At 32.9% G+C, this 112,249-nt stretch overlaps 18 protein-coding genes and 3 long non-coding RNA genes across 28 annotated transcripts; 11 read left to right on the forward strand and 10 right to left on the reverse strand.

The window, feature by feature from the left end:
- Positions 1–911: 911 nt before the first annotated feature.
- On the forward strand, positions 912–3,274 carry LOC107370107 (uncharacterized). The gene is made up of 3 exons (XR_016201058.1): positions 912–1,245; positions 1,342–1,403; positions 1,622–3,274. It is a non-coding gene; the product is annotated as an uncharacterized LOC107370107 (long non-coding RNA).
- Positions 3,275–3,859: 585 nt separating this feature from the next.
- On the forward strand, positions 3,860–25,909 carry Nos (Nitric oxide synthase). 3 transcript variants are annotated; one of them, XM_015938028.3, is made up of 14 exons: positions 3,860–4,321; positions 4,416–4,718; positions 5,969–6,060; positions 11,670–11,817; positions 12,666–12,805; positions 12,864–13,038; positions 17,674–17,970; positions 19,539–19,778; positions 19,927–20,099; positions 20,352–20,462; positions 21,176–21,304; positions 21,771–21,848; positions 22,378–22,712; positions 23,294–25,909. In XM_015938028.3, exons 1-14 carry the CDS (start codon positions 4,238–4,240, stop codon positions 25,339–25,341), a joined length of 4,353 nt encoding a protein of 1,450 aa, XP_015793514.1. In that variant the 5' UTR covers positions 3,860–4,237; the 3' UTR covers positions 25,342–25,909. The 3 variants fall into 3 exon arrangements, with proteins under 3 accessions (XP_015793514.1, XP_015793515.1, XP_015793516.1); XM_015938029.3 differs by lacking the exon at positions 20,352–20,462; XM_015938030.3 differs by lacking the exons at positions 21,176–21,304; positions 21,771–21,848.
- On the reverse strand, positions 6,339–8,953 carry LOC149094539 (uncharacterized). The gene is made up of 3 exons (XR_016201059.1): positions 8,889–8,953; positions 7,321–8,826; positions 6,339–7,130 (listed from the first exon to the last, which is right to left on the reverse strand). It is a non-coding gene; the product is annotated as an uncharacterized LOC149094539 (long non-coding RNA).
- A 344-nt stretch (positions 25,910–26,253) lies between the features above and the next one.
- sn (fascin domain-containing protein singed) lies at positions 26,254–36,604 on the reverse strand. 2 transcript variants are annotated; one of them, XM_015938033.2, is made up of 4 exons: positions 36,421–36,604; positions 35,913–36,252; positions 29,455–30,165; positions 26,254–27,863 (listed from the first exon to the last, which is right to left on the reverse strand). In XM_015938033.2, exons 2-4 carry the CDS (start codon positions 36,244–36,246, stop codon positions 27,127–27,129), a joined length of 1,782 nt encoding a protein of 593 aa, XP_015793519.1. In that variant the 5' UTR covers positions 36,247–36,252; positions 36,421–36,604; the 3' UTR covers positions 26,254–27,126. The 2 variants fall into 2 exon arrangements, with proteins under 2 accessions (XP_015793519.1, XP_015793520.1); XM_015938034.3 differs by having other exon boundaries at positions 35,913–36,262.
- Positions 32,389–34,196, forward strand: LOC107370063 (uncharacterized). The gene is made up of 6 exons (XM_015938039.3): positions 32,389–32,883; positions 32,959–33,018; positions 33,095–33,207; positions 33,283–33,372; positions 33,448–33,525; positions 33,584–34,196. The coding sequence occupies exons 1-6, from the start codon at positions 32,517–32,519 to the stop codon at positions 33,923–33,925; spliced, it is 1,050 nt and encodes a 349-aa protein (XP_015793525.2). The 5' UTR covers positions 32,389–32,516; the 3' UTR covers positions 33,926–34,196.
- A 3,150-nt stretch (positions 36,605–39,754) lies between the features above and the next one.
- On the forward strand, positions 39,755–44,290 carry LOC107370059 (nose resistant to fluoxetine protein 6). Its single transcript, XM_025162468.2, has 13 exons — positions 39,755–40,325; positions 40,438–40,667; positions 40,740–40,854; positions 40,956–41,049; positions 41,214–41,281; positions 41,886–42,068; positions 42,173–42,266; positions 42,395–42,653; positions 42,845–43,047; positions 43,128–43,248; positions 43,312–43,498; positions 43,590–43,732; positions 43,796–44,290. Exons 1-13 carry the CDS (start codon positions 40,007–40,009, stop codon positions 43,985–43,987), a joined length of 2,208 nt encoding a protein of 735 aa, XP_025018236.2. The 5' UTR covers positions 39,755–40,006; the 3' UTR covers positions 43,988–44,290.
- Positions 44,017–46,010, reverse strand: Arp6 (Actin-related protein 6). Of its 2 annotated transcripts, XM_025162469.2 has the most exons (3): positions 45,846–46,010; positions 45,031–45,608; positions 44,017–44,969 (listed from the first exon to the last, which is right to left on the reverse strand). In XM_025162469.2, exons 2-3 carry the CDS (start codon positions 45,572–45,574, stop codon positions 44,248–44,250), a joined length of 1,266 nt encoding a protein of 421 aa, XP_025018237.1. In that variant the 5' UTR covers positions 45,575–45,608; positions 45,846–46,010; the 3' UTR covers positions 44,017–44,247. The 2 variants fall into 2 exon arrangements, with proteins under 2 accessions (XP_025018237.1, XP_089126472.1); XM_089270346.1 differs by lacking the exon at positions 45,846–46,010 and having other exon boundaries at positions 45,031–45,728.
- Positions 46,011–48,493: 2,483 nt separating this feature from the next.
- LOC107370062 (uncharacterized) lies at positions 48,494–50,045 on the forward strand. The gene is made up of 2 exons (XM_015938038.3): positions 48,494–49,126; positions 49,192–50,045. The coding sequence occupies exons 1-2, from the start codon at positions 48,659–48,661 to the stop codon at positions 49,900–49,902; spliced, it is 1,179 nt and encodes a 392-aa protein (XP_015793524.2). The 5' UTR covers positions 48,494–48,658; the 3' UTR covers positions 49,903–50,045.
- A 1,930-nt stretch (positions 50,046–51,975) lies between these two features.
- Positions 51,976–55,912, forward strand: LOC107370057 (cyclic nucleotide-gated channel beta-3-like). The gene has a single exon (XM_015938031.3). The coding sequence runs from the start codon at positions 52,942–52,944 to the stop codon at positions 55,642–55,644; it is 2,703 nt and encodes a 900-aa protein (XP_015793517.2). The 5' UTR covers positions 51,976–52,941; the 3' UTR covers positions 55,645–55,912.
- LOC107370064 (uncharacterized) lies at positions 55,808–57,798 on the reverse strand. The gene is made up of 7 exons (XM_015938041.3): positions 57,141–57,798; positions 56,999–57,066; positions 56,793–56,924; positions 56,505–56,733; positions 56,318–56,433; positions 56,205–56,252; positions 55,808–56,132 (listed from the first exon to the last, which is right to left on the reverse strand). Exons 1-7 carry the CDS (start codon positions 57,271–57,273, stop codon positions 55,950–55,952), a joined length of 909 nt encoding a protein of 302 aa, XP_015793527.2. The 5' UTR covers positions 57,274–57,798; the 3' UTR covers positions 55,808–55,949.
- A 484-nt stretch (positions 57,799–58,282) lies between these two features.
- On the forward strand, positions 58,283–63,081 carry LOC107370100 (uncharacterized). The gene is made up of 2 exons (XM_015938081.3): positions 58,283–60,310; positions 61,190–63,081. Exons 1-2 carry the CDS (start codon positions 58,433–58,435, stop codon positions 62,987–62,989), a joined length of 3,678 nt encoding a protein of 1,225 aa, XP_015793567.2. The 5' UTR covers positions 58,283–58,432; the 3' UTR covers positions 62,990–63,081.
- Positions 62,522–64,098, reverse strand: LOC107370104 (NAD-dependent protein deacylase Sirt4). Its single transcript, XM_015938085.3, has one exon. The coding sequence runs from the start codon at positions 64,096–64,098 to the stop codon at positions 63,112–63,114; it is 987 nt and encodes a 328-aa protein (XP_015793571.2). The 3' UTR covers positions 62,522–63,111.
- A 2,795-nt stretch (positions 64,099–66,893) lies between these two features.
- LOC107370102 (electrogenic aspartate/glutamate antiporter SLC25A12, mitochondrial) lies at positions 66,894–70,846 on the forward strand. 3 transcript variants are annotated; one of them, XM_015938084.3, is made up of 5 exons: positions 66,894–67,363; positions 67,516–67,656; positions 68,030–68,168; positions 68,276–68,692; positions 69,107–69,421. In XM_015938084.3, the coding sequence occupies exons 1-4, from the start codon at positions 66,944–66,946 to the stop codon at positions 68,608–68,610; spliced, it is 1,035 nt and encodes a 344-aa protein (XP_015793570.1). In that variant the 5' UTR covers positions 66,894–66,943; the 3' UTR covers positions 68,611–68,692; positions 69,107–69,421. The 3 variants fall into 3 exon arrangements, with proteins under 3 accessions (XP_015793570.1, XP_089126540.1, XP_089126539.1); XM_089270414.1 differs by lacking the exon at positions 69,107–69,421 and adding an exon at positions 68,772–68,987; XM_089270413.1 differs by lacking the exons at positions 66,894–67,363; positions 67,516–67,656; positions 68,030–68,168 and adding an exon at positions 69,538–70,846.
- An 87-nt stretch (positions 70,847–70,933) lies between these two features.
- Positions 70,934–72,383, reverse strand: LOC149094540 (uncharacterized). Its single transcript, XM_089270415.1, has 2 exons — positions 71,268–72,383; positions 70,934–71,207 (listed from the first exon to the last, which is right to left on the reverse strand). The coding sequence occupies exons 1-2, from the start codon at positions 72,264–72,266 to the stop codon at positions 71,049–71,051; spliced, it is 1,158 nt and encodes a 385-aa protein (XP_089126541.1). The 5' UTR covers positions 72,267–72,383; the 3' UTR covers positions 70,934–71,048.
- Positions 72,384–72,739: 356 nt separating this feature from the next.
- On the reverse strand, positions 72,740–74,333 carry LOC107370147 (uncharacterized). Its single transcript, XM_015938130.3, has 2 exons — positions 73,967–74,333; positions 72,740–73,663 (listed from the first exon to the last, which is right to left on the reverse strand). The coding sequence occupies exons 1-2, from the start codon at positions 74,099–74,101 to the stop codon at positions 72,932–72,934; spliced, it is 867 nt and encodes a 288-aa protein (XP_015793616.2). The 5' UTR covers positions 74,102–74,333; the 3' UTR covers positions 72,740–72,931.
- An 859-nt stretch (positions 74,334–75,192) lies between these two features.
- LOC107370141 (REST corepressor 3) lies at positions 75,193–77,073 on the forward strand. Its single transcript, XM_015938125.3, has 4 exons — positions 75,193–75,319; positions 75,463–75,812; positions 75,880–76,485; positions 76,567–77,073. The coding sequence occupies exons 1-4, from the start codon at positions 75,259–75,261 to the stop codon at positions 76,780–76,782; spliced, it is 1,233 nt and encodes a 410-aa protein (XP_015793611.1). The 5' UTR covers positions 75,193–75,258; the 3' UTR covers positions 76,783–77,073.
- A 250-nt stretch (positions 77,074–77,323) lies between these two features.
- FipoQ (F-box/LRR-repeat protein FipoQ) lies at positions 77,324–79,923 on the forward strand. The gene is made up of 5 exons (XM_015938131.3): positions 77,324–77,809; positions 77,926–78,136; positions 78,261–78,794; positions 79,006–79,375; positions 79,445–79,923. Exons 1-5 carry the CDS (start codon positions 77,696–77,698, stop codon positions 79,794–79,796), a joined length of 1,581 nt encoding a protein of 526 aa, XP_015793617.1. The 5' UTR covers positions 77,324–77,695; the 3' UTR covers positions 79,797–79,923.
- Positions 79,924–80,246: 323 nt separating this feature from the next.
- Positions 80,247–81,983, reverse strand: LOC107370052 (uncharacterized). Its single transcript, XM_015938025.3, has 6 exons — positions 81,539–81,983; positions 81,404–81,463; positions 81,203–81,315; positions 81,029–81,118; positions 80,876–80,953; positions 80,247–80,816 (listed from the first exon to the last, which is right to left on the reverse strand). Exons 1-6 carry the CDS (start codon positions 81,894–81,896, stop codon positions 80,493–80,495), a joined length of 1,023 nt encoding a protein of 340 aa, XP_015793511.2. The 5' UTR covers positions 81,897–81,983; the 3' UTR covers positions 80,247–80,492.
- Positions 81,984–82,821: 838 nt separating this feature from the next.
- On the reverse strand, positions 82,822–100,840 carry LOC107370065 (uncharacterized). 2 transcript variants are annotated; one of them, XM_015938043.3, is made up of 9 exons: positions 100,643–100,840; positions 99,373–99,671; positions 99,135–99,278; positions 96,709–98,877; positions 92,078–96,428; positions 85,762–91,963; positions 85,461–85,658; positions 85,197–85,322; positions 82,822–85,100 (listed from the first exon to the last, which is right to left on the reverse strand). In XM_015938043.3, exons 2-9 carry the CDS (start codon positions 99,404–99,406, stop codon positions 83,754–83,756), a joined length of 14,571 nt encoding a protein of 4,856 aa, XP_015793529.2. In that variant the 5' UTR covers positions 99,407–99,671; positions 100,643–100,840; the 3' UTR covers positions 82,822–83,753. The 2 variants fall into 2 exon arrangements, with proteins under 2 accessions (XP_015793529.2, XP_015793528.2); XM_015938042.3 differs by having other exon boundaries at positions 96,709–98,880; positions 100,643–100,831.
- Positions 98,808–99,586, forward strand: LOC149094541 (uncharacterized). The gene is made up of 2 exons (XR_016197964.1): positions 98,808–98,938; positions 99,024–99,586. It is a non-coding gene; the product is annotated as an uncharacterized LOC149094541 (long non-coding RNA).
- Positions 100,841–106,553: 5,713 nt separating the features above from the next.
- Positions 106,554–111,740, reverse strand: LOC107370067 (uncharacterized). Its single transcript, XM_015938044.3, has 3 exons — positions 111,576–111,740; positions 107,637–111,007; positions 106,554–107,559 (listed from the first exon to the last, which is right to left on the reverse strand). The coding sequence occupies exon 2, from the start codon at positions 110,979–110,981 to the stop codon at positions 107,817–107,819; it is 3,165 nt and encodes a 1,054-aa protein (XP_015793530.2). The 5' UTR covers positions 110,982–111,007; positions 111,576–111,740; the 3' UTR covers positions 106,554–107,559; positions 107,637–107,816.
- Between the last annotated feature and the right edge of the window lie 509 nt (positions 111,741–112,249).

Consider the following 112,249-nt stretch of genomic DNA (forward strand, 5'->3'; position numbering starts at 1 on the left):
AGTCTCATTTTCTGTCCAATTATTGTAGTTATCATTGTTCTCACAATAGTCAGAGTAATTTAACGATCATTATCAACGCTGAGAATCAAATGAAACAAGATGATATTTCGCCAAACAAGAGATTTGCTCCATGCTCATCATGGGTTAATATTAGATTAAATTAGGATTAATTTATAAGTAAACAAGATGGTCTGCCAGGTTTCCTTACTGAAGAGATAGTCTTTCAATCTGCCATCTTTCAGGTATTATCCAACAAACACTGGTTGGTCCATTGTATAATCAAGGCAAGATGGTCAACCAGCTAATCAAAACTAATTACACAAAATAAATAGGGGCCAAAAGTTGAGACGTAGAGTAAGTCAAGAGTACCAAAAATGACAACATTGAAGAAGGTTGACCAAGCCAGTTATAAGACGAAACTTGAAGGATTCTGAGGGAATCTGGTTTTCTGGTTACCATCCAGTCAGTAGACAATGTCTGTGTAAAGAACCAGACATGACAAAACAAGTGTTGAATTAATATTAATAGTATTAATATTAAAGTATTAGCACATTATAATAAGATTTAGAAATGGTCATTTAATCATAGATTGGTCCATTAAGTTAACAGGCAAATAGAAACAAATTGATGTGGTTACAATAAACAAGCTTAGGTCAACCACAGGGTTAAATATAGATTATCTAGCGTCAGTCCAGTTCGGTAACCATAGATGATCATTGATGAGACTTGATAATTACTAATATTAATTAAAATAAATGGTAGGCCATCGAAGAGTAGTATTTATTGACAATTAAATGAAATCAAAGTCAATTGAAAAGTGAATTTGGTTTTTGGTAAATGGATTATCTGGTGTCCTCTATGAACAGCTTTCAGAACTATGCAATATTTAACGGTTTTTTTGTTACGTAAGCTGACCGTTGACGTAAGCTTACTATTTTCATAACAAATTAGCTTCAATTTATTTGTTTTTATTGTGATGTTTGTTTCATACTCTTGTGATGTATCATGTTACCAAAAGAGCCTTCATAACCGGATTAAAACTCAAAATTTGACCAGTAAGTTGTGTACAACTGATAGCCCAGGTGATCATCTTGAGATGTTTATGATTCACTTGTTAGTCTTTGTTTCTATTCTGTTGCCTGTTTTCAACAAACTTGATAATGAATCTATGTGAGAATCAACTTGATCACAAGTTTGTAAATTATATTGATAAACAAGGACGTTTAGATAAGTTGGTTGAACAAGGTAAAGTAAATAATATATTTGGATCTTGAATCTATTATTGTTTAATCAAGGAACAATGTGATACAAATAAAGTCTGGTCAAAATTGGTTCTTACAGAAATAAACTGACTACGATATTGGATCACTGTTACCACCATCAACCAAACCTATGCAAAACAAGTATGTATCATCTTGATCGTTATTTAATCAATTCAAGAGCTTCATTACAAAATATTGAATCATGCTAACAATTCAATTCTAACTGATAAGACTATTGGTTGTTGATTATTTATAACAGTAATCATGCGTTTTATTTCATCACGGAAGCAGAATCAAGTCTTGTAATGAATTGAATTATCAATTTTATTCAATGTTTTTTTCATTTTTTTACCCAAAAGGAAACTTCAATTGGCTTACTGGTGCTATCTTATTGACGGATCTCAATCAATTGGTATCAACATAATGAAAAACAAATTATACGATTGACAAGTACCCTAAAGGAGTGAACGGAATCAAAATATACATCATTGTTTGGAAATGAAAAAAAACGGATACCTTTCAATTTAACCTGAACAAATATGTATTTTGAGTATTATTCAATTAAGTTTGATTATATAACATTCAAGTATTCATATCAGCATCAAAGCTCAACTTGAGATGTTGCGTTCAACTCACCAAAGAGCATCGTGCATTAGCTGATGACGCCATTACAGTTCTTCAATCTTTCAATTAGTATCTATATTATGAGAATGATTGACCAGAAACTGATTCAAATACAGAGTGCCCTAAAAATCAAATCATTGAGGCAAAACAAATTACATTGAACATTGAAATGCAAGTAAATTCATCGCTGGATCGGATGGAACGTGTTTAAGAAACATCGTCATCAAGAACATCGTGAAGAACATTTTTCCTGGCAAAAAATCAAAACTATAAACTAAACTGGAAAGGTCAGAGGTTATGCTACAAGACCTCAACTTGAATCAGTCAAAGTTTGTTAGAGGCAATTAAAATCAAAGGATCAAGACTCGTGGAGACAATAAAGGATTTGGAAAGATAAAAAAATTGACCATCAGATGACCATTTATCCATTACGTATACTTCTACCTTTACTGTACCTCTTCATTTGTTGGATAAACTCATCTTGAAATTGTACTTTTATCGTCAATGTCACAGCCTTGTGATGTACTTTGGTTTCATCTTCTTCTTTCCCCATTCGCATTCTCAATTATTCATCAAAAATTGAGTCTTCTTTGGACCTGACTGTATATTGTTCAATACAATCAATTGTATCAACAACAACAAAGAGTATGGAACTAAATGGCAAAAACAACTTCGGATTTAATTGAAGTTCATTTAAACACATGGAGACACTGTTTACTGTCTATTGACCTGTCCATTTCTCTACCAAAAATTAGGATTGAAACGACTTTTCAACTTTGAATTTGCCATTGGATTACAAATGTATAGTTAAAGTTGATTACCTGATTTATACGGGGTGAGCTTGATGCTGATGTTTTCAGACTAAAGCTGTTGAAAATGATTACTGTGATTAGATTAGTGGATGAAGAGGAGGCAGTACCCAGAAGAGATCGATGAAAGTAGAAAAATAACATTTCTATGGAATCAACTTTCATATCAAAGCAATTGACAAAAGCTGTGATAACAATAATTTTTTTTAATTTTTGATTATAATTTTATGGCAATATCATGGTGGTGTTGCTCAGTACAAGTGTCTTTTCAAATGAAATGCAACGACGAAGCAAGGAAAACATAACAAAAAAAACAAGAAAATGCGAAGGAAACTACGGAAAACCGGTTCGAACCAATTTGTGTGCTAAGTTGTTATTTGTTTATAAATTGTAGATCATTAAACATTATTTGTATTCTGTATCAATATAAATATGCTATTATTTCTGTAGGATCACTAAATCTAAATGCTAAATCACAATTTTGTAGGAAAAAACAAGTGACTCATCTTCATCAGCTATCATCAAACTATTTTGAAATCAATCTTGAAAGACTTGATTAAATGTGATTCAATTTGTGCATTACTTGTCATTTTTTACTGCAATAACAGCTTCCATCAATATATTGGCATAATTAAAACAGTATTGATTGTAAACATAACCCAGTAAAGCTTTGTATTTTTGAAACAAGACTTTGGCCTGTAAGCAGTTCAACTGACCCTGATTAAAAGAGTCAAATTGAACAAGTTGATGATTGTTAACAATTTATCTTGCTTCTGTTGAGATAAAAAAACGGAATTAGCTAGATAATTATGATTAAAATGAGAGATTATAACAATTAAATGGTGAAACTGATGGCATAAAATGAGTGATGTAACTCTTTAATCAGAAAGAATGAAAAATTAGATTAGATGATTGGAAGATTTTTGAAAAAAGAGATGCAAGTGATGGAGAAGAACGTAGATATAGACAGAAAAGCAGAAAGAGAGGAATAGATAATTAATTGTGATCTAATGATGATCCAAAGATGGCTGATGAATGATGAAAAATGATTAAAGGAAAAAGGTTGAAGTGGCTTTTTTGTGTTGTTACAATCTAAGCCACCAGATGACCTAGCTTAGCATATACTTATATCAAGGTGAAGGAAAGTTTCATCTCAGAATCCATTTTCAATGTTGAATATAACAACTCATGGAAACTTAATTCACTATTCATTCACTTGTCAACTTTTTCCAATCATTTCTTACTTTCTCTCTTTCTTAGCCAATTCAATTTATTAATTATCATCATCCATGTCTTTTGTTTTTTTGTGTTTCTCTTCTTAAAATCATAGACATTTTACATTAACCGATTCGTCATTTGGGTAACATCACTGCTTTTCCCACCAATAGTTTGTCGCCAACCATTTTTGCTGTTTTTTGTTTTTATTAATCATCTTTTGTTTCTTTGTTCATTTAATTCGATAAAAAATAATTGAATTAATTGAGTGTTTAACCAGTGATTTTTGTTATTAACACCATTACTGAAACTGTTAAGTCAGTAACAATGAATAAAAATAAACCTTACAAGTTGACAAATGTTTGCTCAAAAGTGTCAAGTGTTGATACACTTTATCAATCAGCTATTGAGGTAAGTTTACCATCTTTACCCCTTATTTAAAAGAAAATATTTTACCTTTCATCTTTTCTTTACCCTTTAACCTTAACCAATCAACCCAACCCAGCCTGTACAATGTGAAGCCAGATTGTGTGCTGGTTCATTGATGAGACAATCAGTTGCAACTACAAAACATCGACGAACTACTGATGAAATTATTGTTCAGGCTAAAAATTTTCTCGATCAATATTACACTTCAATTAAGCGTGTCAACTCACCAGCTCATATTGAAAGATGGAATCAAGTTAAATCTTCAATCATTAAACATGGTACCTACCAATTAAAGGAAACTGAACTCATCTACGGTGCTAAATTGGCTTGGAGAAATGCGTCAAGATGCATTGGACGAATCCAATGGTCCAAACTCCAGGTAAGAATACAATTTTCCCATTCAGACTCTCCAAACCTTCCTAAACCCTTTTCCAATTTTACATTTTTCCCTACAAAAAACTGCTTCTAATCCCAACAATTGACAGTTTGTGCAAAAATTAAACTCCAAAAATGATGAACGAAGAACAGCCTAAAATTTAATGATCAAAATTTAATGAGAAAGATCAGTTTTAAGATGAACTCTATTGCTCTATTAAATTGGGAATATTTTTTCAGTAAAACGTCAGATTTTATCAGGTAAAGGGTTGAGTAAACAGTAATTTACAAATTGTGAAATTGTCTCTGTTTATTAAACAAGTAATCAATTTTGACACTTTCAAAGTCTTTTGTGAATCGAGAAAAGTAAACGACTGAGAAAATTTTGACTTGATTAATTCATTGTTAAAGCCCTACGGCCTTTTTAATCAACCTTTAAACAATTAAAATGCGATCAGACAGGACTTTACTTTGTTTGTCTCAATCAAACACAATTTAAAGCAATCGATTTTCAATTTAACTTGATTCCTCAGCTGAACCAGAAAAACTTTTCATTGACAGTAGATTAATGATTAAACACGATTGAAGGTTGAAATTACAATTTCTGTTTAATGCGAATCACAATTAAGGCCAAGGTTCAAAATTGGTACAGAATGATGACACTTTGTTAATTGTAATAAATTAACATTCTCTTAAAATGAATCACACTTTAAGGTTACATAATTTTAATCAAAGGCAACCTTTGAACAATCAATTGTAAACTGTAAATTGGAAGACAATTGAAATCGTGTTCATTTAAAGATACTTTGAACTTAACTAATCAGTCGATTGTCAATGAGATCTTCTGAATTGAATTACATAATAATCTTTAATATTAAATAATGATCAACTCTGAAGATTCATTAACAACAAACTCTTGAGTAGACTCAATAAAATTGAATTGTATCTTAAAAATGGTGAATGAAAAGTTGATTGAACAGATCAAAAGATCCAGAATAATCTATTCAACCCTTTAATTAAACATTAAAATATCAGATTATGATTAAATTTGATAGAAACTGAAGTTAAAATTGAAAATTGAAACCTTTTTGTTGAACTTTTATTGAATAGTAATCTAAATACTTGACTGTGATTTATAGATATTGATGAAGAGTTAAATGTAATCAGATTGTTCCGAATAAATTTCCCTAACCTGATGAACCGATTAACTTACATTGGCAATTAACTAAATCAACCTTTCTTGTCTCTTTACAGGTATTTGATGCAAGGACAGCAACAACAGCCAAAGAAATGTTTGATGCCGTTTGTAATCACATTAAATATGCGACCAACAAAGGCAACTTAAGGTAACAATTGTTAATTAAATTGTTAAATTGTGGAACCTGGTTACATGTAAATACGTGTTAATACAGTAATCATTTATTTGCATGTTTCCACTTCAACATTTAACTTTACTTGAGATTGACTAAAATCTAGTGTCAAATGATTTTCATCTCACTCAATCAAATTTTCATCATCTATTTGATCCTTATTTCAAACCTTTTTTCTGAGTTTCATCTTATAATCATGAGCTACAGTTGATATCATCTTGGCATCAATGACAATTACTAGACTATCAAAATGATGACTTTTTTTGTTTCATTTTTTCTCCATTTTTTGAAGTTAATTCACTTTATTTGAATGATTTCTTGAAAGACAATCAAATTTTACCATTAAATCCATCAAAAAAAACTAAACCATTTGACATTAATCAGAGTTATATTTAAATTGATGGATAAGATTATCATCTTCATCTTCAATCAAAATTTGACATTTGTCTTCACATTGAACCTTCATTTTTCAATCTTAAATCTTAGTCTATTCATTGATTAACTCTTAATTTTGACCCTGCCTTGATTATTTTGGCAAAGATGTTTCGTTTTTTCACATTTATCTCATGAGTTGAACAATTCCGATTGTCAACATTTGAAACCACAAAATTGAGTTTTGTTTGAATCCATAAAACAATCACAAAACATTATCATAATCAACTAGAGGTTGATATTTCGAGTTGCAAAAATTGCACCAAAAAAAGGAATATTTTTCTCAGGATAAATTTAGTTCTGTCAATCAAATGAACAAAAATCTGTAAATTTCATTTTAAATATCATTTTGATTCGGTAACCAAATTGAGATTCATCCTTCTGTATTGCTTTTTTTGCTGCATTTGTTTGATTAGTTTTGGAGCAAAAAATTATATGTTTCAATGATATTTCATGGTAATCATTGTTTCCAATTTGAAATTAACTGGGAAGTATTTTGCTCATTTGGTGAACTAAACTGGTGATGAAATTGAACTATAATATTGAATCCGTTGAATGTGTTGAATACAGAATTGAAATATCCAGGTGAGTTTATAGGGACCTTTATATTGAACCTGAAAAGAGAGAAAAGAATTGATAAACATGAAAATTGTAATAATATATTAATTTATGTATTTTAATAATGATAGTTTACATTGTTCATTTGCTAATAATAATTAACTTGTTGATAATATACATGATATAAGCCTGAGGTGAATGGTAATCATTTGCTTTCAATTAGAATGATAATGGATTAGAACTTACAATTGATTTTGTTGATTGAGATTCTCAGATTGGCCAAAATTTCTCATGAAAAACTATATTTTTCATGTTGCAATGAATTGGGATGGAATTGAATAACTGGTAATTCACATGCTTGCGATGATGAGCTTTTGCTTGAGATAAAGATGATGGAAATAGATGAAAATGATAACATTTAAAAGAAAAAAGAGAAATATTTTCTCTTATTTCAGATATTGGTTAAAGGGTTTCCAAGATGAACCAAATGTTATCACAATTTTTTTTGAAAGATTTTACTCTTTTTCCTTGATAATATACAGTTTCGCTTGTTGACGAGTTTTGTGGCCAAGATTTACCTTTTAAGATGAGATAACTTTGAGCTTGATTTTTCAACAGATTTATATCATCATGAGGTTGGTCTGTTTTCTCATGAGATTCACTTTGCTTCGTCAGTCTATTACAGTTTTTGGTTTTTGGATTTTTGCCTCTTCACCAGTTGTTCATAGGTTCAGTTGAATACCTTGAGTTTACCTTTCAATTGAATAAAAGTGTATTTTCACCAACAATAATAACAAAAGTTTACCATCAATGCAACAAAAGAAATCAACAATTTTCTCATCGTTTTAACATATTGATAAAAAGATGATTATGATTTAGTCTTGATTTTTCAGCTAATAACACCTTATGTTGGCTGCATTCTTTTTTTCTTGTCAACTTGTGTGGTTTCATCGTCAAATGTTTGCCTTGTTTGATCCATTTATATTAATAATTTTTGAGGTGGATAAGTCTTTTGTTCGTCTTGTTGATCAACTGATGAACGAAAGATTTGTTGGACGAGAAAAGGTTATATAAATTTATCCAATCTTCAATTTATGTGAGTTACCAAAAAAAAACTTTGCTTATGAGAGATGAATAAATCCATGTTAATTGTGAAGGCCTCAAGCTTGAAAAGGTTGTAATTAATATTCATGTTTGCCTGGTTTGCAGGGAAAGTAGACGAACAAGTTGAACAATCAGCATCATTTGTTGAATCATATTGAAACAAAAATTGAGTTGGACTACTAAATTTTGTATCATTATTCGTTAATGATTGTCTCATTGTAATTAGAGATTGAGATATGTAACCAACATAATAAGGGGTAAAAAATTTGTAGACCATTGATGTATTTAACCAGGAATTTGAATTCAGGAACAAAAAAACGATGTGATTCTGCAAGTTGAACAATCCATATGAACTCAGACTAGCCACAGACTAATAATTCAACTCTATTTCCACTTAGTTGCATCACCTCTTGAATAAATTACAAAAACAGGACTTTTAATTCCACCAACTGCCCAGACAATAATCGAGACAATTAATATGGCCATTCAAAAATAGTTGAATCCAGAAATTGTAACCCAAAAAACATGAAGAAACGGGTTAACTAGCTTTACCACACCAAGTTTATAGTCCAATGTTTCCTACTCTATCCACGTAAACGAAACACCAAATGTCCTGTAAATGTCCAGTACTTTAAATCCATGGTCAATCTAAAATCAGATAATAAAGTAGAAATAATTAAAGAGTTAATTAACAACACTCATTCACTTACCAAACAATCAGAAGTTAGAAATGAAAAAATTTAAAATGAAAAGACGTTTGAGCGCTAAAGCTAACAGCCAATGAAATGACTTGAGTTATGTAAGGCGCGTTATTCAACAGTTAAATAAATTACCAAAAATCAAGAAAAATGAAATTCTGATTGAATTTGTTTAATTGGTTTTATTCAGTATTCAACTTTTTGATCATTTTTTCACTCTCCTTCCTTCCTGATCTTGATGAATTAACTTCTGAACTCGATGATAAAATCAGGTAAAATAGCCTTTGAAAGATTTGAAAGGTTTTCAAGTCGATCAGATAACTTTTTGTTAATGTTGTTGCTCTTGAACCTTTTTTTCACTTTTAACCCAAAAAAGGTTCCTAAGTAATTGATCCTTTCTTTGGTCTCTTTATTTTAGGATGTTTAATCTGAAATAAAAAGCTATTTTTTCCCTTATCTCTGAGTAGTTCATTGATTTACTTATTGATTTGATATTGAAACTATTAATACAACAACAATTGTAACAACAATTGAGATTACATTACCATTTATTACTTGAATAAATCAGATTGGATTACAATTGACTCTTTATTCACTTGATGATTGATTATAGTGAAAATGATTGCTCCAAATATTGTTACATTACCTTGATAATGACACTGACAATTTATCATTTGAAACTTACTGTTTTTGTGAAACAAATATGAAAAAGATTGAAAGGTTGAAATAATTGTTGAAGCAAAAATTAACTCTTAATGAGACTAATTAACTGCACAACATTAAAAATCAATAAATAAAATGACTGGAAAATGCTGGAAAAATTGAAAAGTTTCCAAGAAGAAAAAAAGATTTCCCTGAATCAACATTGACTTTTTTTGACAACTTTACAATTTAATTTACGCCGTAATTTTGTTACTTTCAACAGTCAATCCATTAATCAACATTTTCCCATTTGAATCTCAATTGAACTTGAACAGTTGATCAAACATCATCTTAAGGTTCACCCAAACTCTGATGAAAATCCTATTTAAAGCCTTAACCTGCGGCTATTAACCGTATTGATCAAGAATCATTGAATTGAAAAATACAAAAGCTAATTGTATTATCATTGACACCAGATAATTATTATTGTTATTAACATTATTTTCATTATAAAAGTCTATTATGTTTAACCTCTTCTTACAGTTGAAAGTCTAACCTGTTTGGTTAATCATTTTTCATTGAGTTAACCAATTGGTAAAGGCAATCATCAGATTTTGGTGAATCTCAATTAATCTAAATTGATGATTAACAATCAATAAAAAATTGAACAAATAATTGATTCAAGTCATGAACCATAAGATTTGTCTGAACAGGAAAAAAAAGTCCAACAAAAGGCTAAAACCCAATCCCTTGCGAGTTTTAATATACAATAAAAACAAAAATCCCAGTAAATCTTTAAACTGTTTAACCTTTAAGCTTTCAACATTTTTACTTGTAAGTTTAGGTTAAGTTTTTGAGGTCACAAGTTTGGGTTTTGGGTGGCGAAGGGAAACAAAAATTGAATTAACAGTAAATTAACAATGATTTATCCCTTAAATGAATGATAATAAGAGTGAACAATCAATTTCTGTTGATCCTGAAAAACAGTCTTTTGATGGGTTCAACAAAAGGAGCAACTTTACTGGTTGACAACTTGTAATACTTCGGAAGCTCAACTCAATATCACTATTAATACGGTGAAATTGTTGAATATTACGATGAGAATTTTTGATTATTCTTGTTCAACTCCCTGCTGTTTATTAACCCGGTTGATTGTTTTCAGGTTAACTGGGTTAAGTTTAAGTGTAAATATTGCAAATAATATGAGAAGAAGAAGAAAAAAATGTGAAGAGTTAAATGTTACTAATTTGATTTCGGAAACGATGGAAATGATGGAAATGATGGAAACAACTAAACCCTGAAATGGATGAAACAGTGCAACATGAGATTGTAACAAAAAGCGAAGAAAAAATATGAACATTATCATTGAGATAAGATTATCTTGAATAGATTTGATGACAATTTTGCTCTCATTTTTACCTTGTTTTTATCATCAACTGCTACTGTTGATGGCGATGAAAGTAAACAGAAGAAAAAGTTCTGATGGTGAAGATAATGACGGAAATTGTCTGAATACATTTCCCCATTATTCAGTATCAGATCACTTTGCGATCTTTGCTGTTGCTTTCATTTACTATCTTCTAATCTGAACAAGTAATTGAACATTTTGTTTCAACTCTGCGATTATGACCCATGAAACTGACCACTGTTTCGATATCCCTTGAAGTTCCTTTTCATCTTAAATTCTCATTCTCTGAATAATTCTTGATAAAAGGCGCAATTAGACTTGAACTAAACTTGGGTTAAATCATTTTTTCGCTTAACTTTTTTCTTCTTTTCACTTTAGCTCAATATTGAATAAGAAAAGCAAATTTATTCTCATTTCCATCCAGAGAAATATCAATTTATCTGAAAGAATCTTTTATCAGAACAAAAAGGTATTCATTGTTAAAATGAGAATGAATTTTGATGCCTTTGTTGAGTCCAGAGAAACGATGAACATTATTCTTTATCGAAACTTATTGGTCAAAAAATAGTAACAAATGTATTCAACTATCAACATTGAATTATTCAGATTTGAATCATGATTTTTTTTCCTTGAAAAATGGTGTTGAAACAAATCATTAAACAGTTTTCCCAATTTTGAAGAAAATATTTTCTTCTTTTCCATTTTGTTCAATAAATGATAAAAATTTCAATTTATTCTTACAGATCAGCGATTACAATTTTCCCACAAAGAACTGGTGATTCTGGTGACTTCAGAATTTGGAATCAACAATTGATTTCTTATGCTGGTTATCCTGATCCAGATAGACCTGGCCATATAATTGGTGATCCCATTAACGTTGAATTCACTCAGGTAATAATGAAATCTATATGGCGATAATTGATCAGAGTTGGGGAACACATTTTATTAAACATTTTGTTGATTTGCCTTCAAAAACAGATCTTGATCTTTAAGATGATTGTGATTATGTTTATTATCATTTTAGGAATGAAAGGAATTGAATGGAAAATCATTTAACCGAATTTAATGTTTCAATGAAAACCCATTTTTTTAATCATTTCACTTTAAACACAATTGATGGATTGAAGGTTAACAAATGGTTGATTCAATGGATATTGTTTGATATCCTTTTGTAATTCAAACTTTAACGTGAATACAAATTATCAATTATTTTGGTTGAAAGTGTTGGTTAATTAAGTTGATTAAAAGGTGAGAAAAGATGAAAAATTAATTGATTGAATTGTTATTGGAATAGAAAGTTGATTAAATTGATTTTGAGTCTTTCAATGTTTTCAACTTGTCAATGTTATCTTAATGAATATTTTTGTTTTCACTGTTTTCACACTTTTCTGACTCGGTTGATTCAGTTTAATGTTTAATTTGATTGTATTCAATTGATGAGCAAAAGAGTGAAAGGAAAGCATTAGTTCTAATTAATGAATTGATAAGAATTGAAGTAACTCTGAATTATCTGTTCAATTCATTTAATCAACACCCATTAACCATTAGATTGTGAATGTATAAATAAAGTCAATTGAATATAAAACATGAATGAAAATGTTTGTGAAAAAAGTTTACTTTGAGTAAAAAATGAACAACAAAATCAGATAATGATCATTATAATTCTGGTCCATTTTAATTATTAAACATTCTTTACATGATTCTTTACATGATTTAACCTAATTTATGTTCTGTTTCAGCTTTGCTTGAATATGGGTTGGAAACCAGCAAAGACCAATTGGGACATTTTACCGATTGTTGTCTCTTCGTCTGGACAAGATCCACAGTTGTTTGTGATTCCGGAAGAATTGATTCTCAGAGTTCCATTGGAACATCCAAAGTGAGTTTTTAAAGATAAATATTTAGTTCTGGTTATAATTTTACTTTTTATTCAACAGCTTCGAATGGTTCAAAGAACTGAACCTTCAATGGTACGCAGTTCCAGCCGTTTCAAATATGCTATTCGATGTGGGAGGAATTGAATTCCCTGCTGCTCCGTTCTCGGGTTGGTACATGGGAACTGAAATCGCATGTCGTGATCTTTGTGATGTGAGCAGGTTCAACATTTTAAAAGTAAGTTGAATCTATTTGGAATCAAAGATTTTTGATAAACATTTCGTTTGGAATCATTCAGGGATTTTTGGAGTTTTATCCAATTTTCAACTTTTACTGTTCGCTTGTCCATTAATGAATATTGAGTTGAGATAATGTAGAGATAACTGTCAGTTTGTTGAGTGAATTCTGATGAATTCTGAATGCAATGAAATTCCTTCATTTCTTCAATTAATCAAGTTATTTTGATTGTAAAATAGTGTTTTGTAAAAACTGGAAAAGCAAGAAGTGAGATTTTTTTAGTTTCAGTTTGGTGAATAGGAAAAAATCTTAAGATTTTTTGAAGGCTTTCATGATGGAAGTGATCAGAATCTACCTTTTCACGCCTTTAAATTGTCAGTTAAACTGAGTTACATCACTTGAGAAGATTCTGATTGACAACAAATTGTAATAGAACCGTTGAAAGCTTCTCTATTATTCGACTTATTCCTAATGATAATCCAAAGTTAATTCCTATTTTACGATCTTGTTCAACTTTTCAATGTAAATTTTCATTAAGCGTTACTTCCAAGGAAATTACTTTTCATTCTTCTACTGAAATACGTCTCATGTAATTTCAGTTTTCACCTGACAATATCGAGAACTATTAACATAAACTGACCAAATCGTTAAAATGATCAACTGATGAAATTCATTCCAAGCTTTACAGATAAAACCAGAAAATCACAGTCAACCAAGTGAATGTCGATGAAAATTGTAAATAAATTTTCAGAGTTTGATAATTTCCAACAAAAGCCATAAACTTGAATCACTTTAATACTATCAGGGAATCCGTTAGATAACGTTAGGATACTTTGAATAACATGTGAATGCATCTGAATAACATTAGAATTTAGAAATTTTTGTCAATTTTTTGCTCTCTTCCAACATAAACTGTTAAAAAGATTATTTGATAAAGTAACTCATTGATTTAAGCATTTTACATGAAACATTGAACAGCAATTATTGTTACTGAAACACCTATTTATGAGCAATTTGCAAACGTTTATTGGCAAACCTTTACTGTTTTTGAAGAAAAATTTGCTATTTTTAAATGTTTCACCAGTAATTTCAATTGTGATTCAAGTTGCTCAGACATTGTTCAAGATTTACCTCTGAAACTACTGTCTGTATATTATTTGTGACAGCTTTTATTATTCTCATAATAATGTTAAAGTTACAAGTTTTACTTACAAATGCTTTCTCAATGAGAAAATTGAACTTTCCATGTTTCCCTGTGTTTCCATTGGAATTGTTGTTCTTCTTTAATTTGATTCACAATTGAACATAAACCACAACAAGAATGACAATATCAATGATATTTGTTAATTTACTTGAAACATTTGATCGAAAATACAATCAACTGTAAAAAGTGATTTATTCATGATTAATAAACATGATGGTTGTTACCATTAATTAATTGTTTATAATCATTTTAATGTTATAATGAAAAGTTTATTCAACTAGAAAGTAATTACAATTGTTTACCTTTTGATTAACCTCTTGTTTCCTTACCTGACAAGGTTAATCAGGTAAAAATGGCAATCTAATTAAGAATGGATTAATTACAATCAAAGCATAACCAGCTTTTTCATGGTTATACAAACCTGTTAATCATGAATAAACCAAAAAGTGCGATCATAAGAAAAGACATTTTTCTGGAAAACAATTTTCTAAGGAAACAGTGAAATGATATTTACAATCATCTTTGGTAGCCAAGCAATTAATCAACAATTTAAAATGAAAAGTCGATCAAAGACTCGGTTGTCATTGAAGTTAATGGTAACAATTGAAACTCAAGTTAATCTAATTTACTTCAGCTGCTATTTACTGTAATAATACGTTTGTTTTTGGTCAACAATTGATGTAATTTTACAAATGTCAATAGATGAGAAAATTTTTTAGAGAAAATGGAAAAAAATTTATTCGAAATTTTTGCTTGAATATAAATGTTCTGTTCGATATTGATTAGTTTGAAGCGTCATGAACGTGTTAATGTTTTCACTTTTTACCATTGACTTTGGATCATCCCATGAAAATGGATAAAATGAAATGATTGATTGGATTGAAATGATTGACCAATTCAAGTGGCTATTTGGTGACTCTTTATAACTGACTCTTTACTGTCCATTAAGCTGTTGACAAGACAATTGAGTGAAGGCAAATAAGCCTGGAACAAGAGAGACTGGAAAAGATACAGAAAGAGGAAGAAGAAGATGAAATGTTACGAAAAGACGAAGATGATGAAGATGATGAGGATGAGTGAATCTGAGAAAGTTAAAGATGAATCTCTTTGAGTTACAATTTATTTGTTTCAAAGTTACTCTCCTTTTTTGGGTCCATTTTCAATCCATTTTCAGTGTACATTGATTAAAGTTGATTACAAAGCTTAACAATTTGTTGATCATCATTAAGCCATCATTTATCTGGAAATCATGATTTGGTAAATTGATCACAACTCAAATTGATTTCCACCTTTTTTGCCACTTTTTATGTAACATTAAAAATATGTACTTTTGTTGTTCAACTCATTCTATATCAATACATTGCAACCATCAAACATTGACCATTAACAGTAAACTGGTCAACAATTGGAATGATCATCATTTTCAGAATTTCTTCTTCTGTCAAATCGAGTTTGCAAATTCAGTTTCCAAAAAATACTAGATAGTAGATTCAATTTGAATGAAAATATTTACTCTCGTTTGTTATTCATTTGACAAACAAAAATATTAACTTTTCTTGCTTTACTTTTGCACCTCATTTTTGCCTCAAATTGCGATTCCAATTGAAATCGTTTTTTGTTATCAACTGTTATTGATATACTTTTACATTTTATGCATTTTTTCAGTCTATTTGATCAATAAAACAGCATTTTTGGGTTAATTCAAATGAGCTGCTCTTTTTGCTGAATCAACAGTTCGAATACAAAACAAAAATTGTTTACCTTTGCATGAAATGAACAGTTGAAAACAATCTCTGAATGGACTTAATAATTGATCAAGATAATCATTTGAATCAATTTAGTATAGATTTCGGTGAAGTCTTGATGAAATTGGTTTTCATTAACAGACAAGTGCCTCGAGTGATGATTTTGATTCATTTTTCAATAAACGTTTTCTTATGAGAATCTATTTTTTGGGTTCAAATGTTTTGGGTAAAATTTTGCTGGAATATCAAATTGAAGGAAACATTTTTTACTTTAAATTATATTTGATTGTCAGATGAACCTTTGTTATGTTTACCTGAGCAGTAAATTGAAAGGTTAAATGACAAAGGGTTTTATTAAAGGTGTGACTTGATTATGATATTACTTTTTTAAAGGTATAAATATGATTGTTTGAAATGATTGAAACTGTTTGCCATTATTTTAGTGAAGCTTTTCCTTTTGTCCCAATCATTCAAATGAATTACATCTCATTTGAAAGGCATTACCTTTTCTGGATTCTCAATGATAACTTTTATTCGTAAGTCAAGTCAAGTGAATGGATGATGAAGAAGGAGGATTCATTGGTTATGTTGTGTTGATTGGTTGAGAAGAGGCACTTTGAATTTCATTAATGAACAAAGGTATTTGCTGTGTGTAAAAAGGATGATGGGTAAAAGGGTAAAATGATCTAAAAGGATTTCACTTTCTTCCTTTTTATGCATTAAAAAGGTAAAAGGTAGAGTCCAAATGAAAATCACTTTTCCATTCTTTTTGTGTCTTTTCCTTGTTGTTTATCAATAAGATGAGCAAATGTAATGAATTATGCGACATTGTTTACCATTGGTCTACCTCTTGGAACAAGAAGAATCGCAAATTTTATTCATTTGCCATGTTGATCATGCATAAGAATCTGTATTGTACAAGAATGTATATTTTAACGTTGAAATCGTTTGCTATCTTTTCAGGATCATTGGAGATGCTTTTTGCTCCTCTATCTTGTAATCCCTTTTTGTGACTAACCTCAACTCTGTTGCTACAGCTTAAATGGTTTACCTATCAAGAGCAAAGGATAACATGATTGTTGATCTGTATGATAATATTGATATCAGTTGACTTGAATTGGAACCTCTTTTTAACATCAACATGACTCTGATTATATTCTGATTAGGAATACATGACAATGCAAGACAAGATTAAATGTTAATGTTAATGATGATGAGTTGGATTGTTTCTTGTGATAAAACCCAAACTGAAAGTTTACTATAATTATTAGGGGAAAATAAAACAGCAACATTTTCACTTGACTTGCTTTTTTTTACTCTATTCTTGACCTTTAATTTACTTTAACTCTATCATTATTATATACGATTAAGATGGGAATTTAGATTGAAACATTTGGCCCAAAACTTTTCGTCGACAAATGCCTCGATTGTGATGTCTGATTAGTTAGATTAGGCTTGCATCTTTTACTGTTTGTCTTTTCACTTTGTAAAGGTTGATCTGAAAACAATTTTAACATTGTGTTTACCTTTGATTTTGTGATGATTGTTGCTATCGTAAATGATTAACCATCTTTATTGGGTTACTTTTAATGTGATTATTAACCTAAAAGTCAAGCAAATCTTTTAACAACAAAATTAACCAATTTTAATATTAATTTGTTTCCTCTTTTTTTGATTCTCCTCTAGACTGTGGCTGATAAAATGGGTTTAGATACTCGATCAAACATGACTCTATGGAAAGATGCAGCTCTTGTTGAGGTTAATCGAGCAGTTATTGACAGTTACCAGAAACTTGGTGTTACCATTGTTGACCATCATACAGCTGCTGAATCATTCATGAAACACCTTGAAAATGAGCAAAGATTAAGAGGTGGTTGTCCAGCTGATTGGGTTTGGATTGTACCGCCAACAGCTGGAAGTTTAACTCCAGTTTTTCACCAAGAAATGATTGACTATCGACTTAAACCAAGCTTTGAATATCAGGTAAGGATGGAAAACAAAAACAACATCAACCCAAAACCCAGTTATTCAAGTCTCAACCCGAATCTCATTAAATAATACATTTACATTGTTTATCACTCCGTGTTGGTTTGAATGTTATTAATGTTATGCCGTCATTATTATTATCATTATCAATGAGAAGGGTAAAGATTCTGGTTAAATGGTGTACATTAACCAGTTTTTGTTGCAAGTGAATCTTAAAATGTGATTTGTCTCTTCAGTTGGTTAATATTGATTTAAAATGCTTTTGGGATTAATAAGTAAATTGAGAGACACAAATGGTAATAATTTGAACATGTTTTTACTTTGATTCTGATTGTTACTCCAAATGATTGACTTTACTCTTGATACACCTCTTGATTAGTTAACCATTATTCATTTATAATTTTGACTAAATTATGTTATTCTGTCAATAATACCATCTTTACCTGATATTAATATCTCAATCCAGTTGCCTATTATCATCATTACTATTATCATTATAACAACGTTTTATTATACAAATGTGACGTTTCTTTTCACTCCTTATTTGCTCAGTTTCACACTTCTCGTGACTTCCGGAATCTCATGACTTTCCTCAATAGACACACTCAACACATTATCATTATAACTGAGACTCATCCTGAATCTATTCTCAAACTTATTGAGACATATTCATTTGATATCCTCTATAACACCATCAATATGAATTTTGAGGGAAGAGAGAAAAAAACTGGACAAGAAAAGCTTCTTTTTTTTATCATTCATTGACTGAATCTATTATGATTATTAGGTTGCCTTACAATTTGTTGAAATGGTTGGAGTTGAAAAATCCCTGTTGATTAATAAAACCACATTCATGATAACAGTGATTAGTTTGATTTGCTTTCTTCTTCTTAATTTACTTCTTCTGTCTCTCAACAATTAGCTTAATGATTAATGATTTAAACGTTAAAACAATGATTATAATGGTGAAAGTCAAAAATAATGACCCAAAAATTTTTGGTTAATCGCAAGTTTTACCGAGAACAAAAAAATAACCCAAAACATTAACATGATTTTTTTACATTTTTAACCATTTCTTACCATTGAAAGTTTCCACTTTTCACAGTCTCTTGACTGGATACAGTTTTTAATGGATTACTTTGTAATGTTAATTGTTGTTGCCTTTTATTGTGGTTAAATATAAAGGAAAATGTTCATCTAAATGAAATAAGAAGCGTGTAAAGTTGATTAAAATGAGAAACGTTGAGAGTCGAGAGACAAGCAAAATCTGGTAAAATCATATTTTTAAAGTCAGTTTATCAATCTTTTTTTTCTGGTTTACCTTTTATATCATTCAAGTTGACCATTGAATCCATTATAATGTTTATTATTATTACTATTATCATTATTATTGAGCCAAGAAAGCTTTTTGTTTTAGCTTTATTGTTTATTTATTGTTGATGTTACTCTTGGTGTTGTTTTTTTGTTGCATCTTGAGTCTTCAGTTTTTTGGGTTGTTGTTTGGATCCATTGTTGTTGATGATGTTTCACTTGATGTTGATGTTTGTTTATTATTATACTCATAGGAACCAGCATGGAAGTCACATTCTTGGAATATTTCACCGAATGGTGAAAAATCAATTGTTCAAGCGAGAAAGAAAAAGTTCAAAGAGATTGCTCGAGCAGTTAAATTTACATCTAATCTGTTTGGTAAAGCGCTTTCAAAGCGTGTTAAAGCAACCATACTTTATGCAACCGAAACTGGACGATCAGAGGAATATGCAAAACGCTTGGAGCAAATATTTTCATTTGCATTCAATGTTACGGTAAATATTGTCCATTGTTTCAAATAAGGAAAAGATATTAATTATTCTTGAAATTCATTATTGTTTCAAATGATAAATTTATTCAAATGTTTCTCTTTGTTTACTAACCTTTTGTTTTGGTGACATTTTCTGGTTTTTACACTTTCAGGTAATGTGTATGGATTCATATGATATTTTTCAATTGGAACATGAAACGCTTCTGTTAATTGTTACCAGTACCTTTGGTAATGGCGATCCACCAGAAAATGGTGAATCTTTTGCTCGACAATTGCAAGCAATCAAGGTTACTGGAGATACTACACCTGATATTGAAAGTGTCAGGTAACTCATAATTTTCATCTTTTCCTCAATTTTCCCTTCATTTAATTGTTAACACAATTCTCTATCCTAACCTGTCTTTGGGTTGATCAAGAGTTGACCAGTTTCTATTTTTGTCAACTTAAAGTCAACCTTTCGTCTTCAAGTTAACCTCAAGTCTATTTTAACACGTCAATTGTCCGGTTAACTGTCCATTTCAACTGTTTATTTATATTTTGTATCTTGTTTTTTTGTCGTAAATTGTGTTCATTTCAGGAGTGTTTCAACGTCCTTGTTGCGTATATCAACATTGGGATCATACGAGGGACGTGAAACACCGCCAAATGATATTGGATCGTCTCAAATTGGACCTTTAAGCAATATAAGGTATCAATATCTTAATGTAACATCTTGAATGTTAATATTGACCAAATTGTTTGTCAACAATTTAAAAATCAAGGTTTAAATGGTAACTCTTTTAACATGTTATCTGTTTATTCAGTTTCTGTTAAAAGTCTCATACTTTTTTTATTGAACTTTACCATGTCTATTTATGCACATATTTATTTGTATTTATTTTTTTATGTTTGGGTTGGAGGTAAAATCGGAAATAAGAAATGGTCATAATTTAGCCGCAAGGTAATAAGGATTTAAATGGTAAACTAAATGAAATTTATCTTGTTCAATCTGTGTTTTAATTTCATAAATTGCGCCCCCAATTTGAAAGTAACCGTTAACCCGTTTCCAATGGTGTTCATCTTGTGATTCAATTTTGTTTTCTTTGTTTGCTCTTTTGGTGTTTTTTTTTGATTATTTTTTTTATATTATTGTGTTAATTGTTGCTTAATTATTGTCCATTGAAAGTGAAGAGGAAGAAAAGATTTCTATTGTTAATTTACAATAATAGAGGATATTTTTATATGTTTATAAATGTATAATAGGAAACTAAACAAGTTGTAATGTTAGCTTGTTGGTTTTTTGTTGTTTTGTTTTCTTCCTTTTCTTCTTTTCTCCTTCTCTTTCTTTCCTTTCTTTTTTTCCTACTCAGCGATTATAATAAATAGTTGACTCGATGTGTAATAATATAACTTTTAATCCAGTATACACAATGGAAACTCATTGGAGTTGGAGAAGCTCAAATTGGAATCTGATGTAACCTCTAAAATAATACTTGAAGATGGTAAACTTCTTAAGGAAAGTGATTTCAAGAAAACAGAGATAACCAAAAGGTATCAGTTTTTTTCTCTATTAGTTCATCATCGTCCTCATTGTCATCATCATCTTTGATTCTTCAACAAACAATGTTTACCCTTTTGCTGTAGGATTTTTTATTATATGGATCCATACATTGATGTCAACTGAATCTGAATGAATCCTATCAATAAGAAATGATTTTACTGTGTGTAGTTGATATCTTTGTTGCTCATCGATTTTCAAATTATTAACCTTTCACTCTATTGTGTTTGTATAATGATAATGGGTAATCACATTTGGCCACCAAAACAACCATTTTTGGCACCCAATTTTGTATAGTCTATATCATTATGAATAAGGTTTCATCAAATATTTCAATTGTAGATGAAGAGTTAATTTATGTAAAAGGATTCACAATTAGTTGTTGTTGGCATTTTCCCCTTTCTTTTTTTTACTTTTTTTTCTCATTTATTTTGTATGATTTTTTTTGTTTTTTTTCAGTGAAACTTCATTTCAATCAAATGGCCATTTCACTTCCTATCAAGCTTATAAACAATTCTGTCGAAGCAAAAGACGAAGGTGAGATTTCAATTCCTGAACATGATTGTAAAAGTGAGCAACCAGGTTAATGGTTGAGTCAATTGTTTGACATTTTCATCTTCATTTACATTTGGTTTTGCATTGGATTTGTCTGTTCTCTCAGTTTTGTAAACAAGCCTTTTCAAGCCTTCAAGAAAATCTAATTTTAATCAAATATTAATTGTTTGAATTGTGAAATGATCATCTTACAAAGCTATTTGTAATTTCATTTAAATGCATCAATCAGTTTGCCTGAGATGAAGATACCCTTGTAAGATCAAAGGTGGTAAATTCAGTAACAAATACAATTAATTAATTTCTATTATTGCTATCTGGTAAAATGAATTGCAACTAATATAATTTTGTTTTCCTTTACTTCAATATAATTGAACAAGATAAATGGATTGAATAAGTAACATTTAACCTATAAGTTAAACCTTGATTTAGAGTAAAGTCAATATTTAGTAAATTAATTCTTTATTTTCTGAATATCATTTCTAATTTTTAATTTGTCTTCCCTGCTAAATAGATTTGCTGTCTTTGGTTTGGGGTCAAGTGCTTATCCCAATTTTTGTGCATTTGCCAAGTATCTTGACAATATGCTTGGTGAACTCGGCGGTGAACGTATATTTAAATTGATCACTGGTGATGAATTGTGTGGTCAAGAGCAATCGTTTAATCAATGGGCGAAAGATGTTTTTGCAGAAGCTTGTAATGTTTTTTGTCTCACCGACGAGATTAATATGAATGATGTTATGAAAACAGCAACACTTAAGCCTAAAATATGGTCAGTCCAAAGTGTTAAATTGGTGCCTTTAAATGTTACCTCAAATGGCCCTAAATCATCAACTGATGTTGCCAAAGGTAAGCAATATAATAGCTATTAAATGACTTTAAAACACAAAATCCAGTTCTTCTAGATTGTTAAACTTCAATTTATTATCAAAAATTTGACAGTCTTATCAATCTGGGTACAACAGAAACATACTCACATTAAATTAACAAAACATTTGCAATTTCATAAATTATTTTATCAGTTTCTAACATTCATAACTTTCTTCCATCTAATTTAATTCCTGATTTTTGTGTCGCAATGAACATTAAAAACTATGTGATTTTACCGTCAAGATTGTGCTTAAACAGAGAGAGATTCAAAGGAAATTTTGACGACCAGAAAAATCTGAAAACTTCAGCCTTTTAATTGAGATTGATAGCAATCTTCAGGTTTATATTAAACCATGAATGAATAAGCAAGGGAAAAGACTCAACTCTCATAGTAAAGAAGCTCTTAATGGGAAATAAGTATTCATTATTGGAAAGGAAATTATTTTATTACCCAATTTTTCAATGAAAATTTCCAGTTTTAACTCTTTTTTTTCTTAAATATTTCTCTTTAAATTATTTACTTGTAAATTATCATTCAATTCATCTCTTCTTTTTTTCAGCTCTTGCTAAAAGCTCTAATCGAAAGGTAATACCATTTCACTTGGCATCAACTATTAACCTTCACAGGGGAGGTGATAAACAACGGCAAACTATTCGAGTAATACTTGAACTTGATAAGCAACAATATGTTAAATTGCTTGGGGATCAACAATCTTCAACGGCAACATCAACAACGACATCAACTATTGTATCAACTGATTCATCAACCGTTACATCAACCACTAATTCAACTTCAATCTCATCAACCCAGAAGCAGCCAAATGGTCACTTGATTGGCAATCAAAAAAATGGGGAAACAAATGTGTCATTAACCTACTCTCCTGGTGACCATTTGGGAATTTTCCCGGAAAATTCAGTTACTTTGGTTAAAGGAATAATGTCTCGTTTGAATAAAATTGATTTCACCAAAGTCTATCAAATTATGGTCCGTAAATCAAACGATGACAATGGAAACAACGATAACATTGAATACGTACCTCATGAAAAGCTGCCATCGTGTTCAATTGAAGAAGCGTTAACCCGTTATTTGGACATAACTACACCGCCAACTCAGCAACTCTTAAGTTTACTGTCATCTTTCTGTAAAGACAATGGACAGAAAAGTTTAATGGAAAAATTGGCCAACGATAGTGAACGCTATGAAGAATGGAAAGCTCACCAATATCCTAATCTTCTTGAATTATTGACACAATTTGACTCTCTCGATCCTCCAGCAGAAATAATTTTAACCCAACTTCCCATGCTTCAACCTCGATTCTACTCAATCTCATCTTCTAATAAATATTATAATTGGATATCACCGTCAGTATCATCGTCATCTTCATCATCCTCTTCTTCATCGTCATCGAATAACATCATTAACAACACTCACAATACTAATAATATTAACAGCAATATTATATCGTCTTCAGCATCATCATCATTATCATCTGTACAAAACTCTTTATCAACAAATGGTCACTCTCCAATTTCATCTACTGACAATTCATCTTCATCATTTCTTATTGATCAATCTTCAGTCGATATTTCTGGAAGTCCTCGCCGGCCGGGTACTTTATGTAAAGATACTCTCAATTTGTTTAGTTTATTTTCAAAATTTACCGGTTTTGAAACATCATCTAACCACAATAATCAACTAAACCATCAAAACACTGCAAACAACGCTACAAATTATCTTAATAACTTTATTACATCTGTTAATAACAATAATAACAATATTAATGATAGCAACAATAATAATTACAAAGATAAATCAAATAATTCTATTCCAAGTAAACAAAGAGTTGGAAATTCAGTGAGCGGATCAAATAACAAGCAGACTGGAGCTGATGGTCATCGAAGTGATTCCATCAGAATTGATTTAACTGTTGCTGTTGTTAGTTACACTACCGGATCAGGAGCTCAACATTATGGTGTTTGTTCAAACTTCCTGGCCAACATTAAAGATGGACATCAAGTTTTTGGCTTCCTTCGCAGTGCACCCAATTTCAGAATGCCTGATGACCACTCAGCTCCCGTTATCATGGTTGGACCGGGAACCGGAATTGCACCTTTCAGAGGTTTCTGGCTTGAACGCTATGCTGATGGTTTAACCAATCCTTCACTTAAAAAATCTTTTGGTAAAATGTCTCTATATTTTGGTTGTCGAACACCTTTAATGGAACTTTATGCCGATGAAACTCGCTTCATGGCCAAAGAAAAGGTATTATCCTGTGTAAAAGTCGCATACTCTCGGGTTGAAGGTCAACCTAAACGATATGTCCAAGATGAACTTCGAACAGCAGCTGGGGAGATTCTCCATCAACTAATGAAAGAGAAAGGCCATCTTTACGTTTGTGGTGATGTTTCAATGGCTGAAGGTGTCTGCCAAACCTTGAGGCAACTTTTATCTGAAGCTGGTTATGAAGATCCTGATAGTGTTATAATGTATCTTCGGTCTGATAATCGATATCATGAAGACATTTTTGGTATTACCCTAAGAACCGATGAAGTAAGGAAGAAAGGTCGAGATAATGCTCTAAACAGGAAAAGTGCAGCAAATGTTTGATAAATCGCCAAGCGAAAAAAAGGATTGAATTACTTTTAAAGTCTTTAATGTTGCTCTCTTTTTGTTGCCCTACAACTCTGATTATCAATTTTATTTGCATAACAATTATAATATTATTGCTATTATGTTATATATATACATAAGAGAAAGTTGAGATATAAATATTACAATAAATATCACTTGAAGAGGCAGAAATAATATAATTAACATGGCTTGCATGAATTATAAAACATTTTGAAACTCGGATAATCATGGTTTCCTAATGATTTTTATGATTAAGATTTTGTTTTTTGTTTTTTCTAAATGTTGGTTTGCTTGATTATTTTAAATTGCCTAAACTGTACCTGCAATGATTTCCAATCATTTGAACCAAACATGCACCAATCATCATTGAAATTGTTACAATCAAACTAAAATGTTACGATTGAAATGATTATGCTAAGCTTCTGTTTTTGTTCATCATGTTACTCTTTGTTATTAATACATTCAAAATTGTTTGAATTGCATATCAAATGTTCAATCATAATTATGTCTATTAAACCAAATAAATTTACAATTTAACCGAAAATGAGAAATTCTGATTCCATACAAACTTGAAAGTGACACTTGAATGGGACCCAAACATTGAAACAAATTGTTTATTTATAACTTGATTTCAAATCATCTGGGAGTTGAAATGTTATTGAATTCATTTATCAGACTATTAATTACAGGCTTCATTTGGACTTGATTTCAAAATGATGAGGTAAAGCTTGTGATAAACATTGAAATTGACTGGGAAAGCAACATAATCTCAAATGAATTGGCTTCCAGTTGCTAGCTAATGAAAATAATTGTGATTGATCCAATCATTTTCTGGGCTTAATTTAGATGCATTGATTTATACTGAAAAATGTGAGATAATTTAGACAATTGGAAGTAGATATTTTATTTATTAAGTAATACCATAAACTAATAAGATATATCTTAGGTTAAATTGCCATAAGATCAGTTACTTAAAGATTTATCGTGATAGAAAGGGATAATTACTGTAATAACAGATCGTACTGAAATTGATTAAGCAAACACTACAAAGTAATATATCAGGAATATTAGAGTTGATGTAAAAAAGAGGAATATCCATCATGAAATTGATTTAAGTTTTGAATTGTCCTGTAAATGTGTGCAATCAAAAGAAAATTTGAAAATCTATTTTTCAGGCAAAAGAATAGTCAAATTACAATACAAAGTTCGACTGCCTGTTAAAAAGATCACGTTTAAAAATGGTATGAAAAAAACAATGTTAGCAAAATCAGAATTATCAGTTTCCTTGGCATCATGAGTTGATGTATGCAAAAAGGGTGTAAAATTGATGAGTAAACAAACGTAAACGGCCAAAGATTTGATAAAGATGGAACGATGTAATGAATGGAAGTTATCTTTGTCCCTTGCACCATACAAAGATAATTTATAAATTGTCTAATTTGTCCGCTCTTTTCAATTATTATTGTTCAATAATGTAAGTGCTTTGTTAAGTCTTTTTGGCAAATTGCTGATAAATCATGATTTAGAATAGCACGTAGAAATTGAATTAACCCAAAACAAGTCTTTATCCTGGTCACTGGTTCAGTCGATTAAGGTTACTCATTGCAATTCTAGTGACTTTAAATTAAACTTTTCATAATTGCTGAATTGTCATAAATCGATGCTGGTGATTTATAAATTGAAAGTAATAAAAAAAACAAGTTTGATTGGACCTTTTGGATACATTTTTGGGTCCATTTTCAATTAAGCTCTTTTGATGCCTTAAAATTCCCAAAGAGTTGCATCTTTTGATGCTACATTGCTAACTTGAATAGCTCCTTGGCCTGTAAGAGTCAAATAAGATCCAGTTTCATAAGCTCTAATGGCAATGCAAGATCCAGTTCGCAGCTCCATGACCCATCGTTGGGCACAAGTGGGTGATGAAGAGTCACAAGCAACTGATCCTGCATCAACAATGGACCAATATTTATTGTTGACCGGCATTTTGAAAAAACAACAGGAAAATGGTGCATCATCATCGGAATCACCAACGCCTTCAGCAGAACAGTATTCAACTTTAATTGAATCTGGACTTGTTTTACTTGATTCAAGTTTACCCGAGCCAGGCCCTTTAAGTCCAATGAAACCACTTGCAGAGATGGATCGAAGGTTAAGTGAGGTTCGATTACGGAACATGAGATAAAATTTAACTGGATCAGAGGTTCCAATACAGAGTTGTCCGGATTTACGGTTACAGATCCATTTCATGTCATCTTCAGATGCTCCTGGGTCAGAGGATAAAAGGATTGAACAGGTTCCATCGTCATTCCATTTCAATTTAAAGTGTAAGCCAGATTTTTCATCACGAGATGAAGCTTGGATAGTCGATGCAGCACCGAGAGCCCAATAATTGCCATCTTTGGTTAAAATGTGCCAAGTATCATTACCTTTGTCATATTGAAGTTGAAAGGTTTCAAATTGAGTAGTAATTTCATTTTGATTGGCAGACAAATCGACTCCTGTGATCAGAAAAGATAGTCAAAATTAATAACTGTGTTGATTGAAATTGTGCAGCTCAGACCAGATCAACATTTTAAACAAATAACCTAAAATAAAACCACAAGGAACCATCAATAAACATAGAAACTTTTAACCAGACAAACCAATCAAATCAACAACCAAATTACCATTAAGCTAAAAGAGCTAAAAATATAGCTTAGAAACCAAGTCAACCTTGAATATCAATATTGAATATTTCAATTGATAAGTTTTCAGAATATAATTTCATAGTTAAACGGAAATCAATAACATTTTAATTATGTTGTAATGTTGTCCAGGAAACTGATAAAAGGAAAATTGAAATCAAAATCGGCATGGAATTGATTATTTGAGTGAACGCTGATACACCATTTTAATCAACATCTGTAAAAATTTTAAGCAAATTTTAAACCAGAGTTGATAAATAGGTTGATGAAGCTTGAAAAATTATCACTTAATCATATTAATATACATGGAAATTCATTTCACTAACTGATTGTCGGTTTCAATTGATAACATGAGTGATCAAAGGTTTATTCTGGTTATGTGAATGATTAACTTTGGATTTGTCAATCAATTTTCCATCTTTCTTTTTACACATGAAAAATCTGATGTTTCCTTCATGATAACATCAATTTAACATGCATTCAATTTTACAATAAAACAAATATAGAAGAAAATTGGTGAAATATTGTTTTCTGAGGTTACAATTAAAGTTACAATGACTTGACTGTCAATCATTTATGAATGTATGCAATAGTGAAAGTGAAAATGTTAAAATGGTTTCAATATAAAAGTAAAATGTAGTTATTTTTAAGGGAACAAATGAATGTTAAAACTAATTTTAAAAGGCCTTAAAAGTAATTGTCAACAATTTACCTTTTTGACAGGTTGTTTTCACTTGATAAGGAGTGTTGAAAACTGTCAAATTCATTGATCCGTTGTAAGGTAACCAAACCTTTTCAATTGAGACTCAATTAAACATGCAATTGTTTCTTCATCGGATTCAAAGTAATACTGATCTCCCTATTTGTTAGGCAAAAATAACGATTAACGATTCACATGTGATGGCGTGTCATAACAATGAGCGATAATGTAAATGATACTAATAATAGTAGATACAATAGCAAGTAGCGATGATAATAGACTGGCTTTATTATTATTTTGGCCTGAGTTGCCCCCATCAGTATTAACGACTCATGAGTTCGGAACGAGGTTTCATGCCGGTTTGACTCGTTAATACTTGCCAAGTGAAAGTTTGTCTCCCAACCAAAACATTACACAAACTTGACCTTACATTGACTTGTTGAGATAGAAATGTCAATTGTTTGAAAAGCCTGATCAATTTGGATTGAAATGTATCAAGTCAAATATATAGATCGACAGTAAACAATTGAAAACAATTTACCCTCATCAATTTATCTAAAAATAAGCTCGAAATTTGAATCAGATACAAAATGAAATTCAATATTTCAAGTCATCGAAGTTGAGCTTTTAAAATATCGATATAAATGGCGGTTCATGGTGGCTATTTGTTCATCAGTTGATCTGATTGGAGTTTGGTAAACCTACCTTGCTTCACACTGACCCATTTATTATTGAAACCAGCTCTTAATGCAATTTGAATGGGAGCTTCTTCAAAGGTAAACAGTTCATCACGAGAAACATTGTTTGATCGAGTGCGAAGGACTGAGGAACGTCCAGTTCCAGCCAAATAGCGTCCATTAATGTCACGGAATGCAATGAACCCACCATGGTATTCAATGGTAAAAAGACACTCAGCTGGTGGTAAAGCGGATGTATTTGAAGCAGCCGGTGATGATCCATTGGTGAAGCCAGCAATTTTGGCAGCAACTCCATTAGAACCATTTGATCCATTGGTCGATGAGATTCCTTTAAATTCAATGCAATTTCCTTCACTGGTCAAATATTTACAGGTTGAGGTTAATAGAGCATAACGTCCACTTTCATAATATTTAAATTGAAACAGTGTTTCTGAGCCCCAAGGTGTAGTTGCATCCACTTGTACCTGCTCTTCAACTGGTTCACTGGGCTTGTTGTTAGTACCATTTTGACTGCTTTCCACAGCCTGGGTTCGTGCATAACGTTTACGGCCAACCGATTTAAGGGCAAACATGGTTGCTCCACGAGCTGGGACCAAATGAACGTGCCACAGTTCAGCTCGTGATTGAGGTTGTTTGGCAACGCAACAGGTCATACCATCGCCGGTCGCTCCTAAATAATATCCTCGTGAAATATTACGGAAAGCCCAATAGATGGAAGCTAAGGAAAAGTGAAAAACAAGAGTAAAACAGAAAACATTACTTTTATGAATTAAATAATAAAAAAGTCAATCAAAATGATTTTTTTTCTCAACAAAATTATTTGTTAATCAATGAAAACAATTATCAAATTAAACCATCAACAATTATGGTTCAATTGGTTTCGTTTAACCTTGACTGATTCAGTATGACAATGAATTAGCTGATTGTTTGTACTTTACCTGTTGACCTGGTAAAGAAGCGACTAATTAATGCTAATCATTATGCTAATCATTGAATCATATTTATTTTTAGACACAAAGCTTCAGTTAAGTGAACCAGAAAAGTGATTATTATTTCAAGCAAAAGGTTTACAATTTAGGTAATCAAAATGAGCGTTACCATCTTCAACTGTTCAAGGGTAAGATTAAGTAGCAACTAATTACTCAGTAAAACATAATAATCAAATTAAGTTTTTATTTATTTACAGCAGAAAAAAGTTGCCAAAAATTGCTCCAAATGAATGATCAATAAACATCAAGTTAGCAGCAAATCAGCTGAAGGAAACAATAACACTATTATCATGACAAAAATCAGAGAAACACTTTTCTTGGTTCTATTATTATTTAAACATGTATTTTATTTTGGCCATTAATTTCAGTTGATCTATTTTTCAAGGATGAGCATGATGATTACAATGATTGATTATAATTTACGTTTCAACAGATGACTGATAAATAGTAAACAATCAATTAGGTTAAATGAGTTGACCATTGATAACCATCATGATTGTAAAATAATGGCGGAAATAATGACAATTCATCTTATTGATAACATGTTAATCATGAACTAAAAGCAGACGTTTGACAATAAATTGTTCAAAATATTTCAATCGACATTTTAAAACTATACTTTACTCAACGAAATGGTTATTTTTGATTTTTGGTAAAATCATTTCAACTTCAATTTTCAGTTTGTCAAGACAATTGATGACAATCAATTAATTTTAAGTCCATCAATTGACCGTAAGTCAAAGTCTAAATGAAAGCCCTTTCAAGGACTGGAAATATTTTAGTCCATTTTTCTCGGTCCATTCATAGTTGGGTCAACATTGACATTGGTGTCCTCTTTCTTGACAGACTAGGTCAGGTCCAGGTCACTTCCGTGGGAAAAAAACATTAGACAAGGAAAGTTGCTCTCATTTTGCTTTGTTTTGGGAACAAAATGTATACTTTGGTCAACATGAAAACCATGTAATTTAATGTAACAATTGTTAACTCTACTCTAGCAGTTGAAAGCATCAAATAGTTGAGGTCATTTGCTAAACTGGCCCTTCAAATTTGTCATCATCTTCACAAAATATTACAATAGGAAAGCACAAAGGTAAAAGCATAAAGCATAAACAATTTTCAGTTGAAGTCTCATTCATTGAAGTCATTTGATTTGATTTGATTGAAATTATTATAAGTCTTGATCGAAATTTCAATCAAAATCTTTTCCACAGTTGATATTAATTGCTGAGTAAAAATGATTTATTAAATTGTGAGCAAAGACTAAACAGGATTTAGGTAAAATTAGGGGAATACAATTTAAATGAACATTTTTTACTTGGAAACGGAAGGCTTTCAATTTGCTAATCAATTACTTTGTTTCATATTGTTTTAACCTTTTTTTGGGTTCAGATGTTTTTTCCTCTTTTGTGCCTTTCTCGTATTTGCGACACTTTTAGGTCAGCAATTGTTAATGGACGATACAGAATTAACTTTTCAATTAATTTGTCAACCATTAAGCTATTGTTTAAGATGTTGACCACTTTAATTAGTAAGTCAATTATATATTTGATTCCTTAATTTTTTAAGACAAATCTGTTTTTTTTTCGTTCGCTTTGTGAAAGAGTTGACATTTAGAATCGAAGTGATTTAAGTTAAATGTTACCAGAGAGTAATGTTTAAAAGTAAAGTCAATTGTTTCCTAATTCAGTTTTTAACCATTTAATATAAGCTTTTTGCTTGTTAACTAATCAGATTGAACAGTTGAAATTTTTTGCATCTTTTCTGTTAAATTTTTTAGTCAATTTTTTCTTCATGATTAACCTGAGTTGAGTCTTTTTTTCAAAGAAACTGAATTGATTTTTGAAATTCCGTTCGTTTCTTGGTGTTTTTTTGTGGCTCATATAATTTGGACAATTAAATTTGTATGCAATTGATCAGATTGTCTGGTTGAAATGAGACTTTTCATGAAAAGTATAAAATACGATCATTCCAAGAGATAAATCATCAGTCAACAGTTGATCAACAATCAACTAACAACAACATTTTCAAAAGGATTTAACCAGTTAATTTCAATTCAGTGTGTATAAGCTCATACTCAACAATGAGCAAATTTAGTTTCTATTGTGCTTTAATAGTACTAATTGTAGTACCTGCTTACGCTAATCCATTTACTTCATTAGTAAATGCAATCGTACCAAGCAAGACTTCCTTAGAGAAGTCAGCTGAGAAAACAGGAGAAGAATCAATTTCAAAGATCGCTATCATCAAGCCTCTTGATGGTTGGGGACATCATGGCCATGGACACCATGGACACCATGACCACCATGGATGGGGCCATCATGATGACCATCATGGGTGTAAAGTGAAAGAGGTAACTCATCACCATCACCACCACCACAAACATGCTCCAGTTGAAGCTCACCATCACCACAAACATGGACACAAACACGGTCATGATCACAAACATGGTGAGCATCGAAATAATCATTTACTTTCAACAATCAATTTGATCATTATTTAATCATTTACTCTTCTCATCATAGGTCATGGACATAAACATGGACACAAACACGACCATAAACACGATCATGGACACAAACATGGTAAGTTAACTCTAGCAATAGAAATGAAAATCTCTGTGAATCAAAGTCATGAACTAATTATTATTACTAATTTTAGGACATGGACACAAACATGACCATTGGGAAAAACATGATCATGGTCATAAACATGGACATGACCACAAACATGGACACAAACATGATCACTGGGAAAAACATGACCACAAACATGTAAGTAAAGAAAATATAAAAATCGCTAAAATTTGTAATCTCAATAATCCAAATATAATCTCATCTCATTAATAGGGACACAAACACGGCCACGACCATAAACATGGACACAAACATGATCACTGGCACAAGCACGGTCACAAGCACGGCCATGACCATAAACACGTAAGTATAAGAGCAATAACAATAAGTTACAATATAATGCAATCTACTAATCAACAATTGTTAACTAACTAACAGGGACACAAACATGACCAAAGCCATAAACACGGACATGACCACAAACATGGACACAAGAATGATCACTGGCATCATCATGTAAGTTACAATAATCAATAAGCAACAATCAAATCTAATGATAACTTGAACTAAACAGGGACACAAACACGAACACGGCTGGAATGATCATGGTCATGGTCATCATGGATGGCATGATGGAGGTCACCATGGATGGAATGATCATGGACACCACGGTCATCACGGTCATGATCACCATGATCATCACGGACACCATGGATGGCATGATATTCACAAGAAGACTGGCTCAGTCGATCTTGCCAACACCGCTGCTGCTGCTGCTCCTAACAGTAACTATGGTTCACCTGGATACAGTGTTATTGACTCAAAAGGGTTCACCTCATCACTTGAAAAGGCTGATGATAAGACAATGAAAATGATTGCTGAATTTGACAAGGAATTTTATTCCAAATCAAAATAGATCAACTATTGTAATTAATCGACTGTGATAACATGCAAATCAAACTAATCAAACTAATCAACTCTTAAAGGCTTTCAACAAACCAAAACAATCATCTGCAACTATTTATGTTATAAAAAAGACAAAAAATGAAGCTCAAATGTAATATAAAATGAAATCAATTTCCTTAATCATGAACAATCATGAGCGCAAAAAAATCTGATAATCATAACTGTACAGTTTCATCAATAAACATTTAACTTCGGAATTGAATTAAACAAAAAAGACTTACAATTTTTTTCGCGTAATCAAACATTAGTTAATGGCTGTTGTGTTTCTCTTCATAAATCAAGCCCTAATTGCTAACAGAATTTAACTTTTCATTCACTGAATTGAATTAAACTAATTACAAGAGTAGGTGAAGAATTAACTTCAACAAATCTGCAATTAAAAGAAGGAAATTGAACAATAAAATTAATAATTTGTTTGAGTTTCATTGAGGTGACTTCATATGAAAAACCAACAATGTTGGAAACATAAGTCTTGTAGTGATTAAAATGTTTACATGCACTACAGTGGTCAACTAATGTTTAATTGTGAACAAAGAAATAGCAATCTAATTGATTATTTAGTTGACACTAATCGTGATTAACTTTGAGAAAACAGTTAATCCAATTTGATGTCTAACATTTGAAACAAATGTAATATGTTGTGTTGTAAATTATAACTGATGACAGAAGATGAAGATATTGATTGAAATTGCATTTCATGGTGAATGATGAAACACAGAGGAAGTAAACAGGATGAAAAATTTGCCTTCAACATCCTTGTCTTCCTTATCTTCACATAGGGAATTCAAATCAACATGTAATCTCAAAGGGAATTGATAAATTTGGTTAAGGAGTTGAAAAAGGAGGATAAGTATAGAGTAGAAGAAGATATTGATGATGTTGTTGATGATGGGAATGAGGGAAGGAGGAGAGGATGAAAGGGAAACTGAACAACTCAAAAGGTAAATGGGCAAATATTCGGAATCTAATTGAATCTGGTTGAGCTTCTTCATCTTGTCTTTTAAGTGCTTTGGGTGTAAACTGTTCGTAAGACGATTTCCACTTTCCTGTTACACATAGACCATTAGCTTTGAGGATGTTGTCAATATTGAAATTTCATCTCTTGAAAATACACCCAAATTTGCAAAACAACAACGTAAACCATATTAAAGTAATATCTGAAATTGATTAAACAATTGAGACATTTTGTGATTACCATGATGAATCTAAATTTACCTTAAAAGTCTCTTTTTCTGCTCGTATAGCCATAATGAGTAAAAAAGTTGCTGCATAATGGTTGGTCGGGTAACGAACTGAATTTAAACATTTAATGAATCAATTTAACATTGAAAATTATTGAATGTTCACTTGCATGTATTGCTCTCAACTACATTAGGGATTGTAAATTATGAGAGAGAGAAGAAGAGAAGAAAAGATTAATTCAAATTGGAAAATTGACACTCATAAACAGTTGATTCTTTCACTTTTGGGCAATCATTTTTGCCAACCAAACGCTGGTTCCATTCAAATTGATCAGAAAATATCTCAAGCAAATGAACCAAAGCAGGGTACAATTTTTATAAAAGCAACAGCATTAAATGAGAAATGAAGAAAAAAGTTGAATAAAAAATGATCATAATGATCATGAAAAAGGAAAAGAATCGAGTGAATGAACCCTTGCAATGAAAAATTCGCGTCGAATCAGAATTTTTCAGAAGAAAGGAAAACAAGCATGAGAATAAAATTCAGATCAATAACCTGTGACACTAAAGTTAAAGGTAAAAAAAATGAAGACTACAAACGAAACATAATTTTGCTTTCAATGATTAACATAATTGCTGAAAACGAGTGTAGACACATGATTAAGCGTCTAGGAAAAGGTTGCGAGAAGGTTTTTCATCATTTTGATTAAGGTTAATTCAGCAATTAACGCTGATCATGGTTGTAGTGTTACTTACAGACTCCTTTTTCATTTGACATGACACAAATATTGATGATGAATCGAGCTCCTTCAGATCGTTCTTTGTTTTCACAAATGACATTGCCAAAATTGTCAACCTCCAGGTAACAACCAAGATGAGATTTAAGGGCAACAATTTCAAGTTCAGCTAATTCATCTAATCCATTTCCATTGGAAGCGCCATTAGATGCAGAATTCAAAGGGAAAGGTTCAATAGACCATTGTTGTTTCTTCTTAAGGGCAACACCATTAGCATTAATTTTATAGCCAAAGGTTTCAGCGGTTAAATATTTGTGTTGACCATTGACAAGACCAACTGTTCCTGACCACATGATGAGCTGTTAATTCCTCAGGATGAATGATAAAGGATTGAAAAACCCAAAAAAAGAGAAGAAGAAAAAGATGGAAAATTAGAAATGCAGACAAATAACGAAAACAAAATGTAACTGGAATAGTCAGAGGTTAAAAACAAAAAGATATACGTTGTAAAGACAAGTTTAAGATACCTTAGTTTAACTGATGACAAAGAGTTGACACTGATGATTGAGTGAACCAGAAGATACCAAAAGATGTATACTTTTGATTGTTGATACTTTTGGGTTACAATTTGAAACTGTTTAGGGTTAAAGGTATAAAAATGGTATAAATTGTGTTGAGATTGTTGAAATGTACAAGTGACAGTGACACTGAGAATCAAAAAACTGGTAACATTAACAAGAATCGTCCAGGAGGAGGGATCAAGGGAGCGCTCTCATCACAATCATCATCTCTTTCTTTTTTGTATCTTTTTGTCTGTCTGTCCCTTCCTCTGTCTATCTTTTTAATCATACTCTCTTATTTGCAGCTCATTCCTGTGAATGTTGCAAATGGTTTGCAATATTATATTTATAATCTTATGTGTTCCATCAAAAAATCATCATTATTATCATCTTTCACCAACTCTTCTGCTTCACATAAACCACACCTTTTCCCTTTAGTTTGATCTTCATCTCCAGAACTTCATCTACTTTATCTGCTTCATCTTTATCATCTTCCTTCATCTTGTTCTTGTTCTTGTTTTTATTTTTCTTTCTACTTTTATCAGTCTTTCATCTGTCACCTTTCGTTTGTTGTCACACTGACAGACAAACATTTTTTATGCTAAAAGATTCAAAAGGTGTTATAATTATAATCATCTTAACTAGTCTGCATTTTTAGTCTCTCTCTACAACACACACAACACACGCTCATTTATCTAATCATCATCCAATTTTAGTAATTTTTCACCACCTTAAATCATTCAAGTTCAATAACGTTAATAGATTTACCTTAAAGTCGACAATATATTAATCTTTGATGGTTGCTTTACTGTCCTCTTTGCTCATTCTTTTTGTACATGAACAGTGTCTTCATCATTCGATTATCAACCTTTATCTTTCATAATCAATCTACATGATTCACTTATTTAACAGTTGATTCCCAACTTAATTACGCCAAAATTGTACATTTCAATTCGAATGATTAGCAACAGTGACATCTATCAGAGTATTTAGAAAGTAATCAGAAGTAAATGAATTGCGGTTCCTTTAAATCTAGTATTGTAAGCAATAGATTACAAAATGAAATAAATTGTAGATTATTATTTCGATTAAAACTCTTATGAAGGCTTCTTATTTAAATTTTTAAGGTTTAGATGTTGATGCTGAATCTTTATTACATTTCTTCAGTCTACTTACTGTTTACAGCAATTACAAGCTTAATTATTATTCACTCTTTTGCTTCTGAATCAATCTTCATTCAATCTAATTAATAGTCCAACAAATTGGTGTATTAATAATCAGATGACTGGTAAAACAGCAACAAATGATGAAAGCCATTTAATTGGTTACCTCAACCCAATGATTAACTGAAAACATAAAATGATCATAAATTTTGACGAATACCAACCAATAACTCATTTTAACGGCTTCAAGAAATTAAATTGTCAAAAATTTAAGGGTAAGATACATGAGAAACTGTCAGCTTTTGTTGCACTTTTGAAACATCATTTTGGTTAGTCCATGCTGATAATTGGGCTTTGTCTGAATTACGACTGAATTTGTGTAAATTAAACTTGGCTAAGTTAAATAATTTTATGTTGAATCAGATTCGATTGGGTAGATTTGGTCAGTTGGATGAATCTGGTAAACATTGTAAATGCAGTTAAAATTAACCGAAGCTTTTCAGGCAATTTGTTAACTTGTAATAGTTGATCACATTAACATTAATCAATCAACGAACAGTTACTGAATTGAAAGTTGAGTAAACTAAGGAAACATTAGTAATAAGTTTGACAATCAAATAGTTTGTAAGAAAACACACAATGACCAGTTTAAATGAATGACCCAGATTGATTTTTAAAAAAGTTGACCCTGGTTAATGGTTTTTCATTATTTGCTCAGCACAAAACATCAAGTGACTATTAATAGATGGACAAATCAACAAATTGTTGGATTTCATTGAAACAATCGAGTAAACATGATTGTCAATGTTGAGATTGGTTTAAATCACGATATGAACATGTTAAGTGTTTGGTGCGAGGCTGAAATACGAAGGATAGTTGGCGAATAGCGACAGTTGACAGACATTGAATTGTTAATTAATCCTGATAATTATCCATATCCATGCATAAAATATATAAAGTCAAAACAACAATATTTTTGCACAAAAAATTGTGGCCAAACTAAGCTGGCTTAACTGTACATTTGATCGATGGTTGCTTTAAGAAATCGGGTATTTTCAGACTGGATTAACTATATCATATTCAGCGAAATCAGTCAGCCTCTAGTCTTGGTTAAGGACCATGCACTTGAATTGTTGTCATCACAGGTATATCAAGATGATTTGAAATAATAGACAAGGTCGAGAAAATTAAACAACTTCAATCGCTACAATACTCGGCTTCATCGATTTCATGAAATTTTAACCTTGCTGGACTCAATTGACCTTTGGGACCACTTTAAATTTGGTTATTGGTTGACAATAACTTGACATGGAAATTAAAAGAACAACTTTAACAAAAGAACAAATTAAAATAATTGAAAATCTGGACAATTAGTGAACGTATAAAAGATACAATGTAAAGCTAACTGTGTTAGCCATGGAAACAATATGACTGGCTTCAAGAAAAATGGAGGGACAAATTGACCCGCCACAATTGAAATATCAATTTATTATCCATTAATTGATTAATTGTCATTCTTGCTACTATTTCATGATAATAATTGAGATTAACAGGTTGTATTATTAATCGAGAAATATGTTGAAGAGTAACACAAATAAGTTATTGAATTGAACAGTGAAAATGGGTTTTGATTGTTTCCAAAATGTTGAACTGAGGGAAATTATTTATTACATAAACAGGAGGAAGCTGGTCCATGTTGTTGGTGTTGATAAAGATGATAAAGATGATTAAGATGATGAAGATGATGAAGAGGAGGAGATTGAAAAAGTAAACTTTTCATGTAATTGTTAAAAGTTAGAGGCTATCTCGTCTAAAGTGACCAAACACATTCATCTACTGTATTGACACTTAGCACTTAAAATATACAAGGTTCTTTTTTTTCTTTTTCTTGACTTTCCTAACAAAAGATCACAACAGGAGAAGACGATGATGATGATGATGATAAAAGAAGACGAAATTTTTAATATGCTATCAACAATAATAACAATGAACAATACCACTGCTGGTAACAAGGGAAACTTGGCACTTTTTTACTTCAATCATTCACGAAAAATAATAAAGAAGATCATCAGTGGTTACGCCTTTTCTCATCTTCATCTTCCTTGCCAATCATCTTTATAATCAAAATCACTATACATTTAACCAATGGTCACTACAATCAATTTTTACAACTTAATAATTGACTTTCGCATTGTAACACACATTTAGAAGGGTTCTTTCACCCACTACCTTAGGTTGCTTTACTTGTTGCTTTTGTTTCTGTGTTTACTTTTGAACAAGAGCACCTATTTCCCCTTGTTTCAATTGTTATTATATTTTTTTTAATTTACCACTTGACTATTGCTGAAAACCAGCTATTTACGGATGATCTTGTTTAAATTGTGAACAATATGAATGTAAATTTTATTGGATTTATAGTCTGTTTTACTTGGATTAACTGTTTTCTCAACAAACCAGCTGAATGTTTTTCTAGTGAACTTGCCACTGCAATAACCAATGCATCTCTTGGACGAGCTGATTTTGATTTAGTTGTCCAAGCTTGGAATAAATATCGTGATGAGGTGAAAATTGATTTAGATTTACTTACATCAGGATTGGCTTCACAACTGGATCAAATAATAATCAAATCAAATGTTTCTCGACGTTGTTCACAAGGTTTAAAATATCTTTTCGACCAAAGTGAAAACAAAAAGACTTGGGCTCTTCAAGGTAAGCTTTTGATTTTTTTCATCGAAATAACTCTTTACTATTATGGAAACAATTAAATTAATGTTATTTTCTTCATTTAACTACCTCATTACTTCAATTGTATTGGTAAAAGCTCTAAACTCATGGGGACAGTTTCCTCCGCCTGGTTTAATAAGTGGAACGACTACATCTTTTGGATCTTATGACCAGTGTTTGAACATAATTACTCCCAATTCCAGTTTTACTGGTCAATATTGTACAGTGTTGTTTCGTCCATTGTTACCTCATAGACCTCGATACCATAATATACTTAAAAAACTATCCCTATTTGAATCGATACCAAGATCGTCTGCAAGAAACCATGTAATTCTTATAGAAATAATTTTACTGGATTCATCTAGACTACGGAACTTAATATTTTTCTTGTTTTCTTAGGTTGTTGAACACATGAAATCGAAGGCTCATTTCTTTTATTACACTCAAATACGGATTGGAGTTTGTTTAACTACTCACTGTGATTTGGAAGATGTTAATTCAATGGTTAAAACAAGTAAGGAATGGAAAATATTGTGGATCTACTTTCGAGGAAATCTATTCACTGCACTTTGTGATCAGTTTTAATACCTTTCATTTTCATCTTTTAACTGATAGTTGCTGAAGGAATGTACCTTAACGGAGAGGTTACTCGGTGTGAAAGCAAATCGTCTGCCCCAACAAACCTAAATCACCATCAAATAATTGCTTTGTGAGTTGAATTTATTTTTACCATTATTGTTCAACCAACATGTATTTACGGTTGGTCAATCCTGATTTAAAGGTTCCTTTGCCTTCAATAAGCAAACTTTTCTGTTGTAAGAATCAATCAACTTAATTACAAACATAATTACATCTACATTAACAATTTTACAGATTCATTATACTCACTATACTCATGGCTAACCTTATTGGTACACTGGCTGAGCTTCTTATCAAACCAGGTAATTTTTTCCCCAAATTTTTAAACCATTTCATCAAAGTAACCATTGATTTTAACAAATTAAAGCTAATAAACCATCGCCAACCAAAATAAACTGTAACAGTCCAATCATCCATTCAGGCCTGACTTTTAAATGTTATTATCTGATCAACAAGTAAATCTCTAGATTGATTCTAATTGTTATTCATATCCGATACATGAACGTAAATAATAACAATTTTCAGTTGAATATTTCAAAATAATGGCTGCTTCATTTGAGTCGCTCAAATACAGCAGCACCTTAAATTGTTCATTAATAGCTGACTAATAGAAAGTTGAAAATTGTTGAATCTGTTACAGATTGAATTGAAGCTAAAGATTCAATTGATACCAATTGTTGTCCAGCAAATCACTCAATTGAATCAGTTCAACCCAAATACAGTTAAGAAGCTTATCACGTTCATTGCTTGTCAGTTAAACATTCATCTATTTATTGATGATGATCAGATAGAGTTGAGCTTTTTTTTGGTAAAATCAATAACTTTGCTAATGAAAATTAGACTCTTTTTTATCCCTTTCTTGATCATTGACTTAAATGATGCATCTTTTGATATCTTTATTTCAAGAATCACGATTAGCGTCTTATTGTTCAATATTATTTGCATTCTCCATCCGAAGAAACTTTGCCTCGCTATTTAAAATGGAAACCTCAAATACGGAATTGAAATGTGTAAACGGAATCAGAACACTCACTATGGCTTGGATTATCTTTGGACATACATCGGTTTGGATTCATTACCATGCTTTTAGTATGATAATTTCAAGATTGTTGATCCAATGTGATCCTTAAATGGTCAAATTGGCAAACTTGACCTTAAATCAATAATGTTTACAATTATATTTCATTGTTTAGGTCATTCTTTCAATATTGTTGATGTGATCAAACCATTTGGAGCTCAAGCCTTGTTGAATGTAACCCTTTCTGTGGACACTTTTTTCTTGATTAGGTATTTGATGACTTACTTTGACCATCTTAATTCACATCTAGTATTATACCCTCTGATATGATTATTTAATTAGGCCTTTCGACCATATCTAATTTGATTTGCTTTCCATTAATCTTTTCAACCTTAAGTGGCCTCTTGACTTCATATGTGACTTGGAAAACAACGGACGGTGTTTACAAAAAATTCAACTCTTTTGGATTCATTATATCTCGTTATACTCGATTAACGCCACTTTTGATTGCAGCAATTTGCTTGACTCTGTTTTTACCATTAATCGGATCAGGTCCACTTTGGCAAGAATTTGTCTCTCCAATTGGTAAAAGATGTGAAGACAATTGGTGGATTAACTTGCTATACATTCAAGCATTTTATAAAACCGGAGATATTGTATGTAACTATTGTTAATATTGATGCTGAATCAATTTGTAAATCAAGTTTGGTGAACCAAATTGAGTTATTACCAATTGCAATCTTTTTGCTTCTTTAACTCGTCTTTTGACAATTGATTTTATCTGTCCTAAATGCTAATCTAACCAGTCAACAGTGAATAATCCACTTTTTCGCTTCTCTTCCCACAGTGTTTATTACCAACATGGTGGCTATCCAATGATATGTTATTCCATATGATATCACTATTGATTTTGGTTCCATTGATGAGATCTCAGAAGTTAGGCGTTGCTATGAATCTATTCGCAATATCGGTTTTCACTTTAGTTTCGGCATCCATCAACTTCTCGCAAGATTATCCGCCGGCCATTTTACCGACATTTCCTCAAGTAGAGTAAGTCAGTCAACCTTTCTTCAATGGGCCAATTCAACAATGTGGACAATCCAATAATTTGACTTTATTTTTGTTTTCAGGGATTATTGGCTTTTTATTTATCAATATTTTTGGAAACCTTATCTTCATGGTCCACCTTTCTTCATTGGATTACATCTTGGTTATCTTCTGGCCAGAAAACGCTTCGCAAAATTAAATAAAGTATTTATTGCAAGGAATTCATATCCAACTATCTGTTAATCTAATATCTTAATTTTGTTTCAGACTGTATCTGTAATGGGATGGATTATTTCATTGGCTTTGTTGATTGTTGTCTTTCATGCTCCTTACCCATTGACTTTGGGTAAAACTTGGCCTAAAGCGGTTAATATGATATTTGATTGTACAAATCGAGTTTTATGGGCTTTGTCTCTTTCTTGGATGATATACGCATCTGCTTCAGGCCATGGAGGTAAATTTATCATTGTTAATGATCGAGATTTGTTAATCAACTTTATCTGATTTTGTTAAATTAATATTTCATTTTCCTTTTTTTTATTCAGGTTTCATTGGAAAATTCTTGAGTTTACCGATATTTGCTCCATTTGCGAAAATAACTTATGCAGTTTATTTAACACACATGTTTCTTATTTGGACTTATATGGGATCTCGAAGAGATCTGACTTATACCAGTACATATACAGGAGTATGTTTTTTGTCGATTTTTTAGCTTACGATTTTAAAATGGTTCATTTTCTTTTATCAACAGATTATCATGTTTGTTTCTCATTGGGTTCTGGCACAGATTTTGGGTGCTTTAGCTGCTTTATTATTTGAATCGCCTTTCTTGAATATCCAAAAGTCCATGGCTAAACAATACCAGAAAAAAGAAGATTCTGTTGGATTACAAGACTGGGATAAAGAAGAAATGAATAAGAAGTCATTGTTAACTAACAGTTGATTCCATCATAAGTATTGTTTGATACACTGTTTTAATTAATGTCTATTGTTTAATGATAAATTATTCGACATGGTTGTTTGTTTCGTAAAATGGAAAGTTTTCAATTTTGGTCATTTCTAAAAAAAGAAAGATGTCAATACAAACTTGTTTTTGGTATTACAGAAGTTTCCAATGTAAAAATAACTTAGTAAAAAAGATAAATATTGAATGAGTCGAAATATTAAATGTCTCGCAAAAAAATTGAAATAAAAATTGAAGATTCAGGATTTTGAAGATTCTGAAGCAGAGTCATCGATATTTAAATCATAAGTCGGTAAATCCATTCTTTCTGAGCAGTTAGAGCTTCCAATTTCATCGTACTCTCTCTTCGTAAGACAAAGATTGTCTAGTACAGATGGTAAATTGTTAACAAGATATCTACCACCAAACCATGGATCAGTGATGGGATTTTCTGGAACAGTTACAGATACATCATATAAGGCATCAGCCATCGATCTAACATCTCGATAAATTCGATCTCTGTAACCGGGCAGACAAGAGTTACCACCAATGAGAACAATATTATTATATAGACCATATCTGAACTCTTCTGGACATGATTCAATAGCGTGAACAATGGAATGAGAAATGCCAATTTGTCCAATACCAACATCAGAGGGATAGAAAAGTATTTCAGGAACTTGGAAACGTTCATTATTCATACGAATGCATTGGAGATCACTGTTGGGGTTATTTTCATCACGGATATAACCTCTCTTAACAGTCATAAAATCGGGTAAAACATAATCACGGGCAATTGAGTTTCCTTTCTCTCGACATGTCTCGAGGTCTTTATAAAGCTGTGAGGAAACATAGCAACAATCTTCTTTACATTGATTTATCACATAGGTTTCATCAAGAACGTGAAGTTGCCGGTATGAAATGATATCTTTGAGATGATTAGTCAATGCTTTCCCGCCAATATCCATTCTCCTTATAGCTCCTTTAAATAAAAGAAAAACTCGTTAGTGTCATGTGCATTTATCTATTCAAATTTAGCCTACCTTTGACAATCTTTCCCCCAATAAATGGCACAACATGAGTAAATGAGTATCCAGAATCAACAACAAGGCAACATTTGTCACTATTCACTTGTTGCACATGTTTAACCATAGACAAAAAAGCTGGTACACTTTTGGCAAGGGTTCCAAATCCATATTCCTCGTAAAGAACTTCAAGCATGGTTTCACGAAGTTGACGAAAATTAAAATATGGTTCGGTGTAAAGAAAAACTTTATCCTCATAGGAACCTTCGAGTTCAAGTTTGTTGCGAAAAGTATGATCCAAGATTTGCTTTTGAATATCCCAATTGATCGGGAAACCTTTGTTGAAGGGTAAAATATAGAACAGACCTGAATAGTCCTTACAATCGTCCAATTGATCGCCGATGAAGAGTCGTCGACGTTCACTTTTAACTTTACAAATGCTATTGCTCATGATTTTAGGACTATCAGGAGAATCTTTGTAACCATATTTTATTGAATAGCCGCCAATGTCAGCAATGATAATGGGACTTGATGTATCCATCATCTCTGTCGAGTTGTCCATGGCTAATTGATCGACAGGCAATGTTGACTTGGACCTTGATCACAATTGACAAAAAAAATAATTAATAAACATTAGTTAAATGTATTAAATATACAATTAAATGGTTGAGATCTAAGAAGCAAAACAGATGATTGTTGGAAGCTCAAGTTATGCTTAACAACCATAGGGAGAAACATGTGTTGAAGCAAAATCAAAGTCTTTGATAAGAGAGACTAACCAGAAACTAACAAGATTTTCTGGTCTTTAGTTTATTATTCCAACCATCACTTACTTGGACAAAGAAAAGGGTTAGATATAGTTCATCAATATCTGGACCATTAATCAATGTTGGTAAAAAAAGTCGCCATTATCTTAAAGTATCTTAATACATGAACATATCAGATTATTTTTTTGCTACTCGTTAGTTTAGTAACCTGAGGCATACATTAAGAAGTACAGTATCGGTCAATGAAACTGTCAGTCAGATTTTTCGATGCTGCAAAGTTATTACAATTTTTTTAATTTTGAAATTCGAGAAAACAATAAATTAATGTATAATCTAGCTATAAATGCACTCAAAATATAAAATTATTGGATTCTTCGTGTTTTTTAGACCTTTCAAAGTCAGTCACCGCTCTCTAAATAAGTTAAGTTTAAATTCTAGAATTTTTGAAGAGGTTAAAATGGCAAAAATTGAACATCATTTTCATATCCGATAATGAATGCGGCTTATAAGGTTCAAGTATGATAGGAAAATTCGTTTAAAAGTTCTTAGAACAATGGAATCAGGCCAAAATAAGCGAAAAATTAGGAGCGCCATCTATTGGATGAACTAAAATTTCTATGATTTTCTACTTCTAACAATTGTAAGACTGATTGCAATTATGATATCAACGATAATTAAATTTTTTTCACAGATTTAGAGTTTCATGCATTGCATGAATCTTCAGATTTATTTTCATTCCGAAAATCTCTCTCCTTCAATCAAAAACAAACTTGAAATCTTTTGCGTCAAATTTCGACAGAGGTAATGTTTTCAATCAGCCTTGATTTACTAAATGGTCCTGATAAAATTGTGAAAAAAACTTAAATCATATTGCTAAATGTTCAAAAACGAAATGAAACCATAATAATGATTTTATTTGAAGTAAATTAGAAGATATTCAATTTTGAATTAAATGTAGAAACTGACAGTTTCATTGACCGATACTGTACATCGCAATTCAATCATAAGAAAAGACTCTTCGGTAGATCCTTAAAGCTGATTTTAATATAAGCAAGGTTAGGTCTTAGTTAAATCGTGAAATTTTTTAGTTATTACTATAGAACAACGACATAAAAAGAGTGAGCATTAACCCGAAAAATCCCGAAAGTCCTTGGTGACTTATTAGTATTGTATGGATTGATTCATTTGCATGAAGTCTAAAACAGATTAACCCAAACTACCATTGAAACTACGTTTAGGTATTATCTAATCAAGAGTTGAATTTAGTCGACTGTCAGTTAAAATTTTAAGCACTAAAACTCACTTTTACTAATTTTACGGTTTGCTTCTGATACTAACTTTTCCTGAACATATTTTATTCCTAATTAATTGTTTGCCAAAATGAATAGAAATGATATAGATTTAGATAAAAGAGAGTTCTATTCTAGTTAAATTCTGCAAAATTATTAACACCTTAAGATCGTTTCCAGAAAGAAGTCAAACTTCGAGGGTTCAATATCATACGATATCATTACAGTCAGTCCAATAATTTTACATTTTTGATTTCATATTTTAATAATAATTTCTCTTTGAAAAATGTAAAAATATTCCCGTTTAACAATCAGAACCATCTGCTTTATCGATAATAAATTGAATTAAACTAACGGTTTGAGTGTATTGCCTTCGATTTCTCGATTCTGATAAATTAGATCAAAAGTATTTTCACGAAAATTCACAATAAGTAAGAATGAGCAATGCTGGAATTGATCGAGCAATTTGAAAGCCAGTGAAAGTATCCAGAAGGAATATCTGCTACCGAAAATCGAACATCTCAGAATTTAAAATAAACTCGATTTTATGAAAGACGATATTAAAAACACTGATGACTTTAAACATAAGTTCTGTAGGGCGTCGCGTTACAGTTACACGCTATACAATTTTTTACTATTATATTTTGATATTATTAATACAATGTACAATGTAATTTGCCTGTTTGAGTGGTTTGATTTAGGGCGAAAAGCTCTAGCTCATAAGTAAATCAAGGTATTTTCCTGAAACTTTCACCGAAAGACTTGAAATTGATTGCGCTTTATTGTGACAAAAGATGAAATCAATTCTAGGTCATAGCAAAAAAATTAGATTTCGAGCTTATGTTAACACTTGAATGTGTTACATCAACTGTTTTCTACCATAGTCAAAGATATGGGCATAATTTTGAGCTGATCAGAATTTGTTTCGATCCTAACGCCGCCCCGCACAGAACTTTTGATTAACAGCGTTTTTTAATGTCTTTCATAAAATCAAGTTTATTTTAAATTCTGAGATGTTCGATTTTCGGTTTCAGATATTCCTTTGTGTTGAATTGCAAAAAAATTGTTACTGGCTGAATTCATTCCTAAGCCTACCTTTTTCATCTCCTTTTAGCTATGCTTCTTATTTAAGAACTTCACTTCTCGGAAATTTCACGATTATCATAAACAAAGTGGTTGTTGGACTAAGTTAATTATGAAAGCATAAAAAATATAAAATTACCGGTAATTCGTATAAACCGGATAAAATTCAGAAATACGATGTTTAACCTTTTCTAAAAGGGCGCCTTTACTCTTATTGGGTATTTACTTCAGCTTAACTTGTAAGCTGAAAAGATATACAGCTGAAGGAGAAAAAAGTGAGCTTATGGAGCTAAACAGGTCTAACAAGGTGTTTCAATTGATTTTTTTGATTGTCGCCTTTTCTTCGAGTTGGTGGGGCAAATTGTCATGTTTGTAAATTGACTATGCGAATACATCATTAATTATCAATCTATTCTAGTGTTTCCAAAAATTATGCCAGTGAGCTTATGTTTTCAGTGATGTTTTTTGGTTTCATGGTAAAATGGGTTTAAATGTGAACCTTCAACCATGGATATGTTTAAATTGTCATTTGGCTGCCAGATGAAAATCAAAGGATTCATCTTGCTGATTATTTGTCTCGTCCTATCTACTCTCTTCTATTGCTTGGTTGGTGATCAAAAACCATTAGAAGGAATTATCTATGACAACCATTTTTCCCAAAGTTTGGTCAAAATTAAAAATGTTGTGGTACCTGCGGTTCAAGAGAATCGAAATTATTACTTGAACAGTAACACTCAACAAAAAAGTAATACCGAATTAAAAGAGAAATATCTTAAAACCCTGGGATTCACGAACAATCCTAGATTGTTTCCTAGCTCTTTTTGGAATAATGTTACCTTACCAGTTTTTGTCACTGCCATTAAAAACAATGAAATTCATTATGCCCAAGAATTGATAAGATCAATGCAAGAATCTTATCCGGAGGCTTCATTGCTAACTTATCTTCTAGACATGGATGAGGAGCAAACTGAAGAGGTAATAAACGTCGTCAAAAATATTTAAATACATGAATATTAACAATATCTTTTCTTATTTCTTAGGTTACCAAATTTTGTAACTCCTCTGTATCATGTTACGTGAGAAAATTTGAATTTCAAGATTTTCCTCTCCATGTTAGCGATCTCAAATTATTTGCATTTCGTCCAATTATAATTCAACAAGTTTTAAATCAAGCTGGTGCTGTTTTATGGATTGATCCCGGTTACCAGTTAACATCTTCAACCAAAACTAAACTTGAAAAAGTGACTGATGCAGCCAAGAAGGAAGGTTTACAGTGTTGGACAATCGATGAACCTACAACCGCCATGACACATCCAAGAATGTTTGATTATTTCCATACATCTCCAGAAAACTATTATTTTCATCGAATGATCGAGTCATCGATTCTTGTACTATATAACATTGAAAAAATTCACACCCAACTTATGCTACCTTGGCTAAAGTGCGCTTTAACAACAGATTGTATTGCACCAATAGGAGCTCAAAGTTATGGTTGCAGATTCGATAAAAGGCCATTATATAGGTATTCTGGTTGTCATCATTATGACTTATCAGCTTTAAGTATTATTTTAGGTTACATGTACAATTATCGAGCTGAACCTTATTCGACTGATGGGGAAAACAAATTCTTCACCATGATCACATCGGACGAAGGTGATGATTCTAAGTCAACTAAAAATTCTCTAGAATATACTGGAATAGATCCAATATTGAGGCATAAAGCAAGAAAAGGAAAAGGAAAGTTCAAGTAAACTGAATCGACAAGGAAAACAAAGATTTTAAATGATGTGATATGTGAAATACACTAGTTTCACGGATAAGTTAATTTTTGATCAGCGCCGTCTACTATACTTCCAATGGTATAAATAAGCATCTTACGTATAGTAGATGGCACTTATAAAAAATTAACTTATCCGTGAAACTAGTGTATCATAAAACAATATTGAGAAACAACCTTTTCTACGTGACTGTACTAGATGAGTCATTTTCAACCATCCAAAAGTTATATTTCTCATTAACTTATTACCAGTGAAGATTTATCTTATTGTTTTGAAAGATACTGATCGTAAAATTTTTTAGGTTCATTGTCTTCTATGTAAATGTTGTACAATGATTTTTGTGTTGCTTTTTTTCTTTTTTTTCTACTGACATTTATTTGCTTAATTAATCAAGTTATTCAATTATTAAAATATAACACCTTTGATAACTCTTGTTTCTTATTCCCATTGAATTGTTACTCATGGTATATTGTTGAAACTGCTAATATTTCTAGAATGAATAATTTTATTGTTGTAATCATGTAAGGCTAGTAATAACTTCACTAATCCATGTTGACATTTTTTGCTGTTAACAGATTGGTGTACGCATTTAACAGGATGTTATGATTTTTGCTTGTAATCATTAACAATCATTCAGTTGAAGATTGTTTCTAATTCCAACAAAAGCATCAGACTTTGGCATATAAATTATCTCCAAGTATATTAGACTCTAGTTTTTGCATATTAACTCTTATCTATCCAATTGAAACCCTCCATGATTGATTGTTAACGCAAACAAAATAGTTCATTACAATTGTTGTCTTCATAAAATTGTATCCTAGCAAATCATATTGCATGATCAAATGCCATTAAATGCTCCTTATTTCAATCTATAAAGCTTATCGACAGAATTATGATTAAGTCGAATCAGCAATAGACTGGATTTGAACTTTAAGTCAATGCTCTTGAGGGTGAATCATTCATATTAAGATATTTGAAATTGGCCGTGCTTTTAGGACTATCAAGTGAATCTTTGTAACATTGTTGAATAGCCGCTAATGTCAGCAATGATAATGGGACTTGATGCTAATTGATCGACAGGCAATGTTGACTTGGATCTTGATCAAAATTGACAAAAAAACAATTAATAAGCAGTTAAGTGTGTTGAGTCAACTATAGCTATCCGATAACTGATAAATGGTTGAGATCCGACAACTAAAACAGTTTATTTGTCCATCTTGCACTTTAACTTGTCCCCTATGATGCCATAATTATTGATTCCTTTACTCTGCCTACGAATTATTCACATTCAAAGACGATTTTGCCTAATCGTCCAACATTGGTGACACAATCAATTGCAAACAAGGACAAAGTTTTAGCATCATTTTCTGATGTTCAGAATCGATTTTCGGAAATGACAGTCGATGAATTAAGATATTAATAATAGATGTTGATTGAAACACTTTTTAAAAAATTTGTGTTAAAAATTGTTATATTTTTCATTGTAAATTGTTGAAATTTTTAAATTAATTTGCTAATGTTTGTTGGCAACCACTTCATTATTGCTATTAACGTTAATATTTGGTTTAAAGGTTTATTAATACATGCTGAAGGTAAAATTTTACATTGAAAAGCATGGAAAGGCTATAAACAAATTACTCTAATGATTGTATTACATTGCCAATGATCAACATATAGCTGTGAAAACATCAGTTTTGCTTCAGTTTCATAAACATTTCGCTTTCATTGCCTTTAAAATGGGACTTTACAAAAACAAGTTGACTAAAAATGGATCTCATTCATCAACTCAACATGGAAAAATTCTGCAATTTCGTCTATTCTTTCTCATAAACTTCTTTACTTGTTTGATAAAAAATATCACCATTATCTTAGAATAGGTCAAAATCAGGTTTCGATTTTGCTACTTGCTGGTTTTCGACTTGTAACAGACAAAAGAGTTATTACTATCATAAAAAATGGTTTCTGAGAAAATAAAATAAGAAAAGTATTTATGATTGAAATTAGTTAATTTCAGTTTTTGACTCAAGTGATTATCAGTCATTTTTTCAATCTTAAACTGTCTTTCTAGTTTGTTAATTTGAATTAATCTAGTAAATGTTACATCGATGTTGAACAAATACTATTCATAAATAGATACACTCACTTGTACACTAAGGTTTAATACAGAATCATGAAAATTATCAAAAGTCATTTCACCTCAAGATTGTGTGATAAAAAAAGATGATCACAATAATGTTCAAATTAATAGCATTTGTTTCTCATTTTTTCGCATTTACCTTCTATCTTGAGTAAATTGTGTTCTATCGCGTTACATAAACCTTTATTTTCCCATAGTGACACTTTTAATGACAATCTATACGAAACACGAAAAGCATCAAGAAGAGAGGATGATGATGAAGATAAAAAGAGATTTAATCAAACACTTTGTCTCAATCCATTTATTGTTTTGTTTTAGACTTTTATTCATCTTTGGAATGGTGAGTTTCCTTCGCCTTGGATCGATAATCTAGGCGCAAGACAAATCAAACAGTATCATCATCATCTCTTTTAATGGATCAATGTAACAAAAGGAATCTTTACCATAACATCATAATTCTTATGTACAGACAACTTATTACAATCAGAGCCTTTTCAACAAGACAATTTTTCTTTTGCTTTTATAATGATCTAGATTATCAAAAAAAGCCTCATAACTATGAGATTTTATATTTTGTCTGAAGTTTCGTTTTCGTCTCCTTGGTTCATTCCCTGTTGAAATAGCTTCCAATTGATGTAATCATATGATGATGAACAGTGTAAAAATGTAATAACACTTTTTAAATAATTTAACATCACTTGACCAGTTTTGTTAGTGATCCAAACCGTTTTCAACGCTAACCCAAGTTATCCTTGATTTAACCGAAGAAGGCCATTAGTTTGATTATGATTCCATCAATGATTCCAGTTTAAACACAACTTAATCATCGACTAATACACCAGCTTTACAATTAAATCAGTGTCCAATCTCCGACAATGTTTAAACAGGTAGTCTTGTCTACAACAAGACCTAAAACTCCTTCATTTTACTCAACCTCAACACCACCAAGAGATGATTCCTCAGTCAATGATTCAGGCTCCAGTGATTTAAATTCTGGTGGTGGAAGAGGTGGCAGTGTTAGTCACGGTGGTGAAAATATGAGACACAATTGTGCTTCAATTAAACAGTATTTGGGTCGATCATTAAGCTGGGATATTGTTATTGAAGGTGAAACAGCAGAGAGTCGTTACAAGGAAATAAGACGTCGATCAAAAAGTGCAAAGACAAAAAAATCATTGAAAGGTGTGAATGGTGATAATTACGAGGATAACATTTGTGAATCAAATGTTGATATATCAGGTTCACGAATATCGGAAGAGCGAAGTTCACAAGAGGCCTCATCAAGTACAGGTGAAGATTTGAAAGAGAATCAATTGTCTGCTCGTGGATCATTAAACATTGAAGATATCATGGATAATTATAGTTCAAACGTTAAAGATGAAAGTAATATTGATTTTCAATCAAATATCAACAATGTCAATAGTAACAGTAACAGTTTAACTGCTAAATGGTCAACACGCCATTATCCAAGTAAACATCAGCGAACCAAAGTATCACCCATCACAGATGATCATGTAAACAAAATAAACATTGAAAATGTTAATAATTGTGTTACTCCGTGTGAATATGAGAGTTATTTTAATACAAATGGTATTTACCAGCGAATCCATTCCCTGGTTTCAGCATTTAGACAACGTGCTCAAACAATAAAGAATCGTATAACTCGTCCATTACCATTACCACCAACTCCTAGTGAATCTCCAATTGATATAATCATAACGCCTAAGGAGTCACCACAGCCCAAAGGTTCATTTAGATTTGATTCCAATGATGACTTTAATCCGGATGATCACCATGATACAGAATCACTGGAACCTGTTAAAACATTTGGCCAAGAGTTGTATTACCGTTGGTCAAGGCAATCTTTAGGTGTTATTGATCCTCAAAGTTATTTTTACATAGCTTGGTTATTGATTGTTGTTATTGTTTACCTATACAATTGTTGGATAATATTTTTAAGATCAACTTTTCCTTACCAAACAGATACCAATCTGACTACCTGGTTAACATTAGATTATTTAGCTGATGCTGTCTATTTGCTGGACATTGTTTTCTTCAAGAATAGGTTAACTTTCGTTGAACGAGGCCAGATAATTAAAGATTTAACCCGCTGTCGTCGCCATTATTTATCAACTTTAACCTTTAAATTGGATATTGTCTCTTTGGCTCCATTTGATCTTCTTTACCTTCTTTTTGGTTGTAAGCCAATTTTCCGACTTCCAAGGCTTCTCAAATTTGAAACATTTTGTACATTTTTTGACACCATTGATGCCATAGCCAAGTGGCCTTACTTTTTCCGTGTTACTCGAACTTTAATCTATATGATGTTTCTCATTCATCTTAATGCTTGCGCCTATTATTATGTCTCATATCTGGAAGGATTTAATGCAAATGATTGGGTTTACCGGAATGAAGGCAATGCTTACATTCGGTGTTTTTATTTCGCTATACGAACAGCAACCTCAATCAGCGGGAAAATGCCCAAGCCAACAAATACAACTGAATATCTGTTTATGACTATTTCATGGTTACTGGGTATTTTTGTCTTTGCCTTTCTCATTGGACAGATACGTGACATTGTGGCCACAGCGACTCAAAATAAAGCCTCTTTTAGACAATTGTTGGATTCCATCGTTAGGTACATGGAAACACTTCATCTTCCTTGTGACTTGCAAACTCGAGTTCGTCTTTGGGTAACCCACACTTGGGAGCAACAGAAACTTTTTGACGAATCTTCAGTCCTTTATTCAATTCCAACCAAAATTCGAACGGATCTTGCAATGGACATTCACTATAGTATGTTAAGACAAGTTGATCTTTTCCAAGGATGTGAAAGAACCATTTTACGTGACATCGTGGTTAAGTTGAAACACGTCCTTTTCCTACCCGGTGACTATGTCTGTCGAAAGGGTGAAATTGGTAATGAAATGTACATTGTAACCAAAGGAACGGTTCAAGTGTTGCGGGACGATGCGACGGAATCTGTAATATGCTCATTCGGTCCTGGAAGTGTTTTCGGTGAAGTTTCTGTCCTTGGTATTCCTGGTTGTTCCCGTCGAACCGCTTCTGTAAGATCGGTTGGTTTCTCCAATTTATTCAAACTAACAAAAGCTGATCTTTGGGATACTCTGCGAAACTATCCAGAAGCTCAAACAATACTGTTGAACAAGGCAAAACAAGTGATGAGGGAACGGGCACTTAGAGAAAGACTAGTTTCACCAGATACTTCGGTTGATGCAGAGGCCATCATCAAGACAACTGAACGAACACCAACTCCTAAGCTTTTTAAAATGGTTATGGAAGTGATTCCTCCCGAGTCTGCTTGTCATCAGATACTTAATAGAAGTCGCTCCATGTTTGATCGAAGTGAATCTCCTGTTTCTAAACCAATCGGTTCATCGTCGGGATTGAAGTATTTACCTTCTTGCAAGGTTAATCAGTCAAGTCGATCTTCCAGTAGTTCACCAAGTTTATCAGCAACCAACACTGAAATGGCCATCAATGAGGATTATGATGAGACAATCAAAAACAATCAGCAAGATGAATGTGAAACTCATAAAGATGAGATTACACAGTGAGGGTAATCTTTCATGCAACATCAGACGATGAAAGAAAATCAATGCACAAATGATTGAAAACAATTAAAACAAACTCAAATAGGATTTATTTCAATTTATTCAAGTCTATGAATCTTTTTAATTGTATCTAAGGTGTAAAAACATGAGTTTTGAAGAAAACAAATGAGCTGTAATTTGAATAAATTTAATTCAGTTTTGCACATTTTCTTTCCAATCTCACAGCTGAGAGAACAAAATTTTTATTAAATTATAAAAAACAATTACTTAACTATTGATGAGACATATTGATACATATTTATAATCATTCATTCTTCAACATCTCCCTCGTTTGTTTGACAAATATCACCATCGGAATCAGACTCGTCAATTGTCCTGTCACTTTGTTGGTCGCTTTCTTTAAAGTCGTCATTTACATTTTCAAGTTGCTCTGAAAAGCTGTCATCATTTTCATCGTGCGTGCCTTGATTCTCGTCGATATCCAATGTTGACTTTTGAAAATAAAACAATTGAAGACAAAATTAAACAAAATTCAATCAATTTCAAGAAGATTATCAACTTACTGTTGAATTAGAAAGTTTTGAAGCTTCATTTGCTTCATTTTGGCAAATCTGAAAGTAATTTAAATGATTAATTTGATTTATGAATAACGAATAATTTTATGGAGCTATTTTACCTCACAATCGGCACACTGTGATTCGCAATCTTGGCAGCTGCCTGTACATTGAAGCTCTAATAAATAATCACGTAATTCAAGCATATCACCGAGTAAAACTCTATAGGCCGAAGAAACTGGAAATTAAAACAAATAGAAGATAAATATCAGAATTGGATTGAAATTTGATTCAAGTCAACTCAATTACCATCGTCTTCCGTTTCTGGCGCCTTTTTTTCTTCTGGGTCGAGCTTCTGTTTACATCGTACATAATTCAATGCCAATCCTTTCAAGCATTCCCCTTGCTCGTGATTATATTCATTGAAAGACGCTTTTCCTTTTTTTTCTTTGGCTTTAGAATCTTGATCAGAATTTTTGACCAACTGTCTTTGATTGTATTCCTCCATCATGTCTATGGAGTTATCTGCACTCATGTACTACAAAAGAGGAAAATAATGTAATCAGAGTTTTTTAGTTAAATAAGTGGCGTTAATACTTTAAAAATGGTATAGATGAATAAAAGTATTATTCCAACTGTGTAAACTGTCATGATTATGCCAACTGAAGCACCACTGACTGAGCTTTGCTCATTACTGTGATAACGCGTGTTTGGTCCATTAAAATCTGGCTGTAAAAACAAAAACAGAAAAGCTTCTTTAATAAAATTTCAATTGGTGAAGCAATTTGAGTAATTACATGTACCTGATGGTTGTTGGCCGTCGTTCCAGTTGCTTTCATTCTTGGATGAATTTTGGCTTTCATATTTGCATCTGAAATGAAGATGTGACCAGTAAAGATCATTGAGTTCGTAAGCTATCATATTATTAAATGAAAACCTAATTACCTGGGTTATTTTCATGAAATCCTCCTTGCATCATTGGATAAAAAACTTTGGGCCAGAGAAGCGACAAGCACCCAACGACGGTACCCAGAATCATGATACTTTTACCATTACTGAGATGATTTACTTTAGACATTTTTGTTACAAAATGTCAACAAAAACAAGACAAGTACTGTTGAGCGTTTGACCAGAATATTAAATCACACAAATGGTCTAGTTTTCATTGGTAGAAATTGAATAATCTCAGCTTTTCATCATTTATAACGAAAAATCGAGCTATACCCTTTACATTTAAATCAGTAATTTGCAAAAAACAAATGCTATTTTCATATGCATTGAAAAAAATCAGTAGATATCAAATAAAATAGCAAAAATCTTCCCTAGAAATCAGTTGAAATGTTCAAAACAAAATCGATAATCAACAAATAATTCCACCAGATGGAGGTAAAACCATTTTAGCGGCTCTTTCAACTCTTTGGTGGCGCCTTAAAAGCTGCCTTGTTAGTAAGGCAGCTTTACATTGTAAAGCTTACAATTTGTAAGCCACAAACAAATAAACATTTTGAAAACTTGCTTTTAAAGATCGCTAATTTAATTAGCAATTATGTAAGAAGTAATAAATTATCTCTGTACAATGTTTGAATTGTCTGGTGCGAGATTAATAATTATTTTGATCTCACTGCTACAATAAATCAAATCTAAATTGGATAAGTTAAGCATAATGCTGCACCAATCTCAAACATTTGAACAATAAGCATTTGCTATTTGTTGATTTTTGTCAATCAATTGACAATTTGATAAAAATCAGTAGACAATGAAAAAATGAGAAAAATTATGGTGACCTGAAAACAGATAGAACATGATAGATTAAAAGAGAAACCAATTTTATTCGCTAATTCATGTAAGGTTTGCATGTTAACTTATTAACAATCAATAATGAAAACAGTTTTTTAGACAGTTGGTGATCTGATATGTTTTTTTTAAAAGGCAGCCAAAGGTTTACTTGTACCCGATAAGATTACCTGCACATAGCCAGTTCATATGTACTGAAGAGATTGCTAAGATAGCTAAGAAACTGGTCAGTCTAGATATTCCTCAGCAATAAAGGCAAAAGTAACCTTCAAAAGTTGTCTTTAAGTTCCTCTTCTCTCCTTCGGTTTAAGTGAACCAAGTTACGAGTTTATCCGCCCTTTCAACTGCTTTTCCTTCCGTGAGTTGTTCATCTCTATGTTCATTTACAGTCACAAACTGTAAAGCAGTGCATTCAATTTTTGATTCCATAATCAACAGTAATTATGAAGTCAACTCTAGTATTTTTGTTTATTGTTTTTTGTACCTTTGCTTCACTGTCAGAATGTCGATACAGTTCCAGACATCACTCGCATGTAGAGCATCGAGCTAGATTCAATGGATGGAACTTGGACAGAGAAGAAAGAGAGAAACCATCCCATGATAGGCCATCTAATGATAACTCAACCTCATACCGACCAGCTCCAAATGCACCTGTTGTACACACTTCTTGGGGAACCTTTGAAGGTACCATTGAGACACATTCAGGTGTTAATGTTTCTACCTTTTATGGTATTCCTTTTGCTGAGCCACCGGTTGGAAAACTTCGATTTCGTCTTCCACTCAAACTAAGGGGTCGATATCAAGGAATATACAATGCTACTGCTCCAAGGGCAGCCTGTGTTCATTCACTTGAAAATGAAAAAACCATTGAAGAAACAAGTGAAGATTGTTTGTTCTTAAACATCTGGATTCCAAGAGAAAATGATTATGAGGATGATCGATGGTCAAGAAGAAACTCTGATCATAAGTGGGGCCGACGTAACTCATACTCAAGATCAAAACCACGTAGTCGAAGTAGCCGAGGCTTGCCTGTTCTCTTCTACATTTATGGGTCACAATTCAAGAAATATTCAGCTTCATATCCATCAAGTCGAGGAGGCGTAACTGCAGCCCAAGGCAACATGATCTTTGTCAGTCCAAACTACCGTCTAGGTTCACTAGGATTTGCCTATGGAAATGATCACCGTATGCCAGGAAATCAGGCCGTTTATGATGTCATTACAGCAATGGAATGGGTTCGAGATAATATTGCCGATTTTGGTGGAGATCCTGATCGTATAACACTTTCAGGTTCAAGTGCCGGTTCCATTATTGCTGGAATCCTCGCCGTTTCACCAAATGTTAATCCTTTCCTTTTTGACCAAGTATTGTTAATGTCTGCTGTTCCTATTAGACCAACATCAATCGAGTCTACCGATGTTGCCTTGAACAAAACCAAAGCATTGGCTGCCAAATTAGGTTGTGGAGAGTTTCCAAATGAATTATTTGGATTGACCGTTGATCAAATTGAATGCCTTCAGAATGTCAATGCATCGGATTTCATTGCAATTGACACAACGGAAGAGTTTACAATCATGGGAAGCACTCCAGATTATGCTTTTATGCCAGTTTATGGAGATTCGTTACTTCCCTCTCCACCTGATTATTATCTTTCTAGAAATCAAATTCGTCGTCACGTGAAATTCATGGTCGGTTCAGATAGGAATGATGATATTGAAACTAAAAATTATGAGCCAGCTTCACGAGAAGATGCTGAAAAGTATTTGGACAATTATTTGATAAATGCCATAAAACCCAAAAGCAACATTTCAGATGAACTTGATTATCTTTATGATTACTATTTTGACGATGTTGCTGACAATGACACTTATGGAATCAAGGAACGAATGGACCAACTTGTTGGTGACTATATCTTCCAATGTCCACTTCTATTGTTTGCAGAGAGATGGGCAAATGTTAACCCAGTCCATTACTACTACAACAATTATACTGCTGATCGTTATATCAACTCAACTGAAGTACAATTTCAACATGGTCCAGTTCACGGACAGGCCAACTTCATGTTCCTTGGACGACCTTTTGGAGTTGAACAGGAATTGTATTCTGACCAGGATCGATTAGTGAGCCACAGGATGATTAAGATTCTCTCAGAGTTTGTTACTTTAGGTGAAGTAGCTTGGCCACCACTCCTAGTATCAAGAGGTAAAACTTTACCTCTTGAATGGATCATTGATGAAGATGTCAATACGCATAACGTCAAAGTTAGCCCTAAGCTTAAAATTTGCCATTTTTGGGCTAAAATGTTCAACGTATTTCAATTTTAATATTAATTCAATAAAAATTTGATTCGTTTAATGCGATAAAACTTAAGCGTAATTTTGTTATTTACATATTTAAGCTTTCAAATGCACTTAAATTATAAAGGCTGTCCCAAAAAGCAAGGTAGAAGAGATCCAAAAACAAATTGAATTTCAGGTGTATACTCACTGTTTGAAGTCTTTGAACATCATAAACAAACAAACAACTCTTGGAGCTCCTCTTTGATTGAAAACCACTAAAAATCTTAACTTTTTTTACCATTTTTTAGTTTCTTTCAAAGAGGAGCAAGAGATAGCACGACGAGGTAAAGGGTGTAAAATGAGATAAGGGCTAACGCAAACTCTCGCTGATAGAGGGCATTGAAGGAAGCTAAAAAAAGAAAGACAATTTTGAAAAAATTATAAAAAATTAATTTTGAATTAAAGAGATTAATTTGCTTTTTAATTTCTCTCTCTCTTTGCCTTTCTTTTTTATTGCCATCTATCAGCGAGAGGTTAAACTAGCCCTTATCTCATTTTGCACCCCTTACATCATCGTGCAGTCTCTTGTTACTCTTTGGTTTCTTTGCATGAATTTTACCCTTTGTCGCCCTCCAGTGAGTATATGCCTTAAACTCAATTTGCCTTATGAATCAGAGTTATACTCTTTGTTTTGAATGTCTCTTGTACCTTACTCTTTGGGTTAAACCACATAAAATCTTAAAATTAGATTATTAGTCCAGTTGAACCAGTATGAAACTAAAAATTACCACTGTCAACCTTAGTCAAGGTTGTCTTGAGTCCAAACCAGTTTCTTTCCCGATTTCGTTGATTAAATTTCAAGTTTCTTTACATGGCTGAAAATATCAGTTACAACAGTATACAAGTTATTATTCAAGTTAAACAGTTTCATGTTACATTATTTCGGTGATGTCCATTCCTAGTCAACTATTCTGTTTTATCATATTGATATGTTTTCCTATCTCAACAATTTCATACAGAACTGATTCAAATAACAAACGAAATGGTCAACTGGTAGAACTTGAAAATGGATTGATTCAAGGCAAACTTGAAAAAGTGCTCGATACTCATGTTGAAAGTTATCTTGGTATTCCGTATGCTAAACCTCCTTTGAATGAACTGCGATTCCGTAAGCCACAACCATTCAATTCCAATTATTCTAATGATGTTTACAATGCAACTTATTACCGCTCTGCTTGCATGCAAAAGTACGGAGATGAAGCTATCGAGAATCTTGGTGGAGTAGACTTTAGTGAGGATTGTCTTCACATAAATATTTGGGTTCCTCACGATAAATCCGCCCATTCACCATTGAAACCAGTGTTGTTTTATATTTTTGCTTCAAGTTTCCGACAAAGTTCACCAGCAAAACCCTCTAATGGTGGACAATTTTTATCAGCAGTTGGTGACATAATTGTAGTTGAGCCGAATTATCGAATAGGATTTTTAGGTTTTGCTTGTTGCGGTGAAAATTTTGACGATATGCCTGGTAACTTGGGATTGCATGATATTATAATGGCACTAACATGGGTACGTAACAACATACGGAGCTTTGGAGGAGATCCTGAAGCTATAACGATCTCTGGTGCATCAGCTGGAGCCATGTTAGCAATGATGCTAGCTCAAACACCAGAAGTACCCCAATCATGGTTTAACAATATATTCATAATGAGTGGTATTCCAGCCGATGGAATTATGGATTCAATGAATGTTGGTATTGAAAAAACTCAATTTATTCTTAAACAAGTTGGTTGCTCAAACTCTATTGGTAATTATTCTCATTCATTCTTAACGGAAGATGAAATTGAATGTTTACGATCAGCCAACTTAACGGCCATTTTAGAGTTACAAGACGCTGAACAAACTGTTTTGATAGGCGCTAGCATCAACCATGGAATGATTCCTGTTTACGGTGATCAACTCTTACCTGCTTCCCCAGAGTTATCATTGTCTTCCAAGAAATTTCCCCCTTCTCATAAATCTTTTGTTATTGGCAATGTTCAACAAGAAACAAGCTGGGAAACTGACTATTGGCCTGTAAACAAGTCGGAAGCCATAGACTTTTTGATGACGAGATTAAAATCAATGTTGAAAACAAACAATCGTCAAACATTAGATAAATTAAAGAAAATGATTTATAATTATTTAGGCGATGTAGACGAAAATGATCGATTAAAAATACGAGGAGCCATGAATAGATTTTGCTCCGATTGGTCAATGAAGTGTCCATCACTTTATTTTGCTGAAAAATTGGCAATCAAAAAAAACATTGTTCATCTTTACATGTTTAATTATGTATCCAAAGTATACATCAGAGCTGATGGAACCAGTGAACGACCATTTGGTTCACGACATGGTGATGACACATTGCTTATCTTTGGTCAGCCTTTCAGAGATCCATATAATTACAATCACCACGATCGATTAATGAGTAAAAAATTGATGAAATTATACACCGATTTTGTCAAGAATCGTAGACTTCCTTGGCCTCCAGTATTAACCGATGGGAAAAGAGTAGAGCCACTTTACTGGAAAATATCAGGCTCGTTAGATTCAATGGATATAGATGTTGTTCGTATGACAAAACAATGTGAGGAGTTGAACGAATTGAGGAATCATGAATTCTACGATAATCAATCTGTTGATAGTTTCGAGGATGGATACAGATGGAAGAAGAAATGAAACAAATCTGTATTTCTCTTTAATCTCAGGTAATATTGAATATTGTTATACTTTGATAGTTGAAACAAAAATAAAACATTTAACGATATCAATCAACATCGAGAATTTCCCTTTCATAAACATCAACTGGAAATTTCAATAAGAGGTAACAGTTGCCCAGCTCTTTTTCTGACAATTGTTACATTCTCTAAGTTATCAGCTCTAGATGTTCCAATATTTATCAACATGATAGGTAATGATTTCTCTGATGCAGCAATGATATAGCGATATGCAGAATAGACCTGCAAAGATGATCCTATGACAAGAAGGGCATCACATTTGTCCATTTTCTGATAAATATACTCAACTCTGTCTTTTGGGACAGTGTCACCAAAAAAAATAATATCAGGTTTTAAAATACCTAAACACTTGGGACAACAAGGAACTTTGAAACTTTCCACGAAACGAGCATCTAGATCGACATCTCCATCAGGCCTTACAGTCCTTAAATCATCAAGTTTCACGTCAATCAACAGTGGGTTATACTGATGAAGTACCTCCTGAAATATGTGTCGACTTATAGTAAAATCACATTGGGAGTTACGACTATTCAAACATTTAACAGTAAACCCAGATCCATGAAGTTCTGTAACTTTCAACGAACCTGCTTTCTGATGAAGCTGGTCAACATTTTGTGTAACAATCCACTTGATCTTTTCTTGTCTTTCCCATTTTGACAAAATATAATGAGCATTGTTTGGACGGATCTTGGAAAAATTATCAAAACCAATAAAGTTTCTAGCCCAGTAACGAAGACGAACAGCTTGGCTGGATAAAAATTCTTGATATTGTATGGGCTTATGATTATTTCTGGCATAGAGACCAACTTTTTCTGAACGATAATCAGGGACACCACTTTCAGTAGATATGCCAGCTCCAGTAATCACAATAATATTTGAATGACTTTTCATAAACTGAGTCAGCAGTCTAATATCATCAGGTTCCACCGGACTGTGCTCAGGAACAAAATTAGGATTGTAAGATGGTTCAAAGGAGCCAATTAAGCTACTTAATCTTCTAGAGGTAATTCTAGATAGATGAGTAGATAAGTTCCAACAGCCTGGTGACATCCTTGATTCCAAATATCATTCACATAAACTGATACATTTAGAAACCGTATTTTAAACAGTGCATATTAGTTGGCTAATCTCATTCATGATAAACCGAATGAAATCAATTTTAAAATCTTAAAACATTACATAGATTCACTGAGATAACACAGAAAAAGTAAAATCATAGATCCATTGAAAATTGTTGGTAAACAATTAGCATTAAAGTTTCCAATACATCTCCATCAGCTGTTTTGAGAATCAACCAGCAAAAGTCGTAAGGCGCCAAATACGCACATTAATAATCTTTTCAAAATTTGTTATTTTTAATTTAACGCCGATTCCCATTGAAAAAGCTCAAATTCAATATGAAGTGATACTTGAATAGGTATAAAAATAAAAAACATGTAAAAATTAAACAAATAACCCAATAATTTGAAGGAATTGCAATTCCTTTGATCAAAAAAATCACGGAAACAAATGTGAATTAACACATCCATTTCATGATTTCAATATAAAGGATTGCTGTAAAATGTTCAAAATATGAACCCCAATAAATACTAACGAATTTAGTGATTTTCTCTAGAAACATGGCGATTCCGAGTTATCGAAAGCTTTAACCAGACCTAGCAATTGGAAGCATAACATCCACATGGACTAAAAATATTACAAAATGATATTTTATGGTTCAGCAAAATACAGTAAACCCTCTCAAATTGTCCCAGAGTCATGGTAACCGAGTAAACAATTGCTTTTAATTCAGTTTTTTTAATTAGGAAAATTTTGAGAGGACTCTTAATTACTATTTAATACTGTTCAATACAGGAATTATCAAATTAGAAATCAAAAACACCTAAATTAAATAATAATTAAATTTTAAAATTTAATTAAATTCGTAAAAGGGCTATTTTGCCTAATTATTATAGGAAAATAGCCAAGATGCTAATCCCACGACGTGACAATTTGAGAGGGTTTACTGTAGTTGAAAACAATACTAATCTTGCATCTTGACTTTCAATATTTCATTTCAGAGCTTTCCAATTAACCTTTCTACAAAATACATTGTGAATTTGCCAAATCATCAATGTGAAAAGTGTCATGCAAGCTTGAAAAAGATAACTCTGACAATTAAACTCGTTTTAACCATCAACGGTAGACAGCAATTATGGACGCAATCTAGGTGTTATTAAAGAGCTGAAGATCTCTGATTTTCTTGAATTTTCATACAAGCGATTTTAAGAAGACACATTTACTCATTGATCAATGCAAACAAATTACGTACAAGGAAGATGCTGTTTCATTGACTAATCTTGGTGACTCAGAACCATAAAATTATACAAGATTAACTCAATTAATCTCAACAATAAACTTTTGAATATCATCAAAGTACTCCAGGTTTGCTTGATATTACGGTCACATCTTAATTTTAGCCAGATACTTGCGTCAATAAGTAATAAATGATTAATTAGTGAACAGATTTAGTGAAATAACCTAATAACAATTGTAGTTCAGTTGAGTAATTTTATGTTTTCCTGACTTTTCATTCTTGCCTGATAAAAATCAGTTTTCTGATTAAATTTGAAGGTTGTAATATACCATCAATAACTTTTAATGTCCCACTAGGCTCATAAGTGAATAATCATATGCACCTAACTCCTACACTGATTAGTATCACAATTGATTGGTAATTGAAGACCTTAGGTGAGGTTTGATAAATTTTACCACGAAAAGAGTGAATGTTGGTGTGGATAGTTGGATGTCTATCATTAAATTGAGACCAATGCAGTTTAATATCAGAAATTCATCGAGATGACTAAATATCAAATTGCCTTAGTTGTATCATCTCGTTTTGTTTTATCAAACCTCTCACGATTTAGTAAACAATAAGAGAGTAACATTCATTGAGAACGTGCAACCAGTTATAATTGTATAAGTTGTACTTCTTAAAGTACAACTCATACAATTATAACTGGCAAAAATTGACTATTTGAATTGTGCAGTTAATTTACAAACTACAATCTGGTGTTTCAAGATTATTTTAGGTTAATTAATCCTAGTATCTGGTTTCCGTTGATCAGTGAATAATTATGTTTTTAGGTTATCGAAGGTTGTTGCTCAATTGGGCTCAATCAATTTGAAGGCAACCATAGATTAAAAAGAGATAAATCATTGTGCTTCTAATCCAATAATCGAAATGAAAGTGGTTGAAGCCAGAATTTTTCATGGTTAAACTTGCAGTTGGCTCTAACTGTGAAATTATAAATAGTTTAAGGTTGCTGTTGTAACAGCTTCTGACATTCATCTCTACAGCAGATGTTTACTGTCATCAAGAATGTCGATTATTTTGATCATCTGCATTCATTTATATTGAAATCATTAGCCGATTTTCATCTTTAATCCAATTTGTTCAGTCAGCACTTTCAACAAAAATTCGGGAAAATGCCTTCCTTATCACCATGTGATTATCATTTGTGAATGTTATAAAATATAGTCACACACGATCTGGAAATCAATCATTTCTTCAATCATTACTTGTTATCATAACACGAGAGAATATTTCAAGTGGGAAAAAGAGTTGTCAGGATCAAGGTTATATCAACGTCAACAATTTTGATGTGACGTCACAAAAGATTATCAGCAGGAATCCGTTTCCATGAAAGAGTAAAACTCTTTGGTTTCCAAAGATTACTCTTTGTTGGTTTCCATCAACTTTTTAAATTAAAATCTTTGACATGCTCATTGAGAAAACAAAAGCACATGGTTTCTTCAACAAAGTATTAGTTTATCAACTCAGTAAAACTGAGTCAGTATTACTTTAGTATTTCATTTGTCAGATTGGATATTTGTTTGTGTTATTAATTTTTCAATGATTGAAGTTAGTGAAAATACATCAAATAGTGGTGATGCTGGTGCATACTCAGAACAACGAAGCATTCTTCTACAAGTTGCTGAAAGTACCTACAGATTTGTTTTGGGATCGATTGCTGGTGCCGCTGGTGCCACTGTTGTTTATCCAATAGATCTTGTGAAAACACGGATGCAAAACCAGCGAACTGGTTTAAAAGGAAAAGTTGCAGATGTTATGTATAAAAATAGTTTCGATTGTTTCAGAAAAGTTATTACTCGGGAAGGTATATTTGGTTTGTACAGAGGATTAGCTCCACAATTGGTTGGTGTTTGTCCGGAAAAGGCCATTAAATTAACTGTTAATGATTTCGTTCGTGATAGATTAACTGAACATACGGGTAAAATAACTTTGCAATCTGAAATATTTGCAGGCTGTTGTGTAAGTTTTTACAAAAATTTATCACCACAATTCTGATGTTAGTTATTTTATATTTAACTAACCTATTCAACTTTGAATACATTTTTGGCTTCTCATCAATTAACAATTTTTTTCTGATATACTTTTTTTTCTATCTGATTTTATATTTCAAGGCTGGAGCTTCGCAAGTTATGTTCACAAATCCATTAGAGATTGTAAAAATTCGTCTACAGACTGCCGGTGAGGTATCAACTAACAATAAACTTGGTGCTGGAGCCGTAATTAGAGAACTTGGATTAAGAAATCTGTACAAAGTAAGGTTAAATTTATCTTGAAGGATACGAGCTACATTGAAGATGATGTCTTCGAAATATGAGGCATTTTCACATCGCACCATATTTACAAAGACACACACACTGTATACATCATCATATCTCCATTGATGTTAATTTAGCAAGAAGGTCTTTTACTGGCAATGATAAAGCCAATATTAGCTTATGCTCCTGACTCAACAAAGTAAACAATTTTATTTACTCTTTCTGATAAACTTTTAGTCAATGAAAGTCAGAAAAAAACAATATCATTCAATGTAGAATTAAAAGTAGCATGATTCAGCTGTTACTTTATTTTCTCACCTTTCTAAAAATTTTCAGATTACTAATTTTCTATTACTTTTGAACTTTTCAGGGAGCATCTGCCTGTTTTCTCAGAGATATACCATTTTCGGGTATTTATTTCCCAGTTTATGCTCATTGCAAGCTTCATTTCGCCGGGGAAAATGGACACAATTCACCGGGATCCTTACTCGTGTCAGCAGTTATAGCAGGTATGCGACGACTTTTGATAATCTTGAAGGATTAGTTTTAGTTTCTTTTAAATTGTCTCAATCGAGTCTAATCATGTTCATCTTATTTTTTAATAACTGGTTCTTAGGTGTACCGGCTGCATATTTAGTTACTCCCGCTGATGTGATAAAGACAAGACTTCAAGTATCTGCTCGTAGTGGTCAAACAACTTACAGTGGATTACTTGATGCTACTCAGAAAATCATGAGGGAAGAAGGATTCACTGCTTTTTGGAAGGGTGGTATTGCTCGAGTATTTCGAAGTGCCCCTCAATTCGGGTTCACTCTTTTAACTTATGAAATTCTTCAAAGATTTTTTTACGTTGATTTTTCTGGTCGCCGTCCAAATGATAAACAAGCTAAAGCTTCAATCCAAGCCAACAATGAAAGTGTGGCCTTACCGTTGGGGGTTGCTAAATATTGATTGTCAACTCTACTTAACTCAATCGCAAGTAGCTTACACTCCATGCAACTTCTCAGCCTTGGCATTGGATGATGATCAGAAAGTAATATTTATAACTATTATTATTATTAACATTATTATACCATATTAAATATCAACCTTTCGCTTAACACTTTTAACAGAAGTATGATTCTTATTTAACAAATTTTTAATGCAAAGTTACCGTGTGCTGAAGCTAAATCGATTAACATGTCAATATGGCTATTTATAAATTGGTTACATCGAATTGAAACGCCTTGTTTAACATAAAAATGTAATTGGAAAAGAAATGGACCAAAAAAAGACTAAAAGAGTTGAAAGAAAGAGCTAACCTAAACAAATAAGTTATTATTAAGCATGTAATAGGAAATCCCAAATTTGATAATCAATATTAGATATCTTGAAATAGTTGTTTATTAATATAAATGAAAATCAAGAGACTCCATTTTATTAATCAAATGATTATCTGTTATGTTAGGTTGACCTTGCTTCTAAAATTTCTCCTGCTATCGATTGGATTACAAAGACATCACATGATTTTTACGCCATTTGGATTTTGAGAAGCTAAATAACATTTCAATTTATTTAACGAGATTTGGTGTTTACGAGGGGAAGATTTACTTTTGATTTCAATCTTTCAATATTGTCATCTGTCATCAACAACAATAACATCTACATCATCTCTACATCAGTATGAAAAACATGAGACTCATGTGTAGTTTACATAATTATTTAATCATCATCATCACCTTTGCATCTCTTTCAACAATAGTGTCAAATCAGGCAATAAGTGGTAAGTTATGCTTTGATATACTTCCAACACTGTAATTTAATATTAATAACAATTTTTTTATTTCTTTATTCAAATCTTAATTTTTTCTTATTTTTTCCTTGCAATTTGATTTATAGGAAAGCTGATTAAAGACATATCCCAGCGAGTTAAAAAACTGTTAGATGGTAACTTAGATGAGAAAGGTGTTCTCAATGTAAACAAATGGTTCAATGACAATCTTCAGGATCCTTATTATATTCAAACAATCAACATTTCAGAGTCCGGAGCTTTAACATCATATAAGGGATACTTTCGAAAGATGGAATTAACTGGACTAAAGTCATTCTATATTGAATCAATTGAATTAAATGTAGGCTCACTAGATTTTAATGTTACCGCTCGTATACCAAATCTTTTGTTGACCGGGCAATACAAATTGAAGGGTAAAATTGCTGTTCTCCCTGTTTCTGGTAATGGTTCATTTTGGATGAATTTTACTAATGTTTTGGTGACTTGTGTAACAAATTTCAATATCAACAATGGTGTTATTAAGGCTACAGAGGTTAATTTAGATACCATTCCTGGGGAAATTAACTTACATTTTGATGACTTGTTTGGTGGTGGAGCAGCATCTTCATTTTCAAATACTATTCTCAACGTATTAAGTCACAGTTTATTTGATGGAATTAAATCAAACACTTTACCGAATATTGAGAAACAAATGAAAACTCGCATCAATGATCGCTTGAAAATAATTAATATAAGTCGATTTTCACCAACATCTGATTCATTGGTCGACGGTTGGATTGGCAAAGTGCAAACTATGATTAAAGAACGAGGTTATGATCCATACTTTTTGGTTAATGATACAAAAACTTTCTCTGCCAATTTAATCGGATCTCAATTAAATGGACAATTATTTAATGGAACGCTCAATGGTTTATCAACATTGGCTCGGACTGGACCTATTAAGGCTATCTATGTAAACGACTCGTTGCTTTTAGAGATTACTATGGGTTTGGAACGTATGACCAGTACATTTGATTGGTCATTGTCTATCGGTACATTTTTACATCGAAGCGGGTTATTAACATTCAACCTGACTAACCTTTCAACGTTCACTCGTTTGATTCAACCTTTACAAAGAGGAGCCAAAATGGAATTAGAAAGTTTCTCGATTGTTGATCTTGGTCATCTTTGGTTAGATGTTGATGGTCTTGGATCTGGTGATTATATTTTAGAAATAATCACAAATTTAGCTTTGAATAGTTTCAAGTCTTCCATTGGAGATATTGTGGCTCAACCAGTTCACGCTGTTATGAGTGAAACATTATCCCAACAAAATATAACATTTCTTAGCTAAATATTTATGTAAACGATGTAATATAGTTTATTATAATTCAATAGTTTTCATGAATAAAAATCAAAAATCATTCGTCATTTTAACATACGTTTTGATTTTGATGAAAAACGCTCGATCTGTGCACAAATGACAGTTAATCAATTTTAATTCTTAGGCTACATATTAGATAACTTTGTCTCGATTGATCAAATAGACATATAATATTTAACATGGTATTGATTACTGATTTCTCTATACATTAAAATCATCAAATCAAATTAACTGTTACATATGACAATATATTTTTCATGCTTGCTTGTTTGATGTGAAAAAATTAGGAGCTGCCATCACATATGTGAACACGAATGTAGCTAAATTTGGTACAATACTAGGAGTAATCAGATAGATTCCCATAAATTTGATTCCACAAGAACGTTGGTTTAATAAATCCATGAAAAGTAATACCTATTGGAAATAAAATTAAAAATATTAAAAGTTGTTGATTGAAAATGGTTGCAGATTTACCTCTGATTTGAAAGTGTTGCTTCTCTCAACCAAAGTTGATAAATAGAGATCATCACGGGATTGGCCAGGATATGAATAAAAGCCGATCAAACATGGAAAAAATAATAACAGGAAAATGGAGAATTGGATGATAAGAAGAATGTTGCAGATTTTGGAAGTCAGATCAAGATTAGCGTAAGCTAAATTGTATAAAATTAAAATAGTATTAGGAGCAGTTGTTATACAGCAAATTGTAACAAATCGCCTGAAAGTTAAATCACATAATTCACCGCATCGAGCCAAATCATAATGTTGATGACGAAGGCGATAAATAGTCAGGTCAGACGCATAGGCATCTTTAATTATCTCAATGGTTCGCCGATGAATATAACAATGACCAATTTTAATGAAAGCTCCGCAAATATAGAAACCTCGGAAAATGTTGACAAATATTAAATTGCTATAAAGTTCAATCAATTTAAGACCAATGAAATAATATTTATATGATTTACTTGCAGCTTCAAGATGAGATAGATATTCAAAAGTGCCAGAAACAATGGAAATAACTGTGCCAGTCATGAATAAAGTGATTGAAATGATATTAGCAAATCTCAGTAATTTCATAAGTTCCTTGATAATATCAGGTTCCTTCGAGAGTGGTAATTGTGTCCAAATTGTGTCAAATGATTTAATAAATTGGGCAGATGGATAGACTAAGGTTTCCAAAACAATGAATAAAAGCCAAACCTCAGTGATGACATATGAAATGACGGAAGAATCTAATGATTTTGAATTTAAATTTGAAATAATTTCAAGAACAAATAATGTCGTTTTGATTACGAATGAAGCGATTGCCAAAAATGAATAAAAATAATGAAACCAACGATTCTTGAATTTCCAGCGATTGATGAAAAAACTGTCTACAATTGAATTATAAATGGATGTTGTTAAACTTTCCATCATTGGATTATGTGAAACATTCAATTCAGATAAACTATACACATCTTTAATAGTCGTCATTGTCAAGTAACTCGGTGAACAAAGGTAGTAAAATGAAAACCGATTGTCCAAAACTCAAGAATTAAAGGTTAAATCTTTTAGCTTAATTTGTCTACTTATTGATAGTTTTCTGATAATATTTAGACAACTGCAAAAATATACTAATCGATTAAGTAAATTCAATGGACATTTTGAACGATCAATAAATGTTTAATAATTATTTCTGACTTGAGTAAAAATTGAAATGTCTCTCGAGCTAAACCATTGTTATACTCACATAATAAATAACTTTTCAATTCTATCAAATCGTGTCAATATTTTCGTAAAGTTATCTGGGAAGGGAAGTTCATGATAATATTGACTGGTCTTTGGGATAAAAGAACCTTTTGATTGTATTGTTAGTACCTTACAATAGGAAATTTCAATATTTCTAGAATAAAGAAAATTATTTACCAACTACTGTCGTGCTAACAAGAATTGATTTTGGCGAGATGTTTGTTTGAAATGATAAAGTTTAATTGTGAAAAATGAGTACTGCGTTAGACAGAAGTTAAATTAAGAATCGTCATTTTAACATAGACATTAATATTGAATTGTTTACTGATTTATCTTTACATTCAAATTATTAATAAATTTGAAATGACTACTGATAGATTATATTACCAATCAGCAACAATCACCTTATTTCAATCGTTAAAAATGTTTGGTGTTTCACCGTGAGAAATGGTCTCGTTATGGTCTTCTTTATCGTCTGGTTCCTCCATGTTTAACAAATTTGGATCTTGGTCGTTATCTATACACGGATTTTTCAAGCTTGTATAGTTATGATCTCCACAAGCTACCGAATGACTCATAACGTCTAAATTGCTTTCTGAGTCTATAATGGCATCTTGAATTGCTACGGATGGTGAATCGACAAGTTCTGGTAAGTCTTTTTGCAATCTTATACTATCAGCATCGAAAAAAGAGTCTTCACATTTAATTGTTAAATCAACATCAACCAGCTCAGAATTAGGTAATTCAACTTCAACAGGAATTTGTTCGTGACTATTGGTTTCAATCTCATCAAGGCAAGGAACGATCTCTGAAGGTGGAGTAACACTTGAAATGGACGCTTCAAATGATATATTATTCAAATATTCTGCAATGTTTCGTCTTGTTCCTTCCACACTTAAATTTGTCTCAGTTGCACATTGTATTGAATTTTTTACATTAACAGCTTCAGGGGGTTTGCACGTATTATTTCCAATCAATGATGAATTTACATTTTGAGATATTTTCAGAGATGAGGACGATGAAGATGGCGATGATGGAGATGAAAGGGATGATGGAGGTGTACTGGCTGATTCCTCATCACGATTGCGAACTAACAACTCTTTGGGTTGATTAAGATTATTTCCAACGTTCAAGCTAATAGTCTATTCCACCAATCATGAATAATTGAAACAAGAAAGACATCGAAAGTGGAGAAGGAAAAGAAAGAAAAAATCATTAGTTCAAGAAACAAGTAGGTCTTTTTAGATTGAACCTGGCAAACAAATTTTGAATAAAAAAAATATATAAATAATGTGTATATGGGCGAGTAGTTTCATTCAACATGAACATATGGTTGTTATTGCTCATTCAAAATAAGAATAAACAATAAAACATTTGCCATTTTCAAACTGATAACACTGAGGAAATGTTTATTTCTGTCAGCAAAAAGTGAAAACGCAATTTACCTGATCGTCCTGTAATTGTACTGCAAGTATTCCTAAATTTCTAAGGTTTACATCTCCACATAGAGCTAGTTGTTTTAAACGTTGAGCGGCCTCCAAAGATATGTTGAATGTTATTCTAACCCCGTTCCAAGGCATTTCTTGACAGGTAGTTCACACCTGAGTCAAGAAAACCACAATTTTTAACGTTAGAGGTTGGTAGCCGTTAAAAAGCTACAGAGATCACACATGACACAAAAGACACAAATGAGCATAAAAAAATCGTAAAATATTTAAATATAAGTGATTTAAACAATGAATAAAATTTATTTTTGTTAAACTGAAAACACAGATTCAATCATTTGCCTAGAGTGTAAACTATAAGCTCTCAATGGGTAAATCTGCAAGAGGTCGCTAGAAAAGCTCTTTCCTTGACTCTTTCGCAAAGTTTGTCTTTCCTTTTTTACTGTCTATTTCAAATTACTCTTCGATACTTACTCGATAGTATCGACATTTGTTTTGTTTAGTAAATTGTTTTTATTTTTATTAAAATTTGTAATAAATTGGTCTATTAAGATTTAATGGAAGGTTGAAAGGTTACCAATTTAACCACAAGCACTTAGCCTTACGGAAATAATAATGTTATGTCTATGAAAGTATTCAAATTTCATTTAATGAGCTTCATTGGCCTGAGAATCAAGTGTCGAAGGTTTAGCATCGTATTTCTATTTTTGAATTGATCTTCAAATACTTTTAAACCATTAAAAGAGCTAATTGGCACTCAAAATGTATTAATATTTTAATCGTATAATCTAGAGCCATTTATTTGCTTACAGAAACCATCAAAGATAACTAAAGATACTAAATTCACTATAGTCTTGAAATAGACAGTTTTCATTGACTAATGAGTTTCGTCTCATTCTGAAAAATCATTTGGAGCTTTGTTGAATCTCTAATTGCAAAATATTCAATATAAACCTCATGAGATTAGTTAAAGTAAGATCATATTATTTATATTAATATTAAATATTAAAACAAAATGAAAATGATGAAATTGAATTGCTCGTTGAATAGTATTCAAATGCTATTTTCACGTCGTTTCATTAGTTGGGAAAAGAAAGAGAAAAAGAAAGAGGCGATTGATGTAAAGAAAGAGAATGGGGCGACCTCAATCACAGTCTGACCGAACTAACAATATGTATTTTTGTTTTCTGGACTGTTTCTTTGTGTATCTCATTTAGTTGATTAGTTGATTAAATGTAAAGTTTGGCTTTGTTATTTAATAAACATTCTGGAGTTATATACCATATTAAATAATGACTGATGATTTAGATCTCGATTCTAACTACCATGACTCGAATCAGATGAACTCTGTTGGTATGTAAAACCATTATGCCTGTCTCTTTTTTGAAAAAAAGATTGAAGGGAATTTTATGCTACCCCAGCTTTCCAATGCTCCGTCAAATCGTTATTGCAAACCTTGTTCTCTATGAGAAATTTTATCCTTTTTCATTACATAGGTATGCGAGTAGGTAGTGAATATCAAGCAGTAGTTCCAGATATATCTACAGTTCTACCAAAGCCTGCTCCTGAATATGAGCCAGAACATGCCGTCCTTATCTGGTCTCCTACAAACGGAATTCCTCCTGAAAAATTGGATGAATTCATTCAAATATGCCTCGAAAAGTATAGTTACAAAATTGAACAAGCTCTAGGTATGTTATGTTGGCATAACTATAACCTAGAGACAGCTCTCGCAGACCTGCCAAATTTTACACCTTTACCTGATGACTGGTCTGTAGAAGATAAAGTTCTTTTTGAGCAAGCTTTTCAATTCCACGATAAACACTTCCATAAAATCAAACAAATGGTACGTCAAGGGATACTTTATCATTATTTATTTCATCATCTTATGTCTGTCTTTCATTTTTTTTCAGTTACCTGATAAGTCCATTGCCAACCTCGTTAAATACTATTATTCATGGAAAAAAACCAGAAGTAGAACAAGTCTAATGGACAGGCAAGCACGTCGATTCATCGTTCAAAAAGAAGATGGTAGTGAAGCTGGGTCTGATGGCCTATCTGACAACGAAAGTGAATCTATAAATGAATTCACTAATAATGCAGACGGTAAAGATAATTCTAACCAAGAAAGCAAATCTAGGTGCTCTAATTGTTCAACTACAGCAAGCGGTCAATTCCACAACACAAGTAAAGGTGTTTTATGCCGTTCATGTTATTCATTTTGGAGGCGTACTGGTCTTATGAAAAATGTCAGTCAATCGAGGAAACAAGAGCCTTCTGGCTCTACTCGCCCAAATTTGTTGAAAAGTAAACGAAAGCCTCCTCGCGGCATGTCAATAAATATTGACGATCTGATGACCATTGTCAATGGTCCTCCTGATCAAGGTGAAGCCTTTCTGCGATCTTTGAGCAATGAAATTGTGAATTTAAAAAGAAATGTACAAACTTTAAAGGCTCATATTAGTCAACTAAAAACCAAAACAAACACTGCTCATACTCTAAAAAGACTTGATGTCTCGGTATGTTATACTTTCATTCAGATGGAAAAGTTTTACAGATGATGTTCTCCATCATTAATGATTTATTTTTTTTTCTCATAGCCGTCACAAAGGATTAATGCACGGTGGACCAATGAGGAAGCCCTGCTGGCTGTACAAGGAGTCCGTAAACATGGCAAAGATTTTAAAGTGATCGCTGAAATTGTCGGAAATAAAACAGAAAGCCATGTCCGCAGTTTCTATACCAATAATGAACGACGTTATAATCTAAACTACATGCTGACCGAATATGAGAATGAATATGGAGGAAGTAATTGATCTGATCACCGTTAATTTCATTCTCATTCACCTTTTCTTTCCATATCATTATTTTCTGTTCCCTTCCTCTTCATCTCCTCATGCCAAATACCTTTTCTTGTCCCACTTCTTTCGTTAATTAATTTCATTAACATACAAACATCTAAATATCTAAGTAAATTACGAACAAGTAAAAAAAATAAATTACTGATTATTGCTTTTTCTCATCATGGATATCTGAGATCTATAATTGTCCGCAACAGACAAAGCTCTCCTTGACATCTATTAAAAAACAAATTCTTAATATACTAATGGTTCGAAATTTATACTGATATTAATTATGGATCTACATCCAAACCAAACAATAAATTTGTCATGTCTAACTAAAAGACAAAGAAGTCTCTAAAACAAAAAAGCAAGCAAAGATTTGTGAAATTATAATTTTCTCAGATAATTTTTGATACTCCAACCACTTGAGCCAACTAAAAATAGCAATTGATATCAGAAGAAGAAAAGAAACAGGGAAAAGGAGAAGAGACTAACTCCTAATTTTAGATTTTTCATTTGAAATGCTTCTGCGAATAATCGTGAATAAATTGAATAGATGATTCCTTGAGAAGCTATAGCCAAGAAAATTTGGGTAACAAGTGATTTTTATCCAGTCTTTTGGTGTAGCAACTGTGAGAGACTAAATTGAAAGACAATGAATGAAATATGAATATCTAAAGGCTAAGGATTATTCAATCCTTTAAATTTAATCTTCTTGTAAATTTATTTAACTTTTCATTTTGTTTTGATAATCTACCCATCATCTTACAAGACTGTGAGTTACTTATCATCTCATTAAGAACCTTTCCTCCCCTTTAAACAGAGCGAAGCAGAAACAAAGAAAATAGAAAATCAGTGATTTGAAAATCAATTTTTAACTGTTAAAATGTGGGCAGGAATACAAGATGTTTCTTCGGCCGCTCTACTCAACATTAAAGATAACAATCAACAAATGGGAGCCACCACAAGAAATGGAACTCTTCAGGCTCATCATCGAACGGTAAGTCATAAATGTTTATTCATTATGCTTAGATTAGCTACTTTTTTACCCTTTGTCCAATTTAATTTTGTAGACTGATTTGTAAAGATCTTTGTTTCTTGTTATTGCATCTAAAGACAGTTGAAAAACTACCGGACAAGGTTCTTTTGAAAATATTTTCTTACTTGCCCCATCGGGAAATCGCTCGTATTGGTAGAGTATGTAAAAAGTGGCGGATAATTTCATGTGATTCAAGGCTTTGGTCTCATGTCTCTTTGAGACCTGAGATATCTGGACTTCATGTCAATTCAATGGAATCATTACTAGCTCTAATCTCCATTCGCTTCGGTAATTATAACATTCACTTTACACTAGACTTTAGGTGTACACTCAACTTGCTAATTGCCTTAATGTTATGTTGTTTGTATTATGTTGAAACTTTTTGATCATCTACATTAAACGTTTCTTTCAGGTCCATCTTTAAAATACATCGAGCTTCCCATGGAGTTGATCACACACACGGTTCTTCATGAACTAGCCAACAAATGTCCCAACTTGACGCATATTTTACTTGATTTCTCAACTGCAATGCAGCTTCACGATTTCAATGATCTCCACTCATTTCCTACTAAACTGAAAACAATGTGTATCTGCCTATCAGAAGTCATCTTTATGGAAGGTTTCATGAGAAAAATATACAACTTTATTAATGGATTAGAAGTTCTCCATTTAATTGGTACCTATGAGAAAGCTGTTGAAGAGGAAGAAGAGGAAATTTATGAAGTAATAAACATTCATAAGCTGAAAAGTGCTGTACCCAATTTACGGATTGTCAATCTTTATGGAATCAATTTCGTTGATGATTCACATGTTGAAGCTTTTAGTTCCAACTGTATTCAACTTGAATGCCTTTCACTCAACTATTGTACCAAATTTACTGGAAGTGTTCTTAAACTTCTCTTTCAAAGATGCAAACGATTACAATGTCTTCTAATGCAACATACAGGTATTTAGCTTGAAACAAACTAACTTAACAACAGAAGCATTTAGTCTTCCAAGAATACTTAACCTTAGCTAAAGTGAAGCGTAAACACGCCTCATTAAAGCATACCAAATGCATTTTATTGGTATTTTTAGCCTTTCTAGGTATAGAATCTGAAATGGCTACTTTTATCCGTATTTAATGATTTCATTCATTGACATTTTTTATTCAATAGGTTTGAAAGATGAACATGTGAAAGCCGTAGAATGGGAGAAAACAAATCTTCAAGAATTGGATATAACCGCCTGTGAATTATCAACAGATTGTTTAATTGATATGTTGTCCAGGATTCAAGGACTTCGATATTTAGGAGCAGGTCAACAAGATGGCTTCAATGATTTAGTTTTAGGCCAAATGATTGAGAGAGGGACAACCAAAAATTTGATTGCTTTTGATGTTGATGGAAACACTAATTTGTCTGAAGATATTTTACTTCAGTTTCTAAAAATTCAGGGACCTTATCTTAGAGGCCTTCAATTGTCGGGAATACCTCATTTGGCTGAACAATTTTGGACGACAGTTACTCCTTTAATTAAAAACATGAAGTAAGCAAATATTTAAATGTTATTTTGTTAACTCAATAAATATTGTGTTCACTTTTTCATCACCCACAGGATACTAGTCATGGGAATGCCTGAAGGATGCTGCCAAAAGGTTCAATCAAAAGTCCATATCGACTCTCTAATTGATGGGATAGCTAACAATTGTTCAAACCTGGAAAGACTAGAGGCTCGCTGGGATGCAGAGACACTTCGTTTTTCAGATCGATCAAGTAAAGCTGTTGATGCCATTCGACTTAAATGTCCTCGGCTTCGGTGTTTAGTTCTCAGTGATGGCACTTACTTTGAATTAGTCAAATCAAACTTTGAACGAGCTGATAGGCCTACTGTGGTTAGATCAACGGTCAACTGTCGAGTAACCTGTGTTTATCTTTTGCATTATTATAAGCAAATAATATTCAACTGATCAGGCAAGCTTATTATAGTATTGACAATTATGCAAAAAAGAGATTGACAGGAATCGATGTTAACTGATGTTTATCAACGGTCAATTGCTAGATTGAATGTAATAAAGAAAGCCTAAATGATCTCTTTTAGCGTATCATTTGTGTTAAATGACGGAAAACACTTTTCACAACTTTTTCATCAATATTGTATAGCTTTCACAACATGCATTAAAATTTGAAACAAAAAATTGGTCATTTTCTGGATTTTTTACTTTTTGTATCAATAGTGATTAATATAATGATATTGATTCTGTTATATATTTCCTGTCAAACAATTAATTTTCTTCCTGTAATCTATTTCTTTCAGTTTTGAATTGAAGCTTGTATTAATAATTTTGATGACTATCAAAGGTATTTTTGTTAACCAAGCAATATAAGTTTGCTTTATGAAATAAGTTTTGATATTTAGGTTTAATTGTTGAATTTTGTATGTTTATTGATGATAGCTGTACAGTGATGATCAGATTTAAGTTTACTCATGATTAAACATGATTTAGATAATTTTACATATACTTTTATAATACAAGTGCTTAGTTTTTACAATATAAATAACAGATTGTTTTTTTTTGCTATGCATCGGAATGCTTTTGAGTTGCTTTTTTGTTTTTTCGGGTTCATATTGTCAATATCACAGTTAATTTATTACAATAATTGATCTATTTTGATTTGGAATAAAATTCTTTGTCAAATTCAGCAATCATTTTCATTGTCTTATCATCAGCCTTGTCAAGTGATGAGGTGAATCCTTTTGAGTCAACAACGCTATATTCAGGTGAAGCAGCAGCAACGGTGTTTGTAACATCAATTGAGCCAGTCTTCTTGTGAATATCGTGATGCCATCCATGATGTCCGTGGTGACCGTGGTGATCATGACCGTGATGACCGTGGTGTCCATGATCATTCCATCCATGGTGACCTCCATCATGCCATCCATGATGACCATGACCATGATCATTCCAGCCGTGTTCGTGTTTGTGTCCCTGTTTAGTTCAAGTTATCATTAGATTTTGATTGTTGCTTATTGATTGTTGTAACTTACATGATGATGCCAGTGATCATTCTTGTGACCATGTTTGTGGTCATGTCCGTGTTTATGGCTATGGTCATGTTTGTGTCCCTGTTAGTTAGTTAACAATTGTTGATTAGTAGATTGCATTATATTGTAACCTATTGTTATTGCACTTATACTTACGTGTTTATGGTCATGGCCGTGCTTGTGGCCGTGTTGGTGCCAGTTATCATGTTTGTGTCCGTGTTTGTGGTCGTGGTCGTGTTTGTGTCCCTGTTTATAAAAGTTTGATTAAGATTAAATTTAGATGATTGGTGATTTAATTGATTTAAACTATTTTCAGCTCTCATTACTTACATGTTTGTGGTCATGTTTTTCCCAGTGATCATGTTTGTGTCCATGTTTGTGGTCATGTCCATGTTTATGACCATGATCATGTTTGTGAACCTGGTCGTGTTTGTGTCCATGTCCTAAAATGAGTAAATTTACATCATTAGACAATGGTTAGTAAATAGCCTTGGTGCATAAAGATTGATTCTATTGCTAGAGTTAACTTACCATGTTTGTGTCCATGATCGTGTTTATGGTCGTGTTTGTGTCCATGTTTATGTCCATGACCTATGATGAGAAGAGTAAATGATTAAATGATGATCAAACTGATTGTTGAAGTTAATTGATTATTTGGATGCTCACCATGTTTGTGATCATGACCGTGTTTGTGTCCATGTTTGTGGTGATGATGAGCTTCAACTGGAGCATGTTTGTGGTGGTGGTGATGGTGATGAGTTACCTCTTTAACTTTACAACCATGATGGTCATCATGATGGCCCCATCCATGGTGGTCATGGTGTCCATGGCCATGATGTCCCCAACCATCAAGAGGCTGGATAATAGCAATCTTTGAAATTGATTCTTCTCCTGTTTTCTCAGCTGACTTCTCTAAGGAAGTCTTGCTTGGTACGATTGCATTTACTAATGAAGTAAATGGATTAGCGTAAGCAGGTACTACAATTAGTACTATTAAAGCACAATAGAAACTAAATTTGCTCATTGTTGAGTATGAGCTTATACACACTGAATTGAAATTAACTGGTTAAATCCTTTTGAAATGTTGTTGTTAGTTGATTGTTGATCAACTGTTGACTGATGATTTATCTCTTGAAGTGAGCGCATTTTATACTTTTCATGAAAGGTCTCATTTCAACCAGACAATCTGAACGAACACACAAATTTAATTGTCCAAATTATATGAGCCACAAAAACTCTAAGAAACGGTCGGAATTTCAAAAGTAAATTCAGTTTCTTTGCAAAATGTTTTACAGAAAAAAAGCTCAACTCAGATTAAATTAAATGCTGAAGTAAAAAAAGAGTTAAGTAAAAGACGATAAAAAATGTAAACTTTCCGATATGATTGGTTGGTTGAGAGTATAAAAAGTAGCAAATTTAATGGCTAAAAACTGAGTTAAGAAACAATTGATTTCACATTTAATTATTACTCTGTGGTGACATTTAACTAAAAAGTCTAATTACAGTGACAGATTGTTTGAGAAATTAGGTTTAACAAACGGTAAGAAAGTCAATGAAAAAAGTCCGAAAAAGTTGATTTGATTGTTTTCTGATACTAATTATTATTCAACAATTATGATAGCAAAAAATGTCTGTATTAATGTCAAAGTTTAAACTACGATTTTATTGATAACATGGATTTCAATACAAAGTAAATTAGTGATTCTTTTGACAATAAACATAATTTGTTTTAGTCACTATTGTTGGATTTTATTGATCTAAAAGTATCCAATGTAAAAAGTATAAAATCTGAACTAAATGATAATGGATGTCAACAAATAAGACAGGTTAGAGTTTGATTAGACAATTGCTCAGCGATATTATAAAAACAAATTCATCTAATAAGTTGATTTGGCTGATTGAACGGAAATTTAATATTACCGAGTTTTTGCAATAATTATTGAGATAAATTTATCAAATTTTAAGCACTATGTGCAATTTTATTTTCAATTTTATGATCAAAGGATTTACAAGGAACAGAGGATGAATGAGAAAGATTGGAGGGAAAAGGAGATTTATTGTGACAATTTTGTTTAATTTTGTTGCGTGAATTTAGTTTGTTGTTGTTTCTATACTTAATGAGATAGCCCAATAGATCAAGTTGTGAGAATAAAACAAGATTAAACTGAAGATATGAAGTTTATGAGAAAGGGTTGTGGGGATTATTGCCGATTCTTGCCGTTTAATATAATGATTGGTGAAATAAACAAGCAATGCGCATGAATTATAAACGAAGCAGCAATTAATAAAAAATACGGCAATATAAATAATAGGATGAAAATTAAGATGCTCAGCAAATGATGAATTGGGACTTGAAAATGTGTTTGCTTTAAATCTAAAGATGAAGATGAAGGTGAAGATGGCAATGAGAATTATGTGAAAGAAGAATAGTGATCCATGATCCTGGTTAGATGAGTGAAGGTGTTGTCATTTATATTGATGATAGTAATGATGATGATGATGATTTTGATGACAGTGATTGAGATAGAGATGAATAAAGTCAGAATGTTTACAATCAACGCTATTTGATTAAAGACTGGTCATGATCTTCAATCAAGGTAAACAAATATGGTACCATTTTATTTGATATAATGGTCAATGTGAGTTCGGCAGTTAATAATGAACTTACTCAAGTTAATCAGTTTATGTGCCTTTTAAATGCTAAAATTAACAGACTGGACTTTTCCCTTCGAGATGAATAAGGAAAGATACAGCGAAAGTACAATGTGAGCCTCACAACATAAAATTATCACAGATTTTTTTGCCTTACAAGCAGTTCTTCTTAAGAATATTAAAGTGGAACAAGAGTTTCAAATTAAAAGTTGCACTCTTTTTTGATGACTTATCTGACGCCACTTTTCATATTAGATTTAACATTAGATCGCAGTTTGCTCTTTTTACTAGCAGTATCAACTAAGGAATCTGTATCGGTGTCGAGATTTTCATTTGAGTCTTCCAAGTCTCCATTGAGATCATCTTCGTCGTCCTCTTGTCCCATTAATGATTTTAAACTTTCATCATCTGAATCAGCTAAGCCAGCAGCTCCAGTCATGGATGGGGTCATGGTTGGACCAGAAATGTTTGAAGTTGACTTAGCTTGTTGAGGTATAGAGTGAGTTGGACTTTTCATAGATGAAGCGGAAGATGACGACCCTCTTGGGTGTTTAGATGAACTAGGAGTTGGATTGGTGTTGGGTTGGCTGGAACTCGAACTTGGACTGTTTTTAGTTTTAGCATGACTGGAGGAGGATTTGGAACCCTTTGCAAGAGAAGGAGATGCAGATGATGTGGTGGTTGTTGTTGAGGTAGATGAAGTTGTTCCTAACCCTGCTAAATTACCTAATCCATTCATAAGTCCACTTTGTGCTAAAGATGCGAAAGGAGAAGGAGGCATAGAGAATCCTCCAAGTCCGAGATGACTGTAAAGAAGACTATTTGAATAAAGGAATGGAAGAGAGTTATAAAAGCTTGCAGGGTCATTCAAATTGGGGCTTGGGTTTTGGTTCTGGTTTTGGTTCGGATTTTGGTTAGCATTTTTGGAGCTTGAGTTTTTACCACTTTTATGACTACTGGATCCAGATTTATCAGAACTACTCTTATTTTTATCTGCACTGCTGCTAGAAGAGCCATGATCTTTCTTTTTACTACCTTCAGTACCAAGCCCTGGGACTGAGAATGGATTGAAACCAGAATTCAATCCTAAGCCTGGAAGGTTGAAAAGTGGATTGGCTAAACCCATTCCAAATGGGAAAAGCATTGAAGAGGCCGCATTTGCTGCTGAACTAGTTGATGTTGTTGCTGCTGATGATGATGATACATTACTATTGTTACTTCTAGATCCTGATGAAGCAGAGCTCATACCAGCTGCTGCTGAGATAAAATTTGGATCCATGAGCATTTTATGGAAAGAATTTGATAGAAGATTAGAATTTCCTCCAAATGGATTAAGAGTAGAAGGTGGAAATCCAAAACTGGAACTTGTTGCAGGCGTGGTTGAAGTTGTCGCTGATGATATAGCGGTAGCATTAGCAGCTGCTTGGTTAGCTAACAACGAAGCAGCTGTTGCCCGACGAGGACTCAACTCATTTGTACTATTTTTAGATTTGTTGTTACTACTTTCTCCTGATTTGCGATCACTCGTTCGAGTTCGGATAGTGCTCGGAGCAGGAACATCTCTTGAGTGTGAAGACTGAAAATTGAAAGCAAAAAAGAAAGGTTATAACCAAATAAGATGAAATTACAAGACATTAATAATGCTCATTGATTAATTTAAAATATTACATACCGATGCTTTAGAGGATGAACGGCTATCTCTAAGTAGATTTGCGTACTTGGGATCGAGTTCGTACATTGGATTTTTCTTCAAGAAATCAGGAAGTTGCTTAAGAGTTGGAGCTTTCGATCCAGAGAGCTAAATTAGATAAGGTAAAGAATTCAAATTAAAACTCATGAGAAATTATAAACCATTGATAAGACAGTAATGCAACAAAAGTTTGCTTCACATTATTAGCTTTGCTCTTTAATGATTAAAATAATTGAGAAATCATACCTTCTTTCCATTTAGTCTATTAACTAATGGGATATGTTCATCAGCGGAAAAGCCCAGTGGATTAGCCAACGATTGATGGCTTGACATTGGTGCTGGTGGTGGTAAGGACTGTGTTTTGGGTGGTGTATGTTGAGGAACATCTACCTTTGAACGACGAGAGCTTCTTTTCCTGTTATCGGGTAGCTCTAAAAGCTGCGTCTGTAGAAATTCAAAGAAAATATTAAAATTAAATGAGATATAATGTATTGAAGTCAGAAAGATAATTAAAATTTTGATTTTAGATTTGATTAATTTGACTTACATTAGCTGATAAGGGAGAAGAACCAGTTAAATTTGCAAATGCACTAACAAAGTTAGGATTGGTTAAAAGCTCGGGATGTTCTTCAAGGTACTTCTTCAATTGAGTGGTTTGATCCAGAAAACTTGCATCTAATTTGGGCAAATTTGATGAGAGATTTCCTGCAATATCAGCTGATACAGATTGTTGTCGAGATGATGATGTTGATTCTTTGTGTCCAGAACGAGGTGGAAATACTTTAGGTGTAGCAAAGTTTGCTTTTTCCGGAGGTTTCATTTGCATATCTCGTGCAAGAGATGCAGACATTGAAGATGAACGAGAAGAGGAATGAGCTGCTGGTGGTGTTCGAGTACGATCTTTGGAACTTGATGAACCTCGTGTTTCGACCTTATCCAGTTCAGAACGCGCTTTTAATTCTCTAGCGGCGCCCATTGGACTTGACAATTTAGGTTTCTCTGGCACTGGATCATCTTGTTTTTCTTGCTGCATCTTCTTTCGTTGCAACAAGTTGGTTGCAAGATCATCTATGCGTCTTCCAATACGTTTACCTGATTTGCCTCGACTAGTTAAAGTTGGTGAAGTTAATGGTCCGGAGGCTGAGGAGTCATCCTCTTTGGAACGATCTGAACTAGAATCTTTCCTTATGGGACCACTCAAGTCAAGTACTGATGATAAGGATACAGGTGTAGATGATCGTTTAACCACCTTATCAGGAGGTGGCAATGGCTTAGATGCAGGAGTCATTGGCTGTTGACCAGGTACTGGTTTAGCAAATTTGAGATCCAATGTGTCGAGATTTGGTGTGCGTTTAGTGTTTGATGAAGAATGGGCAGGTGGTGGTGCTCCTTGTGACTTACTGGATTTGTTAGCATGGTCAGATATTGGAGAAGTGAGAGGAGTTTTAATGGACGATAAAGAAGCGAAAGGATGCCCAACAGTTGGTGGTGGAGGTGCATGGGAACGAGATTTGCTGGATGAACCATGTGAATGAGAATGAGCCATAAGAATCGAAGATCCTTTATCATCATTGGCCATCTCATTTCTGAAGTTAGGAAGAGACATCGAAAACAAAGGAGGCAAAAAGGGAGGAGTATTTGCCAACATTTGACTGCTGTGTTGAGACAGGTTCTTCTTTGATGATTGCATTGGAGTGTCAGGTTGAGAAAGTAGATTTCGTAATTTAACTCTATCAGGTGGATCCATTTCATAACGACGTCTTCGTCGACCTCTTGATCGAAGTCGACCTCCAGAATCAATCATTCCAGAAGCATTGGCCACATCAAACATGAATGGATCAGGTGATGGTGAAACTGATTCATGACGAGGTGTATTGTCAGGAGTTGCTTGAGGTGTAGGCTCTCTACTCATACTAGAAATGCTCACTGGAGAAGCAGCTCGAGGTGAACTATCAGCTGTTGCAATACTTGGTGTTGATGGTACAGTTGCAAGAGCGGTAAACAGATTTTGTTTACAGAAAGGCCATTCATTCTTTTCAACACAATGACAAATTTGCTCTAAACGTACAATAAGTACACGTTCTTTTGGCCATCGAATGAATCCACGACTTGCGAAATTATCAGCTGATTGTGAAAAGAAGTTAGGATCGTTCTCTAAAATATTGCCAGAAGCAACTTTAGATTCGACTGGAGTTGTTTCGTTTTTCACAATAGTTATCTCCATATGAGTTGGATGAGATTTCTTTTCGGCTTCTGATTCAGATTTGACCTTTGATTCTTGACTTTCGGTAGATTCATCTAACTCTTTCTCTTTCATCGAAGATTCATCAATCTTTTCTTTTGAATCATCTTCTTTTTCGGCACTCTTCGAAAGATCGTCAGCCTTTTCTAATTCATTTTCATTATTGATCTTACTTTCATCTTCAGGTATCTTTTCATTGTCATCGGCGCCATCAACTTTGCTCTCTTCTGGTTTCTCTTCAGAATCCTCAACATTGGAAACTTTACCATCCTTTTCTTCTTCCGTTTTTGGTTCCTCTTCTGTGGTTTCTTTTTCTTTTTCCTCTTGAGCTAACTCATCCTTTTCTTTAGTCTCATCAATTGATTTATCAACATCCGAAGAAACAACTTGAGATTCTTCAGCGTCTTCTTTCTTTTCTCCAGAAATATTATTTTCTGATGATTCACAAGGTCTCTCTTGATCTCCGTCCACAGACATATCTGCCTGTTTCTGTAAATCATCTTCTTCTTTGGTAGATCGCTTCTCATCATCTTCATTGGAAACATTTTCTTGGTCTTTCTCTTTTTCCATTTTTGAATTTTCTTCGTCGCTGACTTTTTCTTCAGCTAACTTGTTGATCTCGTCTTCTCCTTCTTGATCAGTTGATTTAGACTGAGACTCCTTTTCATTAGTTTCATCAACGTCCATTTTTTCAAGATCTTCTGGTTTACTTGAAGATTCATCTTTTGTCTCTGATTTTTCTTTCTCTTCCACCGATGCTTCTTCAGCTTCAGCTTCATTTGATTTTAAATCACTAGATTGATCATTTGAAACTTTGGCATCGTTTGCTTCTGATGGTATCTTTTCATCATCAGCGACTTCAGTTTTAATCTCTTCAGCATCGTCAGATTTTTTGACTTCTTTATCCATTTTATCTTCGATATTCTCTTTGATTAATTTCTTAACACTTTCTGGCCCTTTTGGACTTTGATCCTTTGTTTTGGGTTTCGCTTCAATTTTATTGATCTCAAGTGTTGTCTCTCTCTTTACACTTTCCTGGCTTTGTTTCACTTCTGCCTTAGATTTAGATTCAGCATCATCATTACGGAATATTTTCATAAACGATAATTCAGGATCATTCATAAGGTTTATGTCGAGACGATTCAAACCATATTTAGCAGCTCCTACTAAAAGGTCTTTATCATGTCGACCACATATCCACCAATCAGGAAGATCAATTGATGTTTGACAAAGAGTTAACCTGTCATCAAGTTCAGGATGAGGTAAAATATCCTCTCGAATTTTACACAAAAGCTCGATACGAGCAAGAGCACGAGTAGCTTTATCTTCGGAAATAGGATCCACCAAATAATTGTAATTCTCTTCTTCTTCTGAGAGTGAACGTCCAGTAACTTTTTTACACATAGCAAAAAACGATTTAAAGTACTCAGTTAGAGATTCATCAGATTTTTTGTCCAGTTTAGACAACAATCTAAATCTGGACCATTCGTATTGATTGGTATCCTTGTTATACTCGACACCGAAAGAAATGATTGTTCTGTAAAAATCTGAGTCATCCTTTTTGGACCACCTTCTTTGTGCAGCTTCCCGTCTCTTCTCCCGCATAACAGCTTCATTACGTTCAAGTCGCTCTTGTTTTTTAACATTTCTTTGGTATGCTGATATCAAATTTCGGAAACGTTTATTCAAATCAGAAGATGATGGGAAAGGCATATACTCTTCATTGCCACTTGCTAAACCTTCTCTTCCTTTAGAATCATCTTTTGAGAACTCGTTATTTACAACTTCGGAAGCTTCATTTTCATCATCTTCGTCTTTGTTAATATCATCGCAAGATTGAAGTTCAGCCATTAAGGCTGTTCCATCTGGAGGACCACATCGAGTCAGAAAACACAAAGCTGGATCTAAACGCATACGATTATAACGATCATAACCGTGTTTGTAAACTCCCATGAGCAATGATTTATCAGCATCTTCATCCCACCATGGTGGTAATCCTGGATAACCATCTCGAATTGGAGGTGAGAAAGGAGCATCTCGATAAGAAATATCTTTACAAATCTTATCACTGAGTTCACCAAATATCTCAGTCTTTAAGTACCATAGAAGTTTAAATCTGAGCAATATTTTGTTTGATATTTTGATAACGTGATTTCGATAATCTTCAGGTAGCAACAAGTCAGGGTTGTATAAGTCTTCTTTTGCCCAGTCATATGATATTAAGGAAAATTCAGGTGCTTCGTTTGGTAACATGGGTTGGACAACTGGTTGAGCAATTAATTTTGATTTCTTTGATCTTCTTCGTGATGAGCCTGAAGATGGAGATGGAACTATATTCTCTTCTTCGACACTTATTTTGCTCACTTTAGCATCTTCCACTTTATAATCACTAGGAGATATTATGTCCCAATAAAATGTCAGCTCTTTCTTCTTATCATCACCACGACCATTTTGAAGACACTGAAGCATAATTACTTGAGCAACATGTTCAATGTCCTGAATAGTTATGTGTCTTTTGAAAATACCAGTCTCAAGGTATTTGTCCCATCGTCCCCAACCATAACAAAGTAAACCTTTCTCGACTTGATAACATTCTGCTTTGGTCCAATTACCAGGTGCAAAGTCTTCCATAAACTCATCTTCTCGTTCACGACCTCGTTTACCTTTCTTCAACTTGAACTTAGTTTTTCCTCCACGAGTTCGGGTTGAAACATTCTCTTCGTCCTCATCACTGGAATCAGCATCAGAAATCTCCAACATTTGCTCATCTTGACCAAATCTTTTGGTTTGTGTTCGACGTCGAGGTTCTTGGACAATTAAATCATTTTTACCAGTCAGCTCATCTACATCAAGTTGAGCCTTCTTTGCCCATTTTTCCCAGAAATTAGGATCATCTATTTCAATGTCAGATCTATTATCGGAAGCAGCAAAAGATGCTTTAGAGAAAGTACTTCCTTTCTCTTCGCTTTCCAAAGTAATAATTTGGGTTCTACGTTGTAAAATTTGCTCAATGTCTTCTTCACAAAATTTGTCACCAGCATTATCATCGTCCATGATGGCTCCATAAGCTCCTTTTCGGAGTAAGTCTTCTACATCACTCTTTGAAAGGCCATTCTCACCTAAGCCAGCTGCATTGGAATTCATTGATTGTAAAACAGCTCGATCCAAACCAAGCTTCAAAGAAGCCTTGTCAAACATTTCACGTTCATAGGTGTTACGACAAATCAATCGATAAACTTTAACCATCTTTGATTGACCAATACGGTGACAACGAGCTTGTGCTTGTAAATCGTTTTGAGGATTCCAATCAGAATCAAAAATTATCACAGTATCAGCTGCAGTCAAGTTGATACCAAGACCACCAGCTCGGGTACATAATAAAAACACAAATCGATCAGATCCTGGTTTTGAAAATCTGTCAATTGCTGCTTGTCTCATGTTACCTCGAACTCTTCCATCGATACGTTCAAAGGGATACTTCTTCTGACATAAATAATCCTCTAAAATGTCCAAACAACGAACCATTTGAGAGAAAATTAATACTCGATGTCCATCTGCTTTCAAACGAGGCAACAGTTTGTCAATAAGCACAAGTTTACCAGATGCATGGACAAGTGCATCAAGAAGAAAAGTTGGAGAATCTCCTTTATTCTGCTTGTATTCATGAATTATTTGTTCTTCGGCTCCATTAATCAGGTAAGGATGAATACAACATTTTCGCAGTTCCATCATAGTATTCATCAAATTTGGAACATTAGTTTTACTATTTCCTTTGGTCAAAAATTGGAAATTTCTTTCCAAAATAGCTCGATAATATTTCTTTTGTACATTAGTAAGTTCAACCTCAATGATGGTCTCTTCTTTAGGAGCTAAACTCTTTTCAACATCTTCCTTCAATCTTCTCAACATCATTGGTTTGAGAAGAGCTTTCAGTTTATCAACTTGATCTTCAGTCTTGAGATCACCAAATTCGGCCATAAATACTTCAGAAGATGAAAATTGATTTGGTTCAAGGAAATTAAGTAAACTAAACAATTCTTCTACATTATTCTGTAATGGTGTTCCAGTAAGAAGAACTCGATGTTCCATATTTAAAAGTCTTAATCCTTCGAGTAATTTACAATTTCGATTTTTCAATCGATGAGCTTCATCAATGATACAAGCTCTCCAATGGATTTCACGAAGTTCAAGGCAATCAGTGAGAACAATTTCAAAGGTTGTTATCATAACTTGAAACTTGTAAAAACCTTCATGTCTTTCACCATTCTCTTTCTTGTAATACATTTCATATTCTTGTAACATATTACGACTTGCTGAACTTCCATGATAAGTAATAACATTAAGATCAGTCCAAGTTTCAAACTCACGTTGCCAATTGCCGATAGTTGAAAGTGGGGCAATAACTAGAAAAGGTCCAGTAACTCCATATTTGAACATTTCTTGAATAAAAGAGATTGATTGAATGGTTTTACCAAGACCCATTTCATCGGCAAGAATACAATTTCGACTAAAATGAAAAGAAAAACAAACAAAAATTTGTCAACAAAAATCAAATTGATATTCCATAAAATTTATCCAATAAAATATAATAATTAAGGATAATTTTGCTTTTTTGACTTACCCATTATGCCAACAAAACATTAACCAATTAACTCCTTCTAATTGATACTCTCTCAAGGTATTGCCTGCTTTATAAGCAGGAGATGAGTCCAATTTTTTCCATTCATTGGCTTTAGGTCGTTTCTTCGGTTTCCATTTATCTTTTGGAGGTGGACTTTTAAACTTCCAAAAATGAGCGATTTTCAAAGGATCTAAATCGTCTTCGAGTTCCCAAGTACTTTCTTCGTAAGGCAATGCTCTCCATTTAACTAAATAATGACGAGTTGTTTTCTTTCGTAAAACTTTCTTCTTACGTTTAACTGGTAGTACATTTGATTCACTTTCAACTGGAACTTTGTTTTCGATATTTTCCTTTGATTCGTCTTTAACGTCGTTTAATTGACTTTCATCAATTTTAACTTCTTTCTCGGTAATTATTTGATCGTCTTCTGGCTTTTCTTGCTTCTCGCATGGAATTTCATCTTTCTTTTCGCCAGAATTATCAAAAGATGGTTCTCCAATTACCTCGGCAGAGATGTTTTCATCGATATTGGTATCTATCGTTTTGGCAATTTCTTGATCAGATTTATCTTCAGTAGCTTCCGAAACATTTTCAGATTCAAAAGATTCGCTTTTGGTCTGTTGTTCATCACTTTCAGCTACTTTCATTTCAATTTCTTGATTTTGAATTTCAGTGTCACCTTGTTTTTCGTCTACACAAGGCTCATTTGTGGGATCAGTCTCGATTTTAAGACCAACTTCATCGTCAATTTTGTTGTCAGCTTCGATCTTAGATTGTAAATCACTAGATTCTGGCATTATGGGAACAGCAGCAATTGTAACTCCTGTATCTATTGATTCACATTTCATTTTCTCAGATTCATCACCTTCTTCAGTTTTACTTTCTGGATTCAAAATAACTGGTAATATATCAACTTTAGTGTCACTTCGTGAATCTTCGTCGTCGTCATCGACTTCGACTTCTTCTTCAATTGTCTCTTCAATTTCTTGAACATCCAAAATACGATCCACTTCGGTATAATCAGGATTAAAAAGTTCATCATCCAAGAAATTTATGTCAATTTCACTTTCCTTCTTTTGTTTCCATCTTTTAATTTTTTGATTTACTCTTTTGTCTCCCATTTCAAGCTCTTCTTCAGTTCTCCATTCACAATGAAGATAAGAGAGATTCTTGTATTTTACATAATACTCTTCCACTTGAATGGTTTGTACTCCATTCAGATCTTCACCTTCTTCTGCCTCAAGTTCTCGTTCACCCATTCGTGAGCTCATAATCTTCTCAACAACCATTGTATCTTCACTGATTTTGGTCACTTGAACATTGCTATCAATAATTTTCTTGTCACTTGGTCCTATTGATCCATCTAGCTTAGCAGCTTCCAATGGATCTGCATCATCAGCTGAAAGGTCTAAATCAATATCATCCGTGTACTTTTGTCGTTTAGTATTACGAGCACTTCTACGTTTTAATGCTGCACTGTCAGGATCTTCTGGAGACGGTGGTGGTGTCTTTTCAATGTCTGATGCATCTGAAGATCCAAGTCGCTTTCTTTTCTTTGATTTACCAAATTTAAGCGCCAATTTGGGTAATTTCTTTTTACTTTTACCAGAATCATCTTTCAATTTTGGTTTTGCTCTACTTGGTCTCTTTTTCTTTCCGGAAGATTTTGATTTGGTCAAAGAAGTATCTTCAATGTTTCCCAATGATCCATCAAAAGTTGTATCTTCGGGTGCATTTTCAATCTCACCAATCAGTGGAACACTGATTTCACCTTCAACTAAAGTATCATCACTTGGTTTTACTTCGTCTTCTTTCTCTTCTTCATTTACTTTCTTTTTTGGCTTCTTCTTCTTCTTCTTCTTACTTTTCTCTGGATCATCAGCTGGTCCTTCTATAATAGCACCAACTTCACCAAATTCTTCTCCTGCATCTTCGTTTTCTTCTTTCTTCTTTCTTTTCCGTTTCTTCTTTTTACTCCCTTGACCATCTTCCGAAAAAAAAGTCTGATGACCACCTTCACTCATAAAAGGACCTTCATCAAAAGGAACACCATCCTTCATATCTTTAGCTTTTCTTTTCTTGGCTTTCCTTTTAACTGGTGTACTGGAAGGAGTTTGTTCTTCATTAAACTCCATTTTACTAATAACAACACTATCATCACAGCTATTTTCTGGTAATTGTGGCGGTAAATCAGGAGGTGGAGGAAGTAACTGAGGAGCTTCAACTGGTGGTGGTGGAGTTGAACTTTGATTTGGAAAATTTTGATCCATCGATGATAAATAATCTTTGTGCACAAAACTTTCGTTGCAAAGCTCTTGTTGCTTTGATTCTTGTTGTTGATGTGGTTCGTCACTATGCTGCTTAGGTTCATCTTCATGTGATTGTTGCTGTTGCTGTTGCTGTTGTTGTTGTTGTTCATCTTGATTTATATTTACATTTTGAGTCATTGAGCTTTCATCTCCCGTCACACCGAAAAAATTTCCACTTGTAGTATCAGTTAAATTTGGATCATGAAATGCATTACTTGTATCATTCATATCACCAGGTTGACCCTCATTGCTACCTGTACTATTAATTGTTTCAGATGAAGAAGATTGAGTCATTGTTTCATCACGCAATGATTTAGAAAAATCATTCTCCACTGTATTATCATTCGATAATTCAAGTTGTTGAGTTTGTCCAGCACTTGTTTCCTCGATATTTTTATCTAAATGTTGCTTTGGTTCTTGTGATTGCTGGGACTGCGGTTGTAACTGTTGCATCTGTGATTGTTCCTGTGGTTGTGCTTGATGTTGCATTATATCAGGATCTTCATCAGTTAGTGTTTGTTGAGGATGTTGTGGTTGATTAAGTTGTGGAGATGCATCTTGGACGTGTTGAGAATCGTAAGACATTGGACCATCAGGAGGCAATGGTTTATAAGTTGCTTGTTCATTAACTGGAATTCTTGAAGGATCAGGAGGAGGAGGATACATCATTTCATTTGATAAATCTGGACGATGTTGAAAGTCAGGTGGTGGTAATTGACCATACATGTCTTGACTATGAGGATTCATTTGATGGGGAAGTGGAGCATGTTGAGGAGGTGGAGGTGGATAAGACATTCCTCCACTCATATTAGAGTCCATACTCATTTGGCTACCAGGTCCTGGATATGGTGAACCTGAACTCATTACATTTGGATACATTTCATTTGGATTACCACCCATTGAATATGAGTTATCATAACCAGGTGTCATAGAGCCAGGCATAATGGGTGAAGGTTGTATTGGTGATGCGCCCATACGAGATTCAGGGGAGCTTCGCGCTCCTCTTCCTCTACCTCGAGTACCAGCTCCTTTAGGTGCTCTAGGAGCTCGAGGTTTCTTCTCTTTCTTGGGTTCAGATGGATCTTTCCTTGGACGACCTTTACCCTTCTTCTTAGCTATTGGTGGCTCTTGATCAAAAGTATCACCATATGGATCATAATTTTGACTCATGTCATTATTTACAGAACCACTTCCATATTCATTTTGATTCATTTGGTTTCCCATCATTCCTGGAGGCATTCCTGGACCTTGATTATAATTCTGACTATACATCATTGAATCAGGACCCATGTATGATGGATTCATACCACCATCATTGCTCATATTCATATCATAACTTTGATTATAACCACTACCATAATCCCAACTTGACTGAGGTTGAGATCCTGGTTGTTGATTCGAGTACATTGAATTATCTGATGATGATGATTGTTGTTGTTGCTGTTGTGGTGCTTGCTGTTGACCCATACCGTAACTCGGTTCATTAGGACCAGACATGTAATTTGAATGGTATCCAGAATCTAATCCTGATCGACTAGGTGGACCAGGAGGATTCATATTTTCTTGAGATGATCTTGTTGTTAATGTTTCATTTGATGGAGTGTTTGTACGAGAATTTCTGTTATCTCCACCAGCATTCGATGAACTTGATAAAACACTATAAATATTAGAATTCGATGTATCATTCCCTTGTTGTTTATCATTGTCACCTTTACTTTCAGAGCCACTATCATCTTTAACAATTTGTGGTGATCCAAAAGAAGATGTCTTATTTGCTTCGATATTCCGGAAATTGAATGGAGACATCGGTTGTTGAGATTGCTGATTAGAGCTTGAATTACGAGGAGACATTACATTCTTATTTACAATGTCTTGCTTCGAGCTTGACTGGGTTTGATAATTTGAATTATCGATAGAAGGAGAGCTTGCAGAGTAACTCTGGTTATCAAACATGGAATATTGCTGTCCAGTCATTGAGTTTGAATTATTATTAGACGTTGTTGACGTCATCGTGTTGGGACCGACAGATTGACCAGTCGATGCTAAATAATCAAAGACAATAAGGAAATAAAATTATAAAAAATAAATTATTAGTAATTGACAATAATTAAAGACAAAATAAAGTATCAACATTATTCAATTGAGTTAAAGAAAGTTCAAGAAAATTTCACTTTCTTTGCTTTTATTTCCTCCCAAATGATAATGAGTAATCAATAATAAAGCAGCTAATAGATATGAATCATCATATTTTAAACATTATAATCATTATATCTTTATATTATAATATTTATAAATTATGCATATAATTTTTTCTCTACTTACTCAGAGTTCTAGAGATACCAGGGGATGGAACTTCTTTACTTTGAGATTGTGTGTCAATTTGAGATGCTGGTGAATACGGTATCGATGAATTCATAGGTGATTGAGTATTTGACATGGAGTTTGAGCCTTGACCAGTTGTTGGTTGACTTCCTGCAGTTGGTGGTCTCCATGAAGAAGAGTTATTTGGTGGATAACCTGAGTTACCATAATAATTTCCAGAGCCTGATGAAGTTGGCGATGGTGATGGAAATCTTGGATACATATTTGATGTTGATTGTTGATCTGACTTTTGAGCTTGTTGTTGTTGCTGCTGCTGTTGAGGTGCATGAATATTGCTTCCAGACATTGTTGGATAATATTGATTGGAAGAGCTGCTGTTGTTTGACGATGAAGATGCCGATGAGATTATCGAAGATATTGAGTTAATTTTATTTGTTGGAGCCGCTGTTGATGAAGACGAATTAAGGTGAGGCATGACCATTTGTTCCAATTGTTGAAGACTACTAATTGGCGTTGATTGATGTGAAGTTACAGGACCATGAGATGATTGTGATGCTGATGCAGATGCCGATGATGATGATGATGATGATGATTGGGATGCTGGTGCTGATGCTGAAGATGAAGATGCATTGTGAGATGATGATTGAGATGCTGGTGCAGATGAAGATGCTGTTACTGAGGAAGATGATGATGATGAACCTGGAGGAGGAGCAGGTAAACCACTTGATTTTGTAGCATTATTATTATTATTATTATTGGTACTACTATTACCAGGAGAAAGTCCTGAGTTAGGACTTGTTAATTGACCCGAGCTTGGATAACTATTTGTTGGACCTGATGTTGACAATGTTGTTGTACCTCGATCCGGTGTTCGTGATGTTGGTGGCATCGGAGAGCCTGCTGGTGGTGTTGGTGTTGGTCTACGAGGTGACATACTAGCTAATGAAGATGCACTAAATGGTGGTCGATAACCTGGACTGTTGGGTCCAGTATTTTGACCACTTGTCGATCCTGGACCCATAGTGTAGGGTGAAAGTCGACTTGAACTATCACCATATCCTTGACTCACACTATAACCTTGATATTGTTGTCCTGGATAGTTCATTGAACCAGGAGTGTTACTAGATAACATACCTGCAGCACTCGATGAGCCTGGACCAGCTGAAGGATAACCCAAAGATGTATAATGTGGTTGTCTAGAGTTACTGTTTGCACCGATTGAATTTGGATCAGGTAATCTAGATGATCCTGAGTTTCCTGGTACATTTTGACTATTATAAGACGATGTTAAATATGGTGACATCGATGATGCTTCGGATGGAATGAAACTAGTCAACGAGGAACTTGGTGCAACTCTATCATTACTAGAACTGTAATATGGTCTGGTGGGTTGAGCTTGTGACTGCGATTGTTGTTGTTGTTGCGATGACTGTTGGGTTGGTAGAGGCTGATGAGATTGCTTAGTTGGTTGCTGCGAGTGCAGAGAGCCATAATCACTGGCACTATGTCCAAAAGGAGGTGGTGGTGGAGGCTGTTGTTGTTGTTGTTGTTGTTGTCGATTAGATCGACCACTAGAACCTGTATGAGGGTGAGGTGGTGGTGGTGCAACAGAACTTGCAGGATTATATCCGTATGGAGGTCTTTGTTGTACATGACTCATTCCTTGATTGTGCCAAATTCTTGCACTAGGTCCACTTGTTGGTCCTGGACCGTACGAAGATGGATATGATCCTGGGTATCCACTTCCTGGGCCTGGTCCTAGTATCGGTGACAACATTCTTTGATCATTATAACCACTCATTAAACCACGATTTTGATAACTATTAGAACTTGATAACTGTGTTAAACTGGATTGAGGCACTATTCCTCCATTGTGTTGTGACATTCCACCCAGAGAAGATGGTCCGCCTGGTCCACCACCCATGCCTGGTACTGGATAACCACTATTACTGTGACCATAACGAGAATCATGTGTAGGATAATGACCACTTCTCATGGCAGATTGTGCAGCTCCTCCAGGAAAACCACTACTTGCATATTGATCATGCATTTTTGACGCATCACCAAGACCAGATGGGCCGCCTAAATGTACCAAACCCGAACCAGAAGAACCTGGAGGCATACCGAATGGCGGTAAGGATCTTTGTGGTAATCCATGAGTGTTAGGACCTGCTTGGAAAACAAAACATGCTTTAGTAAGTATATTTCATGTAGTGGCAAATAGAAAAAGGTAAGCATGATTTTCCCACTGGATCAGCTGTAATAGTGTTTCTACATTTAAATAAATGATTTTAATCAACTATACACTACTTAAGTCTTATTTTTGTCTTAAACAAGCAACATTCACAGAAAAGATATTCAAAAGCCTATATTTATGAAGCTAATTATGCAAAAGTTCAATATTGCTGCGAGAATCATCAACTCACCATGTGGAGGAATCATTCCATAAGCGGGACTACCAATACCCATTGATGTCATCACTGAGTTGTTTGATCCAGGAGGTTGTGGTTCAGGGCCTCCAGGATTACTATTCGATGGATTACCAGTAAGCCCATAACTGGGATGGTATCCTAAAAAGACACAAGACAATACAAACATTTAATTGATTAGATAATCATGAATGTCAAAGATAAAAGTCAATAATAAATTAGCAAAAATACTCACCGAAGCCATCACCAAGCAGCTGGTAGTTGGACATTGACAGTGGGAATTGAATTCCTTCAGTTCAATATACAAGTTAACCAATAAACAACCATCTTATTTAAGACCGGCAATGTAAACAAACATTAGAAATAACCTCCAATCATTGAAATAATACTTTTTAAACCATGTGATTCAAATATTTTTGTCGTTAATTAAATAATAGATTTACAATTTATCACAATTTACATTTGATTTTACTAATAATGGTGGTTATGAATTCAGTGATGTATTAAAATCGGTATTAAACTTGTTCCTTAAGCCTGTAGAGAGAGACAGTAGAAGATGTTAGAAAGAAAACAAGAAAGGGAATGGAAAGGAGATAGAGAATGAGCATTTGTATTGAAGACACCACTAAAAAACCAAACAATTAATAGGGTTTTATTATAATAATAATAAATGTAATGGTGGAAAGGTGAGGAAGAGAGAATATTAGAGAAATGAGAAAATAAGAGAGTAAACTTAAAAGAGAAAGAGTGTGTGAGAGAGAGAGAGAGCAAGCTGCAGGAAAGGGAAAGATGAAAGACAGAAGTCACTGATCTTCAGATCATCCAAGGAGGAGCTAATAAGCTTTTACAAATTTCTCATAACAAAACTCTGAGTTAAATTTTATCATTTATTCAACTGATAATTTCTATAATAATGCTGTCAATTAAATTATTACATAATCAATTTCATAGCAAAGAATTTCATTTAATATTCAACTAACAATATCATTTGTAAATTCAAGTTGCATGTAAAAAATCAACAAAATTTCAAACTGATCCGTAAAAAATATGATAAAAGCTCTTAGAGTATAAATAATTTCAAGATCAATCAGACCATCATGAGAATACTATAAATATGACAAAATGGTACAATAAATAATGAGATGAAAAGATGAGAAATAATCAAAAAACTATAAGCCGCAAAAACCATTTCAATAGGTAAAAATAAAATAATGTTTGTAAACAGAACATGAAAAGGCTGAAAATCTATCATTATTTTAAAAATTTTGTTTTATTGTCAATTCTAGATATGCTTATCATTAATAATATAAAATATGATTGAACAAAATAACTGCTAATCAACATGACAATTTAATTTTTCTCTTGTTTTACATTTTTCATACTCATTTCTTCTCTTCTTCTTCAGCTCCAGCTTCTTTTCTTCCTCTCTCCCCTTTACAACACACACACAATTTCAAGCTCTCTTCTAGATCCAAGAGATGAAATGGTTTAAAAACCTTACTTACCTATCAAAGTATTAACCATCAAATTTTTTTATTTTATGTTGTCCAACTTATGTTGATTTGTTTACACAATAGAAACACTATTAAGCATAATTAAACAATTTACTTTAAATTAAATAAATGACAATTACCAATGTATTAAACCAAATCTTGAATGGATAATAAACCCTAACGGACTAGTCAGCAACCATTTCAGTTTGACACATTAGTATTAACGCCATCTACTATATGCAACTTTATCTAATTTTACTTTAAAATGTTGATTTCACTTTTACCTGCAAAAAAATTGCGCTGGTTTTAAGTAGATTGTCAGGTAAATGGTCAATTTTCATCAATCTAGTGATTCATTGAAGAATAATTGTTGATGTGGAAGTTAGAAGTAAATTTTTCTCGAAAATGATATCATACTGCAGTTTAAACAAAGAGTCCTTATTGTCGAAGAAATGATTATTATAAGCGATATTATTCTTGAAATATCAATGCAAAAGGGCCATTTGCCAAATCAAGAGAAATGTCGAGAGATAGATCGAAAGAAATGTCCGTATATCAGTTTAACTCTTCATCTATCACCATAATCAAAGCGAACCGTTTTCCCGTAAATCGAAGTGCTGTTGTTGAATAATGGCTTCTATTTCCTACTAAATTAAGTTCATTTGTTTAGTTGTACCTAACCCTGATTGTGATTAAAAGTAAATGAGAAATCAGTTTTGTAAGAAAAAACTAGTTCTATCGATATGCTAAACGCTATTGAAATCCGAACTTTAACGAGATTGTACCAAAACTTTCGATCAAATTTTTTGATTTTACTAATGAACTCAGCTTATATGCCCTTATAAAGCCATTAAGGCTTCCACTCTGTGAAATTTCGAAATGTGAAGATTAAAGAGAAACCTTTATGGAATGCATACGAATCTTGGAGTTATTAGCACCTAATTCAAAGAAAATAAAACAAGTTTACTGATCATATTAAATTGCTACAAAACAAGCAAATAATATAAATCAGAATGATAATAATAAATCCATTTGTTTGGAACAATTTTCTTTGATCAAATCTCTTTTAAAAACAATGAAGAAGATGCTTTTCGTGAGCCCGATATCCTTATCAGCATGAATATCGACTTGACTTGCTGAGACTTGAAGAGAGTAAATTCAGATCACGGGGTTTTATATGTCCTTACCGATAATTCAAGATTTAATCTTTGGAATCGCTTCAACATGAGATCCGATGGTATTATGTAAGTATTATTGGAAATTCAAACGCCGATTGGGAAAAACTTGGACGAAAACATTCGATTTTTGTTCAATTAAAATACAAAAATGACTTGATAAATGCTTTATTTCTTATTTCTTATTCTGTATCATGAGAACTGTGGAAAGACTGCGAAATGTGTTCAATTTATGGTGTTTGCTATTAATTTTTATCGACAAATACTAAGTTTGGGCTGTCTAATTTTTACGGTCACAAAATGCGACAGGTTTAACAGAAAACAGAAAAGTAAAAATACACAATTAGAAATGCGAAGAATGTTTGTTAATTAATCAAATGAAGATCGGGAAAAACTTTTGCGACATTTGTCTCTATTCAATCTAAATACAAAAGTGACCCAATGTGTGTTGAAGTTCTTACTCTGTACCTAATAGACTAACGAAAACAACCAGTTCAATTATTTGGTTGAATAGATTTGTTAATAAAAAGACACAATTGTAACATTTATAAACAAATTGTACAAAGTATTAATCCAAATGCGTTTAAACGGGTAAAAATAGATTTTCTTCAAATTTGGATTTTGTAGGTTTGTAGAGGAATGCATACTGAGTCCATTTATGCCATCGTAAGATTTCTCTGAGCCACAGTTTTCGAGAAAATCGAAGTCAAAGTTGAAACTTCGATCGCCTTTTATGCAATTATGGAAGCAGATTTTTCCACGAAACTACTTTGCACTCATTAAGCTTTTGATGCTCAACCTGAAAATGTACTAATTTAGAGAAATGAAGTTTTCTATTTTCTGTAAAGCAGATCATTTCGGTTTTCAGTTAAACCTGTCGCATTTTATGACCGTAAAAATTAGACAGCCCAAACTTAGTATTTGTCGATAAAAAGTAATAACAAACACCATGAATCGAACACTCAGCACAATTTCGCAACAGTTATCTTGATATTGACCATTAGACTGCGAACTTTGAACATCGATATTATATGAACAGCGTCACCTAGAACCAACATTCATTGACCAAACATTAGGTTTTATTGTGGACTGTTACTTTATTAATTTTAGATCACACAAATAAGTTATAATATTGGACTAGTTTTGAAGTTACATTTGAGACCTAAATTATAAAGTTAAATGTTTTCTCAAACCCAAACTGACACAGATTGGCAGAAATGGACAGAAATCTAGATTTTCGCCTCTGGTGACTTGTAGGCCAATGCAAACTGTGTCCATATGTACGATTGAAAAATTTCCTTGATTCATAGTTTTCTAGAAAATCGAGTTCGAAGTTATAACTTCGATCGCCTTTTATGCAGTTACGGAAGCAGATTTTTTCATAAAACTTCATTGCACTCATGTAGTTTTTGATGGCCAATCAGAAAATGTACTTGTTTTAAGAACTGAAATTTTCTTTTTCTGCATAATCGATCAAGTTCGATTCTCAGTTAAACCTGTCGTATTTTGTGATCGTAACAATTAGAAAGCTGAAACTTAGTATTTGTCGATAAAAAGTAATAACAAACACCATGAATTGAACACTTACCACAACTTCTCAACAGGTATCTCGATATTGACCATTAGACTGCGAACTTTGAATATCGATATTTCGTAAACAGCGTCACCTAGAAACAACATTTCTTCACCAAACATTAGGTTTTATTGTGGACTGTTACTTTATTAATTTTAGATCACACAAATAAGTTATGATATTAGTTTAGTTTTAGATGTTGCATTTGAGATTTTATTTATTGCAAATGTTAGTAAAACTAAATGGTTTCTCAAACCCAAATTCAACCTAAAACTAAATCAAACCTAAATCTTATGATGTGTTAGCTGAACATTGTTCATTAAATGAATCAAATGAATTTTCTTGGATATTATGTCATTTATGGCATGACCAATAAGAAATCTAATGTTTGACCAAAGAATGGAGATTGTAGGTGATGCCATTTTCGAAATATAGATGGTTAAAGTTATCAAACCAATGGTCAGAATCTCGAGAACTGTAGAGAAATCAGAAGAATCGTTCAAATTTTAGTGTGTACCATCAATTTTTATTAATGAATATTAAGTTTCAGCTTTCTAATTGTTACGATCACAAAATGCGACAGGTTTAACTGGGAATCGAACTTGATCTATTATTGAGAAAAAGAAAACTCTATTTCTTAAAACAAGTGCATTTTCTGATTAACCATCAAAAACTACATATGTACGATAAAGTTTTATGAAAAAATCTGCTTTCATAATTGCATAAAAGGCGATCGAAGTACGAACTTCGAACTCGATTTTCTAGAAAACTCTGAATCAAGGAAATTTTTCAATCGTACATATGGACACAGTTTGCATTGGCCTACAAGTCACCAGAGGTAAAAATCTAGATTTTTGTCCATTTCTGCCAATCTGTGTCAGTTTGGGTTTGAGAGAACATTTAACTTTATAATTCAGGTCTCAAATGCAACTTCAAAACTAAACGTATATTATAACTTATTTATGCCATCTAAAATTTATACAGTAACAGCCCATAATAAAACCTAATGTTTGGTCAATGAATGTTGGTTCTAGGTGACGCTGTTCACGAAATATCGATGGTCAAAGTTCGCATGCTAATGGCCAATATCAAGATAACTGTTGAGAAATTGTGATAAAAGTTCGATTGTTGATGTTTGGTATTACTTTTTATCGACAAATACTAAGTTTGGGCTGTCTAATTGTTACGGTCACAAAATGCGACAGGTTTAACTGAAAATCGAAATGACCCGCTTCACAAAAAACTTAAAACTTTATTTCTCAAAATTAGTACATTTTCTGGTTGAGCATCAAAAGCTCTATGAGTGTAAAGAAGTTTGACTGAAAAATCTGCTTCCATAATTGCATAAAAGGCGATCGAAGTTTCAACTTTGACTTCGATTTTCTCGAAAACTGTGGCTCAGAGAAATCTTACAATGGCATAAATGGACTCAGTATGCATTCCTCTACAAACCTACAAAATCCAAATTTGAAGAAAATCTATTTTTACCCGTTTAAACGCATTTGGATTAATACTTTGTACAATTTGTTTATAAATGTTACAATTGTGTCTTTTTATTAACAAATCTATTCAACCAAATAATTGAACTGGTTGTTTTCGTTAGTCTATTAGGTACAGAGTAAGAACTTCAACACACATTGGGTCACTTTTGTATTTAGATTGAATAGAGACAAATGTCGCAAAAGTTTTTCCCGATCTTCATTTGATTAATTAACAAACATTCTTCGCATTTCTAATTGTGTATTTTTACTTTTCTGTTTTCTGTTAAACCTGTCGCATTTTGTGACCGTAAAAATTAGACAGCCCAAACTTAGTATTTGTCGATAAAAATTAATAGCAAACACCATAAATTGAACACATTTCGCAGTCTTTCCACAGTTCTCATGATATTGGTCATTGATCGGAAAACTTTGAACATCGATATTTCGTGATTGGCATCGCCTAGAATCTTAACTCTTCGATCAAAAATTAGATTCATTCTGGGATATAACATAATATGACTGCATGTCGTAGAAAATCTGTCCTAACTCATTTAATTAACAATTTTCAGCTAACACATTACAAGATTTAGTTTTAGGTTGAATTTGGGCTTGAGAAACCATTTAACTTTTTTAAAAGTAACAGCTCATGATAAAATTTAATGTTTGATCAAAGAATGATGACTCTTGGTGATGCCAATCACGAAATGTCGATGTTCAAAGTTTTCCGGCCAATGACCAAAATCAAGAGAACTGTAGAAAGATTGCGGTAAGTGTTCGATTGATGATGTTTGCTATTAATTTTTATCGACGAAACTAAATTTGGGCTGTCTAATTGTTACGGTCACAGAATGCGACAGGTTTAGTTGAAAACCGAAAACTTTATTTCTCGAAATTAGTGAATTTTCTGGTTTCGTATCAAAAGCTTAATGAGTGCAAAGAAATTTCGTGGAAAAATCTGCTTCCATAATTGCATAAAAGGCGATCGAAGTTTCAACTTTGACTTCGATTTCCTCGAAAACTGCGCCCGAGCGGATTCAGTTTGCATTCCTCTACAAACTAACAAAATTAAAATTGAAGAAAATGTATTTTTACCCGTTTAAACCCATTTGGTTTACTTTGTTCATTCAATTTGTTTATAAATGTTACAATTGTGTCTTTTTATTGACAAATGTATTACTTCAAATAATCGAACTCTTTGTTTTCGTTGGTCTATAAGATACATGGTAAGAACATTGGAAAATCATTGAGAGCTAATGACAAAGCTTTTATGAATAGAGGCATGAAATTCAATTTTATGAACGTTGAATTGCGTTGAATGGAACACTTTGATCAGAATTATCAGACTAGTCAATCTATCAACAGATGGTTTTTCGTTCAAGTTAATTGGTAATGTCTTGGGCTCAGGTGAAATATTGAGAACTGGAGTTTCCTTCGGCGATGCCATAGAATTTTTCGCATCTTCAAGATATCTGAGTAAATCTTCTTTCAAAATACCACCATCTCTACCAGTACCTTTAACATTACTCAACTTGATATTATTTTCAGCGACTATCCTTCGAACAGCTGGAGTAGTTAAAACTTTACCACCTTTCCAATCAAGAAAATTGGTTGGCTGGGAGTCTCAAACTTTTGATGCCGATGGCTCAAATCAAGAGCATTGTAGATAAATTGAAAAAATCGCTCGATCCGTGATGTGTGCTACTAATTTTTATTAATCAACTAGCGAGAGCAATAAAAAATAATTTTGATAAAAGTTTTGAATTGTGTTTTTTATTTACTAAACTTTTATTTGATTGCATACTGTCATAGTGACAATTTCAAATTAAAACAATTTGAAAATTCAAACATAAATATTTTTTATGTTATCTTTTTCAACACAAAAACCTACCAAATAATGATAGTATATTACTATTTGCATCTTGATGTAAAGTTCCAAATTTTGATTGAGTCTTTTGATGATAACGACTTGGCGTTATTCAATCATTTTCACAACAGATTTAACAACATGAAGTTTGAATCTTCGCATTCATTCAATTATTGAGTTCCATCTCAATATCAGATCTATTGCCAAACGGTGTTTACAGATAATTCTAGTATGACGTTCACCAGGATTTCAAATTCAAATTTGTTTGAATGGTTTGTACTCCATTCATTTCTTCACCTTCTGGCCCAAGTTCACCCATTCGTGAGCTCATAATCTTCTCAACAACCATTGTATCTTCACTGATTTTGGTCACTTGAACATTACTATCAATAATTTTCTTGTCACTTGGTCCTATTGATCCATCTAGCTTAGCAGCTTCCAATGGATCTGCATCATCAGCTGAAAGGTCTAAATCAATATCATCCGTATACTTTTGTCGTTTAGTATTACGAGCACTTCTGCGTTTTAGTGCTGCACTGTCAGGATCTTCTGGAGACGGTGGTGGTGTCTTTTCAATGTCTGATGCATCTGAAGATCCAAGTCGCTTTCTTTTCTTTGATTTACCAAATTTAAGCGCCAATTTGGGTAATTTCTTTTTACTTTTACCAGAATCATCTTTCAATTTTGGTTTTGCTGTACTTGGACTCTTTTTCTTTCCGGAAGATTTTGATTTGGGCAAAGAAGTATCTTCAATGCTCTCAATGAAGATCTGATTCTTAAAGATTCAAACCAGTACCATCCGTATGTTTTGTCGTGTTGAAGTTTAAATTAATCTCCTGAAGAGAAAAAAAAGTCATGAAAATTCAGTGTAATAAGGTTAATAAAAATTTAGGACAAAAAATTGAATAGTTACCTTGCGTTTGCATTCACATGCTTTTAAGTTTGATATAACAAAATGAATATTTAAGAAAATATCACCTTATTCATGTGTACATGACATTACGTGAAATTATAATACTAATACTAATTATAATTTAATTCAAATAGACATCAGTTTTAGCTGCAATTCAATGTTTTGCATTCAACCTATATTTCAAGACTGATTGGCATGACCCGAAATAGGGGATTGACTCAGTGTGAACTGTTTGTTAGTTACTAGTTTGTTAGGGTTATATTGCACTAAAAGGTTAAGTCTCTCGCCACATTGACGAAGAATATTCGCTGCATGGTCGTAAACAGCATTTCGCATATTGATACCACAAATTTCCAATATTTGATCACCAATTTGAATTCCTGCTTGATGAGCAAGGCTTTCTTTTGCAACAGTTGTAACAAAAACACCAGCAGGTACTGAACTAATATTTATACCCAAAGGACCTGAGCTTCGCATAATCTCGATATGGCGAATATCACTGGGTCTGGGTTCTAGATTGTTCGCATTTCGATAACGTCTGCCTGAGCTTAACCACTCAACATTGAAAGAAAGAGGACTACCTCGATCAGAATGAGCAGATGAAGAAACTTTGTCGATCGAGCCGGTTGAAAGTTTACCACTAGAACAAATAGAAGTTACACTTGGATTAGAGGGAATTCGGATGCGAGCACTTCTTTTAGGAAAAGTTGATAATCCGTCGTAAGAAGAAATGAAATCACTCTCATTCTCGTCACTTTTATATCCAATTCCGGCATCCATACTGGTTTGAGGTAAATGAAGTGATGCTTGAACATAATGGTGAGAAGTTCTGGGTACATTGATTAAACCAGAATAATCTGATTTCAGACAACTGGATAGTGAAAGAGTTGGAGATGTATTGGAGTAATGAGAAGTTTCATGACTGTCTTTGACTGTTAATTTAGGGATATTAGGTTGGTAAAGGCTCATGGGTCGCACAGTATTATTAACGTTGTTATTGGTGGTAGTAATAGAAGATGCGGTAGAAGAATGGGTTGTTGTAGGCAGATCATAAATATGATTATCCAAATTAGAATTGGCTCCGGGTTCACTTTTTCTAAGTGGATGAGAATAAGTAGGAGAATGCGGTGAGTTTGGCGAACGACGTGGTAATGATGGTTGGTGAGTTGAATGATTAGAACGCGTTAAAGAAGATATGTTTTGTGAGTTATGATATGATGATGATGATGATGAAGGCAACGACGCTGGTAAAGGATGAGTGGGGTTGGTGTAAATTGTCCGTTTATTAAATGGTTGAGCAACACGGAAGATGCCAAGAGATTCCCCGGATGTTCGATTTGGAGATATGGGTAGAGATGGTTTAGATGGTGGAAGTCTATATGAATCATGAGAGGATTGCTGTTGATGATGATGTGGGTGATCTGAAGATGAGGATGGTGTTGGATTTTCGAGGGATAAAGTGGTACGACCAAAGGCATTTGAGAGAACATCATGAACCGAATGGGGTCTCAGTTTAGCGCTATTATTGACTCGACGGTAATTACTGTCACCAATTTTTCTTTCTTGATGTTGCTGGATTTGAGCAGAAACTACAGAGTAGTCAATAGATTCAGCTTTAACTCTTGATCTATAGAAATTAGATTCTCGAGGTGAAACATAACTATCAAGGCGATTAACTGTTTCTGGATGGAGATCAGTTGATGAGATTTGCTCTGAAGGTGAGAGGATACTGCCGACAGGAATCGGTGTAGATGAATTAGATGGAGTGCTTTTTAAGGAATGGGAATGATAATCATTTATAGATGCAGAAGATCGGGGCTCATTTACTTCATCATAAATAGAAAAATTGTTTGATTCATTTCGATTTGACACAGTTGAACCGCTAGTAATTTCATTAGAAGAATTATTGCTTTGTGACAAACTATTATGAAACATATCATTTGGTTTGGTGATGGGATTGAACACAGCAAGAGATTTTCGTCCTTTTCGATTTATTGATCTCATGGTTGACCCTCCATTCAGCTTTTCATCTTCTAAAATGCTCAAGATCTGTGGTCCTTTATATTTCGGCCACGTTCCTCCATTTTTTTCCTTCTCTTTTTTTGATTTATCCAAAGCTTTTTTTGCAACTTTAATTTGATTTGAATAGTCAGCAAGAACCTTATCTAGTAGGGCCAAAGTTTCACGAGCTTCTTGACCAGAAGAAACGTCAATAGTTTTACGAGATCTTCTATCTCCATAAATTTTATTGTAGGCTCTATCAAGTAGGGTTGGTGTAGGAGAAGTTGAAGTTTGTTGCTGCTGATTAGCATTGTGAGTTGGTGAGGATAGGGTAGATGAGAGTGATGAACAACTTTGATCTTTGTATATATTTCCACAACCTTTATCACTTTCTACTTTCTCTTTTAATTCACTTAATTCTTTTTGAGCATCATTCAGTTGTCGTCTCATATCATCGGAATCTCGTAAAGCTTCAGCTAAGTCACAAACAACACGGTCTCGTTCTTTTCTTAATCTATCACAAAGAGTTTTCATGCTTTCTCGTTCAAGCGAAACCTTTTCCTTGAATTCTAAAGCATCATCACGTTCTTTTTTGAGCGTTTCAATTTCACTATGACTGTACATTAACTCTTGCTGTAAACGCTCATTTTGTCGCCGAAGAAGCTCAATCTCCGCATTTACTTGCTCCATGGAACCAAGTCTGGAAGAGCCAAGATGAGACTGGCCATGACTTCCAATAGATGCCATGCTAGTTTGTTTCCAAGAAGAAGATATACCGGAAGATGAAGAATCCCACTGATTATGTGAATTGTGATTGTTATTATTTGCCGAGTTGGTGTTGTTAACAGATGATGAAGGAGAACGAAGAGGTGAGATAGAATCTTCTTCAGAGTCTCCATATTTCACTCGATCTTCTTGAATTTTTTTAGATAGTCTATCACGATCAATCAGTACTGAGGTTATTTTACGTTTCAAACTATCTATTTGTTCTAAATTCACAATCTTCTCCTCTTGTAGAGTACTCAATTTCTTTTGATTATCTGCCAGTTCCTCTTGCAATTTTTCTATTTCTTTATGCACTGTGTCCCGCTCAGACATGATCAAATTATATTCTTGAATAGCCGAGTTTCTTTCTTCAGTCATTCGAGATAAATCTTGAGTGGCCTTAAGACGTGCAGTAATAACTCGGTTAATTTCCTTGATATATTCATCTCGCTGGCTCTGCACTTTAGCCAAAGACTGCTGCAGTTCAGCACATTCTTTAACAACTTTATCATATTTATGAAGGATAGCCTTATACCGCTGTTCTAATCCACAGGATTGACATGAAAAAATATCCGTCATTTTTACAGTTTACAGGCAAAAGATTGCTACAAATATGATAAATAAAAATAAGACATAAGAACGGGCAAGCGGTTGAACATAAAGAGAGAAGAAAAAATAAGATAAGAAAAGAGCATATGATAAACAAGATGAGGAACTTCAGTTTCACTTAGATTATCAAGTCAAAAATGAATACTTCAAATAAATCTTCAACAATTATTAGTCAATCATAATTTTACCGATTAGGCTGAGTTAAATAGCCGATTAAAAGCTGAAAAAATACTTGCACTAAATGAGTGAGTGGACGTAAAATTGACTAACCACGGACGCCTAAATGTTTGTTTGTAAACAGTGTATCTTGCCAGAAAGCACAGGGGATAAGAAAAAGATAAAATTCATTTTAGGAAAGAAACTGAACTAGCGAATAGACCATAAAGTGACTTATGAAAAAAAGAGTCTTAGCTTGTATAAGATGACAAATCTATGAACCAATAAATTGCATTTTTCTCATTTCTTATTTCACTTTTTTCAGCTTCTTTTCTTCCTCTCTCCTCTTTACAACATACACACTTTCAACTACTCCTCAAGAGATGAATAACTGAAAATCAAACTTACCAATTTAAATGTAAACCATCAAATTTATTACAATATTTTGTCCAACTTATGTTGATTTGTTTACACAAAAGAAACACTATTAAGCATAATTAAACAATATACTTTAAATTAAATAAATGACAATTACCAATGTATTAAACCAAATCTTGAATGGATAATAAACCCTAACGGACTAGTCAGCAACCATTTCAGTTTGACACATTAGTATTACCGCCATCTACTAAATGTAACTTAATCTAATTTTGCATCACTATTTTTACGTTCAGCAAGTTCTGAACTTCCATGATTGCTAATAATGTTAAGATCTGTACAAATTTCAAACGTACGTTACCAATTGCTGATAGTTGACAGGGGTAATTATCAGTAAAGGTCCAGTAACTCCATATTTGAACATTTCTTGAATAAAAGAGATTTGACAGTTTTATCAAAATGCATCGAAAGGGATACAATTATGATTAAAATTATGAGAAAGACAAACAACAATTTTTGTCTTCTTCACCTTCAGCTAATTTCACTTCAATGCGTTGATGCCTGGACCTAGTTTCCCGTCAACACAAGGCTTCTCTTTCAGAACAGTTTCGATTTATAGATCAACTTCATCTTTGTGCTCAGCTTAAACGGCTTAATCTGAACTGATTTCTCAGTGACTGACTAATTGGATTCACAATTGTCAG

This window comes from Tetranychus urticae, chromosome 1 (assembly GCF_039701765.1).
Source record: "Tetranychus urticae isolate SD_2017Ah chromosome 1, NJAU_TeUrti_SD_1.0, whole genome shotgun sequence".
NCBI classification, from domain to species: domain Eukaryota; kingdom Metazoa; phylum Arthropoda; class Arachnida; order Trombidiformes; family Tetranychidae; genus Tetranychus; species Tetranychus urticae.

What these genes read in the sequence shown, in the direction of transcription:
- LOC149094540 (XM_089270415.1), bottom strand. Translation starts at nt 72,266, where the DNA reads ATGACGACTATTAAAGATGTGTATAGTTTATCTGAATTGAATGTTTCA. An exon ending in GCAACACTTTCAAATCAGAG is followed by an intron (nt 71,208 to 71,267) that starts GTAAATCTGCAA and finishes TATTTCCAATAG; the next exon opens with GTATTACTTTTCATGGATTT.
- LOC107370141 (XM_015938125.3), top strand. Translation starts at nt 75,259, where the DNA reads ATGACTGATGATTTAGATCTCGATTCTAACTACCATGACTCGAATCAG. An exon ending in GAATCAGATGAACTCTGTTG is followed by an intron (nt 75,320 to 75,462) that starts GTATGTAAAACC and finishes TTCATTACATAG; the next exon opens with GTATGCGAGTAGGTAGTGAA. An exon ending in TCCATAAAATCAAACAAATG is followed by an intron (nt 75,813 to 75,879) that starts GTACGTCAAGGG and finishes ATTTTTTTTCAG; the next exon opens with TTACCTGATAAGTCCATTGC.
- Nos (XM_015938028.3), top strand. Translation starts at nt 4,238, where the DNA reads ATGAATAAAAATAAACCTTACAAGTTGACAAATGTTTGCTCAAAAGTG. An exon ending in TTTATCAATCAGCTATTGAG is followed by an intron (nt 4,322 to 4,415) that starts GTAAGTTTACCA and finishes AACCCAACCCAG; the next exon opens with CCTGTACAATGTGAAGCCAG. An exon ending in ATCAACTGATGTTGCCAAAG is followed by an intron (nt 22,713 to 23,293) that starts GTAAGCAATATA and finishes TCTTTTTTTCAG; the next exon opens with CTCTTGCTAAAAGCTCTAAT.
- LOC107370057 (XM_015938031.3), top strand. Translation starts at nt 52,942, where the DNA reads ATGTTTAAACAGGTAGTCTTGTCTACAACAAGACCTAAAACTCCTTCA.
- LOC107370064 (XM_015938041.3), bottom strand. Translation starts at nt 57,273, where the DNA reads ATGTCTAAAGTAAATCATCTCAGTAATGGTAAAAGTATCATGATTCTG. An exon ending in TCATCTATACCATTTTTAAA is followed by an intron (nt 56,734 to 56,792) that starts GTATTAACGCCA and finishes CCTCTTTTGTAG; the next exon opens with TACATGAGTGCAGATAACTC. An exon ending in CAAAACTTTCTAATTCAACA is followed by an intron (nt 56,133 to 56,204) that starts GTAAGTTGATAA and finishes TATTTTCAAAAG; the next exon opens with TCAACATTGGATATCGACGA.
- LOC107370059 (XM_025162468.2), top strand. Translation starts at nt 40,007, where the DNA reads ATGAATGTAAATTTTATTGGATTTATAGTCTGTTTTACTTGGATTAAC. An exon ending in CACCATCAAATAATTGCTTT is followed by an intron (nt 41,050 to 41,213) that starts GTGAGTTGAATT and finishes ACAATTTTACAG; the next exon opens with ATTCATTATACTCACTATAC. An exon ending in CCGACATTTCCTCAAGTAGA is followed by an intron (nt 43,048 to 43,127) that starts GTAAGTCAGTCA and finishes TTTTGTTTTCAG; the next exon opens with GGATTATTGGCTTTTTATTT.
- sn (XM_015938033.2), bottom strand. Translation starts at nt 36,246, where the DNA reads ATGTGGTCAGGAACAGTTGGTCTTGTCAATGGTCAACACAAATATTTA. An exon ending in GTCAAATGAAAAAGGAGTCT is followed by an intron (nt 30,166 to 35,912) that starts GTAAGTAACACT and finishes ACTTTTCCTTAG; the next exon opens with CTTCCATCTATTGGGCTTTC. An exon ending in ATGGGTCAGTGTGAAGCAAG is followed by an intron (nt 27,864 to 29,454) that starts GTAGGTTTACCA and finishes TTCTGATCACAG; the next exon opens with GAGTCGATTTGTCTGCCAAT.
- LOC107370067 (XM_015938044.3), bottom strand. Translation starts at nt 110,981, where the DNA reads ATGACGGATATTTTTTCATGTCAATCCTGTGGATTAGAACAGCGGTAT.
- LOC107370147 (XM_015938130.3), bottom strand. Translation starts at nt 74,101, where the DNA reads ATGCCTTGGAACGGGGTTAGAATAACATTCAACATATCTTTGGAGGCC. An exon ending in TACAATTACAGGACGATCAG is followed by an intron (nt 73,664 to 73,966) that starts GTAAATTGCGTT and finishes TTGGTGGAATAG; the next exon opens with ACTATTAGCTTGAACGTTGG.
- LOC107370052 (XM_015938025.3), bottom strand. Translation starts at nt 81,896, where the DNA reads ATGAGCAAATTTAGTTTCTATTGTGCTTTAATAGTACTAATTGTAGTA. An exon ending in CGGTCATGATCACAAACATG is followed by an intron (nt 81,464 to 81,538) that starts GTGAGCATCCAA and finishes TTCTCATCATAG; the next exon opens with GTCATGGACATAAACATGGA. An exon ending in ATGATCACTGGCATCATCAT is followed by an intron (nt 80,817 to 80,875) that starts GTAAGTTACAAC and finishes TGAACTAAACAG; the next exon opens with GGACACAAACACGAACACGG.
- FipoQ (XM_015938131.3), top strand. Translation starts at nt 77,696, where the DNA reads ATGTGGGCAGGAATACAAGATGTTTCTTCGGCCGCTCTACTCAACATT. An exon ending in TCTTCTAATGCAACATACAG is followed by an intron (nt 78,795 to 79,005) that starts GTATTTAGCTTG and finishes TTTATTCAATAG; the next exon opens with GTTTGAAAGATGAACATGTG. An exon ending in CCTTTAATTAAAAACATGAA is followed by an intron (nt 79,376 to 79,444) that starts GTAAGCAAATAT and finishes CATCACCCACAG; the next exon opens with GATACTAGTCATGGGAATGC.
- LOC107370063 (XM_015938039.3), top strand. Translation starts at nt 32,517, where the DNA reads ATGAGCAAATTTAGTTTCTATTGTGCTTTAATAGTACTAATTGTAGTA. An exon ending in CGGTCATGATCACAAACATG is followed by an intron (nt 32,884 to 32,958) that starts GTGAGCATCGAA and finishes TTCTCATCATAG; the next exon opens with GTCATGGACATAAACATGGA. An exon ending in ACGGCCATGACCATAAACAC is followed by an intron (nt 33,373 to 33,447) that starts GTAAGTATAAGA and finishes ACTAACTAACAG; the next exon opens with GGACACAAACATGACCAAAG.
- LOC107370062 (XM_015938038.3), top strand. Translation starts at nt 48,659, where the DNA reads ATGGATATGTTTAAATTGTCATTTGGCTGCCAGATGAAAATCAAAGGA. An exon ending in ATGAGGAGCAAACTGAAGAG is followed by an intron (nt 49,127 to 49,191) that starts GTAATAAACGTC and finishes CTTATTTCTTAG; the next exon opens with GTTACCAAATTTTGTAACTC.
- LOC107370102 (XM_089270413.1), top strand. Translation starts at nt 69,322, where the DNA reads ATGAAAAACATGAGACTCATGTGTAGTTTACATAATTATTTAATCATC. An exon ending in GTCAAATCAGGCAATAAGTG is followed by an intron (nt 69,422 to 69,537) that starts GTAAGTTATGCT and finishes TTTGATTTATAG; the next exon opens with GAAAGCTGATTAAAGACATA.
- LOC107370100 (XM_015938081.3), top strand. Translation starts at nt 58,433, where the DNA reads ATGAAGTCAACTCTAGTATTTTTGTTTATTGTTTTTTGTACCTTTGCT. An exon ending in TGTTCAACGTATTTCAATTT is followed by an intron (nt 60,311 to 61,189) that starts TAATATTAATTC and finishes TATTCAAGTTAA; the next exon opens with ACAGTTTCATGTTACATTAT.
- LOC107370065 (XM_015938042.3), bottom strand. Translation starts at nt 99,406, where the DNA reads ATGTCCAACTACCAGCTGCTTGGTGATGGCTTCG. An exon ending in TGGAATGATTCCTCCACATG is followed by an intron (nt 98,881 to 99,134) that starts GTGAGTTGATGA and finishes TTGTTTTCCAAG; the next exon opens with CAGGTCCTAACACTCATGGA. An exon ending in ATGTTTTGTTGGCATAATGG is followed by an intron (nt 91,964 to 92,077) that starts GTAAGTCAAAAA and finishes TTTTCATTTTAG; the next exon opens with TCGAAATTGTATTCTTGCCG.
- LOC107370104 (XM_015938085.3), bottom strand. Translation starts at nt 64,098, where the DNA reads ATGTCACCAGGCTGTTGGAACTTATCTACTCATCTATCTAGAATTACC.
- Arp6 (XM_025162469.2), bottom strand. Translation starts at nt 45,574, where the DNA reads ATGGACAACTCGACAGAGATGATGGATACATCAAGTCCCATTATCATT. An exon ending in TGGGGGAAAGATTGTCAAAG is followed by an intron (nt 44,970 to 45,030) that starts GTAGGCTAAATT and finishes TTTTATTTAAAG; the next exon opens with GAGCTATAAGGAGAATGGAT.